Genomic DNA, 141483 nt, shown 5'->3' with positions numbered 1-141483 from the left:
GAATTAGCTACTTTTACGTTCCTGTTCTGTAACTATCTATAGGCCTGTCAGTGAATGCGATGTTTATGACCCGTCCATTCAGCTGAAAAAAGTGGGTGTGCCATGGAATTGTCTGTCTCATTGAAGTGTGCCGGGTTACTGAAAAGGTTGGGAACCACTGCACTGGAGCACTCTTCTACTGGGGGAGTTGGCACACCCCCCCCATTCAAATTCTTTCTCCTTCTCTGGCAGAAGAAGGGCATTGAATCAGCATGTTCCACCTTGCAGGTGAGTGCTCTAAAAATGGGCTGGGCTAAAAATGATACTGTCAGTTGCATTTTCTCCTCCTTTGGCCAGCCTTTGAGTGGGACCCAGGAGCTACGTCTACACGTGAATGCTACATCGAAATAGCTTATTTCGATGTAGCGACATCAAAATAAGCTATTTCAAAGAATAACATCTACATGTCCTCCAGGGCTGGTGCCGTCGACGTTCAACGTCGACATTGGGCAGCACTACATTGAAGTAGGCGCTGCAGGGGAGCATCTACACACCAAAGCGTCCCACATCGAAATAAGGGTGCCAGGCACAGCTGCAGACAGGGTCACAGGGCGGACTCAACAGCAAGCCGCTCCCTTAAAGGGCCCCTCCCAGACACACTTGCACTAAACAGCACAAGATCCACAGAGCCGACAACTGGTTGCAGACCCTGTGCATGCAGCATGGATCCCCAGCTGCAGCAGCAGCAGCCAGAAGCCCTGGGCTAAGGGCTGCTGCCCACGGTGACCATAGAGCCCCGCAGGGGCTGGAGAGAGAGCATCTCTCAACCCCTCAGCTGATGGCTGCCATGGCGGACCCTGCTATTTCGATGTTGCGGGACGCGGATCGTCTACACGTGCCCTACTTCGACGTTCAACATCGAAGTAGGGCGCTATTCCCATCCCCTCATGAGGATAGTGACTTCGACGTCTCGCTGCCTTAAGTCGATTTCAACTTCGAAATAGTGCCCAACACGTGTGGACGTGGTGGGAGCTATTTGGAAGTTGGCGCGGCTACTTCGAAGTAGCCGGCACGTGTAGACGCGGCTAGGGTGCTGAGTGATCTCAGAGCACATCTGTCTTTAGTAGGTTTGTGATTCTGCAGGGCTGAGGCAGCAGATGGGTACCTGGAAACCTAGCAGGAGGGAGAAGCTTGAGCACCCAAAGGCAGAAAAGTAGGCGCTAAGGGAATTTTTTACTTTGAAACTTAGGTTCCAAGCAGTGTTTTGTGGTAAGCCAAGGGTGGGGAACCTTTTTCAGGTCAGAGGCCACTGACCCACAGAAAAATCAGTTGGTGGCCTCACAAATAAGAAGCAAAAAAAGAAAAAAAAACGCAAACAAAAATACAAAACTCTCACTGATGCGGTCCCTGACTGCAGGGGAGCCAGAGCTACGGGGTCTGGGCAGGAGTGGGGCCCAGGAGTGGGCTGGGGAAGGGTGATCTGGATAGGAATGGGTTGCAGGTATGGGCTGAGAGTGGGGACTGGGGAAGTAGGGGGGTGTAGGTTTTGGGGCTGGGTGCTATGGAGGGTGTCCTGAACTTGTGGTCCAGTTCCAGACTTTGAGCTAGGGGTTCCCCGCCCCTACAGCAGAAGCTGAGAGCTTGGGCAGCTGCCCAGGAGAGATTCAGGTGCTGTCCAGCTGATTAGCAGAGTGCCCACGGCACCTACAGCCAGCAGTGTGTGCTTCTATCAGTGGTGCACATCCGCACATGTCTTAGTGCACATAACAAATTTCATTCCACCCATGGATGGAAAAAATTAGAGTGGAGCCTGGTGCCAAGAGAGTTTAGGCACTGACTGGGTTTGACAGGAGCTTTGCAGATTGCAAAAGAGCTGGAAGCTGGAGCATAAATTCCTCAGCACATTGGTGGACGTGGACACTCTCCCCTCCCGCCCCACTGTGTAAAAACAGGAACAACAGCACAACTCTGCTTCATCAGGGTGTGGTAAATGCTTTAAAGACTGAGGTGCTCTGAGATCTGGAGACAAAGGTGGATGGAACATATTATTCCTAGTTAATTAAACATATTAGCCAGGTGCTACCCCACACTTTGAAACTGATTGCAGATCTCCCGTTGCTTAATATTGTACCCTTCCTAATTTCCCCCCATCTAAAGAAGAATGAGCACAATAGCAATAGGTGCTTCTAGTGCTTGTAAAGAAGCATGAAAACATAGCAATAGTTTACAGTTGAATTACATTCTGGAGCCAGTCAAACCATCATGTCAAGTCAAATCACACTGTGCATGCAAGGCCGGTCGCCAGCTCCCACTGTGTGGTAGATGGTAGTGAACCTAAAGTGAAGCCAGAGGGCCTGAGATTATTAGTTAAATCCTTATAATGTTATCTGCATTTGGGGAGTTTTTAGTGAGAGGGAAATTAATGGGAAGAGCTGGAGTTTTTGCTGGGTCACGTGGTGAAATTAACAGCATTGTTTCTCGTGCTGAAGAGCGAATATTTGCCAAAGCATGATTGATTGCATCATGTTTTACCACTCAGGATAAAGGAAGAAACGAATCATGGTTGACACTGAGTGCCAAGTTGCCTCTGCCTGTGTTCAAGCTGCCGAGGAGGAATCGCACAGGGGCAAGGGCTAATGGATGAAGATGCAGGAGTGTGGTAGATCTCTTTAGCCTGGAACAGACTCATGACTCACATCTCTTGTTCAGGAGGGTCCTGTGTAATAGGAGTCTTCCTCTGTTACTGGAGAACAGGGATGTATCTAGGCATGAGAAATTTGGATGCAGCCTGGTTGAGTTGCCAATGTCCTTTTCCAGTGAAGTGGTTGAAGCTCATCCCTGGAGAAGGAGCCAGTGCAAGGACTACGCACTACTTACCCCCTTGAAAAGGGCCTGTAGTGGGTCTTATATGATGCTTAGAGTCATGGACTGGCTCCCCTGCAGTACACTGAGGCGACTTTCTCCCATTAGCTATATTCGCCCAAAGGGCACATGTGGTCTCATCTTTTACACATGCGGAGAAATAAATAGCATGGTGTGAACAAGGGACTAGGAGCCAGGACATCCTGGCTGCGTCTACACGTGCACGCTACTTCGAAGTAGCGGCAGTAACTTCGAAATAGCGCCCGTCACGTCTACACGTGTTGGGCGCTATTTCGAAGTTGAAATCGACGTTAGGCGGCGAGACGTCGAAGTCGCTAACCCCATGAGCGGATGGGAATAGCGCCCTACTTCGACGTTCAACATCGAAGTAGGGACGTGTAGACGATCCGCGTCCCGCAACATCGAAATAGCGGGGTCCTCCATGGCGGCCATCAGCTGGGGGGTTGAGAGATACTCTCTCTCCAGCCCTTGCGGGGCTCTGTGGTCACCGTGGGCAGCAGCCCTTAGCCCAGGGCTTCTGGCTGCTGCTGCTGCAGCTGGGGGTCCGTGCTGCATATACAGGGTCTGCAACTAGTTGTTGGCTCTGTGTATCTTGCACTGTTTAATGAAAGTGTGTCTGGGAGGGGCCCTTTAAGGGAGCGACTTGCTGTTGAGTCCGCCCCGTGACCCTGTCTGCAGCTGTGCCTGGCTCCCTTATTTCGAAGTGTGCTACTTTGGCGTGTAGACGTTCCCTCGCTGTGCCTATTTCGATGTTGGGCTGAGCAACGTCGAAGTTGAACATCGACGTTGCCGGCCCTGGAGGACGTGTAGACGTTATTCGTCGAAATAGCCTATTTCGATGTCGCAACATCGAAATAAGCTATTTCGAAGTTGGGTGCACGTGTAGACGTAGCCCCTGAGTCCTAAATGTTACAGGAGATGTATGTATGTCTGCACATAGGGCACAGATAAGGTATCAGTAGATGCGTCTCAAAAAAGGTGCTGGAGTATGTGGGACTAAACAAGAAGTTTCAGCACTGCAAATGGGGGATTTTGCCTTGTTACATCAACCATGACTTCTACGCTACCTAGATTTTTATCGTGACCTCATCACTCTCGTGCCTGACTATCTTCCAATCATGCATTAAGGGACGTGACTGATATCTGCCGTGTGTTTCATTCTTTCTCATTTCTCCCCAAGAAGAGAATTGTTTGTGAGCCTATCCTCCCAAGAGATACTTGGGATTCTCCTGAGGCAGCAGATGACAACAGGGTTGCTTCTGTTTCTCCTGTAGCATTTCAGACCATCTTAACTGCCTTCGCTAAAGCATACAAGAATTTCAACCTCACACTGAATGTCAAAAAGACCAAGGTGCTCCACCAACCCAATGGAACAAACTCTTGTACCTTCTGTTGAAGTCAACAGAGAACTGTTGGAAAATATGGAGCATTTCCCATACCTTGGCAGCCATCTTTCCACTAAAGTCAACATTGGTGTGGAAATCCAGCATCATCTGAGCTGTGCAAACTTTACTTTACCCCACATGAGACAAAGGCTCTTTGAGAACTAGAACAGCTATGCCAAGACAACGCTCCTTGTATACTGTACTGTGGTTATTCCAATGCTAATGTACACACATGGAACCTGGACAACATACAAGCATCATCTGAAGGCACTTGAACAATGATATCAATGCTGCCTTAGGAGAATCCTAAATAGCTATTAACAAAAAAATCTAATGAGAATCGCAACAACCCTCAACTAATGTATTATGTTGGAAGGCAAAGGAATACCAAAGGTGAGTCAATTTCCACACCTAAGCTGTCATATGCCACTAGGGATATACACAAAGTAATTATGCTAGGAAATGGCAAGGCAGCAGCTGCATTTACCAGCTTACCTAAGATTTGGCCATTGAAACTCTACAGCTTAAAGATCAAACTGTGAATCTTCAAGTCAAATGTTATTTCCCTCTTAATCTGTGGTTGTGAATTCTGGAAATACCCACAAAGGTCCAGACACACATCTCGGTGCCTTCCAAAGCAAATGCCTGAGGACAATATGAGGTATTACATGGGAATGAATGTATAGGGATTCTCAACCTATGGGTCACAAACAAGGGTGGCAATTAGATTTGTTAAGGGTCTCATGTGGCTTTTAAAGGAGCCATCTGCAGCTCCTTAATGCTGCCACATCCAGCAGCTCTCTTGATCAATAGAGAAGCAATTATGTATTACAAAGACAGCTGTGCCACCTTTTAATATTTGTACAAAACAAAGCAGCAGAAATGTAGCACTTTAAAGACCAAGAAATGATTTATTCGGTGATGGGCTTTCGTGGGACAGACCCACTTTATCAGATCCTGATGAAGCCCATCCACAAAAGCCCATCACCGAATAAATCATTTGTTAGTCTTTAAAGTGCTACATTTTTGGTGCTTTGTTTTCTTGGAGTGCAGACTAACATGGCTACCTCTCTGTTACTATTTGATATTTGTCCTCATCCCAGGCAAGCCACTTAATAGACTCTTGCAGTAAGTAATTTTCACGCCCCTCCTCCCTTCCACCCCTTTTGGCCCCACCTTCTGTTCTATGGAGCTGATTGCCAGTCTTAATATTTTTTTTGTTTTTTACCCCCCCCCGAGACCCTGAGGGTGGTCGCTCAGCCCCCCCAGCCCCTGAGTGTGACTCTCCCCAGTCCCTCCAGCCTCTCAGTGTGAGGTTGAAGCTGGGGGAGTGATTTGGGGATGAGGGTCTTTCCCTCACCACAACTCAGATCAACTATCATAACACAATAATAACCTATAATAAATGCAGTGTTATTATTGTATTTTCCCTTTTTCTATGAAATAACTACTATGAATATGAAAACATGAGGGGGAGCAATTTTATATTCTTTGCTCAGGTGCAAAATTAGTTCATTGCAGCACTGCTCCCCCCACCCCTGTTTTTGAATGCCCTTAGGTCACCAAGTCTTCCTGAATTGTCAAAATGGGTCCCCAGCTGGAAAAGGTTAGGAACCAATAATTGCTGAGATTTCTCAGTGAGTTCAGCAGCCCTTTCTCACCAAAGGTGTTCAGAAAAGCCGGAGACGGAAATATTGGGGATGTAGGTACAGAATGAAACAAGAGCATCTGCTGTGCAGCAGCTGGAGGAACCTGTAAATGGAGCCAGCCAAAGAATCCCTCCACACAACTTTCTGAGGGAAAATTCATGGGACCTATCAATGCAGGGGACAGGCAAAGAAAGGCCCAGGATAAAGAGATGGTAGAGCCTTGTTTGTGCCATAGCAAGGATGGTGATGGTGCAGAAAGTATTCAGCTACTCTCATAGCCAGAGACCGTTGAGCTAGTTACTAGCGGAGTTAGCCTTGGACTCGCAAGATCCACATTCAACCCTTTGCTCTGCCACGAAGGTCCCAGCAGGACCTTGGCTAGGTCACTTGGTCTCTGTGACTCAGTTCTCCTCCTGTAAGGTGGGAATAATAGCACTGCCCTCCCTCACAGGGATGTGATAAAAACTAACAGAGGCCTGGAAATCTCAGTAGATAGAGCATTGGCCTTGAAAATCCAGTGCTGTGAGCTCAGCCCTTGAGGGGGACATTTCAAGCGCCTGGGGCAGGTTAGATTTAAAAAATAGAATAAAAGTCTGTGAGGGATGGTGATAGGTGAGTGCTGGGGACTGGATTCAATGACGTCTCAAGGTTTTCGGTCTCGGGAACTAAGAGGTGATCAGCTCAAATTTGCTCCTCAGGTCTGGTTTCTGCTGTGCACAGACACAATGACAGTTACAGCTCCATGGGAGTGAACCACAGGGCAGTTACTCAAAATCTGCAGGGCAGGGGGAATGCCATTTTGGATAAAAAGGAGATAATTATCTGGGCTTATTGGGGCAGGTTCTGGTTGTTACCTATGTTGGCAATTGCCCTCCTTTGCCTCTAGGTGTCAGTGTTACACAAAAATCATGCTCCCAGATAAGAGGCCAAATTCTGCACTCTGTTCTATAGGCGAGTGCCTGTTATTTGCACAATACAGGTTGAACGTCTCTAGGCCAGCACTCTCTCATCCGGCAATATGCATAATCCACCATGATTGTATTTAGCTCGGTGATCACTCGGCGTGGGTGTGGCCACGTTTCCTACTGTCCCATAAAGCTGGTTTCCAGCCACCAGTCCTGGCTCTCAGTGTTCTGGGCTGTTATTTAGCCCTAATTTACCCCTAAATGTCTTCTAAGAGCCCAGTAAGCCATGGAAGGGTTGGCAATGCTGCTAGACAATACTGACCTCCTGTGGTCCAGCAAAATCTCTGGTTCAGCTCCGGGTCAGGTCCTGAGGGTGCCAGACTAGAGAGGTTCAACCTGTACAAGGAAGAGCACTGATTTCAGAGTCAATGAAGATGTATGGTAATAGCAGTGAAGAGAAGTTGGTCCTATAAGACGGCTGTTTAAGAGGATGGAGCCCAGCCATTCATCACGGTAGTTTTGATGCACTGCCTGTTTGCCCACGAGACCGGCACACCTCTCCAGTCAGCATGTGCAAATATTTGTTGGCAGAAAGGTCAGAACACAAATTTAGAGGCCTTGTTTGAAGAGGGCCCAGCACATTTCCAGAGACTGCCAAGACCTGGGCTTGGGGAAGCCCCTGAGAGATTGGCACAGTGTGTAGGCTTGTGATTTGAACCAATGGCCACCCATTTATGCCCAAAAGGAGCTGTATTTTATCCTCAGCTTCATATTTGCCCATGCAGTGACCCAGCCCATGCTCACATATGCTCCTTTGCATGTTTAATATGTAACTGCTGACAGACCTGGGTTGCCAGCAGTAGAGATAGATCCTCTGAGCATAGGGTCTAAAGGCCTGTACTCTACCACATGAGCTAAAGGCCAGTTGGCACTCAGTCAAGGCTGTAGAGCAGAAACTTCACTCACCCCAGATGCGGTCTCAGTGCCTCTGGATACTACAAACAGGTGAGGTTACATTTGAAAACCTGATTCTAGGGATCCTCTCCCTTTGAAAGAGCTCAGGTGGCTGCTTTGGGTGTTTGAAACATTGCAAATATGTATAAATGTTGCAAGCAGAATTTAGATGGAATCATCCCTAGGCAGTGATTCGGACAAACTCCTCTCTGTGATTAGTTTGGCAGAGGATTCTTGTGTGCAGTGTTTCCTGTAGGCTGAGAGCTTGGGTGGCTGTCCAGGAGAGATTCAGGTGCTGCCCAGGTGGTTAGCAGAGCAGCCACAGCCAGCAGCGTGTGTTTCTTTTGGTGGTGCACATCCACACATGCCTTGGTGTACAGAAAAAAAATATTCCACACCAGATGGGAAAATGAGAGGGAATGCTGCCCATGTATGTTGGTTTCCCAGTCTCTCTGTCATGAAAATGGTACAATATTTCAATCTGAGCTCACAGGCGTGTTACAGGAGAACATGACGAATTAGAACTGCTCCTGCATCAGAACAAGGATCCGTGAAATTTGGCTCTAAATTTGGAACTTTGGAACTAGATTTGAAGCCAAGACTTACCCAATAGAAACAGGACCCAACACAGGTCTCTTTCCATTCTCCACCAGCTCCCACAACTGAAATACTGCAGAAGTGATTTTTATCCTGACAGAAGAGGTCTGATCCCAGGTTAACCCTCTGCTTGGTGAAGTTGGAATGCCAGTGACTAAGGGGAATGTCTCAGAGGGGTAACAGAGTTATTCTGTAGCTTCACAAATAAAAAGCAGTCCTGTAGCTCTTTAAAGACTAACAAATTTATTAGGTCATGAGCTTTCGTGGGTAAGACCCACTTCCTCAGCTTTCGTAAATGTGTAAATCCCTGAGCACTTGTGGGCTTCCATGCAGATCTCCTTCCTGTCACATTATCAGGGAGTTGCTGTCTGAGTCGCAGCAGTCAGGAACTGGTTAGGTTTAAAACAAACCAAGAATCATAGCAAAGCCAGTAGGCAAGCTATATAATAACATCCTTAAAGGTGCATGCTGGTGGGGTGCTGGCCTGGCATTCTTTTGAGGAGATTTCTCCAAGCTGTGAACGTCTCTGTCCAACAGTCACCTTACTCGCATGGCTTGAGCGTGGTGGAGTGATTGACTATAGAAGGGTGATCAGGTGGCAGGGTATGTCCTTCCCAGTGTCTGAACCCTGCTGTCTCAAAGGTCCCTCTGTGCTTTGCTGCTGCTCAGGAACAAGTCCCCTCCCGCCCTTGCATGCTGTTTCCGGAAGCTTTTGTGTTTTGGCTGTGTCTCTGAAAAGCTTTCCTAGCCTTTGACACAGCCCTGCCCTAGAGTGCTGGTGACGCAGGCAGCATTGTGGTGTTGCAAAGAGAAAAACCCATCCCTGTGCACAAGGCTTGGGCAAAGACTAAGCCCTCCTTAAAACCCATTAGGTGGACTTAGTAGGTGCCTAACCTGGCACTGGGTCTGTCCCTTGAACTAGTTGAAACCTAAAAACTGAGGGATCGGATCCAGTTCTTCCACTTTTCTGCAGTTCGAACCTCTTTGCGTGATTCCTAGATTCATGTTCAGCCAAGGCGCCTCCTGCTCTACAGTGTGCAAGGCCAGACAGCTGAATGGCAGCTTGACGAGGGAGGCAGGTCTCTTCCTGAGTGCCACTTGGCCTTACCAAAGCCCTGCTGCTTAGCATGGCCTTTATTGCAGCCCTGCAAAGGCTCCTCTTGCTAATCGCTTCATTTGTCTGTGTTAGCAAAGCTGCAAGGCCCCATTAGCTGGCTTCGGGGACTGTAGCCCTTGATAATCACGCCACTTATGGAAGCATCAGTGGCTAATTATGTCAGGACTTGCTCTCCCCAGCAGTGGGAACATCCTGCTGGGCCCGAGGCACACTGAGTTGCGCGACCGTATGCGGCTGTCACCCCACTGCCAACTTAGCTCAGCTTTGACCTTTAACTGAAACAAAGCCTTGTCCTTAAATCTGGGGCAAAACCAGTGGCACGGCGCCGATCCTGGGGTGGGGGTGTGAGAGAGACACACAGAGAGAGAGAGAGAGAGATAGATTAAATCATGGACAACATCACTAGTGTGGGCCTGATTCTACAGTCAGTCTTAAGAGGGTTAAGGGGGGCGGGCTTGGCACAGAGCCTGGCTGCAGTACTGTTATGGTGCATATGTCCTGTTCCCTGTGAGCATAGACCCATGGGATGTTCAGTGCATCTATTCCCCTCTGACACCAGTGGGGTTCCCTGTAAGCTGAGTGCTTGGGTGGCCATCCAGGTGCTGCCCAGCTGATTAGCAGAGCACCCACAGCTGGCAGCCTGTGTTTCTCTGGGTGGTGCACATCCGCACAGGCTCAGAACAAAATGTATTCCACCCACGGGTAGAAAAACACGGGTTGCTGGGTGGCTGAGGTGCTCAGACGATGCTGCGGGCCCCAGTGGACGAGAAGACGGTGGTACTGTGGTGGGAGCTAATGTCCATCAGGAGAACTCTGCTCCCCTCAGACAGGCACACAAGGAACCACCGTGCAGCCTGCTCCCCAGCAGGGAATTTTTAGCATTTGTCTCAGTCCCCAGGAGATCTGGCTCACTTTGTTGGCAGGTCTGTGGTCACAGCCCCACCCCTCGGCCTTCCTGTGCACATCAGCCTGGGGCTGGGCCTGTTTCTTCCCAGAGAGACAATCGGGCTTATGTATCTGCTTGTTGACAGGCGAGCCCTGCCTGCGCCTCTGAGTCATGTCTGGACTTGCGCAGGGCCTCTTGATGGCACCATCCCAGGCTGCTGCTCTGGGGCCAGCTGTGCTGCTCAGACTAAGCAAAACAGCCCTCCGGGGCCACTTGCGCTTCCAGAACCCCAGTGCTGGTGCAGCCTGGGGCTCTCCCTGTCTTGTCACCTCTGCTCCATCCCACCAGCAGTGAAGCAGTGACACCTTTAGCCTTTTCACTGTCTCCCTCCACTCTGCCTGCAACCCCCTTCCCGCAGAACTAGCACCTCGATGTCTGCCACAGGCGGGGATGGCTTTGAGCAGGATTATGGCTCCTCTCCACCCCTCCCCTAGCATAAATGGGCAGCAAGGATGTTCCCACAGCCCTGGAGAGAAATCTCACAGTGTAGGCCTGGGACTCGTGGCACTCTGCTGCCCCCACTTGCACTAGATTTAGTCACTTGCTCTCTGGCTATGCTGGGCTGCAGCACAACTGGTATGTATCTGTGGGCAGGCTGTGGGGCAGGGGTGGGGGGCAACCTACTGGGGACAGCAGCAGCTGGGAGACACAAAGGGGGCTGTCATGGAGCGTGAGGGTCACCAGGCCTTGCATCCCCCATCTGCGGTCGGATGTGACTCTTGTTCAACAGGAAGACCAGAGGACACAGTGTAGAACAGACTTGTCGGCCCGGGAACAGAAGCAGTGGGTCCGATCCATTTTGGGGAGGGGGTCCCCGAGCCAGGGCCTGGCCCTCCTTCCTCCCTCTCCAGCCACATGAGACAGCCTCCCGTTCCAACTGCCCAGTTCCCATTCAAACCTGCCAGGCCCCTCCCTCCTCCTCTGTCCTGTTTCCGGGGGAAGAAAGGTGTCACCTGGTGGCCTAGGTTATGAAGAGCAGGAGCCCCCACTGTCTACGTGTGAGAAGTCATCACACTGAAACGCTCATTACCACTAGGCAGGGGTGCTGTGCTCAGGGAAACTGAGGCACCCACCTGATAGGGCATCAGGAAACACATGCAACCTAACCAGGGGAATAAAATCCTCACACACCCCACTTTGTCACAGGGGCTTAAAGCCGCCTCTCCCTCTGAGTTGTGGCTTCTGCACCTGTCTCCTCAGAAGGGAAGGGTGGGACCTGACTCAGGGCCTTTGAGTTGTCCTGGGCCACCCAAGTGAGCTGAGACCGCGTGGGAAAACTCGCCCTGAACACAGCACTGAAGGGCTTGAATCCGAGCTTTGAAGGAAGATGTGAGGAAACATTTCTGTTCCTCTCCGGTGTGCCCTCAGCTCCTGAGAGAGCCTTTCCTGAGATAAAGCAGAGCTGGGAAGCTGGCGCTGGCTGGTTGGGGTTGGTGAGTCTCTCCGTTGCATGTCAGTGGGAGGACTAAAGGGAAACGGTTCCCGCTAAGTTGAATCAGAAGTGGGGATCACAGAGGTTTGGGCTGAAGTAATGATGTTGGGTAGTCAGAGCGCTCTCCATGTTTCTGTCTCTCTCCCTTCCCTGGCTCCCACTTTGTCTGTCATCTTCTACTGGCCAAGGGCCAGGAGCACCCATGGAATCAGCTTGGCACACGTCTTTCCTTTGGCTTTGAATAATAGCAACCCTACCTCACTTTTCATTGAAACAGAAAAGCAGTCAAGTAGCACTTTAAAGACGAACAAAATCATTTATTAGGTGAGTTTTCGTGAGACAGACCCACTTCTTCAGGTCTGATGAAGTCTTTAAAGTGCTACTTGACGGATTTTTTGTTTTGATAGTATATAGACTAGCACAGCTTCCTCTCTGTTACTAATCACTTTTCATTGGTGGATCTCAAGCACTTCACAAACAATGGTGGTTTCAATTAGCCCCCTTTTACAGATGGGGACATTGAGGCACAGAGAGGTGAAGTGATTTGCCCAATGTCACCCAGCAGGCCAGGGGATAGAATCTAGATCTTCTGAGTCTGGGTCAAAAAGCTTTGTCCAATAGACCACAAAGTGCCTCCTTGTGTCACACTTACATGAGTGGTGCTCTTTCAGAACTAGGGCACTGATTCACAGCAACCAGTCCATTGGCTTGGGCCAGGTCTACATGAGACATTAAAGTCAATTGTAGATATGCAATTTCAGCTTTGGCAACTCTGTAGCTGGAATCCACTTCTCTACAATTGACTTACCTGGCTGTCCTCACAGAGGGAGGTCCTCCCTTCCTCTTCGCAACTCTCGACCCCAACAGTCCAATTTCTTGTGTCTGAACTGGATGCATGAAATCGAACCCTGGTTGATGTTCCGGGCAGTGGAGACCTACCCTTAGATTTAACACACCAACCACCACCTTTGGATTACCTAACTCTTTTATCCAAATTCCCTCGGTGGAAACCCAGCCACCTGTCACCTTCCTTCACTTCCCCATGTACACAGAAATCATGTGACAGGCTTTTAATAACTGACGACCTTTGTTAGCTAGCTGTGTCTCACACGAACTAGCCTCTATGTCTTTCTCCCCTCCAGTTCAGAGTTGCCTTGTTTCATTTATGCTCTGGCTGGAAAGAAGAGCTGCTGTTACACTGAGATACATTTGTTTAAAACAATGATTACGTTTGCACAGGTAACATCTAAACAAGTGCTTCCTTGCCCTGCCTGGCTCAAACAGCTGATTAATCAGGAAAACATTGGCAGCCACTATTGATTTTTGGGCAGCCAGTGCGGTGATCTGGTGCTGCAAAATGGAGGACTTGTCTGAGCCCTGAATAATTGATACCACTAGAAATCATGTCAGAGTGAGAGTGACAAGCACATTTTAGCTGGGTCCCTCTCTGAATAGAAATGGGCTGCAGCTATGCTCCTGGAAGCAGAGATCAGTGAATGTAGGTGCCAGCTCAGGACTAAACCTGAGGAATTCTGTTCAATCAAACCCTGCTAAGTAAAGTGTGCGATTGTTTGCAACAACTGGTTTTTAGAACCATGCGACAATGAGTGCCAGGGATACGGCATTGTCCTGGCAAGATTATTTTTTGTTTTGGATACTGGGGACTGAGGTTCTGGGGGGCCCATCCTGCAAGCCACGAAGGGCCCGGTTCTGCTCCCCTGCACCATGTGTGTCCTAACTTACACTAAAGAGAGTGTTAAATTGTGTTAGAACAGTGGCAGGTTGGTGATGCTCCACCATGGCGCCTCTTGCTGGTCACTCAGGGAATTAGCTCAGTCCAACCTCCGGAGCTCCCTCCTCTGCTTGATGTCTCGCTGTTACCTCTTCCTATTAATGGCTCCACCCCTTGTGTCAGGGCCACATCACTGCCAGACTATGGCACCCTTTTCCTCCCAGTACTGTCCCTTGGTGGCGTTCCACCCCCAGGGAACTCCAACCCCTCTGCTACCCACCTTACCTCAGTGTCCTATTGCCAGTCATCACCTATCCTCCACCTCAGGCAAATTGCTGTCTGAAAGGGCTACTCATCATTGGCAAGGGGTTGGACTAATGCGTTCACATGCCCAGTGCCTTGAGGGAGGGACATGGGCCCTGCAATTGCAAACAGGTAACAGTGAGCGACACCACCAGGACAGGACACACCAGAGGCTGAAGAGCTAATTCCCTGAGTAACCAGCAGTCGTGAGTCCGGCCCTATTACAATTACCAGCAAATGGTGGTGGATTCAGAACAGATGGGGCCCCAGGACAATACAGTCACAAGCCCCCCCCACCCAAGTATATTAAAATATTCATGTAATGTCATTTATACTTTAAAATCTATTCATGCTTATGATTACTCTTGATGCATCATAAAATTACACTTCAATTAATTTTAAAATAAGAATGACACAGCACATTTCTTTTGTTCCATTAAAGTCAATTGTTTAAGCACAATGGAGTTATGGAGCCTTGGGCCCCTTTTGCCTTTATGTTCATCCACCACTGATAATAAGTGTTTTGCTAGGTAGGTGGCTCTCTGGATATCACTGTGGGATGCGAGACACCATGCCCGACGCCATGCCCAGTGCCTGGATCCCCCGTCCTGCTAGTGCTCAGAACAGTTTTCATTGCTGGTTCCAGGCCTGCTTACTGTGCAAGGGGTGGCCTCGTTCCATGCACTGTTGTAGATAATTGATTTGTCCATCGGAAGTCCTGCCGAGCGTCAGACACCCCCATAGGAGGACTCAATAGCAGGTGGCCTTCTTGCTTTCACTGAAAAAGCTAATCCCATCCATGCTGTACTTTCTGGCTAGCAAATGAACAGCAACACCCACCTACCAGCTGTACAGCTATTGTGTCTCCAAAGGCAGAAAACACAATGTCCCACTTGCTGTGGGGAGGCGCCTACAGAGATTGCCTGCAGCACAGAAAGCAGCAGTCTTTTCCTGCTCAGGACTCCTCTTCTTCCATGCTTCCCTGTGGTGTGCTGGAGGGCTTGGACACTTCTTTCTACTACCACCATGGAGGCGAATAAGCAACCAGCAGGACAGCTTTGTTTCTCTTAAAAAACATCTGGAATTCTAAGTGGATCAGAACTCAGACTAAGATCAGGTTATTCAACTCCAATATCAAATCAGTCCTACAGTCTGGAACACAAACTTGGAGAACAACGAAGAGGACTCTCAACAAAATCCAGATGTTTATTAATAACTACCTCTGTAAAATCCTCTGGATCAACTGGCCAGATTCCATCAACAACCAAGACCTGTGGCAGATGACTCACCAACTTTCTGCTGAAGAAGAAATCAGGCAGAGAAGCTGGGCATGGAATGGACATACCCTTAGAAAGCCAACAACCAACAGCACAAGGCAAGCCTTGTGTTGGAACCTACAAAGGAAAAAGAAAAAGAGGGAGCCCAAGAAACACCTGATGCAGGGACCAGAAGGCAGACACAAAAAGATGGGATATACCTGGTCAGAACTGGAAAAGATCGCCCAGGACAGGGACCCTGGTGAATGGCTGTCAATGGCCTGTGCTTCAAGATGGAGGTGTGAAAGGGGCTTATTACAACTACTTCTACTGCTGCTACTGTTAGGACTCTGACCCACACTGGCATCCCTTGTTTGAGCATCACACTCCTGAGCCAGGCTTTGCAAGGTCCCCCATGCTGCAGGTGCACTTTTGGCTGCAAGTGGGTAAGGTCTGAATGAGCCTCGGAAATTAAACTGGTCTCTCCTCTTCAAAATGGCCTCTCCTGATCAGAATCCTAGCTGCTAAGTTCCATCCAGTCCCCTGCACTCAAGGCGGGATGCTCTGGGGGAGGAAGAACACGCTTCGATACTGTGGCTGCAGCTGTGAAATACACTGAGAACCAGAACAGCTGTTAGCGCCGGCAGCAGGCAAGTGGCACCTTCTGGAAGTGGGATAGTCCCTGAAGCAGGAAGAATTAGTCAGGGACAGGAAATGAGCAAGGGGCTGAAAGCCCAACTCACCTTCTGGGTCTTTGGGGGCAGCTCTGTGCAGTGTTACCAACTGCCACAGTGACAGAGAAGGATGAAGTTAATGCACAGGACTTGGACCCTGCAGAGCATTCAGTCCCAGACAGGCCACATGTTCTCTATGGGATCTTGGGCAGTGTGCCCAGGGCCAGCGTGCTCAACTGTCAAAATTATCTCCTGCCTCTCTCCTCACCCCTCATTCAAAGGGGGACAGTATTGAGATTTCCACGAGACAGCTGTGAGGGCAGATTCCTTATGTTAGTGAGGTGCTCTGATTTGTGATGGGCTTGCCCACATAGCTACTGCGCTAATCAGGTACTGACTGAGACCTGCCAAACTCAGCTCACTCACTGAATCTGCTCTTTAGAAGGGAAAGGCCGAGGCAACACCTAAGTACATGAGATGATCTGAAGAGAGGCCCAGTGGTGGAAGAAATGATTGGTAATATTTCTCCAGCTGCACGGCACCTGCAAGAGGATTTATCTGGCTCTAAAAGCTGTGACTTACTGCTTTAATATTTCCCCAGTGTTGCTGCATATATTTAACCCCACTGAGTGGAGGAGCCTCTTAATCTTCCTTCCCAGAATGTTTTACAAGCGGCAACAGCACTGCTATCTCACAGCAGAGTGTAGCTGGTGCAGGGGAACTCACAGGGAGTAGCTGTGCATCTGTAACAGCACAACACCCAAAACGACACTAGTGTCCCAGCACCAGTCAGTTTGTTTCTGCTCCACTGTGACTCTGGGAGCAAAGCACAGACTACACAGCAACCGATTCTGTGCTTCCTTGCAGGCCTATATTTAATAATCGTGAGATTAGCAGTCATCATTCATCTGCTGCTCAAAAAAGGACAAGCCCCATTTCTCTTACTTAGAGGATTAGTCCACTGTTAGCATTGAATACATCGAGCAGGGCTACTCTGTTCAGATAGAGTGAAATGATTGCAGGCTTCAAGGAGCAGGGACCACCTTTTTATTCTGTTTGTACAGCACCCAGCACTGTCCAGTCCTGGTGAGGTGTCCCCAGAAGCATCTGCAATCAAAACAATTGATATAAGCTGGGTCTGAATGAATTCTTCCCTGACACCTAACTGGGAGGGGGAGAAACTTTGGGGGTGTTTATGTAAATTCAGTTTTCTCCTGCTCTGTTTATATATCTAACAGGTAGAGTGGTGTTTTGCTCAAAGTAATCAATGTGCACTGGTATGGGGTCACAAATCACTTTAGGATCAAATACCAGGGTAGTGAAATGTTCTTATCAATGCTGTTGTAATTGCAGCAGTACAGAGAAGCTGGACAGTGTTTAACCTGCCCCAAATGAGGGGGGTCACTCTCAGTGGAAACAGCAACGAAGGGTCCTGTGGCACCTTATAGACTAACAGAAAAGTTTTGAGCATGAGCTTTCGTGAGCACAGACTCACTTCATCAGAGACCACCATCTGATGAAGTGAGTCTGTGCTCACGAAAGCTCATGCTCAAAACTTTTCTGTTAGTCTATAAGGTGCCACAGGACCCTTCGTTGCCATTACAGATCCAGACTAACACGACTACCTCTCAGTGGAAAGGATCCCATTAAGCCAGAGGCTCAAGTGCCAGGGTTCTGTAAAGGTAAGTGAGATGAGGATAGGAGTGCTGGGCAGTGTGTTGTGAACCCTCTATGGTTTAACTTGTTACCTTCCCCACATGTACTGCCCAGAGGAAGGGCTAAATAGGCTTCATTAGGAGCCTGTTTGTTATGTTAAGTGCTCAATCAGAGCTGTAATCAGTTGTGGTTGGACTGTGTTTCTGCCTTGTATGCTAAGGACTAAAAACCACTGAGAGCTGAATTCTGTTGAGATGGGGCAGTGTTTCTGCCCAGACTGCAAAGAGGTGAAAGTTGCTAAGAGACTGGTATGCAAAGGTTGCAGCAGGGAGGCAGGAGAAGGGGAGTGACAGTTGTCTGGTGAAGGAGTGGCTGGTGAGGCAGCAAGGCACAGCCTGCAGGACAGCTGATGGGAAGGTGTGACAGGAGCAGCCAGCAGGGTGGCTGGCAGAGCACGTGTGGGTAAGGTGCCTCTTTAGTCCTTCTTCCACCCAGGGTGGGAGGTGAACTCTGCAGATGCACCTCTGAACTTTGGGTCTGCACTGACTAAGGACAACAACTGTGAGTGGGCTGCAGAGAAGGGCCAGGCACATGCCAGGGACTTTGGGGCTACAAGACTTAAGAACCTGAGGGGGAAAGGATACTGCCCAACCTACTGGAGATGGGCCTTTTACTCATACTTTATGTTTATGAACCTATTTGTGATGTTACCCCCAATGAATGCTAAGTCACCTCCCCTCTTTGATCAAACGTTTCTTTTCTACACAGCGATTCTCTGCTTGCAAGTGAGGTGTTGCTTCTCAGGCACTCTCCAGAGTGATATAATTTCCCCAGGTCACTGTCGGGGCTTGAGGCAGTTCTGTGTTGTAGCAATGGAAAGGAACCCCAAGATATTGAATCTGGCCTTGGCTGGTGAGGGCTCCAGCTAGCGGAAGGGCTATATAAATAATATCCTCCTGGGCAGGGGCTCACTTTCATCCACCCCACTCTTAGGCCACCATCACCCTAGGTCTGTCTCCCATAGATAGGGCCCTACTGAATTCACAGTCATGAAAAATGTGCCACTTATTGTGAAATCTGGTCTTTTGTGCATTTTTACCCTTCTATACAGGTTGAACCTCTCTGGTCCAGCACCCTCTGGACCTGACTGGTGTTGAACCAGGGAATTTGCCGGACCACAGGAGGTCAATATTGTCTAGCATATTAACAACACTTCCACCGCTTACTGGGCTCTTAGAAGACATTCAGGGGTAAATTAGAGCTAAATAACAGCCCAGAACACTGAGAGCCAGGACTGGTGGGTGGAAACAAACTTTATGGGACTGAAGGAAACTTGGCCACATATATGATAAGTGGTTGTTCGGCTACCTAAAATCATGCCGGATTATGGATATTGCCAGACAAGAGAGATCAGGATTAGAGATGTTCAAACTGTAGTATACAGATTTCATATGGGGGAAATCCAGCTTTTGTCAAAAAGGAAGTTTTGGGGGACAGCAAAGTTATTGGAGGGGGTCGTGATATTCCCACCTTTATTTCCTCTCTGGTTTGAGGGATGGGTGGCTGGAGAGCAGTGGCCACTGGTTGGATGGAGCTATAGCTGGTCAGGAATTGAAAGGGTAACTCTTTTTTCTTCGAAAGTAGTCAGGCGTATAATCCCCTGGCTATAATTAATGAGCTGTGCACAGAAGTATTTGCATAGCTATGGGGGAAAGTCACTAAATCAGTGACATTTGTTTTGCATGCTCCACTCCTTCTGTCATACTGCTGTTCTGTACAGCCCTCAAAGGCGCCTGTCTGATGTATTTGGCCTGAGTGCTTCTTTCCAGATGAAATAGCTCGGAAGAATTGCATGATTTGAATCCACACTTCCTCGTTGGAACTCATCAGCGTATTTGTTCCATCTACTGCCATGTGTCAAACATCAACTGTACTTTGCAGAAATGGCTCAAGACCATTAAAAGAGGGAAAACTGGCACTTAAAAACAGTAAATAAACATCAAGTATGCCTGCCCCCATTGCCAATAAATTAGCTTGAATGAGAAGTTAGACATGCAAACATGTCATACAAGTGGAACTAAGGCATTGTGTGATAGAGATGGTACCAGACAGAAGCAAGAAAGGCTAACTGCTGGATGTTTCATACAACATAAACCCCAAGGCTAGATGTCCCTGTGCCAAGATATTGAATGACATTCTGGCTGCAGAATCAGAATGCGGGGAATATATCAGAGGAAAAGAGACACATTAGTACCAGAATACTAGTTAATACTCTCATGGCTCCCTCCCCCATGCTTTATGAAAATTGGCTTATGAATATGCGTAACTTGAAGATCCTTTAGACTAAGTACTTCATGTAATACATCAATTTTAATGTTACGCTCCGCTGAATGTAAATTCCTGTGGCACCTTATAAGCTAACAGGTAAATTCAAGCATTAGCTTTCGTGGACAAAATGGGTCATGGCTTACCCCCCGCCCCCCGATACTTGTCTGCTGAATGTGTAAATCCCATTTTTGTGCATGTATTGTTCTTGTATACTAAGTTAGAAATATAAAGTGTGGATCTGTTTCTGTAATTCTAAATGCTCTAATGAGGGCCATCACTGATGCCTGGGAATCTGGATGACTCAGCGATCAACTCAACATCCCGTGAGTAGCCTTGCCTGTCCTATAAGCGCAAATGGTGGTTCGTCCTAAAAAGACATGTGGCCGGGCTACCTGATGCTGAAACCCATTTTGGATCTGGTAACTTTCCACTAAAGGTGAGAAAAGATTAAACTAAGCACAAAAAATTCCCGCCTTGGGCAAAAGCAATATGGGAAGGGTGCAGGGGAGAAATGAAGAATAGGTGATAAGAAGGGGGCCTCCAGCAAGTGCTCAGAGCCAGTGTACTCAGCACCTCTGCTACCATCATTCCCTGCCCTGCCTCAGCCCTGGCACAGTGGGTCAGGTGGCCAGACCATGCTGAACTGCAGCTTTTCCCAGCTGGTGCACAATCCCTTACAGACTATGTCTCACGTAGGAGATGTGCCTAAGATGCTCTCATCTGCATTAAGGTAGCTGCGGATTCATTTCTCAGCACTTAGAGACACTGCTGGAGAACAATAGGTAGCTGGAATGTTTGGCCAGGGTGAGTTGGCTCTTCAATCACCTTAAGGTTGTTCAACAAGAAAGTACTCCCGGTGAAGTGTCCAGATGATCAGCTTTGTTCTCTGGCATTCGGTTGAAATGTCTCTGGAATCTGGGAAACTGAAAAGATAAGGAACAAATTAGCATGTAAATATACAGAACCATTCAAGCACCTGAGGTTATATGCAGGAGGACTTGCAAGAAATGGCTTTTCTTTATGTATTTTAGCAAACTCAATGAGTATTGCACATGAAAATCTGCCAGGGAACTCTGTCTGCGCTGGTGTAATTAGCTAGCAGGGCATACATCAGGCATTCCAGCTACTGATTATCTTAGGATTCTAGACACTGCGTTGTAGCGTGAATCTGTACTGCATTCGAATGTTAATGCTTGGGAGAGCCTGTGAAATGCTGCATCCGGCTGCACTACTCTTACCTTTGAGATACTCTGGATAAAATTCATCCCTGCGGTGACTGCAATGAAATCAGTTGGGGTTACACCAGGCATAGCTCTTATCTTCCTGTCTCTTGATAGGCTCAAAACAAGCAAGCAGTCCTGTAGCGCTTCAAAGACTAACAAAATAATTTATTAGGTGATGAGCTTTAGTGGAGCAGACCCACTTCTTCAGATCTGGCATTAGTGCTGAAAATGAGCACATTTGCTCAGGACTCTTTTCTCAGATTGGTTTGGTGGGTGCACACAATCCATGGGTAGCAGCTTTTGCTGCACTGTATGCCTTTGATTACCATGTGCTGTGACAGAGGCAGGCCCAAGGGCTACAGGAGATAGTAAAAGGAAGATGTATTAGCCCCAGATTAAATAGGTCCCTGTTCCCAGGGTGAACTGATAGAAGCCAATCTAGGACTAGCAGGAACTTGCCAGAATCAATCAGGGCAATCAAGCTAATTAAAGAACCCAGAGCCAGTTAGAAGTTTCCAGATGCAAGGGAGTCAGCCTAATCAGAAAACCTGGGGTCAATTAAGCAGGGTCCATAATAAATAATGCTAAACTGTACTTTTTGTAACCCCTATTTTAAGAACAGTGCACACACAATGATTTGTAGCATGACACATGTTTACTGCAGGACAGGCACAAACTTTTTACATATTCTGTTTCCTCACACTTTACATGTGTACTTTGTACCACTGTCTTCCTGACTTTCACTCCTGAACCCACCTTAACATGCCAGTTTCATTTCATGTTTAATTCCAGTTTTCTTTCTTAAAAAGCATGTTGCCCTTCACAGCAGGAACGCCTCAAGTTTCCTTTTTTCAAAATCAACACTTAAAGGTGGAGTTATCCAGCATTTCAATATCACATATAGTTTGCTATTTAGATATGAGTTGTTCATTGTTGGACTTTCAGACATTCACTGTTTATTGAAAATAATCAGGAAGTTTTTTTAGCGTCGGGAGCCGCAAAAAAGTCCTCAAAGAGCTGCATGTGTCTCCAGAGCCACAGGTTGCAGACCCTAGCACTAGGGTAATTGGCTGGTGGGCCACAAGACAGTTTGTTTACGTTAAGCATCTACATGCACGACCCCACGCAGCTCCCATTGGCTGCAGTTCACTGTTTCCTGGGCAAAGAGAGCTGTGGGAAGTGACATGGGTCACAGGGACATTCTGGCGATTGCTTCCCACAGCTTTCATTGGCCACAAATGATCAACTGCAGCCAGTAAACAAACTGTCTCATGGCCTGCCAGCAGATTACGCCCCCGGGTTGCATGCAGTCCATGGTCCACAGGCTGTCCACCACTGACCTACAGGGCAAAATCCTAGCCCTGCTGAAGCCACAGGGAATTTTGTTGTTGAGTTCTGTGGGGTCAGGATTTCATGCTCCCGACCTCACTCAGTGAGGGGACACAATGTACCCTGGCTTGACTGGACCAGGGCAGGGGAGGGTCCAAAGTGGATAGGCCCTAGTGGGTGATACCCCTGCCGGCCCCCTTTTGCCTGGGTACCATTCAAGGGATCTCCAGAGTGGCAGCATTTGAACAGGCAGGAGGTGCTCATGTGTAAGTTGGTTCTGAGCCTTTTATTCACCTCTGCATGCCATGTGCCAGACAAGAAGCCTGAACTTGGCGGGGTGGGGGGGGAATGGGGGACATCGAGAGGGCTTAATTGATTTGTGAAGGTAGATGTCAACTGATAGATCTGCCTGGCCTTGATTAGCAGAGGACAGGGCCTGCAGCACGTCAGGACATATCAATAGGGAGGAGAGGAATTGTTTGTGGAAGGAGGTCAGCAAGAGAAGACAGGTAAAGATACTAGGGCTGGGTCTACATTTACCTGGGATATCGATGGCAGCTACGCCAGTTGCGTACCAAAAATCGATTTTAGCAGCTGTCAATATTTATCCCTGTCCCTGCTGTGGAATGACTATGGGAGTGGTCCTCCTGTCAGCATTCCTTAATCCTTGCAGCTCACAAAGCGTTCTGGGGTCGACATTGACCCTGGAACGCACAGCAAACGGCACCCCAGAAGATCAAACACAAGTGTTCAGTCTTCCGCAGTGAGTGTAGAGCCAGCCTAGATGAACCTCAGAGGGAAAACTTGATCTGAGGAGGAGGAAAATGGTTCAATCTGGCTGTGGGATGTTTTCCCAAAGCGCCTGACAGGCCATGTGAGAGAAGTGTGCCTGGCAGTCCTTTGACAAGTATGAAGGACTCTAGCATGGGTGTCTTTTCTCCAAGTGAGAGATAAATGATCGCTTTTTAAAGCTGTTCTTTGACTTTTCATTTCCAGGCTCTTTGCGGGGGTCAGAAGAGTTGGGCTTGGAACTCTGGGCCAGTAACGATTTTTCATGTTTTGAGAGCTCTGTGTAATTAGCTTAGTGTCAACCTGATTATTGGTATGTGAGAGAATTTTTGACAGCATAATGTAGAATGGAGGCTGATTTACATTTCTGTGGCTTCTTTGGCTGCTGGTAAGAAGTCAGCAACATAGAGGAACAATCACCATCAAATATATCCACTCAGCTTCTTCCAACCACAAATATCCGGACAGAGGTCTTAAGGATTATCAACTAGTTAGAAGCCTCTTCAAGGCATGTGATGCTACCTTTTTGCCTTTCTATAGCAAAATATTATAGATCTCTGAGCATAAATTGCACTTCCTTGTCAGATATATTTTGAAAGGTTCCCGTTAAAAAATTACCGTGCAATAGAAACAAGGCAGGGAGTAAAATTTTCAAAAGCATCTAAGTGATTGCAGAGCATTAGTCATATGGAAAATCAATGGGACATTTTGAAAACCTCCCCCTAAATGACTGACCCATCCAGCTAGCCAATCTGTTTTACTGAACTCTGACAAAACAGGAGAGGTAGATGAGGCTCTTTCATCACTCCAGGGCACGTTGCTTTATAATGTTCTAACTGGAATTCCTTGACTGTCCTCTGCATTGTAGCGACTGGCGGAGGGCATCTCACAAGACGTCTGTTCAGCTCAAAAAGCTTTTGGGAAAACCACCTCAGGTTCTCATGACCATCTAAGGCAGTGCAAATATTCCTGTGTCCAACTTCAGGGAAAGTGTGGTCTCTGCAAAGGAATGAATGCTCCCAGGAGAGACCCCTAGATTTCAGTATTAGAGTTGAAGATTTCACACAGATCCATTAAACCTGAGAGACAGCCTGCTATAGTGGAGAACACTGGATGAGGAACCGGGGTGGGGTGTGAGTGTGTGGGCATGCGGGTGCGGGTCTGTCTCTGTCTGTCTGTCCGTCTGTCTCTCTCTCTGTGTTCCTAGCTCTGCCACTGACTTTCTGAGTGACCTTGGGTAAAATCTCTTCCCCTCCCATTCTCCATTTCTCCTCCCTCCACTTGCCTGTTTTGTAGCCAAGCCACAGACTGTCCTTATGGGAGTGTAGCCTCTGGTATGATGGGGCACCAAACTTTTTTGGGTGCCCTAAGAAAGACTATAAGACAAACAATAAATAATAATTGACGACCCACTCCTATGTTTATCCAGCAACCCCAGAAGGGCTCTGAGCATGCAGAGGGAAAGGGAATGTTGGGAAATCGTTGGTGGCCCGGGTGTCACTCCGTGCAGCTGATGCGTGGGTTCAGAGGATGGCGTGCGTGTGTTCCTCAGATCCGCTCTTGCTGCAAGTCAGCACGCTGGCATTTCTTCCCACTTAGTGTCCTAGATTGTGTGGCTTGGGTGCCCATGGAACCACAACACGTGTGCAGCCTATCGTGCTCCACCATTGTGCTCATCTGTGAGCTGCAGTGTACTCGACTGTACCAGGCCTGGTCAACAAGTACCTCTGACAATGCTCCACGCCCTGCTCCCCTGTACTGTAGTCACAGTCTGCAGCCCTGCCTGCTTTTACTCAAGTAGTTTTCCAGAAGGATACTTTGACGTTTACTTAATTACATTCCCCCAAAGTAGCTGTACTTTTACTCAAGTAATGTTTGGGGGTACTTTGCCCACCTCTGATTTCTCTGCAGAGTTCTCCTGCTGCATCAGCAGGTCTGCAGTAGACCCCTCCTCCCCTGCATTGCGACGTTTCTCTGTGGTTAAGCAGAGCTTTGCTTATGGCCTTGCTCATTGGCTTCGCTGCATTTCACGTTCCTGTGGGTTGCTTGGGCTGGTGCCCAGAGCTGCTGCTACTGCTGCAGGGAGAGGAGAAGGGGCGGTTAATGGCATAACTGAAAATCAAATGCAATTCTGCAATTGTTTCCTTGGCTCTGCCTGGCTGGGAGTGGGACAGCCGATATATGACACAGGGTGGAGGAAACCCAGCCCAATTACACCTCAGTGCAGCAGCAGAGGCATCAGAAGAAGGGAGCCTGAGAATCTGGCTCCATTTGCTGGGTTAGCAAGAACCGTGTGCTATCATCCTTCTGTTACATATGCCGAAGGCAGGGAAAACATCCAACCTGCATGGCTGGGCCTGTGACTGTCCAGTAGCCATTGGGCTGCTGAGCAGTGGCATTGTCTGAGCATGTGAATTAACCTAGGGCTGGGCTGTGTGCCCATCAGGAGTGTAGATGGGAGGGATTTGGAACCCAAAAAAGTCTCAGGAGCCAGAAATGAAAAACCAAAACCAAACCCCAGTGTGAAGTGTTCAGCACAGGACAAAGAGCAACAGTTTCTACTCACAGGGAAATCTCTGGGACTCCTCGTCTCTCTGCAACCCTTGGCTACCTCAGCTGGTCCGTTCCTCTGTGCCCCCTCCCAAAGGGCGCTTTGCCTCCCAAGGCAGGAGCTCAGGACCGCTTGCCTTCACATGTGTGATTGACTTGTAGATGGCTGTGGATGGAACAGAGGACCAGATGCCTGTCTTGTATTCATAATTCTGTTGCTGACTCGGCACAGAGGCCCCAGGCAGAGCTATCCCACCCATAGGACAACGGGGGTGGCTGCCCCTGGCCCAGTGCTTTTGGGGGCCCCATGGCGGCTGCCTCAGCCATCCTATGGATGTGGGGGGACAGGGTGACCTGGAGCTGGGTGGGGGTAGGGGGCAGCAACAGGAGCTGCAGGAATTGCCTCCACTCCTCTACACACCTCCTGTCACCACACAGTACAAGCGGCTGCCTTCTCTGCATCACCATGCTGCACCCTCCTGGCCCGCTGAGCACCATGACCTCTTGCAGCTGCTGCCGCTGTCCACTCCCTGGCCCAGCTCTTCCGCGGCCAGGCTGGTTGGAGAGGGAGTCAGGGAACGGGGAAGAGGCTGGGCCTGTGGTGTCAGGGGGATGCCTGAGGCCCCACTTCTGGGGCACCGGGGAGGGGATTGCCCTGGCCCCACCCCTCCCTCAGGATGGCCCTCGCTTCAGGCAAGTTACAAGCTCCCTGTCCCCCAGTTGCCCCATCTGCATAAACGGGGGACAGTGCTGCTGACTCCTCTTTGGAAAGGGTCTGGGAGGCTCCCTCCCACCCCAGCTGCCATGAGCAGCCCATGTTTGCAGCTCACCCTGGTGAAAGTGTCTCGTGCAGGGAGCCAGCAGAATGCTGTTGCACTACTGATGTCTCGCCTCAGCTGTTAACACAGAGCTCAGCTAGGACTGAAGTGGTGCATTGTGCCATGGGCCTTGTGCACAGGGGAAAAGCTTGTCCCCTGTGACAAACACCCCTCCTGTAGGTGCATTATGTTCCACACCCAACAGCTGGAGCAGGTGAGATATCTGCTGTGTTTCCTGTTCTCTGTTGGCCATTGGGTCAGCAGCCAGTATGCAAGCAGGCCCATAGGATGTATCAGTCTTTGCCAGCTGGGTATAAATCTCCATAGGAACCAGTCTGCCTCCCGGCTTCCTCTGTGTTCTCCAGCTGGCTTCGCTGTCTGAGAATGGCTCCAATTCCTCGGTCTTGACTGGTCAGGCAGCTACACAAGTGAACTTTTCTGCCTGGAACTTCAGGGGCTGTTCCGTACTTTGAAAATAATTTCATACAGCAAACTTCACATGTCCCGTTCTTCACAGGAGATACCAGATCTGCTCCATTGTGCATGAGAAATCCATTTCCCAGCATCCAAGAGAGGGACTTGTTTATTCCAGAAGAGGTCACCTTAGGTAGACCTAAACCCAGATTAATCTTTTGGAATATCAAAATCTAGATGCGTGCGTCTCATCTGGCCCCAGCTCTGTAATGGGCTGAAACCAAATCCCAGATCAGAACAAGGCTTGAATATTGGAAAAGTTTGGGACTGAACCCAGATCCAGGCTTTGTGTCCCAGGCCCATTGTTCCTTTTGTCCCTTTCATTTCTGATCGACTTCCAGAGGCAGGTAGTTTTCTGTAAGGTTCTAAAATCCCCAACAAACCACCAGCCTTACTTTTTGGGAGCAGGTACAGGGTGAACCTCTTCAGTCCGGCAACATCCGTAATCTGGCGTGATTTTAGTTAGCAAGATGACCACTTACCGTGAGTGGCCAAGTTTCTTGCAGTGCCATAAAGTTTGTTTCCAACCACTAGTCCTATCTGCCAGTGTTCTGTGTTGTCATTTCTAATTCACCCCAAATGTCTTCTAAGAGCCCAGTAAGGTGTAGGTAATGTGTTAGACAATACTGACCTCCCACGGTCTGGCAATTTCTCTTGTCCAGTGCCGGTCAGGTCCCGAGGGTGCCAGGCTAGACAGGTTCAACCCATATTGTAAACAGCAGCGATTTAGACAATGGCCATGATAGGAGCTTACAGTGTGTTTTGCAACGGGCATTTTTGTCCTAGCATTTGCAGTTTTGTGTTGCGTGGGTTCTGCATCTTACTCTTTCTGCCAGTAGAAACTAGTCTCCATAGCTAAAGTACGCCAGGAAGTGGATAACGGCTTGGCTTTGAGCAGGGTTTTTTAATATCAGGCTTTGCAAAATGGGTTCTATTTTGTATCTCTGATGCAATAAAACACAGTCACAGGCAGATTCATTTCTATCAGTCAGGTTCTGGGCCAGAGGCAGAGACCTATTTTCAGTTTGCTCCTCCAGAGACTGCCTCCCGCTTGGTTTCAACCAATGCAACTTGTAAGGTAGAAAGAAGCAAACCGACTCTACACAGGAGCCTGGTTGTGCTCTGAAAAGAAAGCAGCAGTCCTGCCATCTGCACAGGTGAGGCCTTGCCAGTACCATACCCCAATTATCTGACTCCCTGCTCCACTTAGCTGTCTGTAGCTCTTGTGGGTTGCACCACTTCCCCTTCAGCCTGGTCCTGCTCCTGCCCCCACAGCCCTGAGCACAGCCCCCTGCACCTTCTACTGCAGTTACTGCCCAGCTCCCAAGCAGGGGAATGGGAGGTGCACTAGATGCTCAAGCTGTGTAGGGCACCAGAATCCATAAGGACAGCCCTCCCCAGGAGTGCATTTATCCTTGTGCTCTTCAGATGATGATTATTCTGTTTTCTGATGTATTGATAGGGTTCTGAGGGACTGAAAGGAGACCCCGACCCAGAGGTGCTACTGGAGAAGCTCTCTGAAGCAATCAGGTTGATTTTCAATATGTCTTGGAACACTGGGGATGCTGCATCCAGTTCTGGGGCCCATGACTGAGGAAGGATGGTAATAAAATGAGACGGCTCAAAGAAGAGCCCTGACAATGATTAAAGGATCCGAAAACATCTTACAGAGGTAGGCTCAGGAGTGCAATCTGTTGAGATTATCAAAAAGTTTAAGCAGTGATTGACAGAGACAGCCGGTGAACATTTAATGCCAGAGGTTTCTTCAGGCTAGCAGCAAGCATCTAACAACACCCAGTGGTTGGAAACAGATCTCTAAAATGCAAAAGGCTGTGCACATTTTTACCATAAGACTAATTAATCATTGGAATAGTTTACCAATAAGGCCATATTTTGGCCAAAATGATTTTACATTTACAGTGCAACTTCAGCAGCACCATTTACGTTTTATCAGTTTTGTTTTCATTGAACTGCTTTTGTAATCAAAACAAAACCTGGGCCTGAGATTTCCATTGTTTTCCTAGTGAGGAGGGCTTTAAACTAGGTTCGACGGGAGCAGGGGAGCAAAGCCTGCAGGTAAGTGGAAAGCATGGATACCTGGGAGATGAACTTGAAATGGGAGGGAGTATGGGCTACACTGGGAGAGTAAAAAGAGGGCCAGGGCAAAACTGGGAAGCAAGACCAAATCAATGTCTGAGATGCCTATATACAAATGCAAGAAGTATGGGAAATAAACAAGAAGAATTGGAAGTACTAATAAATGAATACAACTATGATATCGTTAGCATCACAGAAACTTGGTGGGTTAATACTCATGATTGGACTGTTGGTATTGAAGGGTACAGCCTGTTTAGGAAGGACAGACAGGGAAAGAAGTGAGGAGGTGTTGCCTTGTATATTAAAAATGTACACACTTGGACAGACGTGGAGATGGACGTAGGACATGGACGGGTTGAAAGTCTCTGGGTTAGACTCAGAGGAGTGAAAAACAAGGATGAGGTCCTACTAGGCGTCTACTACGGGCCCCATAGGCAGGTGGAAGAGGTGGATAAGGCTTTCTTTAAACAGCTAACAAAATCATCCAGGGCCCAGAATTTGGTGGTGATGGGGGACTTCAACTATCCAGGTATATGTTGGGAAACTAATACAGCAGGGGACAGACTGTCCAATAAATTCTTGGATTGCATTGCAGACAACTTTTTATTCCAAAAGGTTGAAAAAGCTACCGGGGGGAAGCTGTTCTAGATTTAATTTTAACAAATAGGGAGGAAATTATTGAGAATTTGAAAGTGGAAGGATGCTTGCGTGAAAGTGATAATGAAATCATAGAGTTCACAATTCTAAGGAAGGGTAGAAGGGAAAACAGTACAACAGAGATAATGGATTTCAGGAAGGCAGATTTTGGTAAACTCAGACAGCTGGTAGGTAAGGTCCCATGGGAAGCTAAACTGAGGGAAAAAACGGCTGAGGAGAGTTGGCAGTTTTTCAAAGGGACATTATTAAGGGCCCAAAAGCAAGCTATCCCGCTGCGTAGGAAAGATAGAAAACATGGCAAAAGACTGCCTTGGCTTAACCAGGAGATCTTGCATGATCTCAAACTAAAAAAGGAATCGTATAAGAAATGGAAACTAAGACAAATTACAAAGGATGAATATCGGCAAACAACACAAGCATGCAGGAGCAAGATTAGAAAGGCTAAGGCACAAAATGAGCTCAAGCTAGCTACAAGCATAAAGGGAAACAAGAAGGCTTTTTACAAATACATTGGTAACAAGAGGAAGACCAAGGAGAGGGTAGGGCCATTGGTCAGTGAGGAAGGAGAAACAGTAACAGGGAATTTGGAAATGGCAGAGATGTTTAATGATTTCTTTGTTTCGGTCTTCCCTGAGAAATCTGAAGGAATGCCTGACATAGAGAATGCTAGTGAAAAAGGGGTAGGTTTAGAAGTTGAAATACGAAAAGAACAAATTAAAATTTACTTAGAAAAATTAGATGTCTGCAAATCACCAGGGCCTGACGAAATGCATCCTAGAATCCTCAAGGAGCTGATAGAAGAGGTATCTGAGCCTTTAGCAATCATCTTTGGAAAATCATGGGAGACGGGAGAGATTCCAGAAGACTGGAAAAGGGCAAATATAGTACCCATTTATAAAAAGGGGAACAAGAATAACCCCGGAAACTACAGGCCAGTCAGCTTAACTTCTGTGCCAGGAAAGATAATGGAGCAGGTCATTAAAGAAATCATCTGCAAGCAATTGGAAGGTGGTAAGGTGATAGGGAACAGCCAGCATGGTTTTGTTAAAAACAGATCATGTCAAACCAATCTAATAGCTTTCTTTGATAGAACAACGAGCCTTGTGGATAAGGGAGAAGCGGTGGATGTGGTATACCTAGACTTCAGTAAAAGCATTTGACACGGTCTCACATAATATACTTATCAATAAACTACTCAAATACAACTTAGATGGGGCTACTATAAGGTGGGTGAATAACTGGCTGGATAACCATACCCAGAGAGTAGTTATTAATGGTTTTCAATCCTGCTGGAAAAGTATAACTAGTGGGGTTCCGCAGGGGTCTGTTTTAGGACCGGTTCTGTTCAATATGTTCATTAACGATTTAGATATTGGCATAGAAAGTACACTTATTAAGTTTGCAGATGATACCAAGCTGGGAGGGTTGCAACTTCTTTGGAGGATAGAGTCATAATTCAAAAGGATCTGGATAAACTGGAGAAATGGGCTGAGGTAAACGGATGAAGTTTAATAAGGACAAATGCAAAGTGCTCCACTTAGGAAGGAACAATCAGTGTCACACATACAGAATGGGAAAGGACTGTCTAGGAATGAGTACAGCAGAAAGGGATCTAGGGGTTATAGTGGACCACAAGCTAAATATGAGTCAACAGTGTGATGCTGTTGCAAAAAAAGCAAACATGATTCTAGGATGCATTAACAGGTGTGTTGTGAACAAGACACGAGAAGTCATTCTCCCGCTCTACTCTGCGCTGGTTAGGCCTCAGCTGGAGTATTGTGTCCAGTTCTGGGCACCGCAGTTCAGGAAGGATGTGGAGAAATTGGAGAGGGTCCAGAGGAGAGCAACGAGAATGATCAAAGGTCTAGAGAACATGACCTACGAAGAAAGGCTGAAAGAATTGGGCTTGTTTAGTTTGGAAAAGAGAAGATTGAGGGGGGGCATGATAGCAGTTTTCAGGTATCTAAAAGGGTGTCATAAAGCAGAGGGAGGGAACTTGTTCTTCCTTGCCTCTGAGGATAGAACAAGAGGCAATGGACTGAAATTGCAGCAGGGGAGGTTCAGGTTGGACATTAGGAAAAAGTTCCTAACTGTCAGGGTGATGAAACACTGGAACGAATTGCCAAGGGAAGTGGTAGAATCTCCATCACTGGAGCTATTTAAGAAGAGGTTAGATAGATGGCTTTCAGGGATGGTCTAGAAAGTGCTTGGTCCTGCCATGAGAGCAGGGGGCTGGACTCGATGGCCTCTCGAGGTCCCTTCCAGTCCTACTCTTCTATGATTCTATAAATTTTTTACTTACTGCTGGGAGTTGGAATGTTCCTTGGCTCTAATAAAAATGCATGCTGTCTGCATCTCCGTAAAGCAGTTAAGACTGTGCATATTTTACAGGGAAGGAATCTCCTTTTAAATTACTTCTCCTGCTTAGAAGGCATGGTACAAAAGTAAGCAAGCGGGGTCTAATTGCACCATGCTCTGTTTTCTAAGGCAAATTCACTCTTCACCCCTTCTTCTTTGCAGCTTGTCACTTCCAAACCAATCTTTGCTCCCTTTAATTAAAAAGCACTTACCTACTGCAGAAGCCCTAAACTCACCTGTAATAGCTTCTTTACGCATATTGCCAGGTGCAGTCATTGAGCCAACTTGCCAACCCAAACAACCAAAGATCACGAGTCAAGATTAAAAAAACCCAACCCAGGTTTTTTTATTATTTTTTTAATAAATAATAAGGTGGAGTTCTCTGTATTCTGGATTCTGAGCCTTCAGGTGAACTCAGCTCATGTTTGTTTTCAAGCTTTTTACTGCAACCATGCCAGCTAGAATGTTCCTATTTTTTAAAATGGAAACAGATTTTCACATACGAGTTGACTCCGTGTGCTGAGGCTTTGAGGAAAAACACAAGCTCTCACAACAAAAGAGCCAAACACCAGATAACCTGGGCTAAAGTTGGAGGGGTAACCATGTTAGTCTGGTATACCAAAAACAGCGAGAAGTCCTATGGCACATTATACACTAATGGATTTATTGGAACATATGCTTCTGTGGGCAAAGGCCCACTTCAGTGACTACATGCTTCTGACGAAGTGGATCTTTGCCCATGGAAGCTTATGCGCCAATAAATCTGTTAGTCTTTCAGGTGCCACAGGACTTCTCACTGTTTTTATGGGCTAAAGTTGTGGCAGCACAATGCAGTGCTTCAGAATAAGAATAGCGGCGCCTGATTGGAAACTGTGATTCAGAGAACATAGGCCATGTCTACATTACCAAGAAGATCAACACACACAGACTGGTGGAGACCCTGCAGGGATTCACCTTCCTTGGCAGTGTGGGGCATAAGTTATTTGTGCGTCTGAACTAGAGCAAATGGTGGCATTCCATGTAGCTTGAAATCTTTAAAAGAAGAGTTCAGGACTTCAGTAACTCAGCCAGAGGTGAGAGGATTATCACAGGAGGGGGTGGGTGAGATTCTGGGGTCTGTGATATGCAGGAGGTCAGACTAGATAATCATGATGGTCCCTTCTGGCCTTGAAGTCTAGGAGTCTAAAACATTTTAGGTTGTGTGAGAAAGAAGGTGGTGCCTCTCTAAGGACTTGTCCCTGCAAATGGAGTGATGCAGCAGTGATCGATTCACCAGTGGTCAATTTATCATGTCTGTTTAGATGCAACAAATCAACCTCCGCATGCATTCCCGTTGGCTCCAGTACTCCAACAGGATGAAAAAAGTAGGTGGAGTCAATGGGAGAGCATCAGCCACTACCTTACCACAAGGAAGACCTGCGGTAAGGAGGTCTAAGTATCTCAGTTTAGGCTATGCTATTTGAGTAGCTTAAGTTGCAAATCTTAGATCAACTAGAGGATAGAAGGGGGAACATGGCATAGACTAGGCCTAAGAAACCATCATGCAAATTCTGTTGTGCACATGCAACAAGAAAAATCTCTGTGTGTATTGTGCACAAGTGTGTGTATTGTGGTGGGATTCCTTCCAAAGATCATCTTCTGACATCAGAAGAGCATAAAATGCACCTGAGAACAACTGCTATATAATTCCTTAACTAAACCACTCTTGAGCACAGCCCATTAATTTACTGATCTAGCAGAATGGTTTTGGGATCCCTGCCCAGAACCATTAACTTATCAAAAGTGCCCCCGAGATGCTGGGGGAAAAAAAAGAGAGGGGAGGGTCAGTATGAAAAATGCAACACTGCTGCAATCAATACTAGTGAATTCTGCTGCATTCTCAGTGAGAACTGGTGAGCAATTTTTGACGAAATATTTTTCAGGAAGTTCCAGTATTTCAAAAATGAAACTCTTTCAGGGTTGTCTCTGATGCATCTGCAGCGCTACAGACACAGTGAATACCCAAGTTCTGAGTTTGTCATTGTTTGGTTTCAGCTTTTTCAGAATGAAACAATCGGAGACTCGTTGGTTCCATTTGAAAGGGAAATTTGAGCCAATTACAATGATAAGAAAAAATTAAATGGTCAAAACTGAAACAGAACGAAACTTGTCAATGGGCCTGAAATGATTTTCTTGGCTGCAATTTTGGTTTATGAAAATTTTCAAGGTCTTGACTTTTGCTCCCCATTGATGGTAGAATAACTTTAATGGGGAAGAAAACTGTTTCTGCCACAGCTCTGTTTCAGTCACCAGTGCAGAATACTGTAAAATGTGCTGCCAAGGACTTACTTTGTCCACTTCCTCTTCACCCATCTTTCCCCAGATACCCCTTGTCCATGGGTCTGCGACCTGTGGCTCCAGAGCCCCATGCAGCTTTTTAAGGACTTCTTTGTGGCTCAAATGCTCTAATTGCAAAGCAAAAAACAAACAAACCAACCCCCTCCTTATTATTTATATCTAAATACCAATGTGTGATCTCGAAACCTTGGCTAACTCCCCCTTTAATAAGTGGAGTGCACTGGGGGATATGATACTGTATCTGTGTTTTGATGGTGTTGCTAATAAAATCTTGATTCTGAACGGAAAGGAAGCTTGAGGCATTCCGGCTGTGAAGGACAACACACGTTAAGAAAGAAAACTAAAACTAAATGTGCGGTAAAATTGGCATAACTAGCATCAGTTCGGGAGTGAAAATCGGGAAGATAGTGGAACAAACCCTCACATGTAAAGTGTGAGGAAACAGAATATGCATAAAGTTTGTGAACGTCCTGCAGTAAACATGTATAACGTTACAAATTATAGCACGCGGTGCTCTTAAAATAGGAGTTACAAAAAGTCTGGTTTGATTGTTATCTATTGAGGACCATCTTGTATTCACATGCATTGAGGCTCCTGAATTACCGAGGTTTTTTACCGAATTCAGAAAAAAATGGCTTTTGTTATTTTGGTTGCCGACCCCTGTCCTAAAACTGTGTCTCCTAGGCACATCTGTAATCCACCCAGAGCATTGTATAGTCAACCTTTGGGACACCCTGCCAGAGATACTGCAAAAGCCAAAACAATACTGAGTTAAAAAATGAATGTGATAAATTCATGGAGAATAAATCCTGAAATGTCTTTTAGCTGAGATGATCAAGAATGGAACTCTACGTTCTGGATGGCCCTCTCCTGCAGCTTCCAGAAGCAGGGAGTGGCTGACTGGGGATGGATCACTTGAAAATTGCCTCGAAAATTGTTTATTCTCTCTGGGGCATCTGGCCCTGTTCACTGTCATAAGCCAGTATATTCGGCTTGAAGGGCCATTGGTCCGAGCCAGCGTGGCCATTGTGATGTTGTTATAAAGGCCATGTGCGAATGCGAGGATTGTCATGAAAAGGCAGAGGTAAATGCATGGAAGCTTTCAGTTTAAAGTGAGATTTACAGCTGAACATAAAGGATCAGGTATGAGCCCGCAGCCACTTTGGAAACACCCATGGCTCTGATCTAAGTCGAACTGTCTGCTCAAGCACAGCCGGGTGTGGAACCACATGGAAGGAGCTGAATGCTTACTGCAAGGTCGGCTTCTCAGGAAAAGCCAGTTGCCCACAGCACCTTTAAAACAATGTGCTTAATGCAGAGATGCCACCCATATTACTGTGGGCAGTTTCCTGGGGTATAGGCACCTTTCATGGACTTGTATGTTATTCAGATTAAACTGAGAATAAATCACAAACCAGGTATTTCAAAGTGTTTAAAAGAGAATCAACCCCCCCAAAGAGATCTGATTGTATTGAATGCAGTTTAAGACAAATGCTCCCACTCCTCATGCTGAAGGAAACCAACAATTTTGAGGCAAGACCTTAGAGCTACAACTTCACTTATTAGATGTTGAGACCATAGAAGGTGCCATCGTGACCCACTTGACGTCAACAGGAGTTGTGCCATTAACTTGACAGAGGACAGAAGTTCACCCCTAGACTCTTAGCCTGGTGTTGAGTCTTTAAGAGGTTTCTGACATGCCATCTCCAAAGTTAACGTAAGCATAGTTGAAAAGGGCCATGATTTCTTTCTGCAAGGCCCGTCTGCTCTGTCACAATGGGCAGGCAACTGACAAACCTCCAGAGGACTGAGGTTTGGTTCAGCTCACTGCCTTCAAGGTAGTAGGATGATCATCTAGAAAAGAGGGGACCAAGATGGGGCCTACAAATGCTATTCTGAGGGGGGGTAGAATGAACCACTACAACATCAAATTGCCAGTGACTGGGAGAGCTGGGTCGATGTAACTGTGTCTCTCTCTTGTGAAGCAGTTTTCTGAATGATAGAGCTGGACAGCTATAGCAATCCAGTCTTTCCAAGCCTCTTATGCCTACAGACTTGGGATGGATGCATCACTCTGTGCTTCCTTGCAAGGCACCCAGGGGTCCCAGCACTTGGTGGATTGTTGCTTGTTAGGTTATCACTTCTGTAAAGGACCCTCTCATATTTTAGCACCTTCTCCACTCAGGTCAGAGCCAGAAGTCCAAAGTGGTTGACAGGGAAAGGAAAAAAAAATAATGTGAGAAACAAGGTTTCCACATGGTTTTGAGCAGATGTTTGATGGATGGGAGAAGGAACATTTGGCTGTGGGTTTCATGTTTTGCTTTGAAAGAGGCACAGAAAACCATTATGAAAGAGAAGCACACAAGTATGTTTGTACAGAGATGCAGTCCTCCTACTGAAGACTGTGTCTGGTTCCCCATGGCCTGTACTTTTTGCAGTAATGCTTATAGGAAGCAAGCAGCAGAAGCCCAAATAAAGCTTCTATAGTTTGGTGTTACTTTGTGAGCAAGAAACCCAAATGCTGGGGTTCTCATGCAGGCAAAACTAATTTAACAAAAACTATGATCTGAAGAAGTGAGTCTGTCCCATGAAAGCTCATCACCTAAGAAATTATTTTGTTTAGTCTTTAAAGTGCTACTGGACTGCTTTTTTGTTTTCATAGTATATAGACAGCTATCTCTGTTACATTTCCCTTTATGCAGCTTAGCTCAGACAGTGCAAACAGAAACAATTTCAGCACTAGTCCAACCATTTCCAATGGATTTTTAAAAATATTTCTTTCTCTGACCTCTCAGGCGGCTACTTTGTTGTGATTTCTTTTTCTTAATACATGTCAGTTTTGGGGCTAACTGTGGTCTAATGCACGTTTTACTCTCAGCCAGCTCCACACGCAGCAGAGCAAGACAGAGGCTTCCCTTGCTGCATTTAGGATACGAATGAGATGCTGAGCATCCTCTGGTCCATTAGTTGGAGCTGCAGGCACACATCCTCCCCAGACACTGTGCCATTGCTTGTTTCATGCCAGGCCTTCCATCTTCTGGAGCTGGGGAAAAAAACAGCTCCAATATAAATATGCATCCCCATAACAGTGACTTCTTGATCCAATCTGCCGGCCCTCGCTCACTCCTGGTAATGCTGCAGCCCCTGCCCCTTCGCTGATTGACCTGCAGCTGGGACTGCCTGGGTCTCACACAGTGTGTGTTGTGGGAAGAGATGCAAAGGACAGAGCCACATGCCTCTTGCAGGTAGCAACTCCCCAGCCCCAGTTCTACATACCCCACCCCTGCCCCAGATCTAGGCCTGTTTCCAACCCCACACCGTCTCCACAGCTGCATGTGGCTCCTCCTGAAGTCAAGATGCACTCCCCCACCGTTCTCCTGGACTCTCCCCTCCACACTGTCTCGAGCCCACAGCCTAGGGCCCCTTGGGTCATTATAAGCTTAGCTGGTTTGCACCATTACCCAAGTGCCTCTCTCTCCCTTCCCACATGCTCCCCATGTGGGGCCCTGCCTCTCCCCTTCCCAGCAGGGCCCGTTCCCCATGTAGGGCGTTGCCTGCCCCCTTCCTAGTGATGCCCCATCCCCACGTGGGGCCCTGCCTGCCCCCTTCCTAGTGACACTTCATCCCCACGTGGGGCCCTGCCTGCCACCTTCCCAGAAGCGCTCCCGTTCACAACCCTTCCCCCTGCTGGGATCTTCCCCGCCCCGCCAGGCTCTACTGCAAACCACACGGCCCCTCCCGGTTCTCCCTGATCGCTCGTGACACCGCCGCCCCCGCCCCTCCCCTGCCCTCCCCTCCCCAACTCCACCCCGGTCCCTCCTAAGGGGGCGGGCTCTGCAGCCGCAGCGCGGAGGCATTGGTCAAATTCCATGTCACTTTCCCCAACACGGGGGGGGGGGGGGGGCGAGGGCGTGGCTTCCTCTTGGAAACTGTTGCAAGTTTGCCGGAGGGGGAGCGGAGGCTGGAAGCCCGGGCGGGGCGAGCACGGGCCCCTCGGGCGCGCGGGCTGCTTCGGGGCGGCACATGGGAAGCGAAAGTTTTCCTCTCCCCGCGCCGCGTGCTCGCTCCAGCCGGCTGCCTGCGCGCCTCGGGGGGCTCCCCCCCTGCGCTGCTCGGGGCTGATCCCCCTCTGCTGCGGGCTGCGAGAGGCGAGCGGCCCCTTCCCCGCAGCTGTAAGGGCGGCGCGGGGCGGGGCAGGGCACCCATCTCGCCCAGCAGGAATTGTGGGGTTCAGGGATGGGCCCTGGCGGGGGAGCGGGCTCCAGCCGCGGCCGGGGGCTGTAGGGAGAGGCGCCAGCCTGCTTCGCTCTCGCCATGGGGACGGGCATGTGCTGGAGGAGGCAAAAGGGTCTCTTGCAAACCGGCTTCTGCCTTGTGGCCGTGGCTTGCCTGGGCTCCGGGGGCTTATTGTACAGCCACTTGCAGCAGAAGGCGAAGAGCGCCGAAGCCCTGGCTCTGAAGTACAAACAGCAGCAGGAAGCGCTGTCCGCCCAGCTGCAAGGTGAGTGAAGCCCCCGCCCCCGCCCCCGGCGGTGGTCCGGGTGTGATTCCCGCACGGCCCTGCCAACACGTGGGAGTGGGGGGTCAAACCTCCATTGCTCCTGTCCTCAGCTTGTTACCTCCTCGTCTGGAAATCGGCTCCTTATGCATCTTTCCTCTGTGTGTGTGTGTGCGCGCGCGCGCTTGCTGAGTTCGGTTGCATCCCCTGTGCCCCGGTTCATGGCCCTGCAATGGCTTTAGCTCCCCATCAGCCCCAGCTTTATGTAACTTCATTTTTAAAAATGGTCTTAACTAACTCTTTATGTTGCACGGCAGAATCGGGTCCCGAGTGCGCAGTTCCTCCGGCTGAGGAAAGCGAGGTGCCAGAATAGGGCATTGTGGGATGGAGGCCTCGGGACGTTCTCCTAGAGCCCCAGTCCTGCGGTTTTGAGCAAGGGAACCCTCTCCCTTCAGTGCGAAACCTGACCTGCAGTTCCTGCGGTGTTTGTTCCTTGCCTGTCTGTTTTGTTGCTGGTGGATGCTGACATGAAAATCGACCCTGCGGGTCCCATCCCTGGACTCCAGAGCCTTTCTGCGCAGTTACTGCTCACAGCAGACTTCTTCCCAAAAAGCGTTTTTCCCCTTTCAAAAATATCTCCAAACTTGGGGGTATTTAATTCTAGCTCTTGCAGCGATTGGAGACACTCGCTGTTCTAAGAATCGCTTCCTTTGCTACCCTGTGTACTCTAGGCTTTTTTGCTCTGTGTTGGATCCAGAGCTCCCCAGTATCAAAACCAGCCTGCTCCCTAGTGCTTGAGCCTGGCTGAGTGTTTTTTAGTTTCAGTAGAGGGATTTATTCTTTGGAGCCCAATCTGCTGGGGCCCAGAGTGCTGCATGTGCTCCGCTATGCAGTGAATGTCCACAGACCATATTTCACATGGGTACACACCACTCAGCTTCTGGTGTCTCAAGGGCAAGAGAATCACTTAAACTTATTGTTATGAATAATAGACTAGATTCTGGCCTGGAAAGCCAAGATTGTTCTTAGCCTGAGGAACAATCATGATATAAAATTATCTGATAAGGATGTTAGCCTGCATTGCTCAGGTTTATTGGTTCCTTCCCTGCCATGACTTCAGCATACTCTTTTTGTCCAAGCTTTTTTGCTTTGTCTTTCTGTGTCAAATTTTCCAAGCGTGTGCATGCAACATTGAATGCCTGCTGGTGCCATCGTGCATGTGCTGCGTAGAACTTTGCGTGCAACTCAGCACATGTTCTTGCAGTGTAGACTCTGTGTCCCCATCTGTAGAATGGGCTGAGTGACTTTTCCCTGGCCTTCCGGGGTGTGGCAAAGGGTTAATTTGTGGTGTGCTATGTAGGTGTTGGGTATTTACAGTTCACTCTAATTTTTTCTGCTATGCACTTGTGGCATTAAGTCAGCAGCTACAATTAGTGCCTCTGGTACTGCCCTACCAGAGGCCTCCCATATAGATTCATAGAACACTAGAACTGGAAGGGACTCAAGATGTCATCAACTCTAGTCCCCTGCACTCACGGCAAGACCAGGCACCATCTAGACCACCCAGTTAGATATTTATCCAACCTGCTCTTAAATGTCGCCAGTGGTGGTGATTCCACAACCTCCTTAGGCAATTTATTTCAGTGCTTAACCACCCTGGCAGGAAGTTTTCCCAATGTCCAATCTAAACCTCTCTTGCTGCAGTTTAAGCCCATTGCTTCTTGTTCTGTCCTTAGTGGTTTGAGGAGAAGAATTTTTGCCCCTCCTATTGTAACATCTTTTTAGGTACTTGTAAACTGCTATCGTGTCCCCGCTCAAGTCTTCTCATTTCCAAACTAGGCAAACTTAGTTCTTTCAGTTGTCCCTCAGAGGTCACGTTTTCTAGACCTTTAATCATGTTTGTTGCTCTTCTCTGAACCTTCTCCAGTTTGTCCACATCTTTCCTGAAATGTCATGCCCAGAACTGGACACGGTACTCCAGTTGAGGCATAATCAGTGCAGAGTAGAGCTGGAAAATGACTTCTCATGTCTGTCTTACTATGCTCCTGTTAGCAGATCCCAGATTGATTATTTGGTTTTTTTGCAGCAGCATCCCACTGTTGACTCCTATTTAGCCTGTGGTCCACTATGATCCTAGATCCCTTTGTGCAGAACTCCTTCCTAGACAGTCATTTCCCATTTTGTATGTGTGACACTGCTTGCTCCTTCCTAAGTGGAGTACTTTGCATTTGTCTGAGTTTCATCTTTTTACCTCATGGCAAATACAGATACCTCTGATTGGGGCAGCTGGGTCTAGATATGAGGACCAGCAGTATAGATATTCAGCCTACATTTCTCACTCTTGTGAGACCTGCTAATGGTTCCCATTGGGGTGGGAGTGGGTTTTAAAAGAGTAACTTGAGACCACCCATCTCTGGGACTTGGTTGCAGGAGCAGGACAGTGGACATACTGAAATCAGGCTCATAATGTTCTTCTGCTCCAAGAAAGTGTGTTTTGGTATGTGGACAGGTAGCAAGTAGTTTGGTTGCTTTTAGCCCTACCGCTAGCAAATACAGGCATTGCCATGGAAACCCGTCATATTTTGGGAACATGTGTCCAGTTACTTTAAGTGAGATGAAAGTTGGATTCAAATTTTCCTGGCAGGAGAGGCAGAGAAGGCAAGCAGCTGTGAAGCTGTCAGCACGGTCCATAGGTATCTTCAGGTACGTTGATAAGTTGCACACCTTACTGTGTATCTCCTACTGTCTTCCCATACCTCCACCGGCCTCATTGGTTTGGTGCTTTGAAGCTCCAGAGCAGGCTCAAGGCTCCTAGGTGCTGTCCCTAGCTCTGTGGCTGGCTTGCTTTAAGACTTTGAGCCTGTCGCTTTACCCTTTCTGTGCCTCAGTTTCCCCTAGCCTCTCTGTGTGTGAAATGAGGACGTTATTTCACAGGAGTACTATGAGGCTAAAACAGACATTGCTCATTCATCAGTCTTCCTAGCTCTTCACAGCTTTCAGGTACTTCCTGTTCCCTTTGTGGCAGCACTGCTGGCTGTCCTGTAAATAAAGTTTTTTAAAGTGGAATGACAAAGTATGGCAAGGGGAAGGAAAAGCAAACTGCGGAAGTGAGCCTGTTTTCCTTGTGTTCTGCCCCCAAGTCGGTGATGTGCGGCCTGTTTTATGCCCTCTTGTCAGCACAGGGAAATGCATCGTCCCCTGCTTTGCTGTCAGACGGGAGCCAAGCAGCTTCTGGGTAAAATGGTCGGGCTCTGAAACACAGCTGCTTGTATCAGAGACATGGAAGAATGTGGGTGCCTCCTGTCCCCCATTGCTCTCCCCACCGTCATGCCAGGACATGAGCCAGTGGGGCCTCCCTTGCTGCTGTGACCTTTGGGGCCTGAGGAGGGAGGCTGCCCTAGATATGGTGCGCCTTTGGATGCCTGCGAGTGGCAGCCAGAGAGGGAGATGGCAAAGCCTTCTGGTCCTTGGCTGGGCTCAGCTTTCTCTTCAGAGATGAGGTTGGGAGACCAATGGTGGTTCAATGCGAGGCGCGTACACTCACGCTGCCGCCTGGCTAGGATCCGTGCCTGCTAAGGCACCAGGTCTCCCCTGCCCCCAAACTAAAGCAGAGCCCTGAAGTTTTTGTGGAAAATGGCTCTTCTCTATCCTGTCGGGGTCAGAGCTGTGAGTGTCGGGGGAGGGGGGGAGGCTTTAGCTGCTCCTTACCAGTGACCGAGGTGGGTGAGATCTCATTTCAGCAAATGGTGCTGTCAGAGCATTAGGGTAGAGGAGTGGAAACGTGCACTTACAGCCCCATCCGGTTCTCCCTGACCTCTGCCCTGGGACTGGCGTTTATATGCACACATTCAGTAGACTTCTGGGCAGGAAGGGATTTTTCATTTCTTCGACAGCCGCCATCATATGCACGTAACAATAAGAATCTAAATCTCCTACTCTGCTGGGCATCTGCTATGTTTTGTTTCCTTTGTCGTTAGTTGGGATAAGGAGCTGTGTGGTAAGGCTGGCTCTCATTCTGGTTTGTAGTCTGCTGCCTCCCCCACACGCTCCCCCCAGGTGTGTGTTCCCAAAAGTGGCTGCAGTTTGGCATTTTGAGAGGTGGAGATTTGCTGTGCCAGAGATGGTGTCAGTTTCAGGGGCTGTGCATTGGGATGTGATTGAAGCACTCTGGCAGGAGGACTGGATTGATCTGTGTAGAGGAGAAAGCAGCAGAGAGAGAAGCCACCTGAGCGGCTAGCATTGACCTGTGCTCCTCCCCCACTCCCCAAAGTCCTGCATTAAACTTTGTGTGCTGTGACGCTGCCTGGAGCTTGCAGTTCTGAGAGACGTGTTCAGTAGCCTATTGCTGCAGTTTCTGGAATTCATTTACTCCTTCTAGCAAAGCATGAGCCATGCCTGAGTATTGTAACACATCCAAGGTTACCTTGGGAATTCATGGATGTCACTGTGCTGTCCTTGGAGCTTCTCTGCTGAAGCTGTCACACTCCTGCTCCAAAACCACTATCTTCTAACCCCTCAGCACCATTAGCTGTTCATTCTCTGGGACAGTGGTTCCCAATCTTTTCACGAGTGCAGGCACCCAATAACCCCCGTAAACTTTTGTCCCCCCGCCCCCGTCATCAAAGCCAATTTTAGCTGCTGTGTACACTTCATTAAACAAAAGAGGAAACCACAACATAGATTTTTGGACTGGAGTGAATAATGCTATCGGAAGATATTTAACTTAAAAATAATTCATTTTAACTTTGTAATCTATTAAACTTATTTTCTATGATTTTGTTTGTTCTATTATTTTTCTGGATGCTCTGCAATACCCTCGTGGACCCCCAGGGGTGTGCGGACCCCGGTGGTGAACCACTGATGGCATAGGACACATGATTGAATTCTTAATTCCTTCCAGTAAAGGGCAATAAGAGATGACCTCAACCTGGTCATCCCATAATATTTTAAGTCATTACATGGTAGGTTTTTATTAAGGTCAAAGTGACTTGTGTCACCAAGTCACTGAGGCCACAAAAAAACCTGTCATAGGAAATGATACACCCAGTTTAACAGCAGAGTCAGTAAGGGTATCCAGGGAATTCGACTTCTGTGTTAGCATTTCTATGGTGTCCCAGCCAATCTTGCAGTTCTGGGGACTGTGTACAATGACAGGACATGACTTGGAAGATAAGATTTCTTTTTTTTTTTTTTTGTCTATTCTTTCCATCATTTCAGGGCTTTGCTTTTTAGTTTGTTTGGTAACATGTGATTCTGCTTTAATCTGGAATTCTGGCTGACCTCCAGCTCTGTTAATTACACTCCAGCCTCCCTAAATACCCTCCTGTAATTTCAACTGGCTACAGAGTTCTTCATTTCCTGCCCTGTGCTGCTGGGTAAAAGGACTCAGCTCTGTTAAACAGCTGCTGTAGTCCAGCTCAGAGATGGGTGAAGTGACCTTCTGGGCAGGACTGACTTCCTGTTTACAAGGTCCAATAACTCTGCATGAAAGATATGGAAGGGAAAGTTTATCCTTCTTCTTGGCTGCAAAGAAGGCTTACCTAACTTGCAAAGTACCTGGCCAAGGTGTGAGGAGATGCGGGGTTTGTGTTTGGCTCTGCTTCAATGTTCCTATGTGATCTGGAGCATGTTGCTTATTTAGAGAGGGCAACTTGTGAAGTATGAGTTAGGATCTTTGGATATGGGTTTTGGTTCAAGTTCGTCCGTAGATATAGCTGTTCTGTGCCTCTGTTTCCATCACTTGTGCTATGGAGATAGTAGTACCTGATACAGGCTGAACCTCTCTAATCCTGCACCCTCAGATCCTGACCATTGTTGGACAAGAGAATTTGCTTGACCCATGGAAAGTCAATATTGTCTAGCACATTACCAACACTTCCACTGCTTACTGAGCTCTTAAAAGACAGGTAGGAGTGAATTACAGCTAAATAACAGCCCAGAACACTGAGAGCCAGGGCTGGTGGCTGAAAACAGACTGTATGAGACCATGGGAAACTTGGCCACGCCCCAGGTATGTGGTCATCTAGCTAAATAAAATCATGATGGGTTAAAGATGTTGCTGGATGAGAGAGTTCCAGATTAGAGAGGTTCAACCTGATACCTTTTCGGGCTGTCAGAGCAGATATATGATGTCAGGTTTTAACCAATGAAGCACCAATAAAAGACCTTTGATTCTTTTTTAAAATTTACGCAACAAACAACAGAAATAGTTATTTGTATCTACAGGCGTATCTATATGGAGCAGTAATATGGACTTTGAGGGTGTGATTTTTAAGGCATGCTAACACGTGCATTGATTGGTCCATATGCACTCTGCCGGTGAGGACCCCTAATACACTTTAATGGAGTGCTGTTTGAAAGAACAGTATGTTAAAGTGCACTAAGGCTCCTTATGGGCGATTACTCATTGCTGTATGTATGACTGTAATGAGCAGTTAATGCCTATATGCAAGAGGGAGCCTCAGAACCCTCTTCCCTGATATTTGGATTTCTGCATAAAACTCAAAATTTGTTAAAAAATAGTCTCCTGACGATGAACCAAAGAACACCAGAGAAACAGAAGTGGTACATGTAAACAAGCCCCCCGGGGCAGGGATTTGTAATGACGGTGTCCAAGACTGAACTCCTGGGTCAGTGCATCTGGATGATTTCTTGCTTATGTCTCGAAACGATCTGTGTTCTTGGAAACTAGTGCCACTGACTGAAATCTCCTCCTGCATACTAAAAAGAGGGGAAAGTTCCTCTTAGAGCACAGCAAACGCAATGAGCGTCCCTGTGAAATTGTAACTTGATGGGGCCTAACACCCACAAGGGCCATCTTCCAGGCATCTCCATTGCTAGCCAAAGCAGCCACGCCTTCTTCCTGCCACATCAGCGTGCCCCGACTTCCTTCCACCGCATCCCTGTCCATGTCAAGGCTTAAGTGGGAGTGTCTTGGGGCAAGTGAGAAACTCACAAAGAAGACCAGTGCAGACAGGGCCTCTGGATGGTGGCTGACCCTCAGATGGCAGAATGCCATTGAGCGAGGCTCCTTAGCGTGTGCCTGGGTGCTGCTGGCCTTGGCTTGTAGCAAGCAGGGCATGGAAATTCTCCAGGGTGGCTTCTCGTAGAGCAAATGCCTGGATGAGTGCTTCTAAAAATACTGTTGCCAGTGAAGACTTGTGAGTGCTGTGCCTGTGTTCGGGCTGTGAAGGGGGCCTGCCTGGCAGGATGATTTCAGGTCTTTGGGATGGAAAGGGTGAAGAGTTAAATAGCAGTTCCTGGCCTGAGTTAAAAAGCACCTGCAAGAAATTCTTCCCTTCTCCCCCTTCCTTTTCAAACTTGCTGTGTTTCAGGAACAAAACTAACAAGCGAGCAGCTGAAACTGACAAGCAATGCCTAGCCTCTTTCCTCTCCTGGGCTCCCAACTTCCTCCTAGAGAGGGGATAAAACCCAAGAGTCCAGACTCCCAGCCTTCTACCACTTTGCTCCCACCCCTCCTAGGTATGGGCTAGAACCTGGGATTCCTGGCTCCCCGCGCTCTCCTCTAACACTAGGCTGGACTCCCATCATTTCTGTCACCTGACTCCCAACCTCCCCTCCTGGTTCAATCTCCTCCTGATTGGCTCCTCTACTTCCAGGGAGTGTAAGGCCCTGGCTGGATAGTTGCACCCGTTGCTCGTTGTGCCAGAAACACCCCAAGCAATGAGGAGTCTGTGGAAAGTCTGTGCCGCCCAGAGAAACTTGCGTGGTTGTGGTGTGTGCTCTGCTTGCTGCCTGGGTGGAAGCCTTGGCATTCCAATGTGGCCCTTTCTCTAAAGGTGTTGGGCTTTCTCCTGCGTTCTCTCTGCCTGACGTGGGAACGGACCTTTAAAATCAGAACTTGTGACCAGGGCATGTGGCGAAGGCTAAACGTGTAACTGGATTAGAATAAGAGTAAGAGAAGTTTGCGGAGGGTAGCTCTGTCAGTGGCTATGGGCTGAGATGGTCCAGGACGCTGGGCCTGGATGACAGGTGAGGGATCATTTAATTGCCCTCTTTGACGAATTTGGCATTGGCTGCTGTGCAGGACAGGATTCTGGGCTAGATGGACCTTCGTGTGACCCAGCTTGGCTGTCCTTATCATGCCCATCTGCAGCCCCATGCAGCATGGCCCAGGCAGCTCTGAAGGGCTGGTGAAGGGAGGTTAGCCTGTGGCCCTGCCGTTTCTGGAAACACAGAGCCACCTCTTCCCCCCCATGGGCCCAACAGTTCTGTCAGCCCCCTGTTCCTCCATCTCTGCAGCGTTCTTGTGGGCCCTGCAGATGCAGTGTTGGGGAAACGCAGAGCACAAGAGAAGCAGCCTGGAGGGGTGTCCCTGCACTCTGGTGGATGTGTGCGCCTGTGCTCTCTTGCTCAGTTTTCTGCTCTCCGATGGCACTGACCTCAGGCTGGCTCAGGGCTCAGTAGATGTTTAAAGCAGGGAAGCTGGTAATTATTTGTGCCACAAGCTGCATGTCTCTGTAAGCGGAGGGAGAGAGGAGATGAGGTCCAGTGCTTAAAATGCATGTCTAGCCATCGGGAGATCTGGGTTCTAAATTGGACTCCCTCTGTGGTCTCTGGCAAGTCATGTCCTTGCTTTGTGCCTCAGTTTCCCTATTAACAAATAAGACAAAGGCCTGGTCTGCACCTAAAACTCCACAGCTACGTTGCTTAGAGCCAGGAAAATTTTTGCACCCTGGACTCTGTAGTTAGGTTGATGTGACCCCCTGGGCAAACTTGGCTAAGTAGCTGAAGGGATTCTGTGTTGACCTAGCTAGCTGCTGTTTCTCAGAGCAGAGGATGACTTAGCCTGATGGGAAAACCCTGTTCTGTTGCTCCAGGAATCGTGTGTACGTTGTGGGGTTATGCGGCCCACCTGTGGCACTATAGGCTATTGCTGTAGCATAGAGAGCTCAGACTTCTTGAGGCTTGATGCATTCTGTTGGAGGTGTTACAAAAGGGCCAGATGAATAGACGGGAGTGTGTGAATCATCTGCTCTGACTTCTGGTCTAATGAAGATCAGAGAATTTCACTGAGTGATTTCTGCGTTGAGCTGCAAATTCCTGGCTGGACTGGAGCTCTTCTTTAGGAAGGCTTCCAACCTGGAGTTCGGGACTTCAGAATTGTCAGTTAAACTCCATATGTATATAAGTGAGCTCTGTGTGTGTACACACATACATGCTTCCTTGTTCCTGCTAACTTTTTTTCAGGTGTGGCGTAAATTTTGTTCATGGAGGCCTGTGCTGATGTGCACCACCAATAGTAATTCACGCTGCTGGCTGTGGGCGCGCTCTAATCTGCTGGGCAGCATTTGAATCTCTTCTGGGCCGGGGCCCAGGCGTTCAGCTTGCAGGGAACACTGCCTGTGGCTGTATAAAACAACGTAGATAGACACACTGGTAACCCTAGTTTGAAGTCTCATGCGACTGGGCGACTGCGCTGCAGTATTGTATACACTGTCAAGGCATTCCTAGCATTTCCTCTGATCCTGAGTCTGTGCTGCCACGTGTCCTGCGTCCCTGGGATTCTGGCACCAGGCATCCATGTATCTGAGGCTTTTGGAGGTGAAGAGGGAGGGACTGGAACTGTTTTTTGCCCGCTGCAGAGGGCCTGCGAGCCCATGATGTGACAGCCTTACAAGATTGATTACAGACATCTGGAGACTTTGGCTGCAGCCTGTGCGATGTGTTGCAAGGTTTCAGTGAGGGAAGGTCCAGCATCTGGGGGGGAGGGGTTAGCTCACACATGCAAAAGGCCCAGCTGTAAAAGGATTAGCTTTAGAAGAAGCTGTTTTATCTCCTCTGCTCATAGTGACAGCCCAGCACCGTGCCCCATCCAGACCGTCTCCTTTCTGGGGGCAGGGGATATTAGTGAGCTAGGGAGAGCCCTTGGGTAGCTTTCAGATTTCAAACTGGATTAAAATCATCATCCATCAGGAGGTTTCTTTGGCACTTTATCTGTCATGTGGCTGAAGCACAAAACAATCCTTTGCTTTCCCTCTGGGTTACCTCTCTGCACAGCATAGATGTTCTTTTGTGCACGTAATGGGAGAGTGCGCTGGCTGGCCTATTTATCCTCAATGGCTTGTGTCCACTTTAGGACCAATTAATGGCTTGGGGAGTGGGTGCGGGGGACACATTTGTCTGGCTGTCTCCTGCGGGCTGCTGGCACAGTTTTGGAGCATCTGACTTGGAAGACGCAGAGTAGCTTGAGTCTCAGAATGGAATCACCCTGGAGCTGTTTGGATTTGCCGCAGAGGGTGCCTGTAATCTTGGCTGGTGAAAGCAAACACAAACTCATGAGGCTTCCCAGCTCCAACACAAAAGTGGGCCCCTGCTGTAATGGAGGAGAATCCCCTTTGCAAGCTTCTAGGTCAAGCAGCTTGTGTGTTGCTGCAGCAGCACAGGGCATGGTGTAAGAGAACTAGGGTGGTTTACACTTGCCAGAAGATCTGTGCTGCTGCCATCTGTTCCCCCCAGGATCGATTTATGAGGTCTGGTGAAGACCCACTAAATCAAATGCTGATCTCTTTCTCTTTGTCCACTTCAATACTCTATCAGAACAAGACCCTGCGGCAACTTGACTTAAGGTACTGCAACTCCAGCTACACTATCCACACAGTGGGCGTTGTGTACCTTAGGTTGACGTTGCCCTGTAATGTAGACTTGCCACTAGTCTGTATCCAGCATCTGGGCACTTTCAGTGCAACAATGATTTGCTTATTGTACATATGTAGCAACTCTCTGCATCTTGAAGCTTCCAAAGCATTTCACACATTAGAGTATCTATAGAAATAATCATGCATCTGGAGATCTTTCATCTGCTACTTTAAGGCAGCCATTCCTAGTGTTGAAGGCAGCAGCTGCTTGATCAGTTGAGCATAGTCTTAAAAGTGCAGAGGGTGGCTGCTGCTTTTTTATTTAAAGGTAGAAGGTTAAATTAGTCACTCAGACTGCCAGAGCTAACCCCTTCCTGCTGTGAAAACTCTACTGCTCACACCTGGTTGGAACATTGGTTTTCCAGCTCTTGTGAAAGTATTAACCTTTAACAGGGAGGTGGTTCCCAACATCACACTGTCCCAGTGCTCACATAGTGTTTGTCGGACCAATTCACCAACACCCACCTTGGATTTGCTCCCAATCCTCCTCTCTTGGCCTGGCCTTGCTTGGCCTGAGAGATCAGAGAGGGTGCAAATTCTCATAGCTCTGAAATGAGGCTGGGACAGCCAATCAAATGGACTGTCTCTATGCTGTTGTCTTTCCTCTGGAATCCTGAATTCAAGTCTTGTCTTGGGTTGAAAGTTCAAATGTTTTCCCCAGTTGTGCCCCAAAGGGTGATGGTGCAGCCTGGAAGGGAAGGACAGGCCCTCTTTGGTGGAGGTGACAGAAGATGAAGCAGCAGTAGGTGCTGCTGTGGGTCAGTGGAAGCTTGTGCAATGCAAGGCTCAAGTCATAGAATTGGAGAAAATTAGGGTTGGAGGAGACCTCAGGAATTTGAGTCCAACTCCCTGCTCAAAGCAGGACCAACCCCAATGGGCTCTTGTTAAGCCTAGCCTCAAAAACTTCTGGGGATGGAGATTCCACCACCTTCATAGGTAACCCATTCCACGGCTTCACCACCCTCCTAGAGAAATAGTTCTTCCTAATATCCAGCTTAGTTATTCCCCTCTACTCGGCAGTGGTGATTGCATCTGGAGTATTGTGCCCAGTTTTGGGGCCCTGCTACAGAAAAGATGTGGGCAAACGGGACAGAGTCCAGCAGAAGGCAAGGAAAACATTTAGGGGACTGAAGCACGTGGCTTAGGAGGAAGGGCTCTTTTTTAGTCGGGAGAAGAGAGACGGGGGGATTCGATAGCAGATGACAGAACAAGGAGCAGTGGGGAAGATCTATTTCCCTTGATCTGATGGCAGTGCTCCTTTGAATGCAGCCCAATATGCCGTTACTTGGTTGGCAACGAAGGCACACTGTTGACTCTCATCCAGCTTCTCATCCCCTGTAATCTCTAGGTCCTTTTCTGCAGACCTGCCTCGCAGCCAGTCGGTCCCCAGCCAGTGGCAGCATATGGGATTCTCAGGAGTCAGTGCTTCCATGCCTGCATGTTTAGAGTAATCCCATCTGGTTCACATGGGATTGACTGAGCAAATGTGACTTGTCTTCTGGACAGGAGGTTACTTCCCTCTGTCTGTATCTGGCTGCGTGGCTCTTTTGCCCTGTGCAATCGTGCTGTGCCTTCCTTTCTGGCAGTGTTTTTTCCCTGTGTGACATTTTGTCAAAACTGAGACTTCTTAAAATGGTTTGGAGCAGACTGTAACGGAAGCAGCCTTTCCTGTTCACAGAGGGCTTTGGTGATCATTTTTCTTATTTGTCCTAGTGCCAAGCCCATCTCTGGCCATGCACTGACCATCTTACTCTGGAGTCCCTTCCAGTCTCTCTCTCTCCTGGTCATTCCTCAAGGATTTTTGGAAATGTTCAGCAGTGGCCTAGCTTTGTTGCTGCTGCAGTGCAAAAACTCCCAGGAGCAGAATGAGGGTGGTGCTGAGTGTGTTTGAGGATTTGCTTTAGCGGTTACGAAGTTGCTATTATTGCTAACAGAATTCATTCTCTGGGTGCTTTTAAGGCTGCTGCTTTGGCTTTTCCACCCTGCCTTTTCATCTTCCATCAGATGTAATTGTTAGGAGCCTTTGATTTTATTGATATAAGGTGGCTGGGGGAGGATCTGCAGACCTGTTAAAGACTTTGTTGTGGATGCAGAATCACTCATGATTAGACAGATGAGCTGAAACTCTTTCCAGCTAAATGCAGATAGAGATCCGTGTCTTTTAGTAGGTTAAGCTGGGCAACTCTGGGCTGGTTTTCCTACTTGGAACCGTGGCGTGGGCTCAGATGGTCATGAACTACCAGGTGCTCTGCTGCCTATTTCCTGGGGTGTTGAGAGGCGGGTGGCAGTGGGAAGGAGCAGAATGACCCTTTTTGCATCCCGATGGGGCTGTCTCATCCAGCCCCTCTTTCGGTGTCATGCTTGCCCTGCTGCATGTTACTGCATCCCAGCTGTCTGGAAGGATGGACGGTATGTTAACATGCTTCCTCACACCATCTAACGGAATTAAGTGGAAGATTCTACAGCTGCTTCTGTCTGAGAAGTCTGTAGAAAGTGTACCCTTTCTTGAATTCTTGAGGTGTTTTCCGTAACACGTGATCAGCTGTCATTCTGAGGGATCCCTCACAAGTGGAAAAAGACTGTGATGGATACTGATTTGGTGTAAAATGTCATAGCTACATCAGTGGGCTTATGAAAAACTAGACCAGCTGAAGATGGGCTACCTGGTGTGCTAAGTATCGGAGAGGTCGCCGTGTTAGTCTGTAGCTTCGAGAACAACAAGAAGTCTTGTGGCGTCTTATAGACTAACAGATATTTTGGAGCATAAGCTTCCGTGGGCAAAGACCTGCTTCGTCAATGCATGAGTGGGGGGGGGCGGGTCAGAGGGGTATTTATAGAGTGGGGTCCCGGTAAGAGGGAGGGCCAGAGCTGACAAGGTCTATTCAGCAAGGTGGAAATGGCCCAGTAGCAACAGTACTTATCAACAGAGGAAAAAACAAGTCAGATCAGACAGGGGGATGTTTTTGTTTTTTTCCTCTGTTGATAAGTACTGTTGCTACTGGGCCATTTCCACCTTGCTGAATAGACCTTGTCAGCTCTGGCCCTCCCTCTTACTGGGACCCCACTCTTTAAATAGCCCTCTCAAACACCCGCCCCCTCCACTCATGCATCCGACGAAGCAGGTCTTTGCCCACCAAAGCTTATGCTCCAAAATATCTGTTAGTCTATAAGGTGCCACAGGACTTCTCGTTGTTCTCTGGTTTGCTAAGTGATCCTTAGACATGTTTACTCTGGGGGAGAACACTGCAATTGATCAAGTGATGCACAGCTGCACTGCGCAGCAACTTAGGATCAGAAGTTGACTATATCCCGTAGAAGTTGCAGGTGACCCTAGTAGCAGGTGGGACCCCACTGTAGCACAAATGTTAAGACTCAATGGCTGAAATAATCAGACCAGAAATGTTCAAAGAGTGAAGAGGCAGTGAGATGGTCATGGCAATGACATGATTTTATGACTGTCCAGTATCTCTCGACCTGCAAGGCTGCACTGGCTGGAATCTGTCCCATTTGCCCTCATGCTTTCTGTAGCAGGGCCCCAAAACTGGGCACAATACTCCAGATGCAATCACCACTGCCGAGTAGAGGGGAATAACCATTTCTCTTGATCTGCTGGCAGTGCTCCTATGACTGCAGCCAATAAACAAAACCAATAAGCTTAAGATCTAGGCCTGTGATCACCCGTGAGCACTATTAATACAACCTTATCTGACCCAGTATATTTATAACCCCAAATAGCTGAGTCGGCTAAGACTGTCATGGAAAGTTTACGAGCCTCAGGGCAAAACCCTACTGGCTATTTTGCTCACTGGTCTTTTAAAAGAACAATAAAAAAGGTTAACAGCCCCCAGCAACTGGGTAGTGCAGAAACCCCTTTACCTTGCAAGCACCACGTGCCAGTTCTTGGAAGATCAAGACAAGGGCAGTTGCTAGTTAGGGTGGAGCAGCCAGGAATGGCTGGGTCTTCAAGCCAGCTCTACATGCTGTAACAGAGCCTAAATTAAGGGGATGTTTACTCTTAGCATTAGAGCAGCTTAAAAGCACCCATCAAGCTGTGGTGGTCCGTCACTTTTTATGCCCCATTGTGGGCTGGCAGACAATGGGTGGATCTATTCAGTGATGCAGGTGTGGGATTCGTAAACAGCAGAGCCCTGTGGTTTTTGCTGGAAGTCTCTCGGAGAGAAATGCAGCTGATTTTCTGTAGTAAATGCATGCAGCAGCCCAGTGCTGAGCTCTTGGTTCAAATGCTCACTAGTGATTTGTGGAACCTCCTTTTAAAAATCACACTCTGAATTTTTTTCTCCTTCGTCAAATACGTGAACAATCCTGCCTGACCCAAGGTATTTCTATAGCACTAAGCACAACATGTGCATTCAGTATGGATTTAAAACACACAAAATGTGCACCACCCAGATCTGCTGCTGCTGTTTTTTAAAGTGTCTTAGATCCAGGTCTAAATGAGATGAGTTTGCACCAATGAAGGTAGTAACAGAGAGGTAGCTGTGTTAACCTGTGTCTTAACAAGACAAAACAGCAGTCATGTAGCACTTTAAAGACTAACAAAATAACGTATTAGGTGATCACCTAATACATTATTTTGTTAGTCTTTAAAGTGCTACATGACAGCTGTTTTGTCTTGTTACCAATGAAGTAGTGAGCTGTGTGAGAATGAGTGTATTTGAGCCTCTGTGTTGGGGCAAGTCACCCTGGTGTTTATTATCTAATACGTTAAATAGTCTCAGAGGGGAAGCCATGTTGGTCCCTAGTTTATCAAAACCCAGGCTGTCCTGTAGCAACTTTAAAGACTAACATTTGTGTTATAGGTAATGAACTTTCATGGGTAAGACCCACTTCTATCTTAAATATAATCCATCATATAGAAGAAGTTGGCTTTACCCGCACAAGCTCGTTACCTAGTAAATAAATGTCAGCCTTTAAGGTGCTACAGGAATGCTTGTTTTTGGTGTGTTAAAATTCAGCCACTTATCAGCTAGCAAGAGGCCCTATAAAACATCAGACAGGTACAAAGAGACTCCCCCCTACCCCCGCCCCTCTGGGTTCTGCAGAGGCTGAGTCTGTGAGGCAGGGTAGTGCTTTGCAGGTTGACAAAACGAGGCAGAATGGAGCTGAGACCTGGCTTGGCCTGGGACAACAGGACTTGGACAGAGCTGGGAACCGTATGCCAGAGTCTTGACTGTTTCTGTTGCGTCCTCCTTATGCCTCCCTCTTCTTGGGTTCAGAAAAGCAGCTGAAATTGGTTTGAAGTGGCAATGGTAACTGAGTGAAATTAACTTGAGTAAATCAAAGAAGTGAATGGTATGACTTTGTATAGTCCCCTTTTCTGACCCTAACCATGCTTGGCGCACTCCTTGTACAGTGAGTTCAGATTGCCACGTGCTGTGTGCGTGGAGGGCTACCTGGTTTATGGGGTGACATGTTTGCTGTCTACCTTGTTTGAAAGGCTCTTTGGGATGGTCCCAGTTGAGGGGTCAGAAGATGTCACTAAGATGCAGATTGCAGCAGCCTTGGTAACTTGTTACAAAGTGGGATTGTCCTCTTAAGAGGGGAGAAGGATTGTATGTAGCTCCATTAAATATTAATAGTCCTGCTTGAAAGGATAAGAAATCCCTTTTGAAACCCAATTAAAAGCTGCTGCTAGCTTCTTGGCACAGAGAGAGACTCCTACTTCTTGTCAGTGCAAGGGGTGAGCAGTGGAGTGTGTATAATGGGGCATTTGAATCAAAGCCACACAGATTTAGATTTTTTTCCCGGTCGGGGCTGGATCCTCAGCTGGCTTTCTGACATCATGGAGCAATGCAGATTAGGCCAGTTGGGGGTCTAGCTCCTCGGAATCTAGGGCAGCAAAGGGCAGCCAGGAATAGTGAGTGGGCCGGCTGAGTGGCCTCCTTCGTCTCAGTGGGGCGCTAGCCACTGCAGTTCCATCTGCAGCCTGTGGACCCCCTGCCTGCCCTTCTCCCATGGGTGGCTCCCCTGTACTAGGGCACTGGAACCCCCTCACTTCCTACTCCTGCCCCGGTCTCCCAGAGCTGGAACAGCTGATTGACAGTGTTCCACCTCTGAGGAGTCGTCAGAGGCTTGGCGAGCATTGGATTTGCTCCATTCTGGCCTCAGTGCAAGCCTGTGCAAGCCCCCGGATCTCCGTGCAGCCAAGGAGCAGCCGCATGGGATAAGCTGCAGGGAGAGTGGGGTGCTGGCAGCTTTAGAAGAGCTTTGAGAAAAGCCAGGCATTGCCTAGCCAATAGCTCATACCTTCCATGGGGCCTGCAGCAGGAGGTAGCTCAGTGGTTAGAACGTTGGCCGTATAGAGCCAGGGTTGTGAGCTCAGTCCTTGAGGGAGCTTTTCAAGGGTCTGGGGCAGATTAGATTTAAAAAAAAAAATTGGTTTGGGATGATGATAGGTCCTGCCGTGAGTTCGGGGAACCAGACTTGATGACCCCTCGAGGTCTCTTCCAGCTCTATGACATATATGATGCTCCTAGGAGATGAGGTGGTCTTCTGTCGGGCTGGTCTGGAAGCTTTTGATGAACCATTTGTGTTGGAAAAGGCCCTTGTGTCCCAATGGGAACAGTCTGTGAAGCTGTATCCATTTTGATGCCACCTTCCCAAGTTGGGAGGAATTTCAGGGGACAGGAGAGTGATGCAGGGAATAGCCAGGAACAGTGTTCCCTGTAAGCTGAGCGACTGGGCAGCTACCCAGAAGAGGTTCAGGTGTTGCCCCACTGGTTAGTGGTGCCCACAGTGGGAAATGTGTGTTTCTATTGGTGGTACACATCTGCACCAGTAACAAAATTTATTCCACCCACAAATGGAAGAATTAGAAGGAACATTAGCCAGGACCCCCAGTGGATAGGCTCAAACCTCTGCTGTTCTTGATTCAGAGCAGGACCTGGATCTCCCATGCCTCAGGTGCGAACTGTGGCCGCCGGAGTATTGACCAGTGTTGAGTGCTTGGGCAGCTGCTCAGGAGAAATTCAGGTGGCACCCAGCTGATTTGCGGTGTGCCCACAGCTTCCTATAGCCAGCAGCATGTGTGGGGCATGTCTGCACATACTTCGGTGTACACAGCAACATTTATTCCACACATGGATGGGAAAAAAAATTAGGGAGAACGCTGGTATTGGCCACTGTGAGGTGGGCTGGGGCCTCTCTCCCTCTGTCTTTTTTTCTGTGTTACTGGTGAGCTCCAGAGGTCTGATTTGCATTGCAAAGTGAAAGGACACAAATGCCAAAGCCTCGGCCCTTCTCGTGGGATGGGGAAGAGGCTGTCTGGCTGCCTGCTTTGCTGCTCACTCTGGGCTTTTCTCCAGGGAGGCCGTAAAAGCCCCAGTGTCAGCTTACTTCCAAGTACACTCCTCTTGGGAAGGATTTCCTGTCTTCCTGGCATGCCCTTAGAGCACAGGCCCTCTGGGCAGAATTATCTCTGGGGAGATACAGCCAACCTCCCTTGTGCATACAGCATGTCAGAGTGGCTCCCACATGGATCTCTTTCTCCGTGTCTGTCTGTAGCCTTCCCCTTAAGCTTTCTCCTCTGCAGAGTGACTTGTGTCCGGCACTGACCTACAGGAGTTGGGTGCTTAAAGGGCTTTCTCATCAGGTTGGGTGTGTCTGGTGAACATCTTCAGGCCTTATTTTTAAGGTGGTGGCTGTGAGCTTTGGAGTGGAAGATGGGGAGGTTTGAGTCTTTGTGCTGTCCCAAATGCAGAAGTGTGCCCCTCTGTGGTGGTTAGGGGAAGAACCAGAGGTGAAAGTAAACAGGTGCGCCCTGGTGCGCAGAGCTGGCTGAGCTACAGCAAAAGCCAGCAGGGAGCTGCATCAGGAGCTGGCAGGGATCCAGGTTGTAATTGGACAGTACCTGTAAGAAAATGTAAGTTTCTTTCCCCCGGAAGGAACACAGAATCATTCTTTTCCCTTGTTCTCCCACTGACTTGCCCTGCAGCCTTAAGCCAGTTCCATTTTCTGTGCCTCTGTCTTCCCATCTGTAAAATGGGGATACCAATATTTCTCCACTTCCATAAGGGTATATCTGCATGATGGGGAAGATCAACACAGTTAGGATTGAGCTTCCGGAGTTCAATTTTTGCATGCCTGGTAGTTCGATTTCACGTGTCTGCTTGGGATCAGCAGTTGACCCTGTACTCCTCAATATCACAAGCAGCAAGGGAACTCTGCCATGGAACTCCCTCTGTGGTCACAGCCAGATAAGTCGATTGCAGATAAATTGATTTTAGCTACACAATTGCTGTAGCTAGAACTGCGTTTCAGCAGTTGAATAACCTGCCTAGTGTTGGCCACACTTTAGGTCCCCAAAATCCTGGACTTGCAGGGCCACCCAAGGGCCTTCTGGTGCCCCCAGGATGTCCCTGTTGCTTGTGCAGCATCAACTCCTTCTGCATCTCAAAGACGTCTCCCGGCCGCATGGGTGGTGCTAATCTTGGGGCGGTTTGAGAGAGGGATGTGCACGTGAGAGAGAATCTGTAGGGTAGCGATTGTCTCTTTCTGACTTCAGGAGGAATTTCTGCTCTGCCCCTCCCTCCCAGGATGTACAATAGAAATAGCCAGGGGGCAAAGAGACCCAACAGGAGGACTGAGCTGCTGGAAGGCATCTGCTGGTGCTGCTCTCCTTTTTCTATCGTTGGCGCTCTTCAAAAAGCGCCTGGGCCGAGCTCTGTGAGCAGAGCTCCATTAATCCATCTCCTTCCCTGCCTGCAGGACTGCAGCCCTGTCGAGAAGCCCCATCAATAAGCATCAGCCCTAGCCATAGACGGGGCTCAGTGCTCTGGGCTGAGCCGGTTCCCTACTGGCTGCTGCATAACCAGCTTTGACCTCCCGATGGATTAGTAATTCCAACATGTGGGTGGAGTCCCAGCCCCAAGTGGAGCATCGAGCCCGCGTTACCTCCGTTGGGCTCTTCTTTTTTCGGAAATGTAGTCAACACAGGAGCCGAGGTTGGCTGTGCATCTCAAGGTGGCTGTTGTACTTAAATGTTGGGCCTCGTTGCTTCACCTGAGCCCTGTCATCTCATTGCCCAGGAAGTCAGGCCCTGGTGTACCCTAGCCCAGAAATAGGAGGGGGGAAGTTAGAAGGAGGAAAGCCCTGTTGGCTCAAGTCCAGTTTCCCCGGGAGCCCCTCTGCATGAAACTCTTTCCCACTGCTGGCGGTGGGATAGGACGTGCCCCCGTGTGTCCTTGTAGCCAGCGGCTGTTGGGACCAATGGCAAGGGAGTGGGTAATTGTTTGGCTGGTTTATTTCATGCTTTTCCTTTCTCTTCCCATCCCTAGTTGTGTATGAGCACCGATCCCGGCTAGAGCGATCCCTGCAGAAAGAGCGAGGGGAGCACAAGAAGACTAAAGAAGGTGAGTCTCAGTTAGAGGCCCAAGTACTGGAGTGTTGGGGGATGCGCAGGCACAGCAGAGGTCAGCGGCTACTCAGTCTCTGTGGGGAACAACGCACAGCACCTGGAGTGATCCTTCCTCCCTTGTACTGTAGAAAGGTCAGTGAATCCCCCACAAATTCTTCATGAGGGGGTGCAGGGGAATTATTCCTACTTGACATATGGGGAAACTGAGGCAGAATGGTTAGTGCCTTACTTGAGGCCACTGGTGGCAGGAGATCAGGGTTTAGAACTCTGGAGTTAATGGCTCCAACTTGGGTATTTAGTCTCTGTCTAATCAACCCGTCCATCTGGGCTCTTTCATTGATCCCTGTGCTGTTTTATACAGTTAACTTTCATATCCAGTATTCTATCATCCGGATCTCTCAAATAGCCAGCATTCAAACCATAGGTAAATTTCAGTTATGTTTTTCATAAGTACAGTATAGTGAAAGTAAATACAATAAATACAGGAAATACAGTAGAAGTTTTCAGTGTCCACTACTACTGTTGGTAAATAAAGTACTCTGCATACTTTTTTGCTTGTTAATATCCACTCTTGTTTTTCTTTAGTATTATGCATTGGTAGGTATACCTCTCTGTTATCCAGAATATTTGGATATCCAGCAACCTCCCAGTCCCAGGGCTGCAGGATATGAAAGAATTTGCTGTATCTAGTTCTTCAGCTCTAGACCTTGCCTTTTCTTTTTAAATAGTAAACTTTTTGTTGCAAGGTGCAATAGCTTGTTCAGTTTCACACCAATCAATACGGCTCTTCCAGGTTTCGTGTTTGTAAGGTGCTCCGAAGGGGTGCAGCTGTTGAAGTGCTTAGTAATAATAACAGTGTTATTGGAAGTTACTTGTTATTGACATGGGCTACAACTGCAAAGCCTCCTGTTAGCTTGAATTCCAGCCATGAGATGAGTGTATATATTTTTTTTAAGGCTGTGAAATTGACTAGCAAATAAGCAAAAGAGCTAGTGTCTGAATCTCCTAGCAGCAGTGCATGCTGGATGGCAGGTGACTTTAGCCCTAAATGTTGCAGGCAATTTAACCACTGGGTCTGTGTCCTCGAAGCTGCTCTATAGAGTAGCAGGTCTATTCTGTTTTGCCTCATTCTTCGGCACCCAGCGTTTCTGGAAAGGGTGATGAGCGGCTTCTGAGTGTGTCATGAATCTGTGGATAAATAGTTGACTGAAATGTTGGACATCTGTCTGCTAATGCGTAGATTTCTGGAATAGTTTGTCAGCGTTGCTCTAGGAAATGAGGCAACTGCCAAGTGGGTTGCTGCTGCGTGTGCGTGGACATGGAGTGGCTGGGGGCGGCCTGTGCCCTGGCTCTGAGAATGCTGACACGCTTTTTCTGCAGAGCGTTTGTTTCAAGCACGCTTAGCATTTGAGGCTCATAAAATGAAGGGCAAGCAGTGTGGTCTTCAGTTCGCTGTCACCACACACTCCCTGTTGTGCTGACCGGCTGGACACGCTGCAGTGACTCAGGAGGCCTGCTCTTGAGAAGCCATATATAGCAAACTATGTAGTAGTTTTAAGACTGGGGCACAAGGAAGCTGGCATAGTTATCCTACCGACCAAGCGTCTCAGAGGCCAATGCATTAAGTCCCTGTACCACAGGGACCCATCCTTTCCAAGAGGGGTTTCGTTGCCTTTTGCTGTATCTCATTATTTGTCCCTTGTTAGTCTGTAATTTTAAAAACAAACAAGCATTCCTGTGGCACCTTAGAGACTAACAAATTTATGAGGTCGTGAGCTTTCGTGGGTAAATCCCACTTTAACATGGGTCCTACAACTGACAGGTAACTTGTTATGCTGCTGCAGTTTGAACCTCTCTAATCTGGCGCTTTTCCATCTGGCAACATCCATAATCTGGCATGATTTTAGTTAGCCAGATGGCCACTTATCGGGGGTGTGGCCAAGTTTCCTGTGGTCCCATGAAGTTTGTTTACAGCCACCAGTCCTGGCTCTCAGTGTTCTGGGCTGTTGTTTAGCTCTAATTTTATCCCTAAATGTCTTCCGTGAGCCCAGTAAGCTGTGGTAGTTTGGTAATGCTGCCAGACAATATTGACCTCCTCTGGTCTGGCAAATCATTTGGTTTGGCATCAGTCAGGTCCCAAGAGTGGTTCAACCTGTATATATTCCCTGGATTCTGTGATTTCCACTCCAACTCATCTGAGAAAGTTGGGTTTCTCCATGAAAGCTCATGACCTAATAAATGTGTTAGTCCCTCAGGTGCTGCATGACTGCTGGTTCTCATTGTTAGTGTTTTGGGAGCACCGATGAGTTTGTTTGTTTGTTTTTGGACCAGAATCCCCTTTTTGTGCCAGGCGCTGTATAGAAGTAGATCAAAAATTATAGCCCCTGCCCCAAATAGCTTGTGCCCTGAGCAGTGGCACTGCTGTGCCCTTGAAATGAAGAGTGGCAAGTCTGTGAATATTGGGCTACGGTTTACTCAGCATTTTGCAGGGGGTGTGAAATGAAACACTCCACCCCCAGCTCTGCTGTCCAGAGCATCTCTGCAGAATGGTGTCTCCCTGGCTCCCTGTGTCTGTTCTGTTAGGGTCAGTTCTGTTTCTCTGAAAGCTTCTAAGCAAGTTGAGAGCATAAATTTCATAGAACCATTCTCTGACCTAACCGAGTACCACAGCACCTTGCCTGACTCAGATAGGGCCTCTTTGTACAACGAACTTACAATCTAAACAGATGGGATAGACCAAGACTGGTGAAGGGAAACTGAGGCATTATAACAGGAAATGATTTGTCTTAGGTCACAGAGCTACTCACTGGCAGGGAATAGAACCCAGGTCTCCTGAGTCCTAGTTTAGTGCCTTATTGCCTGGACCACCCTGTTTGGACTCTTGAAACTGCTTTGGCTCACTGTCTGTGGCTAGAGTTCGCCAGCCTGCTCTCGGGCACCTCTGTGTGATGATGAATCGGTTTGCTAAACATGCACTGCCGCCTCCTCCTCCTCCTCCCCCTGCATATCGTGCAGCTGCACCGTGGAGGAGGTTATTCCAGCCTGCTGCTGTGCTGAGATAAATGCTGCTGTGTAGCCTTAAAATAGGGTTTCTCACTAGCCTCTTTCATCTCTAAGGACCCTCAAAAAATGGTGCAATCTTTGCACTGCTGAAATGCAGCTGTCCCTGGGGTGCAGCGCAGCAGCCAACTAGAACACTGTCCTGTAGTGGGAAGGGAGGAAATTTAGATCTGGACAGTAGACAGGTGTAATGGAAAGTAAAACCAGGTCTTTGATGGCACAGAGCAGACAGGACCTCAGTGTTCTCTAGGTCTCTTCAAAACTTCTGCATCCAGCTGGGATCATGGCTTTTTGCCCTGTTAGGAGTTTATTTTCCTCCTTCTGAAAATATGAAATGGATCCTTGTAACATCCCTCAGACTAACCTCTTCTTCCTTCTTTTCTAGATTTTTTGGTGTATAAATTAGAAGCTCAAGAGGCGCTCAACAAAGAGAAGGTAGCTACAGTCTGTTCCCATGTGCCTATGAGAGAGAGACGATGCTTCCATATTTCCACAGCAACACATTCCGGTGTAGCTACCAGAGGGGGGAGTGAAAAAGACATGCCGGGGATGGTGCTGGGGTTGGCGTTTTCGCTTCATCATTCATGTCTTAAGAACTTGTCTGTACCTGGCAAGATGGGGGGTGAATCCATTCTGAGCTTGCCTACTGTGGCCCTGTCCATATGGACTCTGCTGATTGACATTAGCAGTCTGGGGCTCGTCTGCATGGGGGCATCCAGCGCAATTAATCCAAATGAACTAAAGGTGTGAGTGTGAAGTAGGTTTGCTGCACCTCATTAAGCCCTGTGTGAACAGCCTCATTTTGAATTCATGTGGCCTTAACTTGGTTTGTCTGAATTTGTTTCCAGACTGAATTAAAGCCAATTCAATTCTGAATAATAGTGTTCACACCAGAATTTAATGTGGTTTAACTAATTCACTTCAAATTCACGTGTTTAGTTAATTAAGATTAATCTTCACAGATGTCCCTGAGTAGACAAGCCCAGACTTAACCTGTATCAGCAGGGTCCACATGGACACTTAGTTTGCAGATGGCTAGTGAATGGTAAACTCACGCTCCAGCATGCCATGAACTTGGCTACACAACTGATTAACCTTTTGTGAGAGGGTCTATTTCAACTCATTTGGGAAAGAGGTCGGTCGGTCTGTCTGTCTCTGTCTCTGGGGATGTTGCTAACCCCATTCCCTATTGTATGGCCAGATGTGTAAATAGCAAACAGGGCATCCGGACTTCTAGCCTCTGTGACACCAGGAAATCCTGTTCCGCTGCCTGTTAACAAAGGAAAGGTCCATCTGTCTTTTTTTAATGGACAGAATTCTGTTCACCTGCGAAGTAAAGCGTAGGGACGGCACAGAAGAGAGCAGGTCCGCACAGCCAGGGAGCTACAGACACAGTCTGTTGCTGTTTTCCTGGTCAGTGGGGCGGGGAACATGGCAGTAGCATTGAGCTGGGGGGAGATCCTGAGAAGTAGTGACCTTTCCCCTTGCAGCCCTGCCCCAATGAGACTGAGAGAGAGAGAGAGAGAGAGAGAGAGAGAGAGAGAGAGAGATGTTTGTCCCTAACAATCTGCATGTTTAATTACTGGCTATGCAGGGAGTCAGAGCAAAACCACCATCCTTCCAAACCCTGAGTTGTCAGGTAGGCAGCAGAGTTGATTTTTTCACTGTCCATCCCCATCTGCCTGGAAAGGGGAGTGAGGCTTTTCAGGGCATCTTTCAGTGGAGGTGGGAGTCCTGTGTCATAGCCAGTTGTCCCGACCCTTTTGCAAAACAGAGCACGGCGTAAGTGATGTTCAGTGCGTGTGATGCTGTGGGACGTTTCATTCAGGCAGAACTTTACCAGAGTCCCTAGGAGCCAAGAGAGCTCAGCGTTTGCATCTGACTTTCACAGGCTTCCTTTGTCTTATTTATGGGTCTGAAATAATGCAGGATTGGTCCCACCCCAGGGTTTTCCACCCCATGACTATTCTTTGTAGTCATAGAGCGTCTGACAGCTGGGCATGCAAATACCAGAGCCCACACACAGCCCTTCCCATTTAGATCCTCACTGCAGTTTGCCAAGAGCCATGAATACAGCAGCACAGAAAACAAAAGGGAACTTTTATGGTTAAACCATATATTTGTTTTTGATGCAGAAGAGAATAGTGTGTACTGGTGAGACACTCCTATGAACATGAAGAGTATCTACAGTTGTACTAAGTAGGAAACAATAACTAACAGTGGCTCTTGATCCTCATGCTTCAGGGCTGAGGTCAGGAATAAATGGGTAACCCCCACACTGTAGGTTATAGCACTTCCTCCTCCTTCACCGAAACATCTGAGATTAGTCAGTGCTGGAACCTGGCATCAGGCTAGGTAAAACGTTTAATACGTTCCACGGTTACTGCAAAACATCATGCAGTTACAGAATTAGCATAGTGGGCGTACTTGCTAAATAGACATGGCTGTGCAGCTCCATGGCAATTCTATGTCCCTGAAACTCATTTGGTGGTGATATTTGTGTGCCCTGTTGGATAGATAGTTTGTGCTGGGGGTTAGAAGATAGAAATAACTGTGCGCTATGCTTAGTTTGCAGTTCCAAGGAGCTGCCCATGATCTGAGCCATGCTACTTAAAGCTGCCCAAATATAGATCTGAGTAGAAATGTTTGTCAACAGGCAGCAATTCCTCATCATTTTCACCACCTGCGCCCAGCCAGCTCTGAATTTTCACAGGAAAAAACAGAATCTTGCCCTGCCCTCTAGTCTTGTAGTTGCCAAGAAAGTAGAGAGGAGTTGGAGACCTGGGGTGGGAGGAGCGGGGGCCAATGGAAGAGGAGAAGGAGGAAAGAGAAGGGCATGAAAGAGGGTGAAGGGCCCAGGCTTGAGGGACTCAGGTAGGAGTTTGGGGAAATGAGAGCCTGATGGTGCCTATGAACTGGACATGTTGGAGGGACCAGGCAGCCTTCTGCTGCTACCTCAGAAGCAAAAGTGGTGGAGCCGGAGGCAGGTGACAGCCTAGATTGTACTTAACGGTGCTGGTTTGATTAAAGTCAAGGTGATTTCAAGCTGTGCAAACCATGCTTTGGACACACTTATATACCTGTAAACTGGTAGTTTGTCTGGTAGCTCTGCCCATATCCAGGTGTTTAAACTGATATGGTGAAACCAGTGCAAATATTGTTAAACAGCTGTAACTTTTGCACATAGGCGAGGGCTTGGGGGGGTTGCGTTGTCTGTCTGTTTCTCTCTTATGCCAGTTAACAACAGCCATCATCCCGGTTCCCGGGGAATTCCTCCCTTTACAAAACAAAAAAGAAGTGGGTCTGTCCCACAAAAGCTCACCTAATAAATGATTTTGTTAGTCTTTAAAGTGCTACTGGACTGCTTTTTTGTTGTGGTAGTGTACAGACTAGCACGGCTCCCTCTCTCTTACTACCCTTTACCAAGTTCCTCTGGCCCATTGTGCTAGGGCAGGGGTCAGCAACCTGTGGCTCTGGAGCTGCGTGTGGCTCTTTAAGGGCTCAGCTGTGGCTCTGGGTACTGCTGACACTCCCTGCCCTGGTTTAACGGCTGGTGCGCGGCGGGAGCGATCCAGCTGTTAAACCAATTAAGTTGAGCTCCGTGATTTCAGTGGGGCAGGGCAGGGAGCTGCCAGTGCCGCAGGTGAGGGAAGTGCTAAGCCTGCAGGAGGGCTGGGAGGGGGGGTGGCCAAGTCTGCCCCTTCTGGAGCTGTGCAGCCCTGCTGAGGAGGGAGGAACAGCTCGAGGAGCTCGTTAGCTGAGGCAGGTTAATCCTGGGGATGTTGGGAGCGGGTTTGGGGCTGAAAGGGGTTAAGTCTGAGGATGGGAGGCGGATTTGGGGGCTGAGGTGGGTAAAGCTGGAGATGGAGGGGCAGGATTGTGGGCCAAGGGGGTGGAGCCTGCAGCCTGGGAATGGGGGTGTGTGTGGAGGGTTGATGTGAACGTTGCTCCTTCCTGCTGAAGAGCCTGTCCCCAGGCGCAGCGTTTTCCTTGTCTGCATTTGCGCTCCAACCCAGGGGAGAAAGTAATTTAAACTTTCTGTTCAGTACAACTCATAGTGTGAATGCTGTTCTCAGAATAGGGGTGACACAAAATACGGTTTGACGCTATTTGTGAAGGGCTGTCTCGCATTCACGTGCATTGCAGCTCTTGAGGTATTGATTTTGTAACTGAATTTGAAAAAATGGTTCTTCCTGCTGTTTTGGTTGCAGACCCCCGTGCTAGGGTGTGACACTTAGGCCAGCAAGAATTACCCTGCTTGTTCCCCGAGAGGAATGAGAGCAGAATCCTGCATCTTAATTTTAACTAACTTCCCTGTGCACATCTCAGTGCGTGTACTCAGGACCAGCTTCTGATCTCACTTACACATGTGCAACCAGGGTTCCCTGTAATTTTTTTCATCCATGTGCAGAATAAACTTTATGTGCACCAAGGCATGGGCAGATGTGCACCTCCAATAGAAACATATGCTGCCTACAGTGGGTGACTGGGGGTGCTCTGCTAATCAGCTGGGCAGCACCCAAATCTTTCTTGGGTGGCTGCTGGGTGTAACTCCATTGAAAAGTATCTTCCAAAGCAAAATGTTATTAGGAAGTGGGTTTGCTGAAAAACTTATGGTTTAAAAAAAAGTCAAGGTTGTTGAAGTGTGTGGTTTTTTTTTTCTTTTTTTTTTTAATTAATCTCAAAACAACTTTTCACTTGGAAAGTCTAGTAAATCTTATTCTAAAAAAATTAGTCAAAATCAAAACGACATGTTTCAAAATGATCAGAGACATTTTGATTAACCAAACCAAAGGAATCTTTTAAAATTATTTTTGGGTCACTAAATTTTCAAGCTTTCAAGGTGTTTTCCAATTTTTGTGGGATTTTATTTTATTTTCGAAATGTCAAAGTGTCATGGCTCAAAAAAAAAAACAAACACCCTGTTTCCTGCTCAGACTAAACAAGCAGTTTGGTTATTTTAAGATAATCCCTTCTGGTAGCACTCACTGAGAAATGACCCTTCTGCGATTAAATGGCTTCTATGTGTGGTCTTATCCAGGGACCAAAAATGTATGCTAACTTGCATGTGCTTTTAATGGCATGATTGTGCAGCCCCCCGAGGTTTGTTTGTGTGGATTTTGTCGGCCTCTGTATCCTTTGCATTCTAATCCTTTTATGATATTTGTTGCAGCAAGATTCTATGAACAGATACGGGGCCCTCAGTTCCCAGCATAAGATACTGAAGGTGAGTCTGTGCATGATTGCTCCTTTCTGATGAAAACACACCCCCTTCTGTAGGGAAGACGTGGCTGAATAGATTAACGTCAGGCCCTTTTAAACTTCCAAAACAGTCTGTGTCTGGTTATACCATGGATTTTGCCCCCTCAGTGAGGTCGACAGCCCCCTGGAGGAGGGTGGAAGGCTAGTCTAGTGATTAGAGCAGGGAGTCCTGGGATCAAACCCAGCACTGGGAAGGGGGTAGGAGCTAGTGGCTAGAGTGGATGGAGGTTGGTGTGGCCACCTTACCTTGTTCTAGTTCTACTTACAGGATGCTAATGACCCAGGGCTCTACCTTGGGTAAGGGATAGCTCAGTGGTTTGAGCATTGGCTTGCTAAACCCAGGGTTGTGAGCTCAATCCCTGAGGAGGCCATTTAGAGCTATGGGGGCAAAATAGATTAAAAAAAAAAATTATCAGGGCAGGTGCTTGGTCCTGCGAAGAAGGCAGAAGACTGGACTTGTTGACCCCCTGAGGTCCCTTCCAGCTCTAGGAGACGTGTATCTCCATGTATCATTATTACAATTTCTGCTGCCTGCTTGTCCCTGCTCTGAGAGTGGTTGTTGTGGGTCGTTGTGGGAGAATAGTCATTACAAGCCCTTATTGTCAATGAACCTTCCTTGTGGCTAGCTGCACAGGGGGTATTGATTGTCCACGTCAGGCCCAATGTACCTCCAGGTGATAGCAGAACCCCACGGCGATCTTGGGATAAAATTAGATGCCCTCTGCCTGAAGCTTGACGTGAGTGAAGGAGAGGGTGCCCTGTCTAGTGGTCTGCCTGTGCAGAGCTGGATATAGCTGTATCGGATGAGAAAACAGCAGCATGTTTCCTGTCTGGACTTCCCTCTCTCACCAGTCATTGGCTTTCTGTGCTAGAGCTGTATCAGACTGCATTTCTGTGTTGTGCTGGGGGACATGACCAGATAGAAGAAGTGGCTTCATGGTGCCCTTTCAGAGCCCAGTCAGCTTCCCACAGAGCTAGTCCTAAGGGCTTGGAAAGAATTACAGCGTAACACCTGTGTAGGATCTGGCCAGGAGTTCCCCCTACCTGCTGGAGAAGTTCAGCTGAAGGCCCAGAGGAGAGCTGCAAAGCTGGCTTTCCTCGTTAGGTGTGTGAGAGCTGGTTGGAGCGGAAAGCTCCCTGACTTGGGAACAGGGCTCTGCTGATCAGAACTCTCCCAGGAGCTCGGTGTCAGCTGACTCTGGCTTTGCAGGATCAAACATGAGGGGGGAAATATGGATTTCCACCAGTTTTTGACAAAAGGTTAAAATGAGCATTTTGTCAGTAGTTCCCCGACAAAAAGAAAGCTGGAGGAGGGAGAATTGTGCTCAAGAACACAGCCAGGTCCTCTGCTCAATAACTTGCTGCTTGCCTAAGAAAAATGTCCCTTTTGTCTTTTTCCACATTGGGGTCACCCCTCTTCCCTCCCTCAGCCGCCCAGCCATTTCACCTTGGACCCTGGAACGTGCTCTGCCTTCCTGTGTGAGAGGGGAACACATCAGATATTCCACACAGCTGATACGGCACCTCCCATCTGGAGATTTCAACCTGCTTCACAAATGGGAGGGAATTAAACCTCACGACATCCATACAAAGTAAACCTGACCCTCCTTTATCAGTTGGGGAAGCTGAGATCCCTTTCTGGTTTGCTAGAGGAAGGGGTGAGAGTATGAGAGACCCCACCAGCTTGATTCCTGAGTGACGGCCCACTCTGTACTGAAGCCCTCTGCAAGTTGAGAATATTGGTAACCAGAAATGAGTCTCAAAAGGTGGCTTGCGAGTGGCTTTCTCCACAAATAGTGGCAGCCTGTGCTGGCATTTCTGCTGTCCCTCATCAGCGGTGGGATTTCTCACAACTCTTTGCATCTCATGTGGAGACTGTTTTTTGAAACGTTCCTCAAAAGAGCGCGTGTAGTTGCCACTTACCATCTGTGAAGGTGAGGAGCTGGAGTCAGATGGAAGAGACTTGCAGACCAGGACCTCCCAGAATTGCCTGCGCTGGGAACTGGCAACGAGGGGCGTTTTCCTAGCGCTCGTGCTACAGGGCATGTAGCATTTACCTCTTTGTTGTTCTAAGCTGGCATTTGCAGAGCTGATTTGTCAGCCCGGAGACAACAGTTTGTTTTGTGCTGCCTGTCTCCAGATGCCCTCTGGAATTAAAACTGCAGCTGGCAGAGAGGTCCCAGCCACTGTACAGCTTCAGCCATTGGGGGCGTTATGCTGTTTTCCACCTGGCATAGATCTCAGTCTCTCCAAGCTTTTCTAAAACAGGGATGGGCACCGTATGGCTCGCAGGCCGTGTCCGTCCCATCAGACCTTTCCCTCTGGCCCTTGAGCTCATGCTGGGGCGTGTGGGGGGAGCTTGCTCCGCTCTGCGCTGTGTTTGCTGTGGCTATGTGCAGCTCCGGAAGAAGGGGCAGCCAGGGGGCTCCACTTGCTGCCCCTGCCTCAAGCGCCAGCTCTTCAGCTCCCATTGGCCAGGAATTGCAGCCAATAGGAGTTGCATGGATGGTGCCTACAGATAGGGCAGCTCTCACAGCCACCTGGCTGTGCTTCTACGTAGGAGCCAGATGAGGGATCTGCTGCTGCTTCCAGGAGCTATTTGAAGTAAGTGCTGCCCAGGACCTGGACCCCTGAACCCCCCCCACCCCCTGTTCCAGTCTAATTCCCCTCCAGACCCCTCAGTTCTAGCCTGGAGCACCGTGCTGCACCCCAAACCCATCATCCCTGGCCCCAGTCTACAGCACACCCCCTCCCGTGCCCCAACCTCCCGTTTCATAAGCATTCACTGCCTTACAATTTCCATCCCGAGATAAGGCCTTCAGGCCAAAAAGTTTGCCCACCCCAATGCACTTGCTTAGCTGCAGATTGTAGAGTCTGTTGTAGGGAATACGGGATGAAGTTTTATGAAAGATCTATGATACTATGTTTAGTACAGCATGGCTTCCATTACCATTATATCTGAGCACTTCCTCTCTCAGGTGGAGAAAGATAAGCCTCATTTTTATAGGTGGGGAAGCTGAGGCACAGAGTCTAAGTGAGTTGCCCCAGGTGACCCAGGAATTCTGTGGCGAAGCTGGAAATTGACCCCTGCCAGCTGGTGTTCTAACCACTCAGTCCACAGGTCAGATCTTTTAAAATCAGTCTTTGGTTTGCCACCGACTGTGTTTTAAATAAATGAATAAAAATTGATCAAAGACTCATGAAATATCAGTGTAATTTTAATCCAAGTGTTTAATTCATGTATTCCTTCTTAAATTAAATTTAACGAAAATTACTTATACAATTTTGTTTTAAATTAAATCAATTACTGTAATATAAAAAATAATCCCAAACTATAATTTGCTGAAATTGCATTAAAAAGAGACATGCAATTTTTAAAAAGTCCGCTGTGAAATTTATTAGAGAAGAGTTACAGCTCACAGTGCTCGTTAATTATGGTTAACGTGAACTTGTTTGCAGTACATCGTTTTCTCTGTTCTTGGTGCAATGCACTCTTCAGTGTGTTCTCTCCTGGCATATGTCCATCCTCTGCAAGAGAGGAGGCTGTTATAGGTCTCAGTTTCTGGACTTAGGCTCAAATTTTATATAGGAGTTAAGGCTCAAGCCCTGCTTGCAACTGAGGTGGTGGTGGTCACACTTCTGCAATGTGGTGTTGGGTTGTTCTCCAGATTTACACTTGTTCCTATATATTTGTCTGTGGGAATTCAGTGAGTGGGAATCCAAAAGCAGCTGTCATGTCTTCTGGTTAAGACTTTCTGTCTCTGGCTCCAAACTTGCCACTGACTTTTCTCTCTTGCGGCATTGGTGCTCGATGCCTTTCCCCGAGATCGGAGCACATCACCCTCACGCTTGCAGGGCAGTTGCTTTTGCGATGCCCCACAAGCTCTGGGAGCTGCAGCCCTGTTGGAACTGGGAAGGGACCCACTCCTATGACTTGAGAAGTCCCCCTGTAGACAGTTTGTGTTCATAAAATGCATGGGATGGGTATGACGACTTCTGGCAGTGTGTGAGTGCTCTGTGTACCCTAATGGGTAGAAGGGCAGCCCAGACTCTTGGTTTCTCTCCCCAACATTGACTGAGGGCTCAGGTAAGTTATTTAACCTCACTGCTTCATTTCCCCTGTTTGTTCTTGATGTTTTCTGCTTTTGAGTGATGTGCATTTTTAAGCTACTGTGTTTTGCTCTGAGCAGAATATTTTTCCTGAGGCTGATTTGGGGCTGACCAATCCCGCGGAGCATGTATGTTTAAATTATTTTAGTCCCCTAGTAAGCCTGGCCTTCCCAAACCATTACTGTTAGAATCATAGACTACTAGAACTGGAAGGGAACTTGAGAGGTCATCAAATCTGGTCCCCTGCCCTCACAGCAGGACCAAGTACCACCTAGACCAGAGGTTGGCGACCAAAATAACAAGAGCCATTTTTTCCAATTTGGTAAAAAAACCTCAATAATTCAAGAGCTGAAGTGCATGTGAATATAAGACAGTCCTTAATAAATAAGGACAGTCAAACCAGACTTTTTGTAACCCCTATTTTAAGCACACACAAAATGTTTTGTAACGTGATACCTGTTTACTGCAGGATGTTCACAAACTTTTTACATATTCTGTTTCCTCGCACCTTACCACAATCTTCCTGACTTTCACTCATGAACTTGGTCACTCTCTGGAGGAAACGCTGAGGAGTTATTCAGCATTTCGAGATCACGTATTGTTTGCTATTTAGATATGAGTTGTTCATTTTGGGGCTTTCAGACATTCACCGTTTATTGAAAATAATCAGGAGGATTATTTATTTATTTATTTATTTATTTATTTATTTTTAACTTTGCAATTATAGTGTCCGGAGCCACAAAGAAGTCCTTAAAGAGCTGCAGGTTACAGACCTGCGACCTAGACCATTCTTGACAGGTGTTTGTCACCTCTGCTCTTAAATATCTCTAACCTCCCTAGCAATTTATTCCAGGGCTTAACCACCCTGACAGTTAGGAAATGTTTCCTAATGTCTAGCCTAAAGCTCCCGTGGTGCAATTTCAGCCTATTGCTTCTTGTCCTTGCGGCTTCTTCAGAAGTAGGCAGGGAAAGATGTTTTTGTGGGGAAGGGTCTGGCTACACTGCAGAAAAAGGTGTGTTCTTCACTCAGGTGGGTTAACATGGATGAAAACAACAGTGAGGATTCAGCAATTCCATTAACAGCTTGGGCTGAAGCCAATAAAGCAGCCTGGGACTGAACTATGAGCAGCTAATCCTGGTTAGACGCCAAGTTGCCATCTTTTCACTGCTTTTTTAATTCCCATTCACTAACCCAAGTGAAGGTCACACTTTTTTTTGCAGGGTGGACAGGCCCTGAGAGATCAGGGTTCGTTTTGTGACTCTGCCACAGACCACCTGTCTGACCTGTCAAGTCTGCTAGGGAACTGAACAGAAAGACTTCCTCTGTTCAGACTGTCAACATTTAAGGACAGGCACAGTCTCTTCTCCTCTATACTATGCCTACATCTCAACTCGTGCCTCCAAATGCTACTGCAATACGACCCCTAAATCAACATTGGGACGACTCTGTTTTCATGAACTGATTCATTACTCTGGGAATCTCTTCTGACTTCTTTCAAAAGTTCATTTCTGTGTACTAATCCTTCAACAAATGTTTCATGTCAAAAAGTTCTCAAGGGTCTTATTTCCCAGAGAGTCGGACTGCCTGCAACCTTTCTCTCCATACTGCACATATGTGAGGACCTCTGTGGCTTCTCTCTCCATCTTATTGCTCCAAGCAGGGTTGCTTGTTGGGAGAAGGGTTATGCTGTGGACTTGCCGCAGGCCCGTGAATGTGCATCCCTTTGTTTTCTGAAGCTGGGAGGATGATTCTAAGCACTGGTGGCATTTTCAGAAATTTATTGAAGGGAAACATTGGCATTCCTGCTCTCGCCCTGCCGAGTTATTGTACTGAAGGGCCAGGAGTTCACCTGCAAGCCAGTTGCTTTGTATATCTAATTGGTGCTGGCAAACTTAGTGGGGAAGGACTCTGGGAGTTACTATGGGAACCCAAAGGGAGGTGAATTCTGGTTCACTGGCTTTGCACTGAAGGATGTTTGGGTGGGTTTTGTTCTCCAGTGTGGGGCGGGCAGGGGACTGGGAGTCCAGCCTCAAATCATTTCACCCTGCAGCTTTGAAACCCCACCCCCTTGAAACCCAGCCCATGCGTTTCCTCAAGGTCCCCTTATTCCCCTCTGGCTGGAGCAGAGCTGTTGTGTAACCTGTAGGCCGGATGTGTCACCCATCAGCCATATGGATGCAGCCAGTGGGGGGATTCACCAGTTCATAGCCAGCCATGCTAGCAGAGAGCGGGTCCCCATGGGGCTTCCCTCTGGCAATGTAGGCCACTAGAGGAAAGAGCAACTAGCAGACTTCCAAGAGGCAAACCCCAAAGAGAGAACAAAAGTCAATTCTCCAGGCAAGAGCTCAGGGTGTGCTCTTGGGAGGCAAAATGGCACCAGGAGGGGGACCCTGGCCCTCTTTAAGGTGTAGGGCTCAGGAAACGTGGCTTTGTCAATCAACGTACACGCTTTGTGGAAGCCTGTAATATCCTGCCATGTGGCAGAAGCCCTGGAAAGAGAGTCTAGATTTGCATGGTGGTGCATGCATCTCACCTGACACAAGGGCAGGACATGGTCTGTGCAGCTCTTTTTCCTGGGCTGGAACGGGGTGAAATCCAGAAAACCAAACTTAATGCAGCCAGAGGGGGCGAGGCGCATCTCTGAGAGAACCTGTGCTAAATCCATCTGCTGGTTAGAGATGTTGGTGGCCTCCATGGAGAGTTCTGCCCTTACTAGTTCTCATTGCTTTTACTCAGAACAGGGAGGTTTTGTCCCTTAATTTCCCGTGCCCTCCCTTGTACCTCCAAAATCCTGACCTCTGCGTGGGTTAGATGCTCTCTCCTAGATGTGGCTGGAATTTTGGCACTTTGCTGCAGGAACCAACTTCAGAGCACCCCCGGGGGGAAGAAAAGCAAAGAAGTCCTGAAAACACATCTCCCCTCTTCCAGTGAGATGACAGTGGGAAGTCCAGGAGGTGGCCTGCTTTTGTTGGCAGTCATGTGGAGATTCCTGGGCTTAAAGAGCCAGGCAATTTGGAGGCTTGAAGCTATTTTTATTCTGGGTATGAGCCAAGAGTCTGGATCTGAATCCCTTGAGCTCCCAGGAGTTCAGAGTCCCATGTGGGAACTTGGCAGTCACTGGCATCACCTGGGGCAGTGTTAGGAACATATTGGAGGCTTGAATGTAACAAGCAGGTGGGTCACAGCCAGTGTTCCCTCCAATTTTTTTCTGTCCATGCACGGAATAAATTTTATGTGCGCCAAGGTTTGTGTGGATGTGCACCACCCATAACACGTGCTGCCCACTGTGGGTGCTCTGCTAAACAGCTCGGCAGCACCTGAATCTCTTCTGGGTAGCTCACCAAGGAACAGTGGTCACAGCCCTGACTCCTGTTGGACCACAACCCAGAAACCATCATTGTAAGTGGCTCTCAATGAATGTGGCCTTCACAGTCTCAGCCCAGAAGCCAGGATGGTGTGATGCGTGGAGGCCAAACCTCCTCGCCTGGAAGGGTGTTCCTCCAGCACCGGGGCATGTTGAGTGTGTGCATGGTGCTTGTCTGTGAACAGAACAGATGCCTCCTGCTCCCCCTGGGCTGCCAGTCCAGTACTGCGTAGCACTGTGGGAGCTGCACTTCAGTCGTAACTCTGCTGTGGGCTCTGCAGCGGAAGCAGGCCATGAAATAGCGCTGCAGTAGTGGAACTGAGGGCGTTTCAGCCTCTGGTGTGGCTACTGCAGAGCATGGGGCTGTTACTCCGTACGGTATTACGGCGTGTCTCAGTGGTGGGAGGGCCAGGGAAAATACAAGTGCTAAAGGGGCTTTTGGCTTTAACTCTGTTCCCAGGGGGTTTTGGAGACAGGGCAGTGAAGGAGAGATGGGCTGCAAAGAGGGTCCTGTACTGGATAGGTTCTCTAGAGGTGGACCTGCAAGCATCTGCCCTGCTGTTGCTTTGAGAACATCCCAGCAGAATGGGGGATCAGCCCCAGTGGTAGCTGGTTTGCACCAAGCCTGAGTGTTGCTTTTTTTTTTTTCCCCCCTCCTGTTCAGAACCAGCACGAAGACATTAAGAAACAGCTGCTCGACCTGCAGCTGCAGCACAACAGCTTGAAACTGGAGCATCGCAAGACGCTGGAGACTCACAGCCAGAAATACTCACAGCTCCAGCGGGAGAAGGAGAGCGAAGTCACAGGCTTGCAGGGTGAGTGGGGTGGGGAGCTGGGCTCGAAGGGTGCTGGAAAAGCGGGGTGCCACTGCTGGCCTGATTTGGTAGATGGGCTCTTCCGCCTGTGAGCTCAGTGCCAGTTCCCTTCTGTGGATGCTAGAGGATCCTGAATGCTAGCGAGCTGTGTGGGGGAGGGTGGGTGGAAGGTCGGCCAGATCAGTGACAATATAATGTGTAATGATCTCCAGGGGTCTGCAACCCACAGCTCTGGAGCCATGTGCGGCTTTGTAAGGACTTCTTTGTGGCTCCCAACACTATAATTGCAAGGTAAAAACAAACAAAAAAAACCCCTCCTGATTATTTTTGATAAACGGTGAATAAATAAAAGCCCAGCGGTGAATGACTCATATCACAGTGGCAAATGATGTGTGATCGCGAAACACTGGATAACACTCCCTTTAATATGGGCAGCACGTTGTGGGATGGGATACTGTATCTGTGTTTTGATTGTGGTACTAATGTCTTGATTTTGAAAAGGAAAAGACACCCTGCAGCATTCCTGTTGTGAAGGGTAACGCGCATTGTAAGAAAGAAAACTGAAGTTAAACATGAAGTAAAATTGATGTAATTAAAGTGGGTTTGTGAGTGAAAGTCAGTGGTGCAAACACACGTGTGAAGTGTGAGGAAATAGAATACGTAAAAAGTTTGTAAATGTCCTACAGTAAACATGCATCCCATTACAGGTCATCGTGTGTGCTCTGTTCTTGAAACTGGGGTTACAAAAAGTATGGTTTGACATTTATTAAGGATCGTAACAGAGAGAAAGCCGTGTTCGTTTATATACTATCAGAACAAAAAAGCAGTCCAGACTAACAAAATCATTTATTAGGTGATGAGCTTTCGTGGGACAGACCCACTTCTTCAGACCAGAACAGACTCAATATTTAAGGCACAAAGAAGCAAAACTAGTTATCAAGGTTGACAAATCAGAAATTAGTTTTTATTAAGGACCGTCTCATATTCACATGCACTGCGGCTCTTGAATTATGGAGTTTTTACCACATTTGAAAAAAAATGGCTCTTCTTGCTGTTTTGGTTGCTGACCCCTGGTCTCTGCTGAGTAGGTTTGGGTCTGTCTGGTTCCTAAAGCATGCATGGCCCCTGCCTTCAGTTCTTGGCAGTTTCACCAGCAAGGCAATGGAGTAAAGAGTTCAGGCTCCATAAATGGACCTGCCCTGGGAGGTTCTGGTTGAATCCTGTTGGCATGGGACCGTGTCATGCTCCCCTTTGTGCTACCCCTGCAGAAACAGTCCTGTGGACAAACAGAAGCTGTTCGCCCGAGTGTTCTCACCCGCACAGCTGGGTGAAAAATGGAGGTTTTGGGTTGCTGGCAATGCTGAAAAATGGAAGAGAAAATTGTTTTGGGTTGAACGTGATGTTATGTGACCCAAAACACAGGGGCTTGATTTTTGAATGGTTTTACACACTTATTTTTAAAACTAACCAAAGTTGGAAGTGTCAGACTGAAAAGCGGTCAGGTCTTTTTCTGCATTTGGGGAACAGTTTGATTTGGCTTTACGTGAACCATTTGGTGAAACTGACACCCAATCACAGAATGATTTGACATTGCCGCCTCTGCATTTTTCACCAGTGTTACTCATGAGCACTAACGAAGCTTCAAGTGAATCCCAGGGGAGCCCGGTTAAGGGCCTTCTAGGGTGGCCTCACTAGTCAAAGTGCTGAATGTTTTAAGTTCAGCTCTAGTTGCATTGGTGGCGCATGGTTGGTGTGGCAGTGAAGTCTCCAAACAGCCTGGAACAGGCAGGGCAGGACTGAAGTTTCATGCCTCCCTCTTTGTGGCTTGGCATCGCTGCTACACCCCTTAGCAGGGTATTTGGGCCCATATTGTGCTAGGCAGAGCTCTCCAGATAATGCACAGTGAGACGTGGAGGGGAATGGTGTTTTCTGAATCCAAAATCAGAGGCATTAAAGTGTTGTGTCTTTTGCTTTGCCCATGGGGCAGGAGCTATGCCTGGAGTGGAAGGCTTGAAATACGTGGGAGTGGTCTGGCTGGGATTCTCAATGCCTGTGTCCCAAGCTACACCTAGGCCCTGCTTCTTCTGTGTATTGGCATCTGAATTCTTGCATGACTGTTGCTCTCCAACAAGTTCAACACTGAGACCCTTGGCTCTGTCTCCACTTTTCCATCTCTAGCTTCGCAGTTGGCAGTTTAATCAACTGCCTGTGCCAAGCTGGGTGTGGTGCACAGTGTTAACATCGCCTTCGGAAAGGGATCCATTGATCCTCTGCGTTCTGTCACTTGAGAGCCGTCCGCCTGTGAGATCCATTTATGGTGGTGCCTTCCTACCGCTTTCATGAGCTTTCCCATTCACACAACTTTCCCTGTGATGCTGCGGTTCAAAGTTGGGTAGTGGGGTCTCTGTACATATCACAAAGTCACCAGCAAACCGCCTATTCCAGGGTGGCTCCCTTCATGTATTCTCATTTACCACATCTATGACAAGTACAAACAAGGGCTCAGCTCTCATTCCCAGTGCAGGCCGTATTCTCCGCTGTACCCCCATTTGGTTTCAAGTGTGGCAGTCACTCCATCGTTCTGTGCCGTGGATCAGAAGAACCTACCGTTGTGCCACACCTCTTCATCACAAACTCCACCAAGCTAATTCTGTTGGTACACAGAGTCCATGCCCAGTTGCTATCGGTTTTTGTCTTAACTTCTCCATAAGGTTTTGGAGAACAAATATGTCTTCCCTTCCAAATGTCAGCTGTTCCATTCAAATCTGCATGCAGTTGGTTCCCATACTTTCATGCCATGCAATGTCACCTTAACTTTGATGATAATTTGCACACAGCTTAGTATCTCCTTAAAGTTTCAAAATGTGCATCAGAAGCTTTTAGACCATTCACCTGCATTTATAGGCATTTTCTCTTCCTTAAGAGTATCATTGAACTGACTTGTAAATTGCTTAATCGCTTTTCTTCCAACCAACTTTAGTGCATCCACTGCAGCTCTGACTCAGGGGCTTTGTCTTTTCTCTTTTTCCCACACGCCTTTGCATTTTTCTCTCCCTGTGTGTACTCTATCATGTCCTAGGTTGGCTCATGTGTTCTTACTTCCTCCCTTGGGTTCTCCTCATTCATCACTCTTTTAAAATAATCATTGCAGCTGCTATGGATTTGAATCACTATTTCTTTGCAAATTGCCACGGTCCTTTCCAATGCAAGCAAACTTGTTTGCATCCCCTGTCATTTTCTCTCTGGTCTAGCGCCTTTGTGCTTTGGGTTGGGTCTATACAAGGCATGTAAGTCAATTGCAAATACACAATTCTAGCTATGGCAATTGCGTAGCTAGCATCAACTTATCTGCAATCGACTTATCTGGCTGTCCTCACTAAGGAAGGTCGACGTGCGAGTTTCTCCTGTCGGCCTCCCTTTCTCCTTGTGCTAGTGAGGAGTACCAGGGTCAAAAACTGACCCCAGTAGGTCAACTTTGCACCTCTCCACCAGGTGCACAAAATCAAACCCCGAAAGACCAATCCTGAACGGGTTGATCTTCCGGGTAATGTAGACATGGCTTTGCTGCATCTGACTTTAATAAACCCCTGAACATGAGGGGAGCATCACCAAATCATTGCTGAGTCATGAGCATTACCTGTGCCTGGGTGCATTGTGGTGACAGCAGCCAATGGCAATCTGAGGCCATGCTATTTCTTCGCCCCCCTGTGTGCAGCTGGCAGGTAACAGGGTAGAGAGAGGATGGCCCGGTTTAGTGCTTGGAAGACCTGGGTTCAACACTCGTTTCTGCCACAGACTTCGTATTGTGACCTTGGGCAAATCACTTAGCCTCAGTTCTCTTTCTAGGAAGTGTTGAGGGTAGCACTGTCCTATTGTCCAAACGTGCAAAGGATAAATATGGAAGGAGTGTGGTGCACTCGGATTTTACGTTGATGGGAAGCCACTGTAAGAGCCTTGCCGAGAGCAGACCATGAAGCAGTGATGCAGTCTGAATGGGATGATAAGGAGAATGGAATGGAGAGACCTGGGCCTGAGGCTCTGAATAGAGTCAGGATTATATCGCAGTTTTGGAACATTTCTCCATTTCGCAGTTGTGGGTGGTCCAGCCAGTGGCCCGAAGGCTGGTGCTGGGGCATCCTGGCCATTGCTGGGGACAACCTGGAGAGACCAGGAGGAGCTGGTACTATGTGCCCCCACACTGAAGGAAAGCCCCTGGAATTAACTTTTGAGCTGCTGTCAAAGATTGCAGATGCGTAAAAGGGGGTTGGCTAAACAGTTGCTTCCATATGTGGATTTTAGGTGCTCCTTGAAGCTGGAGCTCGAGCGGCAGAGCTCCCTAAGCAATGCTGGGGTGGAGTCCCAGGGGAATGGACTTACATTTGTCTCAGGCCCAGGGGATATCAACTGACCTCGGGTTAAACTGGAGTGCAGAAAATCTAGGTCATACTGTTTTAATACTTTTGAGTGTTGCTGGCCTAAATCACTGAAACCCCCTTAGACAATGAAAGCTGCAATGATTTGGAAAATAGAATTAACTTCCGCTGACTGTTTCTTGTATTCCACTAGAGCCCAGAGGTCACCAGTCAAGATCTGGGCCCCATAGCGCACAGTCCTTGCCCTGAAGAGCCTACAGTCTAAATAGATGAGGAGTAGGAGGGGAAACTGAGGCACAGAGCTAGGGAGTGGCTTGCCCACGATTACGCAGCAGATGCGTGATAGGGCTGGGATTAGAGTGAGGTCTCCTAAATGGCAGGTCCCTCCTCTACCCACTGTACCACACTGCCTCTCCCTTTCATTTCTTTCAGCAAGAAGAGCGAAACTAGATTCACCAGCTTCCTGGCACAGCATTGCAGGGTTTAGCTGTCCTGCATGACAGGACATAATATTTAAATAGAATCTTCTCCTCTTCCTTAAACTACTTTTCCATGAACCAGGTTCTGTTGCTTGGCTGTTAGCTCTTGTAAATTGTACAACCTAAATTTTGGAATAAAATTAAACTCTCCTTTTTTAATTAGTGGTGCATGTATATAAGCTGCTCCTCATGGTAGAATTGCTGCAGGGAGTGCTGAGACCTTAAATTCCTACAGAGCGTTTCTATTTAGTTCAGTTTTTAATTAGGTTCTGAGGTTAGTGAGGGTCATTTCTAGTCCGTGGATTGGGTCAGAGAGAGTGAAAGCTGCTGACTTTTTTTTTTTTCTTTCTGAAGGGTCACTCGAGCCAAATAGCAGAGTAATGCTGCTGTGGTGGAAAAAGAAACCTTACATGAAAGCTACATAGATAACACCAATGTGTGATTCCATCTCTCTCTCTCTCTCTCAAAAAACGAGGGAGGAAAATGATTCCTAGCAAAACAAAGGGGGAATAAACATCAGAAAAAATATGTGGGGTGAGGAAAAAAAAATCTACGTAAGGAATCTGACTTCAGCAGGAGATATTGATATTCAGTGCCCATATTCCAGGCAGCTTGTCGCGCTCAGTCCGATAGCCTCCTGTATTATTAACTTTAGTCTGGGCTGGTAAATCTGTCCCTTGCTGCAGTATAGCAAAGGAGCAGGAACTTGGGCTGCTGGGTGGTACTTGAAATGGTGTCCATTCTGTGCAGGGTGGATAGCTTGGTTCAATGGCTTTCAGCACCCCCACTATTCATAGAATTGTAGAGCTGGAAGGGACCTCAGGAGGTCATCTGATCCAGCCCCCTGCTTCAAGCAGGATCAACCCCAACTAAGTCATCCCAGCCAGGACCTTGTCAAGCCGGGACTTAAAAACCTCGAGGGACGGAGAATCCACCACCTCTCTAGGCAACGCATTCCAGTGCTTCACCACCCGCCTGGTATTCAAATTGTCCTAGCACCCCTGGAGGGTGAAGCCACCATCTATGCAAGAGCAATACAGTTTGAGAAGGGGCAAAGGCTAATGGCACAATGATTATCTCGCTTTCTTTACATTGCACTGGGGTGTGTGTGTAGGGCTTTGTGTGCTGAAGATCTGTGGTGTAAGGCATCCCTCTTTATAAGGGAGAATAAAGAAACTTTCTGTAACAGCTGGAAACCAGGTGATTCTGGCCAGGTGCGGTGACAGGACTTACCCACTCTTTGCCCAGGGAGGTGGTTAGAATAGGCGGTGGGCTGCTGCCAAGGAAGCTGGGTTGTGCTCTCAGCTCTGTTGCTCCTTTGTCTCACTGTTCACTTTACAGCTTAGTGTCTTTGACTCCCAGCTGGTAGCACGGACCCACTTCCTTGAAGCACTTTGGGATCCTTGGATTGATTCTTCAGAGACTTCCGAGGCTTGCAAATACTGCTGAGTGAGCTGGGGTGTGCCTCTCCCCCGGTCTCCCATGTATACCCTTGCGCTCCCTGCATGTTTTATATGCTCTTTCGTTACTGGACTTTGTAATACCCCGTCTCTCCCTTGAGGCCCCTGCTCTAATCCATGCAGTGTGGATCTCTCGTATCAGGTGGTGCTGGCTCTCAAACATCGGTGCTTTATGCAGATTGGAGCGGGGTTGAACTTGCACTAGAGAAATGCCCTAAAGACAGAAGGGCACGTCCTGACCTCACTGGGCATGTCCACGCTGCAAAAAGCCGCCCCGGCTGGTGTATGTCAGTTGGCTTGGGCTCAGGCTGCAGGGCTAGAGAAATTGCAGCGTAGAATAGAATCCTGATGCTTCAGGGCCCAAGTCAACCACTGAACAGGTTAGGAAGGAGCTGCTCCCATGGCCAGGCTAATCTCAAGTGGCTTTCTCCAGGCTTTCTTGCACCATCCTTTGAAGCTACCGATTTGGCTGAGAGATTGGAGAGAGGAGGCTGGAATGGATTGGACTCTGCTCTGGTGTGCTCTGCACTTGTTTGTGCTCGAGAGTTGAGGGGGCTGTGTTACGGATTCCCCGCCTGAAGTGCGTTCCCTCCAGAGTAGGGAATCTGGTGTTGCTGTCTATCTGCCAGTTAACAGCTGGAGACCAGTTGGGCTGCGAGTGAAGGAAAAGGCCTTGGCAACGGGCGTGAAAGGGTGGCAGTGTGGTGCTCAGCTCTGTCTCTGGGGGAGCGAGTCACTTGGGGTGTTAGGTTGCCAGGGAGCCCTCACCCTTGTTTGTGTGAGAGCCGAACTGTCCTCTCCATACACTTATGCTGCTGGGAGAGCTACGGAGTCAGGGAATCCTACAGCGGCTTGTACATGAGCTCCCGTTCTGGTGGTGCCTGGCCTCTGCTGCCGCCTCATGCATTGCGAGCCCCGGCGTGCCCAGCGGGGTGAGTGGGAAATGGAGGAGGAGCTGCTCTTAGCCAGGCTGTTGGGTTCACCTGCATCTTCTTCCTCCTCTTGCAGATACCATCCTCAAACTCCGGGAGGAGAGCAGGCTTCTCCGGCAGGCCCACCAGGACGTCCACTCGCAGCTCCTGGATGCTCAGGTAATAGGCACTGTGCTGTCGCTGGGCTCAGAGCAAGATAGGCTGAAGGCAAGGGCCCGATCCTGAGCTCAGGTCAATGATGTTTGTTTATTACCCACGGAGAGCAAAGATGCCAACGGGAGGGAGAAGGCTTCCCAGAGGGATTCTTGGCCTCGCCCTTGTGCTTGTAAAGCTGGTTTGGCTGGGTGGGTTAGCGGACATGCACCTTCAGTCAGAGACTCTGCTTTGCTGCCAGCTGGGATGAGGTAAGGGACTAGGCTTATGGCTTTCTAAAGCAGTGTGCTTGCAGCGTGCTTTGCAACAGTGATGGAGCTGGGGGCTGCACTGTGATCTCATTTCAAGCGTGCGGCTGCTCGAGAGGGAGAGGATTTGCAGGAGGAGGTCACAGGAGATATAAATCAGAGCAGCTGCGTGAAACTGAACGTATCGTTGCTGCAACACAAGGTCTGCTGTGCTGCTGCTCTCAAAGGGTCTGTAGTCTCCACTGTTCATCTTTGCTCTTGATGCAAGCAGCTGGTGAGGGATTTGTTTTCTTTGGGTGTTTGAGGGATGCCTATCACAGTGAGGAGCCTAGATCCATAACTGGGGTCTACAGACATCACTGTAGTGCAAATGACAAATGATAAATATAGGAGGCTGCTGAACACCTCTCCCTGCTGCAAAGGTGCTTTGGTTGGTGGAGCAGGACAGCTGGTTTCCAGACCAGTAAATCTCTCTGAGCACTGGCCCTGGCCAAGCCTTGGAGTCACCATGATCCCTGGTGCATGGCTGAGACAGAAGAAGGCATCAACTGACCTCTGTGCAGATACAACTTGTCCCGCAATAACTCACGTGTATCATTAAACTCCAGTCTCAGAAACCGTTTCCATCCTCTGTCACCTCCTGCCAAAGGCTCTGGAATGAACTGCAGAGAAACACGGCAGGGCTCGGCAGCCCTGCCTGGCTGAGCAGGGCTCTCAAGGCTGGGGAATACAAACAGACACTTGGATAGGGTAGAAATGGCTTCTTGCTGCTTTGTGCACTGATGCCTTTGCAGATGAGGAGGCCTTGGACAGGTTCCTATAAGAGCAAGGTGGGCGAGATGTCATAGCTCAGCAGTGTAAGCTCCCGAGCGGGGTTGAATATTTGAGGCCAGAGGGGTGGAGACAGAAGCCTGAGAAGCAGGGAGGCTGTAACGTAAGCAGTTTTCCTGGAGAGGCGCATGCAGTCACAGTCCAGCCTCCACAGGGCTCCTGCTGCAGAAGTGCCCCCCACTCCAAGAAGGGGGCGAGGGCAGAGGATGACCCACTACAGGCATGTGTTGACTTTCCTGTGAGGCTCTGTGTAAATCTGGAGAAAGCTGTGACTTTGCATATTACCCAGAGAGAGATCAGTGTCTTTCTGTGGCTCCCCAGATGGGCCAGGCACCCCAGCAGTTTTGTCGATCCCACTGCTGAAGTCATTTCCCTGGCTGGATTAGCACTTTCTGTTGCTAATTAACAGCCTGCTGTCAAACACTCTCCTGGGCTGTGAGCTAACTCAGAAGCGCAGGGCTGGCTGAGGGTGGATGCACCTGGCAGCTGATCCTTCCTCCGAGCCATGTGCCATGCATAGCAAGGGCTGGAGGGGGAGGAGATTTTTCTTCCCCATATTTGCAGGATTGTTCTTGTCTCCTGGCGTGCTGTGCTCTGGATGGCTCTGGGGAGCACCAACATCGTGAAGAGCTCGTCGCGTCCGGTTGGTTACCTGGAGTGCCATGCCAGCTGTGGGCTCACATCCAGGTTACTGGGATCTGAGAGCAGTTGGTCTGTGATGGCTGTTGCTGACCCATGTGACCAGTGTTTTCTGGAAGCTGGGCGCTTGTGCGGTGGTTTGGGAGAGATTCAGACGCTGCCTGGCTGATTAGCAGAGTGCTCACAGCTAGGATTTTTGTTTCAACTGGTGGTGCGCATTTTCACATGCCTTAGTGCACATAAAAAAATTATTCTGCCCAGGGATAGAAAAGATGAGAGGGCACAGTGCATGTGATGATTAATTGACTGGCTGAGGCGGTAGGTTTTACAGATCCATGCAGAGTTCTGCTGAGAAGCATCCACTCATTGCCTCTGGACTTAGTCCGGAGTCCTCTGCTCAGTGCAGGCCTGCCAACGGAGGGCTCCCCAAAGGGGACAGTTGTCCTCAGGCTCAGTGTTTCAAAGGGGCCTGGAGATCCTGCTGCCACTGCTGGTACTTTGGGAGTGGTGGCTGGAGCGATGGGCCCCTTTAAATTGTCATGGCAGCGCTGCTGTGAGGGAAGGGGAGGAGCCTTGCACTGTGGTCTGTGTGCTCTAGGCCCCACCCCTTCCACCCTTGGCTCCACCCCTGCCAGGGAACCCAGCTGGGGTCCCCTCTGACCTTGCCCCTGAGCCCCTTAGCAGCTGTTGGTATCACAGGCTTGATGTTTCCACCTGGCAACTTTGTTTTGACCCTTTGGTCCTTGCTCGTGTGCCTGTTGCCCAGTGAAATCAATCAGGTCTTGATGCTGGAGCTCCTCCCTCAGTTGTGAAGGGCAGGTCTCTTCTTTGGGTCTGCGTCCTCCCTCCTGGGATTCAAAGAGGTCAGTGCGCATGACCAGCACCACAAACAGCTGCCGATGCAGGCTTCTCTAGACATGTTCCCCCCCACCCAACACTGTCCCGGTACAAGTTAAAATGCATTTCAGCCTTTGTACTTCTTCGTCATTTTTGCTTCTTTACCAAAACTCTCAGAAATAGCCTCTGATGTGGCTACCTGTCCTCTGCAAAGCCAACTGAGAAAAAAGCCACCTCCTACAGGCCATGTAACAGCTGGTTAGAGCATGACTGCTTTTCAGGAGCAGCCTCGGTCAAAACCAGAGTTGCTGCTTGTTCTTAACCAGTCACCCTGGTGGCTAAAATATTCTTGTCTGGCTCGCCAAGTACTGAGAGCATTTGCAGCTTGGATTCTGTTCTGGGGGCGCTGCAGCAAAGCAGTCAGAAAATGAAGGCTGTATTGTGTGTTTAGAGCAGTGTTTCTCAACCAGGGATACATGTACCTTTGGGGGTACTCTGAGACCTTCTAGGGGGATACCTCAACTCATCGAGATCTTTACACATCTCCTAGAACTGGAAGGGATCTTGGGAGGTCATCTAGTCCAGCCTCCTGCCCTCTTGGCAGGACCAAGCACCATCCCTGACATCTATTTGCTCCAATCCCTAAATGGCCTGTCCAGGGATTGAACTCACAATGCTGGGTTTAGCAGGCCAGTGCTCAAACCACAGGTTACATAAAAACACGAGTAAAATCAGCACAATCTAAAACCTCATTTAGACAATAACTTGTCTCTGTTGATTCACATGCCTTATGCTGAAATGTAAGTACAATATTTCTGTTCCAATTCATTTCTTTGATAATAGGATGGTAGAAAGTCAGCAAGTTGTCAGTAGTTGTCTTCTGGAATATTTTTGTATGTTTTTGTAAGTAAGTTGTTTTTAAGGGAGGTGTAACTTGGTGGGATGTAAAACAAATCTGACTCCTGGAAAAGGTATCATCAGGAAAGGCTCAATGGCACTTGCTTCATGACCTCAGATTACCTTAGGACCATGTTTCTCAGCCATTAGTAGGTGTACCTTTAGGGGGTAGGTCAGAGAAGTCAGGGGATGCTTTTTTTTTTTTTTTTTAAAATAAAGGTTGAGGAACACGGGACAGTACAACATGTGCACATGAACGCACATTGACACTTTTTAAAAAAGACATTAAGAGGCTATTAAGAGTGCAAAGTCAAGTCGGAAATGCCAGATCTAAGCTTGTTACCTTATTTCACCCCCTTATCCTGTGTCCTGGTGGAAAGAGTTTGTGGTTATGCAGTTAGCCCTGCAGTGGGCAACGGAGGCTAATGAGTGGGCTATACGAGTGGTCTTCCTTCATCCCAGTGGGTTGCAAGATTGTCACAACCAAGATGTAACAGCAACGAAGGGTCCTGTGGCACCTTATAGACTAACAGGAAAGTTTTGAGCATGAGCTTTTGTGAGCACAGACTCACTTCATCAGATGAGTCTGTGCTCACGAAAGCTCATACTCAAAACTTTTCTGTTAGTCTGTAAGGTACCACAGGACCCTTCGTTGCTGTTACAGATCCAGACTAACACGGATACCCCCTTGATACCTGACAACTAAGATGGTTTCTCAGAACAGGGTAGTTTTCCTAACTGAACTTCGGTGCCGACCGAACTGTAGTAGCGCTTTGATTGGCTGCAGAGGGAGTCAGTGTTGCGTGCAGTCAGCAGCCACCTCACCTCACGTGCCCTTGGCTTTACATACGTGTACTTTAACCTTAGTAGGAAAAATCCTGTGTGGACGGGTACCAGTGGAATCTGGCAGCCCTGCACGTGGTCAACAAAACGTCTCATGGGCCACATATAGAACCCTGCAGGGCTGCAGGTAGCCCACTGCGGGGTTGAACTGTCATAGTGTGGATATATACAAGAAGGTTGAAGTTAGATGCTGTTCGCTTCACTGAGCCCAGGATTTCACTCTTGGTTGCAAAGCAAGCAGTTGCCCAACAAGGTTCCCTGCACCATCCAGCAGTTCTCTGCAGTGCTGGTTTGCATCAGTCCTGCCTTCCTGTTGCAGGCGATAGGTGAACATTTGCACAAAGGGCATTTACATAGCGTGCTTGTTGTCCAATGGCCGCAGAGCGCTTGGCAGACTTTGGTGAATCAACAGGAGGATTGAGTGGCTGATGTTATGACCATACAATGGGTGAAATGTGGGAAAATGACCTGCCCAACGCCTTGCAGAGTGCATCAGTGGTGGAGCTGGAACAGAACTCGGGAGTCGATACATGCAGTCCTCTGTGCTAGACTCAAAATAGCTTCCCATAAACTGCAGTGTATCTAAAACTGCCCCACTGTGTATGCTGGGTTTGCTGGAATGCAGTCTCTCTGCTTTATTATCATTTAGTCAGTCTTCTCCTACCAGCTGGGCTGAAACTGTCAGGCCAGCTGTTCCCCACCTCATTTCCTGTGCGTCGTCTTGTCAGTTCTTAAAAAAACCACACACCACCGCCTTTGAGGTCAAAACAAAATATGATTGCAGAGGAGAGACTCGAAATCAAAAGCTGCTCAAGGAAGTTTCCTCCCAAACTTTCCTCTCTGCGTGGAAGACTTACCATTGCCCCTTAGTTTGACAACCAGATAAAAAGAATTCCCTCCCCCCGCCCCATGCATATTGCCCTATAAATAAAACAGACAAGAGTAAGTCGCTCTTCCTGGAAAGCTTTTTCAACCCTTTTTGCTTTCTAGGGTGTGGAGGCTGGAAATGAGATAAGTTGCAGCAAAGAGGGACAAGTTATGTTTGCCATTCAGGGAGCCCATTTTTGAGCCCTGCAAATTTGTGAATATGTGGATATTCAGGGCTCATATTTTATGGATATAGTTACCAATTTGGAATCTGTGTGGGGCTGTATCCGTTTTCCAGAGGTGGAAAAAGTATTCCAAAACTTATTCGAGTAAAAGTACATTTTGCTTTTGGGGGGGAGGGGGGTGTACTTAAGTACAAGTCACTGGTGTCCCTCTGGAAAATTACTTAAGTACACATCGACGCACATACAAACCAACACCTCACATCTTTATTGTACTCCAGTACCCAGAAGTGAAAGCAGCTGCACTTTTATTGAAGTAACTTTTGGGGTACTTTTCCCACCTCTGCTGTTTTCATTCCTATGGTGAAGTAAATTGAGCAGTCACTTTGGTTTAAGCCAATAATTGTGTCAATCCCTTGGAGATAGACACCTGCTGAAGAATGGTTCCTGGGAAGAAGAGTGCTGACCTGAATGTAGGGACTGTGACCTAGAAAGGAAGGGACCAGAAAAGCAGAGGCCCAAGGGCAGAAGGAATCCATTCTTCAAGGTAGACTGTGACTAGTACTGCTTGTAAAACTGTTTTTGTGGGTCAGCATTTCCAGTGTAAAAAAATTAACAATAGGAGCTGGACGCTGTTGGGTTTGCTGGGCCAGGGAAAACTGAGTCTGAAATGAAGGACAGATGTGCTGTCAGGGGTGGGCGGTCGAATGTTGCATTGATGGATGGGGTGGTACAGGACAGTTGATGAATATTCTTTCCAGCCCATTCTTGCACACTAATGCCATTGGGACACCCTGCCTCCGCCTAGAGGAGAGCAGAAGAGGAGGAGGACCGGTGCTGCTTTTTTTTTTTTTTTTTTTTTTTTTTTTTTTTTTTTTTTAAAAAGCAAAGCAAAAATATTGGAGCAGGTACTCAGCTGGCTCCCCACCACCACCCACCGGCCAATCATGCGACTGGGGCTGCCAAGGTGCCGGTACTCGGCATAAAAAAAGCCACTGAGCAGGACTCTGTAACGTCGGCTTTTCCCAGCAGGGAAATATTAACCCTTTGTCACCTGAGTTTATATTCGTCCTTCTCATTGCCCCAGACACAGATGGAGGAGTTCCGGCAGCTCAAGGAAGCTCTGCAGAAGATGCCAAGTTTTAAGGGCGCGGGACCTGCAAAGGGAAAACAGCAGCCCCAGGCATTGAAGGACCAGTTCCCACTGCCAGACAACAACCATTTACCGTTTTCTAGGCAAAAGGTACGGTGCCTGGGCATTGGGCCTTGCGGGGTCCAGACCAGGGCGTGTGTAGTCTCCTGGGGAGATGAATGCGGCTGGACGGGGTGGGGGAATACCTGGGGTTAATTCACCCTCTTTCTCACCCTCTGCAGTTGATGCAGCCTTGCAAAATTCTTTCTTCTCTCCTGCTTCCAGGTGTTTGCTGCCAACGGGGCCAAAGTGTTGCTGAGCTCTTTGGATCAGGAGAAGCCCCCTGATGGGAGCCTGGTGAGACCCCAGATCTCTGGTGTCAGGAGCCCGGGAGAAGGGACTTTGTCCCAAGGCCAGGCCTTGCATAAAAGCGATGGCCCCAGAGCCCAAAGCGATGTGCTCTTTGCCCATCCGGCCCCACTGCAGGAAGCCCACCCACCTCCAGCAGCCTTGCCCGCCTGGCCGCAGGGGCACGGGAACGGCGCTGTGATGCGATTCACGCGGACAGTGAACAGTGTGCCAAACGGGAACTCAGTAAGTGGCGTGCAATCAGCTGTGTAATCCAGGCCAGGACTCGTGGAGAGTCTGTGACACTCGACAGCACAGGCTGGCAGGCTGGGAGCCAGAGAGAGTCTGTCTGGGTCCAGCAGTCTGTTTTTAACTTTGGAAGCAAAACAGTCTGCCTGGAAACCAGCCCCCTGGGGTGGGAAGGAGACATTTTTCTTTGGTATAAAAACGAGTCCATTTCCTGCACTCTGTGATGAAGCAGCGGCGCCTGCAGCCACGCGCTTTATGCCCACTGCATGCCCTTGGCAGGGGCACGACAGCTCAGAGGGGGCCCTCAAGCCAAGTTGTGTTGTGATCCGTCATGCAGTGCCTCAGCACCTCTCGGGTCTGATCCTGCAGGGCCTCCATTAAGATGGAGGTGCCAGGTCAAATTGTGGTTAGTGGCATTGGTGGCACTGTGACCAGAGGGGAGAGCAAGGCTCAGCCACCACCGTGGGGGTGAGAGCTTGAATCCTGAGCAGCTTTGCCTAAGAGTCTGACTGTATCGCTCTCTTAATGTACACCCTGCAGTTCAATGGGCCAAGCTGCAGCAAGGGCTGCCCTTAGAGCTGTTGCGAACAAGCCGGGTCTCTCTCATTTCCGTCAATTTGTGAGAGATGACCAGTGTTCCTTCTGTTTTTCTCCCCATCCGTCGGCGGAATAAATTTTATGTGCTCCAAGGCATGCGCAGATGGGCACCACCACTGCCCAGCATGGTGGCTGTGAGTGCTCTGCTAATAAGCTGGGTAGCACCTGAATTTCTCCTGGGTAGCTGCCCAAGCACTCAGCTGACAGGGAACAGGTGTCCTAGACTCCTTCGTAGATCCCGGCCTTGGCCTGGATTTGAACTCCTGACTTACAGTGAGACAGCTCGCTTTCAAATCAGCTGATCTTTTAAGCCATCAGATCAGAGTTCCCGCAATTTTGTCTGTCCAAGGGTGAAATTAATTTTATGTGTACCACCATAGATACACATCTTGCCAGCTGTGGGCACTCTGCGAATCAGCTGAGTGGCACCTGAATCTCTCCTGAGTGGCTGCCCAAGCGCTCAGCTTACAGGGGATGCTGGACTTAGGACACTTTTCCTCCTCTGGGCTCTGATGCTTTTGGTTTCCAGCTTTCATAGTCATTTGGAGATTCCTTCCCTCAGAGCTGAAGGAAAAGATGGATCCTTCCCTGACTTGGTCTTCAGGGAGCAATCCTTTGGGAGGTGTTTGCATTTCCTCTTCCCTGGATGCTCTCCAGATGGAGACTGCAGGCCTGAGGTGCAGCCAAGTGAGATGTAATGAAGTTGTCAGACTGCTTCCATGGGTGGTTTTTCCAGACTCTGGATCATTGCCCTTGCAAACTGCTGGAGAGCTGCTCAGAGAAGGCTTGGAACTCACCCTCCCATTGCAGCAGGGATTCCTGCTCCGTGGAGGATGCTTGTTCTGCAACTAGTTCACTCTGAGTGTCTTTTATCTAACCCAGGGGTGTGTAAAGTGGGGGGTGGGCCCCCTTGAGGGGGGGGGTATTAAATTTGATAAGGGGGGCCCAGGACAGTCAGCTGCAGTGTCTCAGGCTCATCCATCTAATTGAAATATTGAAGTCTGTTACTGTTTTTATGTCTCTGTATTCGCATTTATACACTGATGAATAAAGTTTTTACATTCTGCAGACTTATTTCCTTACATGTGCTAAAGTGGGGGTGGGAAATCCTAGGAACGACCAGAATTTCTGTCGGTTTGGCTTGCATTAGACAGGTGAGGGACATGGGGTGGAGCTGCTAATTGCAGGAATGAAAAGTGGGGCTCCATGTAAAAAATTTGCTCACCCCTGATCTAACTTCATCCTTTCTACCCCTTTGCCAGAGAAGGATCGTGGGTCTCATCCACAGAGCGGGTGGACTCTGACCATTTGCTCCAGTGGCTTTTGGTTCAGGCCCATAAAATCACCTACACACTGACTGTCCTGCTGTGAAGTAAAGGGAATGGATTCCGCTCTCGGCCCATGGTCAGGGAACAAGTGGATGACGCAGTCAACTTCCCTTCTTCTTTTCATTCCTGTTGCTCCAGGAAGGTGGGGGAGTATTATCACCCCTGTAGTAGGGCTGTTGCAGAGAGATGAAGGACCTTCTTTCCACTGCTCTCATTGATGTCCTCCCAGTTACTGACTTGTCTGGTGCCACATGGAGAGTCTGCGGAAGAGCCAGGAGCCCACATCTCAGGGTCTCACCATGTTGGGCAGTTTAGCTGGGGGTGGGGATACAAGAAGTGCAGATGGACATCAAAGTATGCAGGAAGATTGCAGACTGGGGGAATTCATTCTAGGGTGCATGTTTGAGGAAGGAGACACGAGAAACCTCAGAGCCATGGTGTTCACCCCACTAGCCACGTGTGGCTATTTGGCTGGTGGAGTGTGGCTAGTTGGCTTGAATAATAAATATGTTGTCAGAATAGTGTGGCTAGCTTGCGATAGTAGTAGCCACTGGGGCTACTGCTTCAGAACTGGTTGGACACCTCGGCCTCGGATGTTTGTCGTGCTGGTCCCTGATCAGTCTGTCTAGTTTTCTTTCTCTGCATCGCTGCAGGCATCTTTTATTCTGCTCCTGAGTGGGGAGCCCCGAGTTTGTTTGGAAGATAACTATACCACATGTGGATGTGGATTTTCATACTGGCCTGGTCTGGAAGCATCCTTGGCCTCAACCTTTTGTGTAAGGACATCCTGTACTACATACTCAGGAGGATAATCTGATGACTAAGTCACTGGCCTGGACTCAGAAGAAAGGTTTGACTCCCTACTCTGCCACACTCTTCCTGTGTGATCTTAGCCAAGTCACTTGATGCCTCAGTTCTTCATCTGTAAAATGGGAATAATAACAGCACCAGCTGGCCTCCAAAGAGGTTGTGAAGATGAGTGTTAATTAGTTCCTGACAAGCCAAAGCACAGTATAACAACTCTACTCACAGTGTAGTTACATGGTAATTACTGTTCCCTTATTTTAAGGTGTGCCCATAAGATTGATCTTTTGTTCCATGGATGCTGGCCTGCTGTGGGTAGGGCAAGCACATTTCACATAGCCCACATGGCTGAAAGGTATTTTTCTTAACGCTCTAGCAAATGAATTATTTTCCTTTGCTCAGAAAATCACAGCCTGTCTGGCAGGGAATGCACTTCCCCTGCAGAGCAATTCCTGTCCCAATCTTCCCCAAACCCAGGAACCTTCTGGCAGTGAGGGTACCAGAGGCTAGGTAGACTGTACAGATCTTCATTCTCTCTGCAGGATCACAAGGCGGTCGTGAATGTTCCAGGGAGAACCAGTGAGGAACACCACACTCCTGGAGGAGAAGGGCAAAATCTGAAACGCCCATCTACATTGCAGAAGGAGGTGGCTCTGGCTAATTATTCCTTGACGGACAACAGACAGGCACAGATGCAAAGGTTTGTACTGCAGAGCTCACTTCTGTTCTCAGGTTTGGGGGAAGGAGAACTCTTCTTGTTCAGTGTCGCTTCCCGTAGGTAGAGGCCCAAATCGAGACTCCAGGTCCCAGCATGCTGTTCCTTCATGATTTGCCAATGCAACGTTCCATCTTGCTTCAAGCTTGCAGGCCACTTATGTCGCCATGCAGTGCTGCTGGCTGGGATGCATGTTGCAGAACTGTCTGCTAGCAGCATTTTTCCAGCAGGGTGGGCTTTGGCTGTCAGTCCAGTAGGTGATGAGCAGTTGAGAGAGACTAGGGAGATGTGGTTGAGTTGAGTGCAGGCCATGGATTGAGTCTTAACTGAAAGACATGGCCGTGTAAAATTCTGAGTTGACTTCTGCTAACTTCTCTTCAGTAGGGAACAAGGAAAGAAAAATTGTGTTGTTTACTAAGCTGGAGAAATACAGCACAGTAGAGGCCATATGTCTTCAGCAGCAGGGCTGTTAAGTGATTCCATCAGCTCCTCTAATTACAAGGCATTAAGCTATGTATTAAAGCTGAGGCTTGCTCGAGTTTTCCACTAATTAATCAGTAATCTTTTAAGCTCTGTGGGAACAACCAGAGCAAAGTTTGAAGGCTTGTCATCTTGAAGGTTATATGGTGGCAGGCGACGGGCCCTGATTTGGGAAGCACAGTTCTTCTGGCTTTGCACCTGAGTTGGAGTGAAGTTGGTATCCCTCGTTCTCTTTTGTGGATTTCTTTCTGTCTCATGGAGGGACCTGCTGCTTGGGTCCATGTCTCTCTGATACTGGCAGGGAAAGCTTCTTAGAAAAGCCTTGAATGATTGCAAGGTGGACACCAAGACCTTGTCTGTATATATGTGTTGCACTGATTTAAAAGATGTGTTAGTTCTCTAAAGTTAAACTCAGGAGCTTTCTCCTGAGTAGATGCACTTCCATTGTTTTCCATTGGCTTATCTTGACTTTCTCTTAATTTGCTAAATGTAAACCGATTTCATTATGTCCATACAGAGACTTGCATGGGTTTAACTAAAGAGATTTAAAACAGGCACAACTTCTCTTTTAGGTGAAGCCTTAATCTGGAAATTTCCCAGCCTCTCGGGGGATGTAGTTTTTATTAGACAAATGCAGAGGGCCTCTTTGTACATAGCAATCTGTGTTGCTTGGCCTTCACTCCATGGGTGAATGCTCTCTGGTAATTTACAAAGGTGAATTCAGAAGTATACATGGATCATGAAATGGATAGTTATTGTTTGCCTTGCACTCATGCTAAGGAGCCCCAGTCATGGACCACAACCCATTGTGCCAGGTGCTGTACGAACAGCGAACAAAAATACTGCCCCCCAAGAGCTGACAATCGAAGTGAAAGTCTCTGCTGTCCGGTTAGAATGAGCACTCTGCATGTGAAATCACTTTCCAGTCCTGCCGTTCATCCAAGTTTGACTCTAATTCGAAAAGGGCATCTTTATCCGCTCATCTGCTCCCGACATGTCTCCCAGGTTACAGCCACTTTACTGAAACAGGATCATGCTCCTGTTCAATACAGTCAGCAAGGGGAAGAGACAACTTCTGAATGGCCAACTGAGTTCTGCTGGGAGTAGTAACCCTTTCTGTCCTCCCTACTCTTTGCTTTGTTCACTTAGCTTGGCAGCTCCTCAGGCCAGGCACTGCTTCTTGTTCTGTATCTGTACAGCACCTAGAACAATAAGGCCCTGATCTCAGTCTGGTCCTCTGCATGGAACTGAAACAGAAATCACGCTAGTAACCAATGGAATTCAGAAGCAAGAAAGAAAACATACTGCATGGATGAGGTTGTGTTCTTATCCTGATGTACAGTCATGAAAGTCGGCTGATGAGTGTCACTAAAAGCAGCCTTTGGCGTTGAGCTGGCCACATATACCACCACTCTAAGTTGCTGTATATAACACAGAGAGGAGCTTGTTACCAGTACATAAGTCAGAGCTGGAAGCGTTGAGCTGTTTGTCATGGGGAGATAGATGCCACTGCATGGCAGTCACAGAACTTCCTTCCTGCAGGGCTCTAAGGGCAAGAAGTCATCAGAGCAGCTAGGGACTGCCCTGTTACCTGGGTAGCGTTTATGAGAGGTGGAGGGGAATCCAAGTGACATTTTCCGGAAGATGTCCATGCCAGAAATAACGCTCAGCCGGCCAAAAGCAAAGAAGCCATTTGTCCAGCTTGAGGGACTGTTGCAGGGGTGTGGTGTTAGATCAGCAGATTCCAGAGGCGCTCTTGATGGCTGAGTTGCATATTGATTTGTTTCTCCGGTGAGGCAGTCCGGGCTGACCTTCCAGCTGCGACTTCCTTTCCTAGAGCTTGCACAGTGGCAGCCTGCAGGCTTCAAGTGCAGCAGCTGAGTCTGGTTGAACTGGCAGAAAGGAGGAGTTCACTCAGCTGGGGGTTGTCGAGCTGAAGCCATTTCCACACCAGCATCTGGGGAGGACAGACGAGTTCTACACAGCAAGCCAGGAGCCAAATCCTAGAGTGGCTCCAGTGGGCTTGGCCTTGAGAACTCTGGGATATGCCCCCTGCCCCCGAAATCGTTGTGCCTGACGTGGACAGCTGCAGCTCTGCTGTGGATGCAGATTTACAGTGTAGAAGACGTGTGGCGTGGCAGTGTGCACTTAGGTAGCACCTGCATGCATGTGCGAGCCCAGGGCAAGCCTGTGACATGGATGTGTGCTCTAAGGGTGCTGGATGCACCAGTCCCATTAACTCTAATGACAACTGGGTGTCCACATCTCTTAGGCAGATTTGAAAAATCTTGGCTGAATTGGGGATTTCAGGCTGCATAAAGCAGGAATCTGAACTTGAACGGAACCATATTTTGAAGTTTTAAAAGTTCTGGTCGTGCCCCATCCCTGAAAGTCCCCGGGCTTCTGAGATCAGTGAAAGGAAGTGGTGAAGGTTGCAAGCTTTTGTAGCTGTTCTAGAGCATTTCCCCTGTTGCTTCCACTAGGAAAACGTGTTCAGAGAAGCAAAGTGGTCTTTTGGGGGCTTTAACTGAATGCTGAACCTTCAGGGTTCCCCCACACAAAAGTGAAGGCATTACTCAGAACTCAGGGCTGAGTTCAAGCTTGGTGCAGGGAGGTGACGCTTAAGTGAATCTCTAGGTCTGGCTTTTGGAGAGTTGGAAATCTTTTGGAAGTGCATGTGCGATTGAATTCTGCCCATCCTGGTGCGTTTTTGCAAGAGCTGGGTGGAGAATAATCCCCTTGTTGGAGAAAACTTGGGCCGTCTCTAAGAGATGCTTCCTCTCTGGCACTTGTTGAAAATGTCTGCATGGACGTCCTACCTTACACATCTTTGTGCATCTGTAGTACGCGGTTTTAGACGGGGAGTGGAGCCTCTGACCCGCCATGCAGTGTTGGGCTTCTGAGTCCATGATTAGTCAGTCCAGAGTTGAAAGCATTGAGGCAAAGGAGAACTTGCCATTTGTCCTGCTGCCAACCAGGGTTCCCTGTAAGCTGAGTGCTTCAGTGGCCACCCAAGGGAGATCCAGGTGCCGCCCAGCTGATTAGTAGAGCATCCACAGCTACTCTCATTGTGCAGCATCTGTCACTATTGGTGGTGCTCATCTGCACATGCCTGGGTGCGCATAAAATTTATTTCACCCATGGATGTTAAAAATTAGAGGAAAAACTGCTGCTAACCATCATGAAAGGCTTGTTGTGCCAAGAAGGCAGCAGGCAGACACAGCAGGTCCAGGGAGCATCAGGAGCATGTTGGAGGCATAGCCTTCCAGGGGAAGGATCAGACTCCTAGCTTAGCTCATGGCTGTCCAGAGAGAGCGGCCTGTAATTCCACAGAGCTCAGAGGCAGGCAGATCACAGCACTGTTCTTTGCACTTAATCTCTTCTGTTGCCTTTCTTTGTATCTTTTTCTAAATCTAAAAGAGACACGTGGCCTTCAAGAGGAGACCTAAGTAAACTTACACCACGACACATCACAGTTATTACAGCCATCTTACGAGAGAGAGTTTTGTCGACATTGACCAGCAAAATGTTATCTGCAGTGCTACTCTGCAATGAGTTTCTTATAGCCTTATTTTTCTTAAGGCGGCTTTCTTCACTCATTATCGAAAACTCTGCAGTTCTCAATAATGATTCTTCAGAGTTTGCACTAATTATTCTAGAAGACGGTGGTACAAGCAGCCCTCTTATTTATTGAGACATAAAGAGGATTTTTGGGTCTGGCACTCTTCCAGAAAAGCAAATTTATGCCTTCTAATATGTGGGAAGCATGACAATGTATCAATTTGGAGCAAGAGGAAATATTGCCACTACAGTATAGATGATTTATCACAGTGCATGAATTAGAGATTAAAGCATTCCAATAATAATACATTGCATTTATAAAGCATATTTTTCTCTTGCACTTATGTAGCATATTAATTTTTCTCTAGCATTTCCGTGTAGTTTGCGGGGATAACAAATGCAATCCACTCCTTTGCCAGAGATGTATAATTAGGCAGTTTTGCATGTGTCGGAGGTAGGCTTCTTTTTTTGTTTTTGTTTGTCAGTTTTGTTCCATCTTGCATTTAGTTTAGGAAGAACCATTCTGAGATGTCCTTTGAACTTACTGGTGTGTGGCTTGTTCTGTTTTCGGTTTGTTGCAGCTGGCAAGACATTGTTAATAAAGTGAATGCTCGAATGGATGAGGAACATGTGCCCAGTTACCCACAGCGCCTTCCCGTGGATGCCAGACCTGAGCAGAAGATCCAGAATGGCAATCTGTTGGCGGCCAATCAGCAGAGAGGGGCAGGACATCAGATAGCCAATGAGGAAGGAGACAAGGAAGGGATGGATGATGAGGAACTCGAGATGGGTATGGTTTCCTTAACACAGTGAAGCACAGTAATGACCTCTGCTTACCAAGGGGGAGGCTTTTGCTGTAGGCTGTGTCTCCAAATGCGTAGGGAACTATGAATTTGAAATGTTTATCAAGAGAAAAAATGTATTTAAAAAAATCCAAACTAGGTTATTTTTGTCCAAATTCCTAGTTGCTTTTGTTTTCTCTGTCTTATGCCCTAGCTTGGTCCTGTTTGGATTCTCAGTGTTGCACGAGAAAGTTTGTAGCACCTGGTGCCTTCAGCATTCATTCATGCACTCCACAGTTGTTCCTGGGAGGACACCCATTCAGACACTGCCCTGGCCCAGCCCTGCCTAGGTTAGCACCAGCGCACAGGGACATCCAAGCATATTTCATTGTGAAAGAGGCACACTTGCTAGGAGTTGTAAAAACTCTTCACCTTCCTACCTCGCCATGTGCAGAAGTAGAGACTGGCTCTGAGACTCCCCTGACGTCAAGTCGCTGCATTGGAGAACATTCGTACTAGCTTCAATCCCCTTTTGGGTGACTAAGGAGCATGTTTTGCTACGGATGGAAGGAGGAAGGAGAGGCTGTTGCCTGTATTCTCATCTGAGACATCCATTGCATCACCTTGTTATTGGGGATGGGGCAACCTTTCATCCACCCTTTCACCTGTCCTCTTCGAGGGCAGGTGTATCAGATATGCTAAAGCAATGTGCCAGGAATTCACACTGGTTGAGGCAATTTGTTTCCCCTCTATAAGAGAAGGATGGAGAATCCCCTCTCACTCTTTCCTGTGTGGCTTGAGTCCAGTCTCCCATGTGACTTTTTTCTTTTTGGAAGAGGTATTCCAATCTTAATCACAGCAGTGAATTTCCCAACATCCTTTGGTGATGAAGAGCAAGCCATTTCCAAGGACAGCTCATTGACTAATGCAATCAGACAACTGCAGCTGTCTTGGAAGGCTGTAAGCAGTGTTCTCTGTAAACAGAGTGCTTGGGCAGCACCCAGGAGAGATTCAGATTAGCAGAGCCCCCACATCCAGCAGCCATGCATGCATTGGTGCACACAAGATGTATTCCACCCAGGGATGGAAAAATGAGAGGGAACACTGCTGTAAGTCTGGGCAGCTGGAGGAGAGAGCCCTCAAACTGTTGTGCACGTGTTAGAGTTGTAGCTTCTGCTGCTCCAACTGCTTTGAGACTCCCGGACCAGATCCGCCATCTAATAATGTATTTGAAAAGGAAGCCATTAAAAAGGGGGAGGAGCAGGAAGCATTTGACTTGCTGTGAAAGTTCATCATCGGCCAAGGAACTGGTTCATGAATAATTCACCAGCTGAGGTTTGCCACGGATGAGCCTTGATCTTTGCTTCACTTCACAAGCACATTGTCTAAATATTGTTAAGATGAGAGTTGGGCAGTTACACCAGTTCATTGTTCTTATGCTGGACAGCTTCAATGTTCCAAATATAGGAATTGAGGGAACAATGAAATGCCGTCTTTTTCCGTCATAGCTGAAACAGCAGTGACTGCCCAAGTGACTGCCCGAGGACTGCTTTCACGGCTAAGCTGTAGGTGGACCAGGCAGTCCAAGCTGTTTCTTGGAGGTCTGATAACAAATGTGCGGATGAGAGATTTGATTGTAGCGGTGCATTTGTGTGCAGAAAAGAAGCAGCAGAAACACATCAAACAGTGAAGAAAGCCACAGACACTGCAAGAGAAATGCATGACCCTGAGGGTGGTGGGGGAAAAAATGCCCCTGAAAGTCAGAGCTGTTGGACTGAGTGCTGGCTGGAAAAGGGCTTGGAATTGTGAAGAGAGAAACACGTCTTGCTGCTTTTTGATTCCCAGAGTTTTCAGAGAAACAGGACTTTAGGTCCATTTATTTCAGTGAACAAATTTGCACCAAAGAAACACCTGACTCCATCATCCTTTTCTGTCCTTACCTGAAACAAACCACAAGATCCCAAATATTGATTAACTGCTCGGGTCTCAAGGGCTAGCATTGTTAATTACAGTGAGAATGCCGAATCCATGCCACTGCCTGGAGCTGAACTGACAAAGTCTCTGTTGCTTTTGGTCAGTGACTTATATGTCTGTGTCACCAGTTTTCTGAATGCGACATTGACACCTTTGGCAGGTGGGTTAGTGGGTGGGTGGGAAGTTTAGGAGTCAGAACTCCTGGTTTCTCCTCTTAGTCTCTGGGGAGGGACCTGGGTTCAAATTCCGACTTAGATCACCAGCGAGACTGAGTTTGGTGGAGTCAGCCTGGCTGCTTGCCAGTGGATTTGGGTACAGATGTCTTTCTCTGCTCTCAAGAAGGCTGGGATTAAGAACACTGGCGGTGGGGAAAGGCGCCCATGCAGGTCAGTATGACTTTAACAGAGCCTTGCTGTGATAGAAATAAGGAGCTCCAGATCGTTGGTGCAGGGTCCTGCCACTGCAAGAGACGTCCTGAATATTTGACACGTCAGATATTAAACTGATCCTATGCTGATCGGGTCTAGATGACGGGGCCCAGAGTGGGGTGGGGTATGAGTGAGAGAGGACAAGGAGCCATGTTTCATTTCAAAGCCTAGTGCCTTGTCCTTTCCCATAGAGGGACCCAGCTGGCATTTCATCTTTAAATGTTCTACTTTCAGCAAGTTCCCTCAGACGAATCAAACTAATTGCCTCACATCAAAGCGAGCTCCTCTTTGAAGGAAACGGACTTGCGCTGGGAGAGGGATGGGGGGATGCCAGGACCAGCAGGACTTTACCTCTGTGTCTTGCTTGGGATTAACGCCCTAGGGAGAAACTTTACTGCCCTGGCCATGAAACTGTTTAATTGAGAGCCCTCTTGCCTCTGGGGCTCTCAGTTAATGTTTCGTGAGTCAAAACTTGGCTAATTCAGATGACGGACAGACCAGAAATGCTGCCCCTGGCCTTTGTTAAGGCTGCTCTTGTTGGGGATTGTTAGGAGGAGGACAAGAAATGATGCACTCTCAAAATGGCTAATTAGTCTCTTCTCCCCTGACATGCCTCCACCCAGGAGTCCTGAGAAGAGTCTCAGGCAGGTGTACTTCTTTTCCGTCCCTTGCTCTTGCTATCAGAAGTGCAGCCAGGCCTCAAACATGCCCGGTATAATACAGCCAGACTTGGAACACGTGCTCGGAGGAAGAATCATCTCTGCACCCCGGCATTAGGCAGAGAATGAAGCTGTTTAATGGGGGGAGGGATCTTTCTGAATGGGGAGACACCCTGGAAACTCATTATTCTTTTAGCACCTGGGCCTTCCCTCCAGCGCGCCCGGCTTTATGCAGCTGAGTCAGCTGTCGTGCGGTCGTCCGTTGTTCTGCACTGCTCTCAGACCCTGCTTCTCACCAGTCAGAGGAGCTCTGTGAAGCGCTGTGGGGTGCCTGTCCTTGTCTCTGCGCCCCCTCAGGGGACCACTGCCTTGCCTGGCCGGGTCTCCCAATTCCTGCCAATCTGCTGGGCGGAGTGGGCGCAGCACCTCGTGTTTCTTCGGTGTGCGAGGGGTTGCTGTGGCATTAGTCTCTTGGGCCACGCTGGCCCTGTAAATGTTGCGTCAATCTGAACGGGGCAGTCTGATTGCTGGAGGCTACTTTGCATTCGTCATCTCAACCTTCTCGGCTTGGTCAGCACTCCCCTTGGAGCCAGCACAACCAGCTGGACTTGCTGGGATCCAGCTCTCATGGGGACTGGGCCTCCCTCGGTCAAACCAAAGGGCTGTGCAGGGTCCAGAACGTACCACAGGAGAAATAAACCTCCTGAGCTGCCTTGCCTCCTTCTCGCTGATGCTGTGTGGGGCCCCTTCCCCCTCCCCCTTTCCACATAGGTCACCCCCTTTAATTTTTCAGGCATCACCAGCCAATGAAGAGAGAAGTGGTACTGACCCAGCGGCGATGCTCCCTGTGCAACTGGGTGGTTTCCATGGATACCACCCAGCCTCTGCATTGGGCTCTGGGGAAGATAGACCATTTCCTGAACGTAGAGAGGAGTGACCGGACCCCTGAGATGATCACCCAGCTCCCTTGCCCCCTAATAGGAAACAGATGGATGTAATTGGCACCTCAAGGATAACTAAGCCTCCAAAAGGGTAGCCTGACAAAGCCTGTATCCTCGACAGCTGTGCGGTGGAGTCATTCATCTTGCTAACATCACAGGGGAGAACACTGAGTCAAGGCCCGCTGGCCTACGCAGCTCACAAGATTTGCACACGGAAAGGATGCACCATCCTGCCCTGGCGCTGCCGTTCTGGCCTTGTCTGTGTGGTGTGCCCGGCAGCACGTAGTGGTTTTCATGTTAAATGAGTTTTCTGCGCTTCCCCTGTGTTGTCAATAGACTCAGAAGTTCTTGTGTCTCCAGCACATACCTGCATGGTTGATGTGAGCAGAGAGGTTTTGGCAGGTGGCTAGTGGGGGGTTGCTGGCGCCCGTGAATATGTGAAATCTGGCTTTGGATATTGGCAGTGGAAGCGCGTCTGCTAGGCTGGGGCAATGGCGGTGTCAGATCTCGGAGGCAGACACTCATTGCCCTGCTGCCCTTGATGGCAACTAGTTATCTAAGTGCTGTCATTGTATCCAGCAGTGGCAAATCAGCACCTGCTCTTGCCTGTGGAAAGGACGAAACAGGTCAAGGCTGACATTTTAACTTGCCCTCGTTAGGCACTCGGAGCGACCTGTTCCAGTGAACAAGGTGCAGCCCATGCCTCTCCAAGCTCTCGCGTCAGGCTGTCTGCAGCCTCAAGTCTGTCCACCTCCAAGCTATACCTGGTTTGTGGCATGGCAGCCCCCCACTCTCTGGTTCCAGTGATGCTTCATCACAGCCCAAAGCAATTTCTTTCCCACCTCCTCTTCCTCCCAATACACCCTAATATGTCATTAGCCTTCTTGGCTACAGCGACACGCTGTTGACTCCTCTCCATGTTCTCATCCACTGTAAGCCCCAGGTCCTTTACTGCTTAACTGCTGCTTGGTCAGTTAGTCCCCAGTCTGTAGCAGTGCTCAGGATTCTTCCTTCTTAAATGCAGGACTCTGCACTTGTTGAATCTCATCAGATTTCTTTTGGCACAATCCTGCAATTTGTCTAGGTCATGCTGGACCCTGTCCCTACCCTCTAATGCATCTGCCGTTCTCCCTAGCTTAGTGTCGTCATCCGCAAACTTGCTGAGGGTGCAGTTCATCCCCTCATCCAGATCATTAATAAAGATGTTGAAAAAAACTGGCCCTAGAACTGATCCTTGGGGCACTCTACTTGACATGGGCCACCAACCAGTTATTGAACCTCTGATCACTACCTGTTGAGCCTGACAAACTAACCAGCTTTCTGTCCACCTTTCAGTCCATTTATCCAATCCATACTTCCTTAACTTTCTGGCAAGAATTACATGGACCTTTGCTGTATACCTGTGAGTTCTGCTGCTCCCTGAATGAGCCTTTTGGCCAGACAGATTTACTAACTTCACTTTTTTCTTCCAGATGCTGGGATGATTGAAAGAGAAGACAATGGGCATGTCCAAGAAGACCCGGTGGTCCAGGAGCCCATGGTAAGAGGAGTCTCCATGACTTCATCCCTTGAACCCAAACTTCTGTTAAAGCAGAAACTTTCCATGGAACGCATGTAACAGAACTCCAGAGTCCTTCTCACCGCTGCCCCCAAGAAGATGGTATTTTAATGAAGAATAGTTGGAGGTTTGCTAGCATCCATTCAGGTGCTAATGGGGAGGTATGGTCAGCCCAGACTGAGCGCTGCAAAGAGTTCTGACCAGACAAGTGACTTCTGTTCTTCTGTTTCTGCTCTCTGAAAACCAGGCATAATTACCTCTCTTTGATGGGCATTAGGTAGAGCAGGTTAGCGCATGTGTGCGCATGGAATGAAGGCTGGGCATGGGGATCACTTATTTGCTGTTTGACTTTTTTATATATAATCCCTTGCAGAACCTCTCACCCGGGGGAGGCGGGGTCATACATCTGCTTTTTTGGTGGTCCTGAGCACCCTGCCCTTCCCATATGGCTAAGTAGGTCCTGGTTAGATTTCAGCTTCTTGGACGGGAGGAGGGATCCTGATGAGCAGATGCTGGCTTATAGACAAGGGGGTTGCGGTACAGAAAGGAGCTGAGAACTGCTGGCTTGGTGGAAGGAGGTTGTTTCAACCCTCTGTAAAGCTGGTCACGTCACGGGGACAATACTGTGGTGCATGCTTTTATCTGAGGAGCTCTGGGGGAAGTAGTGCACTGACTAGCTGGTAGGGCTGCTAGCGTGACTAGCTCACTGAAGGTTTGTAAAGTGCTTTGAAGGTGAGGAGCACTGTGTAAGTAATCCATGTCCGTCAGGGGAGCTGCAGTTCCATTTATCTAGCTTCTCTTGGCTCAGAGAGGCTGCAGGAGAGAGCCCATTTTCCCCTGAGTGGAGGAAGAGATGTGGTAACATACAAGAGACAGGTTTTTTTTTTTTCCCCTTGCATTTCTGTAGTATTCCTTCCTGGCCTCCAGGATGCAGGCAGGCGCTTGGACCTCCAGCCTGTTGGACTTTCTTTTGCCCACGAGGGTGCCTGTGGGGGGGCATCACAGCTCTGTCCAGGAGCTTGCCTCATGCACAGGTTTTCATCTCTCTGCTCTCCCTAGAGGGGGGGACATAGAGATGTTTTCTTTGTGGGAGCCAGCTGGTTATTTCCGCCCTGCCCCCAGATAGGAGTCAACACTTAGCCAACTCCACGAGGGGAAACAAACTCTTCCCAGGTGACCTACAGCAAATAGCAGAACAATATGGTGGCAGATAGTGAGCACAGGAGATGACCAGGCATCTCCTCTCACTGTCCATTGTGGTATTTCAGCCGCAGGGTACATTTCCGTTTGACCTGCTATAAGGCAGAAGTCTTGCATCTCCCACAGCCTGGAGATAGGGAACTGCCCCTATCTGCTGGAGCTCTGGGTTCTTCTGAGGCCGGTTTGATCAGCAGTGGGTACAGCTCCCCCCTTTCCGTGCCTATTGCCTGTGAGCTCTTCCATGGCCTTTGAGCAAGCCAACTTTCCGAAGGGAGGTGGTTTCCTTCTATGGGTTGCTGAATGCCAGGCAGTGACTGCCTAGGAACTTTGTTAAGACGTAACTTCTGCTGGGTGATTGTTGGCGAACATAGCCAGGCTGATGCAGAGACCCATGGGATGGGCACGCACAGTGCCTTGGGATTTAGTGGGGCAGAAAGTGGGGCGAGGGGGCAGAATGCTGGCAAGCAAAGAAGATTGCTAGACCCCCATTTCCTCCTTTAGCTGTAACTTCTTAGCCTCATCCGAGGAGATGGTGATCAGGGGACACCCCTGAGATCTGGCCTGAGGGGACTGCTGCAGTGAGGGGGGAAGCTCCATCCTCAGCTATAGCTTCTCCCATACATTGACCTGGGCTTAATGGCAGGAGAAAGCCGGCTTGTACTGGCTGCCATGTGTCACGGCTGTGACCTCTTGGGTGCTTACAAGAGGCTTCTCTCGCCCAGATGCCTGATGCAGCTGCGGACCCTGCTCAGGATCCCAATAACCAAGGGGAAGATGAGTTTGAGGAGGCTGAGCTGGAGAGGCCGGACTTTGAGGAGAAGGTGGTACGATCAGACAAATACAAGGAACCCAGTGTGCAAGTGAAGCCACTGAAGGTAATTAATGGGAGGGGGAAGCCCTTTGTGCAGGGGCCGGAGTTGGGGAAAGATGATGAGGGTTCTTGGCCCTACAAGTGGGAGGAGGCAGAGAGGATCCATGCCTCCCAGTAAAATTTGCTCCCCCACAGTCCCTATGCTGTATTGTGACAGGCTGACTAAGAGAGAAACCTTCTGTACCACCTTCTGTGCCTGACTCTGCACAGCTTATGCTATGGACTCCCAGCTGGGTCATGACCAGTTTTCTTTGGGGTGCCTGGAGCCTCTGGCAAGCTGCCTCTCCGTTCTCCTGCTTCCACCTGCTCTGAGGCTGGAATGACCGTACGCCACAGCGTGGCCACACCTTTCTGCATTTGTCATCCACCCCGTGGCAATGAGTTGCACAGTTTAATTCCGTCAAGTTCAGGCTGTGAACTTAACCAGGCTCCCAAAGGGAAACTGGTAGCCAGAATGTCCTGGTTTGTCACAATTGAGGACACCCAAAACACTGGAGATACAAATTACACCTCTCTAATCTGGCACTGTCGTCCAGCAATATCTGTAATCTGGCATGATTTTATTTAGCCGGATGACCCCTTATCATGGATGTGGCCAAGTTTCCTGTGGTTCCATGAAGTTTGTTTACAGCCCCCAGACCTGGCTCTGTGTTCTGGGCTGTTACGTAGCTGTGACCTGACTTATTTGACTTAAACCCTTGTACTCCAGGTGGAGCATACATCATCTACAAGTGTCCTCCCCTTCACCCTGTCTCAAGGCAAAATTTCTAGCTGATTATGCAAGTATCCCAGTTGTTGTCTTCCAGTCTCAGTAGTTCTCCATGTTGTCCAAGGTCTTCCTTTTTTGTGTTTTCCTTGTGGGTTCCTTTTTAAAGCTTGACGGACTAGGCTGGATGATGGTTTTCTGAGTGTGGCCCAGCCATTCCCCCTTTCTTCTCTTGATTTGAACATCAAGTAGTTCTTGTCCTGCTCTGTTCCAAAGCTCCTCGTTTGTGACCAAGTCCTGCCGTGTGATGTGAAGGACAGGGTTGCTGTAATTTACTCCTAAATGTCTTCTAAGATCCCAGGAAGCAGTGGAAGTGTTGGCAATGTGCTAGACAATACTGACCTCCTGTGGTTTGGCAAATTCCCTCATTCAGCACTGGTCAGGTCGTGAGGATGCTGGAGTAGAGAGGTTAAAATTTTCGTGGCTTACGCCAGCTTCAAGCTGTTAAAATCCAGGATGGAACCAAATGTGGGGTCTTCTAAGCCCCTCTCCGCCTGCTTCACTATGCTGACCTTTTCCTTTGAAACAGCTGGCTGTAGCTGCTACCAGAGACAGGACACTAGACTAGATGGACTTTGCTTGGTCTCCTCTGCAGCCAGTCCACTGTGGTTGCAGGAATAATCAGTTATGCTGCATGAAGGAAATCTTGTCTCCTCCAAGGAGAGGCTCACTTGCAGAAGGAAGCTGTTGATTTTTGTAAAGCACTTCTTGCTGTTTGGAGCAAGACTCAGCAGCAGGAAAATAGGAGCTTGTTTTGGCAGGCTGCCATGTATTCTTCATGTCACTTGTTTTTCAAAGCAGCATTTGATCTGTCAGGCTCTAAAGCAAGGATTAGTAGTGAGTTTCAAAGCATTCCCAACCAACGGAATAGACATCAAAGCAAAGAATTGCATTTGCTGAATGAAACCCTCCAGCCCCTAAGCAGGAAAAGAGTTTGTACCTGTGCTACTTGTCTTTACGTCATGGGCTAGGACAAGCTGCTCATGCTGTAGAAACAGAGCACAGGTACCTTTAAGTGGAAAAACCCAGGTCTCTGGCAGTGAGAACTTGTGCAAACTTTTTACTTCTTTTGGAGGAAAATTGAAACTCCTTAATAGCTTGGTCAGTTCTAACCAACAAACTACTGGGTGGACTCAGAACTGTGCAACTGTGTCATATGGCCTGTATTGCTCATAGGAAGCAGTGATTTGCCTGTAGCCCCAGTGGGAGGGGCCTGAGCTTTTGAGGAAATTCTCTCCCTGCTGTCACTGTTACATTCCAAAGGCCATTGTCATGGGTTTGTTACAGCCTGTATTGCAGCATTAAAATACTGCAGCAGCCAGAGCTGCATAAACAAGGCATTGGCAATCAGGTAGCTGAGAGGGACAAAGTTGAAAGCCCTGGAGAGGACAGAACTAATCAGGGGACAGAGCACTCCCCAGTTTGTTTTTCTTCCTTGTTTGCTTCCCCCTCTCTCTCTCTCTCTCTCTTGCTGGTTCTCCCTGCTCCTTCCCACTATGGGAATGCTACACACCTTAGTACGATGCCTCGCTGCTTTTTGGGAGGCTTTCTTTCCCCAGCCGGGCAATCGGCTGGGTCTGGTGTCAGAGCACTGCTCCCTTGGGCTGTGATTAGCTCCTCGGTGGGCCCAATGGGAAGGGTATTTGGAAGGGTAGCTGTTTGGGCCCTGGGTGTGGAGGGTGGCACACATCAGTGCGGTTCTGGGTGGGAGCAGACAGCTTGCTCACAGCTCAGCCCATCAGGTGAACAAGGAGGTGGTGCTGAATTGCTACCCAGAGTGCAGGTCTGTAAATTAGAAGCTCTATCAACTTGCCTGAGTCCTTCTCTCAAGGGGGGTAAATTATCGAAAGCGTTCACATTTCATGCTCACCAACAAGAGGCTCCAATAAAATCCCTTTTCAGTCCCAGCTCTGAGCATCTCTAACTCTTTGGCTGGGCAGGCTGCTGGGGGTTGAGTCAGGCGCAGGCAGGACAGGGGCCATGCAACTTGCCCCCGCCTGATACCTGTCCTTGTTCTCTCCTGAGCCAGTGCCACTAATGCCAGGCTTTGACTGGGTATGAGCTGGGCATGGAACCTGGGTGCCTTCGCTCCCAGCTGCGCCCTCCCTCTTTGACTCTTGTGCCTCCCAGCCAGTGTTGCCTGTAAGCTGAGCATTTGGGCAGCCGCCCAGGAGAGATTCAGGTGCCTCTGATTAGCACTGGCACTGTGTGTTTCTACTGGTGGTGCACGTCTGCTCATGTTGGTGCACGTAACAAAATTAATTCCACGCCTGGGTGGGAAAAATGAGAGGGACTGTTACTCCCAGCCTGTGCGCACGACGAACAGCTGTATTGACCCAGCCAGAATTCGAATGCATAACTCCAGGAAATATGAATATTCCCAAGATGGCAGACAGCCATCACTGTGGAGAGCAGAATGGTCCTCCTCCACAGACCCTTTCTCTCAAGCCCACGCCCTTGATAACAGCAAAGGCCACAGGGCCCTGCAGCAGCAGCTGGCTCTTTTGCTTCCAGCCTGCATACAGGCAGCAGCTAGCGGCCAGATCCCACACTGGTGCAAATCACTAGAGCTTAACCAGAGTCACAGAAGCTGCACTGGTTGATCCTACCTGAGGCTGTGGTTCTGTACGTGGGTGTAGAAAGTGGTCTGTCGTCATGCCCCTTGCACTCCTCTCTCCTGTTCGGAGACCCCCTTGGTGCGATCAGCTTCCCAAGCTCCTGGGCATGCTGCAGCCCTCTGTGTGCTGGGAAGACTGAACTGCTGTTAGTTTACCCAGCCTGTCTCCCCAGCAGCCACCATCTCTCATTTTCATGGGCAGCAAACAGGACAGATGGTTTCGGCTGAGGGAAGAAGGAAGGATTTGCTTCTCTGTTGGCTCCTGGCTGGAAGGTCTGTCCTTGGCTGTGACCATGGCAGCTGCAGTGGGATGGGTGGGGGGCTGTGGGTGCTGTTCATCCAGCTAAAGCCCAGAACGCTTTGGAGTTGGTCCCTCCCTGGCACTTGGGATGCGAGCTCAGCCGTACAGTTGCCGCCAGCTCTGCCAGCTAGCTTGTCCTCTCTCTCTCCAGCAGCTGCTTCCCCAGTGTCCACAGAGAATGTCCAACCCTGAGTGACTGCTGCACGCTCAGGGCTCCATGTGGAGCTCTGGCATAGCCCTGATCCTTACCGTGAGAGCGTTCCCCTGCACAGCCCCCTGCCGGGCAGACGTGAAGGTGTGGCGCTGTTGGGAAATAACTGGGCTGCTCCCTGGGGTGCCTGCAGGGCAAAGGGCCCAGAGGCATTAAGTGGGCACAAGCAACCGCAGATGTGAGGTCACCTCTGCCGTTGCAGGGTCTCAGTGCAGTATCCTCCAGACGTGAGGCTCTAGGGCTTGAAAGTCTGGTTCTCCAAAGCTGCTTTGGAGTGGGTTTGGGATGTGGGGGTTATTCCAAGAGCATTAACCAGGCTGATTTACCAACCTCTGCCCTCTTGTGTTCCCAGGCCGCTGCTGGGCCAGACAATGCCAGGGAAGAGCCCATGGAGGACTACCAAGAAGATCAGGAGCAAGAAATTGTACGAGACCAGGTTCCTCTTCATTTCCTGCTGCGTTGTGGGGTGGCGGGTGTGTGTGAGAGACCAGGAGCTGAGCCTGGTGCAGTGGTTGGGCAGACCTCAGAGTGGGAATCTGGCTGCCTGACCCTGTAATCTCTCTGGGACAGGGATTGTGCCATTCAGCAATCCAGTGGTCAGAGCACTGGACTGAGATTCAGCAATGCTGCGTTCTGTTTCTGGCCCTGCCCAGGGCCTGCCAGGGGATGTTGGGCAAGTCTTCTCCTGCTTGGTGCCTCAGTTTCCCCCGTATAAAGTGAGCATAGCAACACTGAGCATTGACCTCTGCTGAGAGACAGGGCTGCGGAGGAACCGGGTGGTACTGTTATCCGCTGTGGCTGTGCAACACCTAACAGAAACGGCCCCAGTCCCTGTAGGGGGCCCTCCGATAGCAGCGTGATGCGCACCCAGGACCTTTGTTTCAGTGGTGCTCCGCACGCTCAGAGTGCTGCTCCTCGTCACTTAGAGCAGCTGCTGCTCAGGTCCTAAATGATTCATCCAATGAGCAAAGCTTTTGTTAAGCCTCCTCTCCTCTCCCTTCCCCCATCAGTAATGCGCTGTGTGCGCTGTTCCAAAGCACTGCGGCTGTACAGGTGCCCCTCTGCTGTCTGAGTTAGCGTGGTTTCCCACCTGCTCAAAGCACGGCCCCTCTCCCGCAAAGAGCTCCGCCCTCAGGCTCAGCACCTGCCTGCACAAAGCCCAGTGCAGGAGCAGGGTCCAAAAGCTTGGGATGCAGCAATGAGCTGGGGCAAGAGGAGGCCTTTCATCTAAGGTGTGCCCTTGCTACCTGTGCTCTTTCCTTGGCACTTGGATCTCCAGGAGCTGAAACCTGTCCCGAGCAGGTCACTGAGCATGGCCAAGACTCCCGACTTGGGTTAACTTGTCCAGTTTTTGGGAGCAGAGATGATTCCCTGCTCCTCAGTGCATCTCTGCCTTTTGCAGTGACACGTGAGGAAGGGCAGCTCTGTTTGTTCTGGGTTATTAATAACAGACAAGAGATAAGTGCCTCCAACAGAAACCATTCCCAGTGGGCTTCTGCCTGCTTTCAAACGGGAGAGATTACCTACCTCCAGCTACTTCTTGTTAACTCTTCTGCAGCCGGGAATCCCGGGCTCCTTCAGGGAATGCTGACATGGAGGGGAAAGCTTTTACATTGCTGGTATAAATACAGGAGGAGGGGTTAAAATGGCTTGTTGCTATGAAGCTGAGAGAGGAAGGTGATTGGATTTCACACCTCAGGCCACGAAGGCCCTGATTCAGCAAAACACGCAAGCCTGTACCTGAGTCAGTGGGGTGAAAGCACCTTGTTAGTGTGGGTGAACAAAACAACGCTGCAGATTGCTGAAGTAGCCATTGTCCAACTGGAGTAAGCTCTGTTCGGGATTTATCTGCAGTTTCAAAAGTGACTTGTGATCTGTGGAACCAGCTGCAAAAAGGGCCTGATTTTGCAGTCTGTGTGGAGTTCCTGCCTTGCAACAACAATCCAGGCCCTTTCATAGAATCATAGAACACTAGGACTGGAAGGGACCTTGCGAGGTCATCATGTCCAGCCCCCTGCCCTCATGGCAGGACCAAGTACTGTCGAGACAATCCCTGATAGACACTTATCTAACCTGTTCTTAAATATCTCCAGAGATGGAGATTCGACAACCTCCCTTGGCAATTTATTCCAGTGTTTGACCACCCTGACAGTTAGGAACTTCTTCCTAATGTCCAACTTAAACCTCCCTTGCTGCAGTTTAAGCCCGTTGCTTCTTGTCCTATCTTCAGAGGCCAAGAAGAACAAGTTTTCTCCCTCCTCCTTATGACACCCTTTTAGATACCCGAAAACTGCTATCATGTCCCCCCTCAATCTTCTCTTTTCCAAACTAAACAAGCCCAATTCTTTCAGCCTTTCTTCATAGGTCACGTTCTCTAGACCGCTGATCATACTTGTTCCTCTTTTCTGGACCCTTTCCAGTTTCTCCACATCTTTCTTGAAATGCGGCACCCAGAACTGGACACAGTACTCCAACCGGGGCCTAACCAGCGCAGAGTAGAGTGGAAGAATGACTTCTTGTGTCTTGTTCACAACATACAGGTTAATGCATCCCAGAATCATGTTTGCTTTTTTTTTTTGCAATAGCATCACACTGTTGATTCATATTTAACTTGTAGTCCACTATAACCACTAGATCCCTTTCTGCCATACTCCTTCTTAGACAGTCGCTTCCCACTCTGTATGTGTGAACTGATTGTTCCTTCCTAAGTGGAGCACTTTGCATTTGTCTTTATTAAACTTCATCCTGTTTACTTCAGACCATTTCTCCAATTTGTCCAGATCATTTTGAATTTTGACCCTATCCTCCAAAGCAGTTGCAGCCCCTCCCAGCTTGGTGTCATCGGCATGTGGGAGAGGGGAGAACATGGGCTCTGTAGGTGGAACTCCAGTGGGCCATGGGCTACTGCAGACCAGTTAGACAGAGGGCCCTTCATGGTTGCCCATTGCTGCTCTGGGTGGCAGATCTGGAATGGAACCTTTCCAAAGTCCTGGGGGTCAGGGTCAGCCCCTGAGCCTGAGTTGCACTTTGTACCTGATTCAGGTGGCCCCGTGTGGGGGCAGGGATCTTGGGTTTGAGGGGCCCGGAAGCATATTTTGCTATTTTAACAGCTAGATTTGCTTATTGGGAATGGGGTGCAAGAGCAAAGCTCTGGGCCAGCTTCTTCAGTGGCACTGGAGGGGCGTAGGGAGCAGGTGACAGCAGAGCCTGCAGCCTGTCTCCTAGAAACCAACAGGCGAGACGAGGCAAGACCAGGCTGCTGGCGATGTTGTTGGAAATAAAAATCCACCTTCGATTCTCCCCTGCCCCCACCCAACCTGTGCCCTGAAGTGTCCTGGCTGCTCAGAAGTTTTCTGGGAGAGGAAGAGCCTCTTGCTTGTACCCTGCTGCTGGTAACAAGGTGCCTCAGGCTTCAGCTACAGGCTTTTAACTGATAGTTTGTCTGATTCAGAGGGTCCCGAGCTGTGCATGTCTCTCCCTCGCCTCTTCAGTACTGGTCTGAGACCACAAGTGCAGCAAGCTATTTCACGGCCACGTTAGCCCTGGGGAGAGCAGGGTGCTCTCCAATGTCCCCTGCAATTTTTTCTGCCTGTGTGAACAAATTTTGTTATGCGCGCCAGGACATGTGCGGATGTGCACCATCCGTAGAAATGCAGTTTGCTGGCTGCGGGTGCTCTGGTCACCAGCTAGTTGGCATTTGAATCTCTCCTGCTTGGCCACCCAAGCACTTGGCTGACAGGGAACATTGGTGCTCTCGCAGGCCAGCAGCCCTAATGCTGCTGGCACGCAGGGCCCTAGGCTGCCTGTGGAGCTGGGACTAGCCCAAAGGTTGGTGAGCTCAGGAGTAGCCTGAGGCTCTGGAAGTGTCTTGTTTGCAGGTGCTGAACCTTGAACTCTGACATCTCAGTAGTACAGGTGCCCCTTAGTCACATCTATCCCCCTTTGCTTGTAAGCTGGAGTGGTGGCTGTGCAGTGGGGCTGACAGCCACCATGGGCCCAGGGACAAGGTGGGAGGGGGACCTGGCTGTCTGCTCGGAAGGGGCAGGGCTTAGAGCCGTCAGCCTTGGCAGCCAGTGTCACCTCTCCCCGCCGCCTCGCTGCCCCGCCATGCTCCCTTGGAGCTGTGCGCGGAGCCCTGTGCAGTGTTTCAAGGGGCCTGGAGATCTGGCCGCTGCTGCTACTTCAGTTCTGGGCCCCTTTGAAATGCCAGGCGCAGGAGCAACTGACCCCTTCCCCTGTCAGCAGGCCTGTGGCTGTGTATGTGTCTGGTATCTAAGCAAGACCCATCAGCAAATTCAAATACGTGTGCCACGCTCAGAGGGTGGGCCTTGTGGTGGCCCCTTTTACAAACGGTCTTCTGTGTATTGGACCTTTACAAAAGGGACAGATTCCTGGCTGGAGGGTAATCTGAGACATTGTCAGTCTTTAAGGCTTCTCTATACTTACTGGAAGAGTGACACGCTGCGGTCAGTCTTCTGGCATTGAATTTTGCTTGCCTGGTGAAGACACGGCAAAATCGACCTCTCTGGGCTTGGCCATTGTCCCCTGTATTCCACAATCCTGCATTGAGTAAAGGACATCGGTGTGAGACTAAGAGGCTCAGACTTCACTAGGGAAGTAAGGAGATTGGGATACGTCAGTTCCAGCTGTGCAAATAGCTCTACCGTGCTACAGGACTGCTTTCTTTGCTTCCTGGCTGCAGGGGTCTACCTCTGAATTAAAGTAACAAAGAGGAAGCCGTGCTAGTCTATACACTATCAAAACAAAAAGCAGTCAAGTAGCACTTTAAAGACTAGCACTATGGTTTATTAGGTGAGCTTTCGTGGGACAGACCCACTTCTTCAGACCAGAACAGACTCAATATTTAAGGCACAGAGAACCAAAAACAGTGAGCAAGGAGGACAAATCAGAAAAAGATAATCAAGGTGAGCAAATCAGAGAGTGAAGGGGTGGGGGGGAAGGTCAAGAATTAGACTGAGCCAAGTGTGCAGACAAGCCCCTATAGTGACTCAGAAAGTTCCCATCACGATTTAAACCATGTGTTAATGTGCCGAATTTGAATATAAAAGCCAGCTCAGATGTTTCTCTGATTTGTCCTCCTTGCTCACTGTTTTTGGTTCTCTGTGCCTTAAATATTGAGTCTGTTCTGGTCTGGCTATGGTCTGAAGAAGTGGGTCTGTCCCACGAAAGCTCACCTAATAAACCATTTTGCTAGTCTTTAAAGTGCTACTTGACTGCTTTTTGTTCTGAATTAAAGGTGCCAAGTATAAGGGCATCTGAGCCCAGGGTAGGCCAGTGTGTTAATTGGCCAATTAACTTTAAATCACAGCCAGTCAACACCCTAGGAGTCTTACCGGGAATCAGAGGCATATGAGCTCCTAGGCATACAGTGCCTGTGTGAATGGAATTCACCCTAGAATATTAACAGAGAGGTAGCCCTGTTAGTCTGTATTGGAAATGAAATTGATCTGAAGAAGTGGGTCTGTCCCATGAAAGCTCATCACCGAATAAATCATTTTGTTAGACTTTATAATGCTACGTTTCTGCTGCTTTGTTTTGCTGAAATCACCCTAAGTAGCCCTTGAAAAATAGCTGTTTGCACCTGCTGATGTTAACGGGCTCTGAATTACCTGTAAACGGCCAGTTAACAACTCAGGCATTCCTGAGTTTGAAGTATTGAGTCAGTGACTGCTCCTTGGGCTCAGGGCCCCAGGGGGTTAGGCACTGCACACACAAATAATAAGGGCTTGCCTCCGCTTACAATGCTGCAGCTACGCCAGTGCACCATCCTGGTTCCTGAGCATGGACTCTACCTACGCCGGCCAGAGGGGTTCTGCCGTTGGGATAGGAAATCCATCTCTTGCATCTGATGAAGGGGGTCTTTGCCCACGAAAGCTTGTGCTCCAAAATATCTGTTAGTCTCTGAGGTGCCACAAGACTTGTTGTTGTTCTCAAAGCTACTTTGAGTTGTTCTCAAAGACTAACACGGCCACCTCTCTGATACTAGTTTTCTAGTCAAACAGAGGGTCGTTCTCAAGTCTGATACTTTACATCTCGGTCTCAACAAAGATATCAATTACCTTTTGCATTACAGGGACAGTTTCCCCATCTTTGATATTCATAGTGATTCCAGGCAGCCAACTTACCTCAATAGACACTTGCACTAATTTTCTTCCCCCTCTCCCCAACCTTCCGTCATATACAGCCGATTCAGCAGTTTTTATTTTTTATCTTTCTGTTAAATTCTCTTAGTCTGTATTAATTTATCAGAATTTTATGGGTCTGAAGAAGTGGGTCTGTTCTATGAAAGCTCAGCCCCTAATAAATTATTTTGCTAATCTTTGAAGTGCTCCAGGACTGCTTTCTAGTTTTCTAGTGTAACCCAAGCCTAAGAGATGGCCCTTGCCCAGGAGAGCTGACATCTGAACTGACTTGGCAAGGCACGGGGCAGGGGGAAGATCAGCCTTATTTCTGTGCTGGAGAACTGAGAGACGGAGGCTTTCAGTGACTTGCCCAAGCTCATCAGGGAAGGCTGTGGCAGGGTTAGGACTCAAACCCAGATCTCCTGGATCCCAGTGCACGTTAACTTGTAGTGAAACCGTAAATGTTGCTGACCTCTTGGCTGTACCTGTTGGCCTCTTCCTCTCTGATCAGGGTTGATTTATTTCTCTGTCTCTCCTTTCTCTCTGCAAACAGGAGGATCACGGTGGGGAGGTGGATGATCATGATGAGCTGGAGCTAGTGCAGGAACGCAAGGACCAGGGAGGCATCCCAGTTGCTGATGGCAAGAAGGACGATTACTACTGAGGAGGCCAGCCACACAGAGTGCCTGGGAGGAGACTGGAGCATTACAGCGGCTGCGGGGAGGAGTTGCAGGAAACTCCTCCAGACACATGGATCCAGTGTGAGCGGAGACAGGCAGTGCTGGTGGAAGACATGGCCAGCCCACCAGCTGGCCCCTTCCAAAGCACATTGTGTTTGTGTGCCTGGTGCCGTGGCCCACAGGTGTAGGAAACAGAAGGGCTCTCTGACCCCCAGCATGGCCATGTCCTGCTGTTTCCCTGGGGGCACTTACCGATTCCCCTCTTTTTATTATTCCCCACTCCCCTGTTCAAGATGAATCTCTTTATTTTTTACTGCTTGGGGCACGGGAGAGGCAGCTGTTTGCAGAACTCTGAGGTGCCAGGAGCTGCCCTGGCCCAGGCTGCTGCCCTGGACTCCTGGGACTGGTCTCTAATACAGAGGAATCTCTTTATATAAATCCTTACATTCACAGTGCTGCTTTGAAACAGTCTCTGTTTGCTATGTGGGATCACACCACCTGCTGCATTTCCCCCTCTACTCCCCCCAAAATGGCGTGGCGTGCAAAAGCTGAGTGTAGCAGCCCTTGTCCGTCAGCATGGACCAACCAGAGTGGAGCGGGGGGGGTGGGGGGAAAGCAACTGACGCAGAACTGTGGGGGCAAGGCACAAATAGCTCAACTTGGTACGTTCCTGGGAGCGTGTCCTTCCTGGGGACGGTGCAGGAAGGTTAAACTAACCCATGGCAGTTTCGTTCGTCTATCGCCCGACCAGAACGATCGGCTGTGTTGAATGCAGTGCTTTTTTGGTGCTGGTACTCAGCACTGGCACCTCAGCAGCCCCAACCGCGGGATTGGATGGGGATGGGGATGGGGAGACTGCTGAGTACCGGCTCTTTTTTGAAACAAAACAAGCACAGATTGAAAGTATCATTGATTAAATCTCAGGCAAAGGGGATTGGCAGCCACCATTTTACACCAAACAGCTGCCAAATGCTGCCAGTAGCTGGGTTCTGTCTCTGCATCGGTGGCTGAATACGTACAACTTGCTGTTCCACTGCTCCTGATGAAATGCCTGTGGGAAGCAGCAGCTAGGCCGCAGGAACAGCAGTGAGTCGCAGTGAGCAGAGAGAGCCAGCTGGGGTCTGAGCAGGTCATGCTGCTGCCGCAAGCCCCTATCTGTCGTATTTGGCTGGTGCAAACGCTCTTGTGCCATGCTGGGAAAGGACCCCGGAGAGGGAGGTGAGAAAAGTTGGGCTTTGACTATAGCAAACAGCGCTACCTTCCCTGGGGATTTAAATCATCGTTCCCTTTCCTGCCCCATCCCAACTGAAGCACCCATCAATACTGCTGCAAGGCGTGCTTCCAAGCAACATGTTAGGGGGTAGCTTGAACATAAGAATGGTCAGACTGGGTCAGACCTATAGTCCATCCAGCCCAGCATCCTGCCTTCTGACTGCCAAATGCCAGGTGCTCCAGGGGGAATGACCAGACCAGGTAATCAGTGAGCGATCCATCCCCATTCCTATCTGTAGCAAACAGAGGCTTGGCCCATTTCAGAGCATGGTTTGCCAATCCCTGCCCATCCTGGCCAATAGCAACAGACAGAATTAGAGAGAAAGGATGGGAATGCCTTGAGAGAGTCTAGCAGAGGGCAACCAGAATAATTAGGGGGCTGGAGTACATGATCTACGAGAAGAAGCTCTGGGATTTAGACTTACTTAGTTTGCAGAAGAGAGGAGTGAGAGGCAATTTGATAGCAGCCTTCAACTTCCTGAAGAGGATGGGGAGCGGCTGTTTTCAGTAGTGAGCGATGGCAAAACAAGGAGCAGTAGTCTGAAGTTATAGAGGGGAGAGGTGTAGGTTGGATGTTAGGAAAAACTACTTCACCAGGTGGGTGGTGAAGCACTGGAATGCGTTGCCTACAGAGGTGGTGGAATCTCTGTCCCTCAAGGTTTTTAAGTCCCGGCTTGACAAGGTCCTGGCTGGGATGACTTAGTTGGGGTTGATTCTGCTTTGGGCAGCGGGCTGGACTTGATGATCTCCTGAGGTCCCTTACAGCCCTAGGATTCTATGACTCTAAGTTCATGGCACGTAGGGAACCAGAAGGACCTGTTTCCGCCTTGGCCTTCACATGAAGTCCCTGTGGGAATGTTCTGCAGGAGTAAAGGTACCTGCTTTGGAAGTCATTACCAGACACTTGCTCGCTGTGAGCCCCCGACATTAATCTTGGACATATTTATTTTTAGAGTGAGCTGCAATGGCCATGGCCACTGGGACCCAGTGTACTTCTGCCAGTGCTGTTCAGAACTGCTGGGGGGCAGGCATGATGCTGGCCCCTCCCCTTCCCAAAGGACACATGCTCCCCACTGGTGAGTGCCTGCTACAGAGCTCCCTCTATGCCAGCACATGGAAGCTGAGTGGTTACAGCCACCAGGAAAGACACCTAACTAGGACATGTGATAGCAGAACAGGCTCTGGAGATGCCCAGTTCAGTTGCCAGCAGGTTAGCCATGAGAGCCTGGTCACCATACCTCTTCCTGCCCAGATCTAGGCCTTTGGGGCAGCTAAATTCTGTTGTTTAAGCTTTTGTAGCTCCACTAATTGCCAAGCAGTTGTGTAGACGTGAGAGCAGAATTTGAGCTTCATGGGCGCTTTAAGAAAGTCTGTTCTGTTTTGTTTTGTTTTTTTTTCATTTTACTGTGTCAAAACAGCTGCTCTCCCTTAGTCAAAGGAAAAAGAGCCAGATGTTCCTGGGGAGAAGATGGGCCTTCTCCACCCATCCACAACCAGTTTGCAGCAGAAACCTCACTGCAGGCCAGGGGGCTGCCCCCTGCAAATGGAAAGAGCTGGTTTGTGCTGAGGCTGCATTCTCTGCATATCACAGACCTGCTCCCCTCCCTGCCCCCTTTCTTGCCACCTTAGGATCACTCCCTTGAATTGGAAAATCAGAGCAAGTGTAGTTCACACCGCTCACAACTGAACTAATTCCCCTTTTCCGGCTTTGGGTCAGATCCCTACAGGCAAGAGCTGTTCCGTTGCCCACGTAAGTGAACCTTTAACTGGGCCCTGAGTTGGTTGGTTCTCCCCAGCTAATTTGCATGCCTAATTAGAGCAGTTCCAGGAAAAACTCCATTCATAAGCATCGTTCCCAAATCTGTATGTACAACTTAGTAACTCCTCAACCTATCTGCCCGTTTTAAATAGATGGTGTGTTGAATATTTGGAACTTGGGCAAATCATATCAAATGCTGGAGCCACAAAAGTGCCAGCTGAACGTGTTCAGCTGGCACCTAGTGGCCATTTGTCCATATTGCAACAGGCCCTAACTGGTATCTTGCTTGCTCACCTCAGCAAAGCACCTGGGGACAGAATGGCAAATTCCTTGCCTCTAGTAAGACAAAGGTTGTCTTACTACAGGCCATCAGCTACAAAGGAACAGGTGTCAGGTAGCGTGATGTAGCTGAGAGGGTTAACAGTGTGCCTGTGCTCTGCATTATCCTCCAAATCTTGCTGGATGCAGCCACACAATTCTGTCTCTGCAGCCTGCTATAAATAGATTACTTAGAGGAGAACGTGTCTGCCCAGATGTATCCCAGTCACACAAACAGCCGTGATTTTCAGATGGGCTGTAAAATGTCATTGTTGCACAGACCACACTAAGATCAGCAGGGACTCGGAAGGTCCAGGGCGTGACCATTGAATTTCTGCCTCCCGCAAGAAGTCTCATGAAATGAATCCTGCAGTTGGCTTCCTACTGAACTTCTCCCCTTTCACCTCCATTCCCTTCCATGTTCTCCTTCACCTGTGACTCCCGGCTGGTGAGAGAGGGTATGGCCTGGACGAAGTGCTGGAAATAAATGCCTAGTGGAGGTAAGGGCAGTGTGCTGATTCAGAGAGACTCAGCAGGGGTTATCTAAATTTGGAAGCTAATCCCCTGCTCCTGCTTGTCAGTGATGAGTAATCTTTGAAATTATGACTTGGCGGGACTATAGCAACTCAGCTCTGAATCCAGGCTGTCTAAGAGAATGTATTTAACACTCAGCCATCGTAGCTGGACTCTGTTGAGACCTAAGTATAGCTTCTCTGTGGACTGTCCACCAAACCCAGATGGGGGTCTAAAACCTACACAGTGCTGTCCTAGAACATAAGGACAGCCACACAGGGTGAGACCAAAGGTCCATCTAGCCCAGTGTCCTGTCTTACGACAGTGGCCAATGCCTGATGTCCCAGAGGGAGGGAACAGAACAGGTAATCACCAAACGGATCCCTCTCCTGACATCCTCTTCCAACCTCTGACAAACAGCTCGAGTGGACTTACTCTGCCCCAGATAGAAAAAATGAGAAAACAGCAACATGTCAGGGATACATCCATCGGCAACCTTGTTCTAAGCTTGTTCTAAGGCTGCTTTTAAAAGCAGGTTATGACGCACCAGGGCAGCGCAGCCAGAAAGTTGACTACAACTTAGGGACAAGCACAAAAGGACAGTTAAATGACGGAGGTATCACAGGGAAAGATGTTGAGCCATTCTGTGGTTCAAAACCTTTCCTGACTAACCAACCTAACCCACCTCTTGGGGAAGACCTGCTGGGCTTAGCCATTAGACTCTAACTCAGACAAGACCCAGAATTCAGTGTAGTATAGAGCTGACAGGCCAGCGCGAATGGGATGCTGGTACTCTCAGTATCCCCATTTAGAACTTGAAGGGGGACCTCTTGGTGAGGGTGATCTGACATACTTAAAGCAGCTCCTGGTCTCCAATCTGCACTGAACCCTGCTGTCCCATAGTCAGGTCCCTTTGGGGTGGAGATCTCAGGAGAAGGCCTGTTTTTTCCAGGCGAGGGTTTATCAAGACACTAAGGATTATTATGCAGCTTGACTGGAATGCCATGGGGGGACTCCTGTATTGCTCTGCAGCCTTTGGGCAGGGGACATGTCTTTTAACCATGCCAAGCAAATGCAACAGGATCAGGATAACAGAGGCATGATCGCTGGCTGCAGGATAAGATGTTTCCTGATGTAGTGTCTCGCTGATAAAACATACGTCTCAGGAACAGAAGAAAAACACTTGCTTTATTTTTCCCTTCTGGCCCTTCCAAAGCTTGATTAAAAGGGAGCCTGGATTTTTGTAAACCAGCATGTTTCAGGGTTGATACGAGGTCACCATGTTACATGCAGCTTCTGTGGCTGGTATTCACTTTCATGTGCAACCTCACTGGTGAGAAAAACAGAAACTGCCCAGTCTGAGCTTCAGAAAAATTGCTCCTGTGATGGGGCTGTGCAGAGCACAGCTTTTAGCTGCTTTTTTTCTGGTCACAGCTTTGCAGTAGGGTTGCAACATATACTCTCAGCCTCTTACTTTAAATGGAAGACAAAAAGAGAGAAGTTGAAAATAAATAAGGTAGTGAAGGAACAAGATGCGCAAGGGAAAGACAACAAAGCTTCACATCTCAATGGCCATCTGGGATTTATCCAAAGCCAATAAAGGTGGCAAAGTCATCTGGGTTCCTTTTTCAGGCTAGGGCATCCCTCTCTGGGTCAGCACAGCACAGGCCCAGTGGTATCACAGTGGAAGCCTGGGTTGCAGGAAACAGTGAGGGCAGCAGACATGGTAGTAAAGGTCACTCCATTTTTTTCCCCCCTCTTTCAGTCCACCACCATCTGTGTCCTCCCCTACAAGACAGAGGCCAAAAAGGCATGACAGGTGGAATAGGCTGTCCTCTCACTGTTCCGTGGCCCTAATTTCTTACACGTCAATATTGGGTCACTGATTTCCAGTCCTCTGCTCTTCTTGTTTATCAGACATGATAAACAGTCCTTGAGTTACAGCGGGAGGCCCTTCTTTTGCTGTTGACGCATTTAGTCTATCTACCTTTTGCACCTTGTCCCATCCACATTTGTTGTTACAGGTTATTGTGAGTCTTCATGAATATACACTCCTTTTTCCCAGCTCAGCTGACACACAGGGTCAGTTTGGAGGCCCAATGATCACAACAGCACAGCGTGCCTTCTTGAAGGAAATCTGAACTCACAGCAATGCGTTGGATGATCAGCCAGAGGTGTTGCAAAATTACAGGTCAGTATAATTGTTCTGGAAGTAAATTTGGCCCAGACAGAAACCCCCCATATGTTTATGAAGTTTCAAGTTTCTGAGCTAACTACCGGAGTAACCATAAGCGGACTGCTCAGGGATTTAAGAGAGGAAACTACTGTACTATCATGCATAGACATAAAGAAACTGCAAACAGCCACAGCCCATTTCCCAGTACTCTTTCCAAATTCAGCATGAGCTGATTCTGTATTCAGGGGTCTCTAAGGGCTCTTCCTTCAATGACCAACATCACTAACGAACCTACAGCCAAAGAGCTTCCTTCAGAAAGCCTTACTCATGCAGAGTAGTATTGTACTCAGTGCTTTAAAGAGGGTTCTTTGTGCAGGGAAGGTGATATTCACCATGAGGTAGAGTAGCTGCGTTAGGCCCAAAGGAAGCAGCATTACACTATTGGCCATGGATAAATAAAAATCCTAAGCAAATCCAGCCCCAGCTCTGAAACATCCTAAGGCTCTTCTTTCCACAGCAGTAGATTAACAGGAATGCTCTCGTGTGCTTTATTTTCCCTCCCTCTAGGTGTTTTAACACAGCCATAAAATAAAGCCCAGGTGAGGGCCATGTCAGCACTGCAGATGCTCCAGTGGCATAACTCTGGCAAACGGTGATTAGTTACACTCAACAAACCACTTGTGAGGCACTTGCAGTATCACATCCTCCAGCATTACAATGAAGCCAGGGTTGGTCTTTTAGGCTTTGCTTTCGTGTGCCTAAAGGGGATGTGCGAAATTGAACTATTATGGGTCAGCAGTTGACTCCAGTACCCCTCAATATCGTCAGGAGAAGGGAGGTCAAGGGGGGAGTTTTTTCCCACCGACCTCCGTCTGTGAAGACAGCCAGGTTAGTTAATTGTACGTGAGCCGATTCCAGCTACATGCCTGCCATCGCTGGAATTGCATGTCTAGGAGCGACTTTAAGGTCTAGTGCAGACCTGGCCTGACACCAGAATCTGTTTTCGTAGCAGGAGGCAGATCTGGGAGATGTCAGAGCAGCAGATGGTGAGGATGGGAGGTGGAATGAGCTCTGAGAGCTTGCCAGGCCCCATCCCCCACCCCAAAGGTCTATCAGGTCCTTAATGCCAGCAGCTTTTCCTCAACAAGCTTCTGACTTTTTCAAGATTACAAGACTCCTTTAGCAGCACAGCACCCCCTGTGCCCAGCCAGGTGTAACACACTTAAGATGAAATGGTCTTCTACAGCATATGTTAACTCTGCCTGCTTCACAATCAGTCCTCACTTGTATTTTAGCTTACACTCTAATTTCCTTCCCCAGTCCTGCAGAAGAGCTTTGTGCAGCTTGAAAGCATGTACATTTCCCCAACAGAAGCTAATCCAATAAAATATGACTTCATCCACCCGTTCTCTCTTCTACCCTGGGACCAACAGGGCTACAATGCTGCAAACAATTAAAAAGGGAAGTCACTCGGAGACATTGGCTCAGACGATTGGGTCATATAAATGCTCAACACATCTAAAACAAGGTTGAATTTCAATAAATCTCAGGAGTTAATTATGTCTTGAACACATTTGAGTAACTGCTTGAATTCAGGCCAATTCAATATCTGAGGCAGTAAAACAAATTCCAATCATATATGGGTGCTCCAACCTTGGTCAGACATCAAACTTTCACAAGCCCAAAGCAGCTTCTGTTGGGAAAGGGTAAAACCTCATTGAGCCCAATTTCTCACTCCGCTATAAATAACACCTGACAAGAGAGCGCACGGGCGTTCAGACGCTTTGCTTGCATTTGCTGTACTACACTCTTCTAACCACTTCAGTATTTGTTGGGTTTAGCCTGGCACCTTCTTCTGGTGGAACAAATGTAACCCAACGCATTCTGTGCAGCACAGCTAAGGAGCCTCCCCTTCTCCTTCCAAGTGACACTTGTGACCACTTCCTTAAAATGGCTTTTCATTCTCATTTTGTCCTCTCCTCTTTGTATTCTGCTCTCATCAGCTTAGGCTTGTGCTGACTTTTCCCTGCAGGAGCCAAACATTGATTTTTCTCCCCTGTATTTGACAGACATTGATTTTTCCCTCCATTCTGCATTTCTTAATTAATCAGAAGCCAATACATCACCTTTGTTTCCTCGTGTGTGCGTGCGTGGGCAGTAATATTGCTAGCGTAAGTGATGCTGACCATACTATATGCATGACAGCAGGGGCAGCACACACATTATTTGAGCCACCCAATGGCAGCTATTTTTAAAACCTAATTCCTGGCATCAAAAGTAGCCAAGGAACCCAGTAGCCAAGGCCAGGGAGCCTGGTGGCCAAGAGGGAGCCCAATGGGGTCTGCTGATGGACCCTGGGAGAGCCTGGAGTCCAACAGCAGATGTGCAGAACTGATCTCCCTGGCCCAGCAAACTCGCTGGAGTGCTGGACCAGGGCGGTCCAACTTACGTTAACATTCAGAGAATGGTCACTGTCAGAGGTGATATGGGTTAATGCGGTCACTGAAGAGAACATTCAACTCCTTACTAGGTAACATTAATCACATTCTTGCTCACAATACAGTTTTTCAACAAACCAGAATTAGAAAACTTCCTTGCAAGATTATGCAATGCTCAGGCTACTGCTGGACCAGGAAGTATTTCCTATTAAAAATTATACTGTAGTGATGTAATGGTTTCCTTCAGCAATATTTATAGTCTCCCATAATTCTGCTGATTTAGTCGGGCAGACGCTTTTGTGGGTGAAACCCCATTTCATCAGATGCATGAGGTCTGCCTCTGTAATTTCCATTCCATGCCGCTGATAAAGTGGGTTTTTGCCTACAAGAGCTTATACCCAAATAAATGTTAGGCTACATCTACACTAGTGAGTTTTGTCAACAAAACCCAAGGAGCATCCACACTAAAAATGCTTTTGCACTTTCATCGACAACCTTCTGCCCTCTGCAAAATGCCTTCTCAACAGAATCTGTCAACAAGAGAGCTGTGTGGATGCTCCGAGGGGCTCTCTATTGACAGATGAGGCTTCCAGGTCATCAAGCAGCCCTGTCGGCTGCTTCCAGTTGGCCATTCTGTCGAGAGAGAGCGGCTGGGCAGGCTGACTGCCCTCTGTTTTCAGAGCAATTCTTTTTCATGTGTGGCTGCTATATGACAACAGAAGTTTTGTCAGAAAATAACTTCCTACAGCACCTGCTGTCGACAGATCACTCTAGTGTAGATGTAGCCAGAGTCTTTAAGGTACCACAAGACTCGTTTTTGAGGATACAGGCTCATTCAACTACCCCTCTGACACTTGGCTCTGCCGTAGGAGGAGAAAGTACAGTGGTAACCTTTGGATTCTCGGCTGCTTAAAATCACTTAGACTCTTCACAAAGCCATTTATAAAACAATTAGTACAAATTACAGTGTAGGGTGGTGTCTGGGAGCTACTGGCCGCGTCTACACGTGCACGCTACTTCGAAGTAGCGGCGCCAACTTCGAAATAGCGCCCGTCACGGCTACACGTGTTGGGCGCTATTTCGAAGTTGAAATCAACGTTAGGCAGAGAGACGTCGAAGTCGCTAACCCCATGAGGGGATGGGAATAGCGCCCTACTTCGAAGTTGAACGTCGAAGTAGGGCACGTGTAGACGATCCGCATCCTGCAACATCGAAATAGCGGGGTCTGCCATGGCGGCCATCAGCTGAGGGGTTGAGAGACACTCTCTCTCCAGCCCCTGCGGGGCTCTATGGTCACCGTGTGCAGCAGCCCTTAGCCCAGGGCTTCTGGCTGCTGCTGCTGCAGCTGGGGATCCATGCTGCATGCACAGGATCTGCAACCAGTTGTCGGCTCTGTGGATCTTGTGTTGTTTAGTGCAACTGTGTCTGGGAGGGGCCCTTTAAGGGAGTGGCTTGCTGTTGAGTCCGCCCTGTGATCCTGTCTGCAGCTGTTCCTGGCACCCTTATTTCAATGTGTGCTACTTTGGCGTGTAGACGTTCCCTCGCAGCGCCTATTTCGATGTGGTGCTGCCCAACATCGAAGTTGAACGTCGACGTTGCCAGCCCTGGAGGACGTGTAGATGTTATTCATCGAAATAGCCTATTTCAATGTAGCGTGCACATGTAGACGTAGCCATTGGGTGAGACTTAGAGCAGCTTCCACAACTTGAACTGTGGAAAGGATCCTCAAAGCGTTGAAGTTATCTGTATAATTTTGTCATCCTCTACTTATTTCGGAAGCTCAAGCTTCTGCATTATGAAAATGGCAAGATCAGCCGGAACGCACGCCTGGAATAAGTCTTTCAAGAGCTTTCTGAAAGCGTTCCACTGTTGAGCAAATGTGGCTGGTATTAGGCCTCTGCCAATGGTCTTCTCCACTTTCCCTCTGCATGGCAGGAAATGGCTGACCCCAGGAGGCTGAGTGAAGGGATGAGGGAGCGTGCTGGTGTCTGGATGTGACTTCTGACTGCAAGTCTCTCGGGATATATGCTCTCTGGTACCACAGCACCTACTCTGAGCCCACGACAGCTGACTGAGACTCCTGGGGCTCTGGCTGCAGGGTTGTAAATTTCCAGTGCAGGCATGCGGGCTCAGGCTGGAGTCCCCAGCAGACAGGAGACTAACAGTGCCCAGGCTCTGGCCTGAGCATCTACACTGCAGTTCTTAGCTCCCAAGCCTGAGTCCTGCCAGCCTTGTCACCTGAGCTGGGCTCCAAAGCTTTCATTGCAGTGTAGACGTACCCAAGGTCCCGCTTCAGACTGGGCCTATAGTCCCCAGGCAGCTGACCTAAGACAGCCACAGCTGTTTAGTGCACTGTGGATGTAGCCTGAGCTGACAAGAGACTGGGCTGAATGCTTTTGCTTCTCTCATATCTGTGATGAGATATGGTCTGAAGAACCAGGTCTGTCCCATGAAAGTTCACCTAATAAACTACTTTGTTAAAGTGCTACTTTACTGCTTTTTGTTCTGATATTACCTGTGATGGGAGTGTAGCCAAACTGTGCCCCACAGATGTCCTCCCCCTTTCCTCCACAGCAAGGCCAGGAAACCCTACCTGCCAGGGCCATGCTTAACAAGCTGTCAGAGGTAGCTGTGTTTGGCTGTTTCAGAAAAGACAATGAGGAGTCCAGGAGCACCTCAGCATGGGGTTGGTTTTTTATAAGAAGTTTTTTTTTCTCAAGACTGGAATGCTGAACCTGACAGCATAACCATTTGTTTACATGAAAAGCCAAAACCACTTCCATGACCAAGAGACCAGTTGCTCACCTGGAGGTTGCCTGGTCCAGGGAGCAAGACAGCTGAGTTCTATTCTTGCTATCCACTGATTGCATGATTTGCCCTCTACACCTCCCTCCTGCCCCCCCTCCCCACCCATCAGGACTTCTGTTTTAATCGTGGGTCCCTATCAATCTGGTCCAAGCAGGGTTAGGTGATGGGGCATTAGAAACACTCATGGCAGCCCTGCACGATGCCTCCACTAGGGCTGTGTTGCTAACCCTGGAGGAGCTGCCGGAGCAATGCTGAGAACCATCCTGCCATTTTCCCTAGCACAGATAAGGTGGAAGGGCCTCTTGTAAACCCTTCCTCTCCAGTACAGTGCTGTCAATCACTAGGATTACCTGGGGCAGGAAGTGTCACCTGGACTGGGCCTACCTTGTATAACACAGAACAAAGAGTTGAGGGCAGGGATAGACCTAAGAACCAGCTGTATAATGATCCTGTGTTCCAAAGAGAAGGGAATTCTGCTGCTCCCCATTTCATTCACACCTCTGTAGATTTTAAAAGCCTGATGGGACCATTAGGCCCTCTATTCAACCTCATTCCTACCCAAGGCCAGAGACTTCCACCCACTTACCCGCTATCAGGCCCAAGAACTGGTTTCACTAAAGTCGGCTGTCCAGCAAGGCCTCCTGCTTTGATCTGATTCTCCAAGAAGGAGACTGGCCTGAATCAAGTCAAGCCCAGATGGAACTTCTGGCTGGAGGCTCTTGAACTCCTCTAGAGCCATCCCTCATTTGGCAAATCACACAACCACGTAGGGGACTGTGAAATATGGGGCAGCTGTGCAGCGGGTGGCTGGAGAGAAGCTGCACTTTTCCTTTAAACACTGCTTGCTGCTGCTCTGGCCCGTTCCTGCTTCAAGTTACTAACTCCTCTGGACTGGACAGCACTCCATGAAATGGTGGCTGGGCCAGGAAAGTCAGCAACCCCTGTCTCACACAGCTCCAACAGCCCACCCTCTAGGAGGGGGTACGGGTGCTGGGCTGCGTAGGGCACCAGCACTGGTAGGGACAGCGCTGACTTCATGCCTCTCCCTCAGGCAGGGGTGAGCAAACTGGCCCCACTTTCTGGTCCTGTGGTTGCAGCCCCCCCCCCCCCACCAATGTCATCCAAACTGGTGGAAAATTTGCTCCTGTTCATATGAAAGTAAACCAATTTTGGGGCATGTTAGAAAATCAGGCTATAGGATGGGAAAACGTTATCGGTCCAGCCACTGGACTACGCAGACATAAAAGGAACAGATTTCAACATTGCAGTGAGGGAAGGAGAGAGACCCAGCAGCTGACTGTGCTGCCCCCCCTTATGAAATTGCACACCCCCAGTGGGTCTGCCCCCCATTTTGCGCCTCCCCGCCCTAAAGCTCGCTGGATGTTGGGGTGATCCGAATTCGCGGCGGCAGCCCCCCAGGACTGCCCTGAAATCTGCAGGGATTAAAGAGGACTCCAATTAAAACTTACGCCTGGAGCTGGCACCTCCACGCACAGGCGGGACCACAACCGGCAACCCTAATCCAAACGCACGTGGGTCTGCCCTAGAGCCCCGCTGAAGTGAACGGGCACCTGCCTCCCAATAGAGCCTCCACCGGGGGCGGGGCGGGGCGGGGCAGGGCAGGGGCCACCCCCCACAAAGCGAGTCCCCCGGCACGGCCGGCCATTGCCGCGGTAGGAGGAGGGCGGGCCGGAGCGGCTCGCCGCCTGGGCCCCAGTTGAACCGCCCGCTCGGCCCTTGCAGGCTGGCTCCATCCGCTTCCCATTCGCTCGCTGCCGGGGCGCAGGGCAGGCGGGTCCGTCCGCCGCCGCCGCCGCCTCTGCATTGGCAGCCGGGGGTTGCAGCCTGGTTGCTGGAAGTTGGCCGCTCCGGGAGGGGCTGCCCGGGGTCTCCCGACGCTGGTGGAGACCGGGCGCCGGAGGAGGCGGCTCCTTGCCGGGCTCGGCGCATGACGCTGCCGGCCGCGATGCCCGGTCCCCGCGGAGCCGGAGGGAGCGCGCCGCCTCTGCCCGCCTGCTAGCGCTGCGGGGCCGCCCCCGGCCCGGCCCGGCCAGCATGCTCAGCTTGGGCGCGCTGCTGCAGTCGCTCGCCCTGCTCAGCCTCTGCCCGCGCCGCCCCGCGCCCGCCTCCGCCTCCGCCCGGCCGCAGGGCTCCGGGGAGCTGGCCCGGGACGCAGCCACCGCCCTGGAGCCGCTGCCGGCCCTCCCCGGGCGAAGCCGGCGAGCAGCCCCGCCGCCGGCCAACCTCAGCTCGGGCGCGGCGCCCTGGTGCCCCTACAAGGTGTTCAGCGAGGGCCAGCCCGGCGGCCGCCTCTGCTTCCGCAGCCCCGCCCGCGACTTCCAGTGCCCGGCGCCCAGCTGCAGGGCGCACCGCTCGCCGGGCCGCGCCCTGGTGGCCAACGTGCTGCGCAACGGCAGCGTGCTGCTGCAGTGGGGAGCCCCCGGCTGGGCGGGCGGCGAGCTGCGGGGCTTCGCCCTCAACTGCTCCTGGGACGGCACCTACACCCGCTTCCAGTGCGACAGCGTGCAGCTGGGGGCCAGCTGCCGGGACTACCTGCTGCCCGACGCGCACGGCAGCGTGCGCTACCGCCTGTGCCTGCAGCCGCTCTACCGGGCCGCCGGCCGGGGCGCGCCCCGCGCCGAGTGCGTGGAGTTCAGCGTGGAACCGGCCGGCCTGCGGGACATCGTCATCGCCATGACGGCCGTGGGGGGCTCCATCTGCGTCATGCTCGTCATCATTTGCCTCCTGGTGGCCTACATCACCGAGAACCTCATGCCGCCCGCCTTGGGCCGGGCCGCCGCCGCCAAGAGGGGCACGTAGGGGGCACCCGCTGCTGTAGCCCCGGGCCTGGAGCCAGGCGCTGGCGCTCCCTCTGCAGCCGGGGGATGGTCCTGGCCCTAAGGACCCAGCCTGGAGCTCCCCCTGCAGCTGGGATCCGGAACCTGCCCTCGAGCTCCCCCGGCACATCCGGGGGGCCTGCAGCTGGTCCCTAGAGCTGGGGCTTGGAGTGTCCTCTGCACATGGGCTGGGGACCTGCCCTGCAGCTCCCTCTGCATGTGGGGGGAGAGGGGGGCTGGAAATGGGCTTAAAATCTGGGGCTTCTTGGTGCTCTCTCTGCAGCAGGGGAGAGTGGGAGCTGGAACTGGCGCTGATAACCCCGGCCTGGAGCTCTCTCTGTAGAACCAGGGGCCTGGGGCTCCCAGTCCATCCCCTGGACATAGAGACCTTTACCCAGCTGGGGCATGAAGGACTTTTCTTCTTAGCTGACTGGGTAGTGGATATTGACCACATGGTTGTAGTGGGTAGACTGACTAAAGTGTCATCCTGGGGATTACCAAAGGCTGTAACCTTTCTATTCTAGTTAGCAGAGTAAGGAAAACCTTAAATCCAGTGCTAGCACCCAGAGCAGCTCTGCAGCAGCCGGAGGGACTCCAGACCATTGTATAACTTAAAAGCTTTTTAGAGCTGCGGACAGTATTATTTTTCATAGAGGTCTTTCTAGAGATCAGTCTTAACTAGCCATTTAAAACTTCCCTTGGCCTAAAGAAAACTGTGTTTAGAAACAAAGGAGAAATAGTCACACATTCAGGTACTTGAACATCAGTGTTTTGTGATAAAGAACTTCTACTGTGAAATCCTCATGAAGTATGTAACTGGGGTTGGGGATGGCCGTGCAGACACTACGAATGGAAAAGGAAGGGTTGTTACGGAACTCTGAAAGAATGGGTGATAAGCTGCTTCGAGACAATATTGAGGTGTGTGTTTTATTGTGGTGGTTTTTTTTTTTGTGTTTCAGAACTAAACATTCTACAAGAGGATAATAGAGATGGTTCAAAGAAAGCCTCAACTCCTCACACAGTGTGCCATAACGTAGATGTTCCATTGTTTTGCAGTTGTATTACATAGGAAAATTCACAGTAAAATAGAGTAATTTAGTAATGGGACCAAAATCGGGTGTATTATTTAGTGCTTACTTAAAAGCATTCAGAAATATAAGCCTGTGCTTCAGCACATATATATCTTTAGCAGACCAGTCTGTTAAAATACCAAGATGTTTCAGGTTTTAATAACAAATTTGCCAAGTGTATCATTTAGTTTGGAATTTTGTTTTCTATTTTTGGTACATCTAAAAATAAAAAAAAGAGCTAATCTGCTTGAGCCAGACCCAGTTTTCAAATTAAAAATAGCCCAGTGAGTTTTAAAAATAAAAATTGGGAATCTTCAGGAAGTGCCAGCAAAATTGGAGTTTTGAAAACTAAATTGCAACTTACTTTTAGAGGACTCAATACAAAAAAGGGCTTAAAAATGTGCTCGTTTAAGTCCCATTGATGTAGATGCACTTAACTGCTTTCCTAAATTGGAATGCTGTCCTGAAATTTGGCCAAAAAGAATAGATCAATATATCCTAAATTCTGAGGCTGAGGCAAAGCCCACTGAACTGAGTGGACTCATTAACATTATAGTTTGAACATCTTTAGTCCGGCACCCATGGGACCTCACCGGTGCCAAACCAGAGAATTTGCTGGACCACGGGATGTCCATATTGTCTGTTGGTATTACCAACACTTCCACTGCTTGGTGGGCTTTTAGAAAACGTATGGGGGTAAATTAGAGCTTAAATAACCATCCAGAATACTGAGAGCCAGGACCAGTGGCTGTAAACAGACTTTATGGGGCTGTGGGAAAACTTGGCCGTAATACCCATGATAAGTAGACATCTGGCTAATTAATATTGTGCCAGATTATGGATTGTGTTGTACTAGAGAGGTTGAACCTATAGTGGATTTTAGATTAAGCTTTATTCTAATGAGCTCAACCACTCAGGAGCCTTGGCCTGCCCCTGTGGAAATCAACAGGCATTTTGTCATTCACTTCAACAGCTGAAGGCCCTTTCAAAAATAACAATTGAAAAAATGGATCGAGCCAATATGTCTCTGGTTTCTGCCTGCTGCTGTTTAAAAAGGCCAATTTAACAGCGTATGAGAACTGGAATTTGTTGTAGAAGCATACACTGAGCTTTATAATGGTGGGAAATGTACACTATAACTACTAGTCTTTGCTACCCCATCTTTTAGGAATACAATCCACCTTAGTCCCACTAAGGGAGCACTTCCTAAAATCTGAATTCTATCTTGTAGTAGTTGAGTATTTTTAATGTTGGAACACTAGCTGTGATCCATTCACTCAGTGCTATAGAAAGCTAAGGTTATATTGTGCCTTAGTGCTTGAAAGTTTGACCCATTTATATTGGCTCTTCTTGTAAATGTCATAGCAACATGTGTACCTCCTGCTGTGTTTTGTCTCTGTAATAAGAAAATAAACTTAGGCTAGCTGAATATAACTTGAATTTTAATAGATATCTAAAATAGAGTACATTAACTTCCTAGAGCTCCTGTCTTAGTTTTTATTTATATTCTCTCCATATAGCTGACGGGTGTAATAAAAATCTAACCTGTCACAATACATGAGATAGTGAGGGGAAATAGTGTTGTTCTAACAGGGTATTATTGATAGCTCACATATTAAACTCAAGTATTTGTCTGAATAAACACATTTACAAACAATAAATGCCAAGTGGGCATTTCTTAGGTAGTATACAAGAGAAAAAACAAAGTAGAGGGCATATGTAGAAACCTTCTAGGATCCCTTGTTAAACTATAATATTTGTATTAATCGGATAAGCACAGCCATACCATAGATTATATTTCTCCTTCTTTTTCCTGTCAGTGAATGTTTTTAATTCAGCAGGCAAACTTATTTCCCTTAGGACTGAAATAATTTGAGGATATTTAGGAAGCTGAAGCTCTGTAGTATGTCAGACCAAAATACCTCTCTCATTATTTCTGCATGTTTTCCTTCTCACAAGCAGCTTGCGTGAATTACGTTGTTTCCCTTCCTGAGTCTCGTGCCTATGAGCCACCTGACAAAATTTAAACTATAATTGCAACTAGTGGATCAGCCCTGACAGAGGACTTCATTTTTCTCCCCAGGGAGAGATGACGTATGAAATAATCTGAAAGTAGTTAAAGAATATTAGGACACATTGTACCTTGTGGCCTCCCATCATCCTTTTCGTAAGTCCATTGAAGTAAGTGCATTTAAACCCACCATGAACTTGGCCCAGCTTCCTTTGAAGGCTTCACATGCATCTACCCTATGGCTAATTCTAGGCAGGATTAGTAGACTAGAACTAATATTGTACATTTCTAGCCATTTCTGTCACTCACTGTTGCTGTTGTCCTTTACCTTGCCATGAATTGCCAGACTTGAAAGTTAAATATATAACTAATGAGCCTTGTATCACCTTGGAGATGACCTTAATGAATTAAAAGAACATAGACAAAATATATACATTCTGGCTGATACCTTTTTAAATCAGGTGATTTAGAAGCCCTTTCTGTTAAACTGACCTAAAGCTTGTCCTAGTTATATTGCTCGCTATAAAATTATTGCAACATCATCTACTACATATTTTAGAGTGTATTTGTGAGTGCTATGTTTGTTCAATAACTCCTCTTATATCGTAAGTTATGACCATGAAATTTGGTATGTGGCTTCCTTTTAACCTAACTTAAACCAAGGTCAGGGTTTGGTTGTGCCTGGAAAGTGGGAAATGCCTGAAATCCCAGGATTTCCCAGAGTGGAAAGGGAGGGGCTCTGACAGGAGGGATGACATACTTCAGACTCACCACTGAGGGGCAGCAAGTGCAGGAAACAGTCATACTACAGAGTGACCCCTGGGCAGCTGAAGCAGCAAAATGGTGACCACATGGAGACAGGGCCCCTCTATATCCTGGCCCTTGGCCACAGTGCCGTGAAGGAGGAGCCTGACTGCCCCCCCATACCTCCCCCATGCAATTAGCCTCTGTGTGAGACTCTGTGGCCACAAACCCTGGCCCTGCCCTCCCCAAGCTCATGAAGGGGCCATGAAAACTGCCCAGCGCCCCCCACCCCCCCGTTGGCTCTGGGCCAGGGAAAAAAGTCACTGCCCCGGCTTCGACACCCACCTCCACCCGCCACTCCTGTTGGGCTGGGGAAAAACCTGGGGCTGGGGAGGGCAACAGAAAGTTTCCCATAGATTGTGCTGGGCTTTGGATCTGGCTTTAGACTGTTGCAGCTCTCTGCGTTGCTCAGCAAGTTAGTTGTAAAACTATTTCCTTAAACTGGTGGTTCAGCTGCACACCAAGTGTGTTGTCAGGTGTGCTGGTATTTTCAGCTGTGGTCAAGGGGGCTAAACATTCACACCCATACTTTGGTTTGATTTTCACCATCCTGGCGAAGGTAATAGAATTGCAGCCGTTCTTCGTTTGAGGAGCTCAAGTGGCTTGCAGGCAGAGGTATGTATTTTATGTCCATTTTAAAGATGAGGAAACTGAGGTCCAGAAAGGTTATTGAGTGACTTGTCTAAGGGTAACCCAGAGTTGTTGTGGCACGCTGGACTGGAATCCAGACCAGCTTCTCACCTGCTTTTAGCAAATAGAAACAGCTTTAAACTACTTGTATTTTTCAAATAATGGGCCAGCAGCTGATGTAATTTACCATCATTCCCTTGAGAGCAAGGAAGTTGTGCTGATGGATATCAGCTGAAGCTGTGGTCCAATCCATGTAGGTCTTACTCAGTTTGATAGTCAATGTTCCATTCATATTTATGTGCCATTGACACTGAGTATTTAAAATTAGCTGTTTTAATTTCTCATCTTCATGGGTGAGCCATAGTTTGGGACAAATAGCTTCTCTGAAAAGAGGCCATCACAATTCTGTTACATTTTTCTAGCAGAGCTAACGCCATGTGCTAAAGACTCTGAAAATACTGCCACTCCCCACTGAATCATTATCCCCGTTAACAACAACATGGTCAGAACAATTGTCAGATAGTTCATTTAGTGCAGAGTTCCCACCCTGAATTCCGCTGTGGGTGAAGTGAACTATTATTTATTTAGAGTGTGGTAATACCCCAAATCCTGTAAACATTTTCCAAACACTGAAGGGAAGAAACAAGGTCTCTGCCCCAAAGAACTTGCTGTCTCTAAAGGGCAGAGAGACGGAGACGCAGGTAAGGGCCCCAGGTCCCTTTATTCAGATCTGATTCATAGTGCAGATCTGTAAGAGAGCCCCAGAATCATAACACACAAGAACTGGACAGGACTTTGAGAGGTCATTGAGTCCAGTCCCCTGTCCTGATAGCAGGAACAAGCACTGTCTAGACCATCCCTGATAGACATCTGTCTAACCTGCTCTTAAATATCTCCAGTGATGGAGATCCCACAACCCCCCTTGGCAATTTATTCCAGTGTTCAATCACCCTGTCAGTTAGGAAGTTTTTTCTAATGTCCAACCTAAACCTCCCTTGCTGCAGTTTAAGCCCATTGCTTTTCGTCTGACCCTCAGAGGCCAAGGAGAACAACTTTTCTCCCTCCTCCTTGTAACCCTCTTTGAAGTACTTGTAAACTGCTATCATGTCCCCACTCAGTCTTCTCTTTTCTAAACTAAACCAGCCCAGTTCTTTCAGTCCTCCCTCATAGCTCATGTTCTCTGGACCTTTAATTGTTCCTGTTGCTCTTCTCTGGACCTTCTCCAATTTCTCATCTTTCTTGAAGTGTGGTGCCCAGAACTGGACACAGTGCTCCAGCTGAGGCCTAATCCGCACTGGATAGAGCAGAATGACTTCCTGTGTCTTGCTCACCTTGCTCCTGTTAATGCATCCCAGAATCATGTTTGTGTTTTTTTTGCAACAGTGTCACACCGTTGACTCGTATTTAGCTTGTGGTCCACTATGAGCCCTACATCCCTTTCTGCTGTACTCCTTGCTAGACTGTCAATTCTCATTCTGTATGTGTGAAACTAATTATTACTTCCTAAGTGAAGTACGTGGCATTTAAATAGAAACTATCCCAATCTAACCTCCTAATGAGCCATTCTTATCTCCAGATCCAAGCCTGGTCTATGGCCCCAAATTACTTGAGCCTGTGTAGATGTGGCGCTTTCAAATAAGCTGTATCCACTAGCTCTTGGAACAGTAAATCTACTACACCACATGAAGAGACTGTCTCTCAGTGTCTGCTTTTGTGACTTCTGCAGCATATTCCTCACCCCTCCTGCCCAACAAGAGTGACAAGATGTACTGCAAAGGATTAATCCTGTTGGGGGAATTGCTGCAACTCTCAGAAGGGTTATTGTATCAGCATTACATTCATTTTGATGCATTATGGATGGGATGTGTAAAACAATAGCATATGGTTTCTCCTTGCTCTCACTGGATAAGATCTTGACAATACATTGCAGTGGTGGGACAAAAACACATGAAATAATCCACTTTCCTTTTTTATATGAGCTTTAAGCAGAACAATTCATGTTCAATAACCCATTTGCAATGGGTCACTTTGATTTTTCTACAGCAAGAATAAGTAAATTCCTGTGTAGCACTAATAGGGATTTTACATGCATGTGCCCCAGGATATATTTAATTTAGTGGTTGTATTGAATGGGGCAATTAAATTAAATGTTGTTAGCCAATCTTTCCACAATACACAGCTTCTGCTGTGGCAGGGGGTGACTTGCCCAAGGTCACCTGGGAAGGTGGTGGCAGTGCAGGGAACTGATCCCTAATCTTGCAAATGCTCAGGTGATGTACTAACCACTGGGCATGATTGTCTCCCTGCTGCTGGAGGTGGTGGTGCCATCATGCATTCTTCCCAGTACAGCACAATACTATTTTGCCCGGTAATCCAAGCCCAGCATGTGCTGTTTATCTCATCACCAGTAATACCTGTGCTGAATTGTATTGTGCTACCTACACAGTAATGAACCATTATTGCATCTCTTATCTCCCGCCTCAGGAAGAAGGGCCTTCTCTATCATTTATTCGCTTGGCAGACTCCTGGGCTTGCATACGATGAGACTGGTGTTCTTTACCAATAACACAAAGATGGATCGGCTCATTTTCTTGCTTGCAGATGCAGGTAGGGTTGCAGAACTCAGTGACTGAAGGGGAAATGTCTACTACCAAAGATAAGAATGGGGTGACTTCTGCATTCCTTGGTGCACATAACAAAATTTATTCTACCATTGAGGGAACACTGAGGACTGAAGAGAGTTGGGGACCTGGTCCTGGGCCTGCTGTGTAAACATTTTTTTTTCAGTTTGCGAGTTCAAGCAGGGGTAGCACATCTACCGACTGGTGCTGGGAGGCACACTCCCAGCTGCTCTGTGGACATAACCATAGTGTCTGTATAGGTCCCATTCAGTGCTCCCTCTAACTTTTTCCATCCACAGGCAGAATAAATTTTGTTACGTGCACCAAGGCATGTGTGGATGTGCACCACCAATTGAAATATGATGCCCATTGTGGGTGCTCTGCTAATCAGCTGGGCAGCTCCTGAATCTCTCCTGGGTGACACCTCAAGAGCTTAGCTTCCAGGGAGCACTGGACTCCCATTCTCTAGTGCAGCCTCTAGAGACTATAGCAATACAGATTCCAATGCAAAAATTATTTCAATGGAGCTATTTGATATGCTATTATCCAAGATCAGTCAGGGTGGGTATTGATATTTTCAAAGATGAGGGGCATACAAATGAGAGCTCGAACACCCAATGTCTTGGAGATCTTGCTACCTACCAAAGGAGAAGTTTTAAATAAAGATAGAGGCCAATACATAAATTAGATAAATTTAGCAAAGACTGGCAACTGCCACTGAAAGGCAATTTGTTTTTAGTGTAATTAAAGCCTGCAAGAAACAGTCTTAAGTCCACTGAAATATGACATCTCAATGTTGTTTACGTGCATCGCCTGAAAGGCTCTGGTGTGATAATTCAGCAACAACACACATGGAGGAGGTGCTTGGTAGTGTGTTTGATTTGTTCCTGGCTTTTTGTCACCTTGTCTCCTCCAGCTGCTCTGAGCTAATTCCACTTTGATTGCAGAGTCGTGGCCCCCTCCTGCTGCAAGCTTTTCTGCGTCTTCTGTGTTACCAAGCCATGGCAAACTCAACCACATGGATCACACAAGTACACACTTCATTAGGAGCACTGGAGTACAGTGAGGACTGTTGCATGAGAAGGTACGAGGGCAGTTGCTGCTTCAGATAATATATGCAATGCCTGTTTGGTTGTGGATAAAACTGAGGGGACTTGTCTACCTGAGGCTCAGTCGTGCCATGTTGGGCTAACACCTGACTGTGTCTGGGCAGTGGGACATAAAAATCATTGTGTGCCAAGATAAAACTGTCGGTGTTCCATTGACTCGGAAGAGCTTATAACAGGATTTTGAACCTAGCATTGCCATGGCATATTGGATCAATGATCCAACTAATCTGATATCCTGTTTCTCTGTCTGAGCCAGTGCCAGATGCTTCAAAAGATGGAATATCAAAGTAATCTACCGACAGAAGAAACTTCCTTCCTGACCCTTGCCATTTAGGGGTCGGTTTGTACCCTGAAGCACGTGAGCTTAGAGCCCATATAACCTTTTGTACCATTAATGTAATGGAGGATGTTCTTATTACCAGGGTTTTTTTGAGCCAGTACTAGGCAGTGCTGAGTACTGGCACCTCAGCAGCCCCAGCCGCAGGATTGGCAGGGTGTGGGGAGCTGGATGAGTACCGGCTCCTTTTCTGTAAATCAAAAAAAACCACTTCTTATTACCCACAAAACTCCTACTCTTTTTTAAATGCTGCTAAACTCTTTCCCTCAGTAATACCTAGTGACAGTGAGTTCCAAGGATTAATTATGCATTAACATATCTTAATGGGTTTTCAGAGATAGAGCAGATGGGGGAAATCAATTTACAGATGTTGCATAGTCTCGGAGAGGTAGCTGTGTTAGTCTGTACCTTTGCAAAACAAAGAAATCAGTCCTGTAGCCCCTTAAAGACTAACAATATTCTTTATTAGGTGATGAGCTGCCATGGGAAAGACCACTTCTTCAGATCTGGACAGTTGTTCTCCAGATATGAAAAAATGGGTCTTTCCCATGAAAACTCATCAGCTAATAAATCACATGGCTAGTCTGTAAGGTGCTACTGGACTGCTCTCTTGTTTTTTACAGATGTTGGTTTATTAACTGAAATTCTTCTCATTTTCTCTGTTCCTGCACAATGGGTCTTGTCTTTGCTTTTTGAAATATAGGGAAACAAATATGGTTGGTGAAACCAAAAACCTGATTAATGGATTATCTACATCACTCTAGCAAGGAGGAGAAGTAAGCCCCAATACGGCCCATAAAGCCCTTCAGTGCAGTCTTCCTGAAATGCCCTCACCTTTAAACACAGTTGTCTTCCTTCCTCCAATACACTGCCATCTGGTTCTGCTCCTAGGATGGTGCAGCACTGCCTGGCAAGCTCTGTTGACTCTGGGAAAGTAAAGATATGGCATGAAATCTTGGCACCATCGAAGTCAATGGGAATTTGGCCACTTCCTTGTTTGGAGCTAAGATTTCGCCCATGGTTACCTGTTGGGCAAAGTTTGGTCTGCTCTGCTAGAGAGGCAGTTTCTCAGCAAAGAGGCTTGCAGATTGCTTGTGCTTTAGAATGTGTTAAGTACTCAGAGAGCCTGAAATGGGTCTGAACAGAAGCTGGTTTCCGCAGACGACAAGATTAAGTCTGCTGATGCACTCGCTATCGCCAGCCCTGGTGTCTGGTGGAGGTGGTGCAGCAAAATATTGCAGGGTTTAGTCAACTTCCTCGTCTGTGTTGTCGGCTGGTACTGTTCTGCATCCTGGCAGCGATGCACGTGCCGTGGTTGGGCCCTGGATGGAGGGGTGTCACTTCTTGCAGTGGTTTGCAACCTGTGTGCTGTGCAAAGTCGTGTTTACCCAAGTGCGGCTGGGCTTTCGTTAAGGCATTCAAGTACATTCCAAAGGGCCTTGACAAGAATGCGTTCGTGCTGCCCGCTGCTGCGCTGTGGGAACACCTGGGATTTTTCTTCCACATGATGCAGAGAGACCTTTTGATTGACAGCCCAGCCCAACCTCGCTTCAGAAGTGACTCACACGTCTGATGTCACCAAAGTCACAAGAAGTCTGTGCGCTGCAATTACATGTTGCCCAGGTGGGATAATCTCTGCCGTTTCTGGGCTGCCTTTAGCAGGGGCTATAATCTCCCTAAAAGCAGCCCTGCCTAATTATGGCTCTCATAAAAGAAATCCTGCTGCTGTGTTGCTTTACAGCAGCCCTAGAATTGCTCAGGTATATCAGAGATGCTGAAAATAACTTTCATTTTCTTTTCTGAGGGAGGAAAAAAATCAATAAAACTGACCTTGAGCTAAGAATAGACTTTGATTATCTTATGATAGAGTCTCCCTCAATTACCCTTTTTTATCTAATAAGCCTTTCAATTGCAGGTCAGATCACACTGATCACAGAAAGTAATGTGCGGCGGACGGCTCTTACGACTAACATGGTCCGAGGCTGTAGCTCAGTGAGGAAGGAGCAGAGGAGAGATGGCTTTGGGAAGCAGAGATAGGCGGATACTATAAATAATTTGTGACTGGCGTTAGGTTGAATCTGAAAGTGGATTTGCTGTGGCTGCGTTCATCCCCCTTGGAGTT

General features: G+C 48.6%; 2 protein-coding genes and 1 long non-coding RNA gene across 8 annotated transcripts; all 3 read left to right on the top strand.

Moving 5' to 3' along the window:
• Window positions 1-38360: 38360 nt before the first annotated feature.
• On the top strand, window positions 38361-117110 carry LOC142000990 (uncharacterized). Of its 6 annotated transcripts, none has more exons than XM_074975769.1 (15): window positions 38361-38929; window positions 58881-58955; window positions 62406-62455; window positions 67194-67247; window positions 75422-75572; window positions 82893-82975; window positions 89401-89556; window positions 89731-89802; window positions 93314-93471; window positions 98109-98317; window positions 103784-103851; window positions 105792-105944; window positions 110188-110259; window positions 112256-112375; window positions 116532-117110. In XM_074975769.1, exons 1-15 carry the CDS (start codon window positions 38743-38745, stop codon window positions 116640-116642), a joined length of 1719 nt encoding a protein of 572 aa, XP_074831870.1. In that variant the 5' UTR covers window positions 38361-38742; the 3' UTR covers window positions 116643-117110. The 6 variants fall into 6 exon arrangements, with proteins under 6 accessions (XP_074831870.1, XP_074831867.1, XP_074831869.1 ...); XM_074975765.1 differs by having other exon boundaries at window positions 38362-38929; window positions 89731-90039; XM_074975766.1 differs by lacking the exon at window positions 67194-67247 and having other exon boundaries at window positions 89731-90039.
• An 893-nt stretch (window positions 117111-118003) lies between these two features.
• Window positions 118004-127588, top strand: LOC142000909 (uncharacterized). The gene is made up of 3 exons (XR_012642351.1): window positions 118004-120507; window positions 122545-122711; window positions 127070-127588. It is a non-coding gene; the product is annotated as an uncharacterized LOC142000909 (long non-coding RNA).
• A 150-nt stretch (window positions 127589-127738) lies between these two features.
• FNDC10 (fibronectin type III domain containing 10) lies at window positions 127739-137884 on the top strand. The gene is made up of 3 exons (XM_075017977.1): window positions 127739-127759; window positions 129686-131697; window positions 137779-137884. Exons 1-2 carry the CDS (start codon window positions 127739-127741, stop codon window positions 130760-130762), a joined length of 1098 nt encoding a protein of 365 aa, XP_074874078.1. The 3' UTR covers window positions 130763-131697; window positions 137779-137884.
• The last annotated feature ends 3599 nt before the right edge of the window (window positions 137885-141483 follow it).

The sequence above is a fragment of the Carettochelys insculpta genome, chromosome 23 (genome assembly GCF_033958435.1).
Source record: "Carettochelys insculpta isolate YL-2023 chromosome 23, ASM3395843v1, whole genome shotgun sequence".
Lineage (NCBI taxonomy): Eukaryota > Metazoa > Chordata > Testudines > Carettochelyidae > Carettochelys > Carettochelys insculpta.
The sequence above is the reverse complement of the archived record's forward strand: the minus strand, read 5'-3'. Positions and strand labels throughout refer to the sequence as shown.

Coding starts and splice junctions, on each gene's coding strand:
- LOC142000990 (XM_074975765.1), top strand. CDS start 38,743: ATGGGGACGGGCATGTGCTGGAGGAGGCAAAAGGGTCTCTTGCAAACC. Junction 58,956..62,405: donor GCACAAGAAGACTAAAGAAG/GTGAGTCTCAGT, acceptor CTTCTTTTCTAG/ATTTTTTGGTGTATAAATTA. Junction 89,557..89,730: donor TACCGTTTTCTAGGCAAAAG/GTACGGTGCCTG, acceptor TCCTGCTTCCAG/GTGTTTGCTGCCAACGGGGC.
- FNDC10 (XM_075017977.1), top strand. CDS start 127,739: ATGCTTAACAAGCTGTCAGAG. Junction 127,760..129,685: donor TGCTTAACAAGCTGTCAGAG/GTAGCTGTGTTT, acceptor CGGCCCTTGCAG/GCTGGCTCCATCCGCTTCCC.